Source organism: Coregonus clupeaformis, chromosome 15 (genome assembly GCF_020615455.1).
Source record: "Coregonus clupeaformis isolate EN_2021a chromosome 15, ASM2061545v1, whole genome shotgun sequence".
Taxonomy (NCBI): domain Eukaryota; kingdom Metazoa; phylum Chordata; class Actinopteri; order Salmoniformes; family Salmonidae; genus Coregonus; species Coregonus clupeaformis.
In genome coordinates, this window is record NC_059206.1 from 21,918,220 (window position 1) to 22,062,398 (window position 144,179).

Genomic DNA, 144,179 nt, shown 5'->3' on the forward strand with positions numbered 1-144,179 from the left:
AGGAATAATGGTCTGGGGCTGTTTTTCATGATTCGGGCTAAGCCCCTTAGTTCCAGTGAAGGGAAATCTTAACGCTATTGCATACAATAACATTCTAGACGATTCTGTGCTTCCAACTTTGTGGCAACAGTTTGGGGAAGGCCTTTCCTGTTTCAGCATGACAATGCCCCCGTGCACAAAGCGAGGTCAATACAGAAATGGTTTGTCGCAATCGGTGTGGAAGAACTTGACCGGCCTGCACAGAGCCCTGACCTCAACCCCATCGAACACCTTTGGGATGAATTGGAACATCGACTGAGAGCCAGGCCTAATCGCCCAACATCAGTGCCAACCTCTCTAATGATGTTGTTGCTGAATGGAAGCAAGTCCCCCAGCAATGTTCCAACATCTAGTCGAAAGCCTTCCCAGAAGAGTGGAGGCTGTTATGTCAGCAAAGGGGGGGACCAACTCCATATTAATGCCCATGATTGGTATGAGATGTTCGACGAGCAGATGTCCACATACATTTGGTCATGTAGTGTATCTTAAAGGACAATTCTGCCACTTTATAAACAGTTATTATGCTGCTAGTATATATGCACTACTGTAAGATTTGATTCACATTTTGATGTTTTATAATTTTTGTTAGTCATACTGCAAAGTTCCTCGTTTTTGTCATTTTGAAGCTTCTGTATTGCCGTCGTCTACAGCATACTACGATTCCAAGGGTGCATTTCGTGTCCCATGATGCAATGCTCTGCATAGTTAGCCTGCAGTTAGCTTAGCTAGCTGGCTATCAAGCCCAGACTAAGCTTAGTCTATAAATAGTGCTTATTATGTCATAAGTTATGAGTCCATTTCACAACAGTCCAAACAAAATGTAGGCCTGTTAGAAGAACACAACATATATTATCAAATTTACAGGCAAATTATTGCGGAATCTTAGTCTCTCAGCCTGTATGGTGCTAACATTAGCAATGCTAGCTAGCTAAGTAGCTAAACCTGCTGCATCTGAAATAAAGTGTTTTCAATGATAACAGACAAATACAGCCTCAGTGACTGTCCAATCAACCATCCAACAACACTGGACGCCTATTGTAACTTAACAAAAAGTATTATGTTTACAAGTAATTCAATACAAAATATAGGCTGTTTGGAAAGGGCACAATGGCTGCCGGAGCTGCAACTTTGCCGTATCACATTAGTGGAAACAAAGACTGTTCTCAGGGGAATATGGGGAAAAATGCACCAAATTGTTTTTTTTATCTTCAACATAGAAATGCTACCAAATGAATTTACTGAAACTGGTTACAAATGATGGAGTCACCCATGATTCACCAAATTATATTTTGAAGGAGGAAGCAAAGAACTTTAAGCATATGTTTTCCTTTCAGTCGCCTCCATCTCCTCTAACTGAAGCTAATTGTAGGGATTTTTTTTCTATTGATAATGTAAAATTAACAGCCATACAGAAAGACTCATGTGAATGTGAAATTACAGAGGAGGAACATCTGGATGCAATTTAAGACTTTAAGTCCGGGAAAAATCCACGGTTGGATGGCATACCAGTCGAGGTATACCAAACCTTTTTTGATATACTCAGAGGACCGTTATTAGCATGTTTTAACCACTCCTATGTAAGTGGTAGATTATCAGACACTCAAGAAGTAGGTCTGATTTAATTATTACTGAAACAAGATACAAGTAGAAAATAAAAAGATCCAGTCCATTAAGAAAATTGGAGACCCCTTACACTTAAGTGTTGTGATGCAAAAATTACAGCAAAATGTGTAGCGCATAGAATTCAAAAGGTGTTGTCGGACATTATTCATTCTAATCAGACAGGTTTTTTACATGGACGATACAGTGGAGATAATATAAGGCAAGTACTGGAAACAATAGAACACTATGAAAAATCTGGGAAACCAGGCCTGCTATTCATAGCAGACTTTGAAAAGGCATTTGATTTTTATACTGTCAAGAGGAGTAAAACAAGGTTCTCCACTATCGGCATATCTATTTATTATGGCCATCGAAATGTTAGCTATTAAAATCAGATCTAACAATAATATCAAGGGATTAGAAATCCAGGGCTTAAAAACAAAGGTGTCATTGTACGCTAATGATTCATGTTTTCTTTTAAATCCACAACTTGAATCCCTCCACAGAGGATCTAGATACATTTTCTAACCTCTCTAGATTACAACCAAATTATGATAAATGTACTATATTACGTATTGGATCACTAAAAAATTAAAATTGTACATTACCATGTAGTTTACCAATAAAATGGTTTGATGGTGATGTGGATATACTCGGAATACAAATCCCACATGAAATAAATGATCTTACTCCAATAAATTTGAAAAGAAAGTTAGCAAAAGTAGATAAGATCTTGCTACCATGGAAAGTTAAATACCTGTCTATTTGTGGAAAAATCTTTAGTATTATCCCAGTTTACCTATTTGCTTATGGTATTGCCTACGCCTAGCGAAAAAAATTTGAAATTATATGAGAAAAAAATATTGAATTTTATTTGGAACGGCAAGCCAGTCAAAATTAAACGGGCCTATTTATATAATTAATATGAATTTGGAGGACAGAAATTACTAAATATTAAAGCATTAGACCTATCACTAAAAGCTTCAGTCATACAAAAGTTATACTTAAATCTGAACTGGTTTAGCAAATTAGTAAGATTGTCTCACCCCATGGTCAAGAATGGCCTTTTTCCCTTTATTCAGATTACAGCCTCTCAGTTTCGGTTATTTGAAAAGGAAATCATCTCCCAAATATCGCTATTTCTAAAACAAGCCATAGAAAGTTGGTTGCAATTTCAATTTAATCCTCCAGAAACGACAGAACAAATAATGCAACAAATATTGTGGTTAAACTCAAATATACTAATTGATAAAAAGGCAGTATTTCTTTATACATAAAAAAAAAAAAGTATAATCTTCGTAAATGATATCATAGGTAGGACTGGTGGAGTTCTGTCGCACATGCAGCTTACAAAAACATATGGAAATGTCTGCTCTACTCAAAATTACAACCAAATAATTGCAGCATTACCGCAAAAACGGAAGAGGAAAGTGGAAGGGGGAAAAAGTAAGGAACTTGTCTGTCGGCCCTGCATTAAAGAACATAATTGGTTAAAGAAAATTGTGATAAATAAAAAAGTATACCAGTTTCATTTAAGGACGAAAGGATTGACAGCTGTCCCATATACAGGTAAAAGTCAGTAAATTAGAATATTTTGAAAAACTTGATTTATTTCAGTAATTGCATTCAAAAGGTGTAACTTGTACATTATATTTATTCATTGCACACAGACTGATGCATTCAAATGTTTATTTCATTTAATTTTGATGATTTGAAGTGGCAACAAATGAAAATCCAAAATTCCGTGTGTCACAAAATTAGAATATTACTTAAGGCTAATACAAAAAAGGGATTTTTTAGAAATGTTGGCCAACTGAAAAGTATGAAAATGAAAAATATGAGCATGTACAATACTCAATACTTGGTTGGAGCTCCTTTTGCCTCAATTACTGCATTAATGCGGCGTGGCATGGAGTCGATGAGTTTCTGGCACTGCTCAGGTGTTATGAGAGCCCAGGTTGCTCTGATAGTGGCCTTCAACTCTTCTGCGTTGTTGGGTCTGGCATTCTGCATCTTCCTTTTCACAATACCCCACAGATTTTCTATGGGGCTAAGGTCAGGGGAGTTGGCTGGCCAATTTAGAACAGAAATACCATGGTCCGTAAACCAGGCACGGGTAGATTTTGCGCTGTGTGCAGGCGCCAAGTCCTGTTGGAACCTGAAATCTCCATCTCCATAGAGCAGGTCAGCAGCAGGAAGCATGAAGTGCTCTAAAACTTGCTGGTAGACGGCTGCGTTGACCCTGGATCTCAGGAAACAGAGTGGACCGACACCAGCAGATGACATGGCACCCCAAACCATCACTGATGGTGGAAACTTTACACTAGACTTCAGGCAACGTGGATCCTGTGCCTCTCCTGTCTTCCTCCAGACTCTGGGACCTCGATTTCCAAAGGAAATGCAAAATTTGCTTTCGTCAGAAAACATGACTTTAGACCACTCAGCAGCAGTCCAGCTCTTTTTTTCCTTAGCCCAGGTGAGACGCTTTTCGCGCTGTTTCTTGGTCAACAGTGGCTTGACACGAGGTATGCGGCAGTTGAAACCCATGTCTTTCAAGCGTCTCTTGGTGGTGGATCTTGAAGCCCTGACTCCAGCAGCTGTCCACTCCTTGTGAATCTCCCCACATTTTTGAATGGGTTTTTTTTCACAATCTTGACTAGGGCGCGGTGATCCCTATCGCTTGTACACTTTTTCTGACCACAGTTTTTCCTTCCCTTTGCCTCTCTATTAATGTGTTTGGACACAGAGCTCTGAGAACAGCCAGCCTCTTCTGCAATAACCTTTTGTGTCTTTCCCTCCTTGTGCAATGTGTCGATGGTCGCCTTTTGGACAGCTGTCAAATCTGAAGTCTTCCCCATGTTTGTGTAGGCTTCAGAACTGGACTGAGAGACCATTTAAAGCCCTTTGCAGGTGTTTTGAGTTAATCAGCTGATTAGTTTGTGGCACCAGGTGTCTTCAAAATGTAACCCTTACACAATATTCTAATTTTGTGACACACGGAATTTTGGATTTTCATTTGTTGCCACTTCAAATCATCAAAATTAAATGAAATAAACATTTGAATGCATCAGTCTGTGTGCAATGAATAAATATAATGTACAAGTTACACCTTTTGAATGCAATTACTGAAATAAATCAAGTTTTTCAAAATATTCTAATTTACTGACTTTTACCTGTAGATTGCAAAATAGTTGTGAAGAGATTTTTGATGTACCGATTCCATGGCATAGTGTTTATGAACTGATACGCAAAACGACGCCCTTTCAAAACGTAGAATTGTTCAATTAAAATTATTATACAAAATTATTGCTACCAATAGAATGTAATTTATATGGGGGATACAATCTTCCCAGCTCTGCATATTTTGCTGCGAAGAGACAGAATCATTAGATCATTTGTTTTGGTACTGTCCATTTGTGGCTTGTTTTTGGTCACAGGTCCAGGAATGGCTGAAGGATTGCAATATTTACCTGGAGCTAACCCTGCAGATAGCACAACTGGTTGATCTGAAAAGTAATAGTCAATAGGATCAATAATATATTAATACTTTCAGCAAAAATGTTTATTTTCAATTTACAATCTGTAGAAACAACGAGAATAGAAGGGTTCAGAACTTTTGTGAAACATCACAGTACAGTTGAAAAATATAAGGCAAATAGAAATCCAATATGGATGGTGTTAAAAGAAACAGTGGGGAGAAAAAGTATTTGATACACTGCTGATTTTGTAGGTTTTCCTACTTACAAAGCATGTAGGGGTCTGTAATTTTTATCATAGGTACACTTCAACTGTGAGAGACGGAATCTAAAACAAAAATCCAGAAAATCACATTGTATGATTTGTAAGTAATTAATTTGCATTTTATTGCATGACATAAGTATTTGATCACCTACCAACCAGTAAGAATTCTGGCTCTCACAGACCTGTTAGTTTTTCTTTAAGAAGTCCTCCTGTTCTCCACTCATTACCTGTATTAACTGCACCTGTTTGAACTCGTTACCTGTATAAAAGACACCTGTCCACACACTCAATCAAACAGACTCCAACCTCTCCACAATGGCCAATACCAGAGAGCTGTGTTTGGAGGAAGAAGAAGGATGAGTACAACCCCAAGAACACCATCCCAACCGTGAAGCATGGAGGTGGAAACATCATTCTTTGGGGATGCTTTTCTGCAAAGGGGACAGGACGACTGCACCGTATTGAGGGGAGGATGGATGGGGCCATGTATCGCGAGATCTTGGCCAACAACCATTGAAGATGGGTCGTGGCTGGGTCTTCTAGCATGACAACGTCCCGAAACACACAGCCAGAGCAACTAAGGAGTGGCTCCGTAAGAAGCATCTCAAGGTCCTGGAGTGGCCTAGCCACTCTCCAGACCTGAACCCAATAGAAAATCTTTGGAGGGAGCTGAAAGTCTGTATTGCCCAACGACAGTCCCGAAACCTGAAGGATCTGGAGAAGGTCTGTATGGAGGAGTGGGCCAAAATCCCTGCTGCACTGTGTGCAAACCTGGTCAAGACCTACAGGAAACGTATGATCTCTGTAATTGCAAACAAAGATTGCTGTACCAAATATTAAGTTCTGCTTTTCTGATGTGTCAAATACTTATGTCATGCAATAAAATGCAAATTAATTACTTAAAAATCATACAATGTGATTTTCTGGACCTCTATATGCTTTGTAAGTAGGAAAACCTGCAAAATCGGCAGTGTATCAAATAATTGTTCTCCCCACTGTATATGTATGTATGTATGTATATGTATTTGCGAGAATAAAAACATGGGGGATTGGAAGTGATGCAGACAATTACATTGATGGAAGTTACAATCTATCTGCAATATTAAAGACTGTTCTCGGGGCGGATCTGGCGGTTTTGACTAGCAGAAGTGACTTCGTAGTAGGTTAGGAGGAGTTGATGAATGCACTAGAAACAATTCTGTGTGCGTGCAGTCAGTGCATTGTAATCTAACTTGCTCTGCAGCTTTGCTTGAAGGGTAATAGTACAAAGGACAGCGTTTTGTCTGGAACATTTCTCCACCCAACGATGACAGTTAGCCGATATGTACTTTTTATTGAATTTGTGGAAGCATTTTTTCTCCTGCTCATGTATTGGCTAGCTGTCTCTTGATCGTTGCTCTGCTCCAATCTTTTCACAATAAACTGTACTGTTTTGTCTGTGTGTGTATGCCACTCACACTCTAATAACTGCTAAATGACTAAAAATGTTTAAAAAATGTAAATGTGTGTGTGTGCGTTCCTGCATGTGTGTGCGTTTACATGTGCACACGTGTCTGTATAGAGTAGCTGGTGGATTGCTTTATTGTGGCATTTACTGGGATGACAGGGCAGCTAAGGTGCTAAGGTGAACAGTTATTAGAGTGGCCGGCTCTGTCGTAGCCGGCCGCGACCGGGAGACCCATGGGGCGGCGCGCAATTGGCCCAGCGTCGTCCAGGGTAGGGGAGGGAATGGCCGGCAGGGATGTAGCTCAGTTGATAGAGCATGGCGTTTGCAACGCCAGGGTTGTGGGTTCGATTCCCACAGGGGGTATGAAAAATAATGTATGCACTAACTAACTGTAAGTCGCTCTGGATAAGAGCGTCTGCTAAATGACTAAAAATGTTTTAAAAATGTAAATGTGTGTGTGTGCGTTTACATGTGCACACGTGTCTGTATAGAGTAGCTGGTGGATTGCTTTATTGTGGCATTTACTGGGATGACAGGGCAGCTAAGGTGAACAGTTATTAGAGTGTGAGTGGCATACTCTTGTTCTATAATAAAAAGTCTGCAACAATAACAGAGGATGGACCTGCTGCAACTCCAATAACTAAGTAGGGGAGCAGCTCTCTCTCTCTCTCTCTCTCTCTCTCTCTCTCTCTCTCTCTCTCTCTCTCTCTCTCTCTCTCTCTCTATCTCTCCATCAGTGCCTGTATTCTTATCTGCTCCCACCCATTTCTCTACCCCCCCCCTTTTATATTTTCTCCCAATCCCCAATCGATCACCTCCATATCTTTTCTCCATTTTCCACTACCATCAATCCAATTTATCCCCTCTCACCATTTTGTCCTTCTCTACAGCTTTTTGCCATTACCTGTGCGTGAGATGGGTCCTACTTGGGGTATAAAGATGCATCCCACTTCCCCTCTCAGTCCCTCTCTGCCCTTTCTATCCCCTCTCACTTTCCCTTTCTGCCCCCTCCTTCCATCTACCCACTCCTTCTTCATCTGTCTCCTTCGCTCTCCCTCTCTCTCTCTCTGTCCTCTCCTTCCCCTTCTGTGATGCGTGATTTGAAGGAGTCAGGCACAGGAGGGTAAATCACAGTATACAGAGTTTATTCCGTAATACAGCGTTAACCAGTCCAGTGCGCAAAACAGGCGCACTGGAACAAACCGGCACACGGGGAAAATACCCCGGCAATACAAAATACACTGAGCTCAACCGAGCGACTATCTCCTCACAATAAACAATCACCACAATGACAAGGGGGCAGAGGGAACACTTATACACGTACTAATGAGGGGATATGAACCAGGTTTGTGTAATAGAAATGACAAAACAAATGGAATGATGAGATATGGAGCGGCAGTGGCTAGAAGGCCGGTGACGACGAACGCCAAAGCCTGCCCGGACAAGGAGAGGAGGCAGCTTCGGAGGAAGTCGTGACACCTTCGCTGTCCCTCTCTCCCTACTGTTTGTCCCTGTATGTGCAGTGTGGTCTTCTAGCGTCTGTGTGGAGTTTTGTTGGAGGTAGATTAAACGGGTGGAGCTGTAATGAGATGCCTCTTTACTGCAGGAGTATGAATCTCCATCTGCCTCCATCTGCCAGTGCTTTTCTGAGGACCAATACGCACATACACCTGCACGCACACACACACAAACACTCACAGAGCATGTGTGCATAGGGGGCTCCTTGTGGAGTCATTCTAATCCAGTCAGCTGCCTATATCTCTCTGTTTAAACATGGAGTGAGAGAGGAAATGGAGAGATAGGATGGAGTGGGAGAGAGACAGAATAAGAGAACGAGAGGGGGTAGAAGGGAGAAGAAAGTTATAAATGTCAAATAGATAGTGTCCGAATACGCATACTAGCGTACTACATACTTAAACTGCATATATACTATATGTACTCATCGTCGCATACTATTTAGCACGTACTGTTTAGTAAAAAGTATTCCATATGCTACGGCTGCAACGCAGTAACGGCTCCTGACTGGCCGAGTGTGGGTGTATTTTTCCAAATTCAACAGATATGCATTGCATTAACCAGCCTGATTATAGCTCATTTCCAATTCCAATAATTTCTCTAAACTCTGAATAGAGTAGGAATGGATCTATAGGCCTACTCAGGCTGGTTATAGGCAGACTATCACATTTGACCTATACCATAGCCCATATTGCCCATATATCCTTTTTAAAAAGGACTGAAGACAGAAACAGATCATTTGTTTCCATTTCAATATATTTATTAGTGAAACCAAAGTGTTGTAACATATATAAATGAAATCACCAAAACTATTCAAATGTTCAAATTAAAAGGCTATTGCACAGAAAAATGTGGACAGTCGGGCGCATCGCAAATTCAGAACCGCTGGACAGCAACATAATAAACTAAAGCACTGATCATTGGGAATGAGATCAGAATGACTGCTAAGGCTTGATCCATTAATGAAATATGTAGCCTAGCCTACAAAACTAAAACAATCAAAATGTTCAAATCAAGAGGCCTTTTTAACATGACGTCAATAACGCAGCCACATCCCGAGTCCCCAGTGCCGACACATTCAGAATTCAAAGATGTAGCCTACGATGCAATACTCGTGATCATTTTAAGGAAAGCAAATCTACTTAGCCTATATTTGAACACCACCACAGAAGCTTCGCTATTTGGCAAGTTTACAATTACAGTGCCTTGCAAAATTATTCAACCCCCTTGGTGTTTTTCCTATTTTGTTGCATTACAACCTGTAATTTAAATATATATATTTTTTGATTTCATGTAATGGACATACACAAAATAGTCCAAATTGGTGAAGTGAAATTAAAAAAATTACTTTTGACCAAATATAACATTTTACATTTACGTCATTTAGCAGACGCTCTTATCCAGAGCGACTTACAGTGCATACATAATATTATTTTTTTCATACCCCCTGTGGGAATCGAACCCACAAGCCTGGCGTTGCAAACACCATGCTCTATCAACTGAGCTACATCCCTGCCGGCCATTCCCTACCCTGGGCCAATTGCGCGCCTACCCATGGGTCTCCCAGTCGCGGCCGGCTACGACAGAGCCTGGATTCGAACCAGGATTTCTAGTGGCACAGCTAGCACTGTGATGCAGTGCCTTAGACCACTGCGCCACAGATTGGAGTATCTGTCCATAGGACCATTTTAAGCCGTACACTCCACAGAGCTGGGCTTTACGGAAGAATGGCCAGAAAAAAGCCATTGCTTAAAGAAAAAAATAAGCAAACAGGTTTGGTGTTCGCCAAACATATGGAAGAAGGTACTCTGGTCAGATGAAACTAAAATTGAGCTTCTTGGCCATCAAGGAAAAAGCTATGTCTGGCCAAACCCAACACCTCTCATCACCCCGAGAACACCATCCCCACAGTGAAGCATGGTGGTGGCAGCGTGATGCTGTGGGAATGTTTTTCATCGCAAAGGACTGGGAAACTGGTCAGAATTGAAGGAATGATGGATGGCGCTAAATACAGGGACATTCTTGAGGGAAACCTGTTTTAGTCTTCCAGAGATTTGAGACTGGGACAGAGGTTCACCTTCCAGCAGGACAATGACCCTAAGCATACTGCTAAAGCAACACTTGAGTGGTTTAAGGGGAAACATTTAAATGTCTTGGAATGGCCTAGTCAAAGCCCAGACCTCAATCCAATTGAGAATCTGTGGTATGACTTAAAGATTGCTGTACACCAGCGGAACCCATTCAACTTGAAGGAGCTGGAGCAGTTTTGCCTTGAAGAATGGGGAAAAAAAACCAGTGGCTAGATGTGCCAAGCTTATAGAGACATACCCCAAGAGACTTGCAGCTGTAATAGCTGCAAAAGGTGGCTCTACAAAGTATTGACTTTTGAATAGTTATGCACGCTCAAGTTTTCTGGTTTTTTGTCTTATTTCTTGTTTGTTTCTCCCCAAAAAATATTTTGCATCTTCAAAGTGAAGGCATGTTGTGTAAATCAAATGATACAAACCACCCAAAAATCCATTTTAATTCCATGTTGTAAGGCAACAAAATAGGAAAAATGCCAAGGGGGGTGAATACTTTCGCAAGGCACTGTAAGTAGCTTAGTTTTGTTGTTTGGCTACTTGAAGAGAACTAGGGCCCATCACTCGCAGCCCACATTTTCCAATGCATTGTGGAAAAGTGTGCATCGAATTCTACTAGATGAAGAGCCGATATGAGTATAACATCCATGCATTTAAACCTACATACTATAAAACGTTCTATTTTCGCATACAGAGAATGCGTCATGCACAATAGAGTTGTTTTCCGCTATTCGTTTATTTCGGTAGCCCATCCCCATATCTAATTGATCAGCTGTTGAGCTGTTTTCAAAGCCGAAATTAGTATGACATCCGGGCATTTAAAATATACTAGACTTTCGAAATGTTGCATACTACTAAACTTTATTTTTTTCGCATTCTCAAATGGCCTACTATTTAGGACGCAAGTATGGGTATTTGAACACTGCCAGTATCTATAGTCCTAGATGTTCCCCCAAAGTCAGGTGACCCCAAATCCCTCTCACCCTCCCTCTCACCCCTTTTCCAATCCCCCCACTTCACCCCGTGCCACTTTTGCTGATTGTGTTGCGATGGGATGATAAGTCCCCCCTCCCCCCATGTCATGGTGGGTTTCGCTGGTCCACACACACTGCCATCCAAGCATACGGTCCTCTGACTGCTCTCGTCCTCCGTTTCTCTTTCTCTAATTTTTCTCTCTATTAACAGCATCGCGGTTCCTTCGCACTCCTGGGCGCCAGTATGTGATGCATTATAGATGTGTGTGTCTGGCGTGTGACGTGTGTGTCTGGCACATGTGAGAAAGATCTCTTTGATCTGGAGAGCCTGTCTTAAAGTGTAGAGAACACACACACACACACACCAGTGTTAAAGATTACCATTAGAAGAGCCACTGTGCCACCTGGGGACACATCAAATATTGACCATCTGTCTGGAACTGCGGCTCGAGCGGAACACACACTTCTCTCTCACACACACACACACACACACACACACACATTCATACACACACACCAGTCGAGTGTAGCGGAGGGAGACACAGAGAAATAAATAGAGAGAGGTAGAAAGAGAAAGGAAAAGAGAAAGTGATACAGGGATGGGCATTTTCTCCAGTCCTCCAGCTGTCCCGGAGGCATCCCATCACTCTCCAGTGCCTCCCTCTTGACCCGCGTGGGCGATCAGTAGGAACTGACTCACAGCATATTCATATCCCTTACCATGTTTACAGTAAGGAATAGGATAGATAAAAAAAACTAGATAGATAAACAAAACTAACCCTAGTTTTGTTTATCTGGTCATGGAATATACACTGAGTATTTTCAAACATTAGTAACACCTTCCTAATATTGAGTTGCACCCCAATCCCATCCCCCCCTTTTGCCCTCAAAACAGCCTCAATTTGTCGGGGCATGGACTCTACAGACACACGCATACACACACACACCTGATAACATACGCAGTATACACACACGTACACACAGATTTTGTGTTGTAGATATGTGGCAGTAGAGTAGTGGCCTGAGGGCACACAATGTGTTGTGAAATCTGTTGTGTCATGTAATGTTTTTAATTGTATATAACTGCCTTCATTTTGGTCAGTCTATGTCATGGAAAGAGCAGGTTTTATTATTGTTTTGTGTACTCAGTGTGTGTATGAAAGGCATAAGGTTGTTGGTCGGTGCAACAAAAATATTTAGAACCCCTTTTCGAGACAGAATCAACTTTTCAAGTACTCCCTGTTGTCCTTTACTATACTCTCTCACACACACACACACACACACACACACACACACACACGCAAAATGCATGCACGCACACAGATGCCTACTGTACACATACACACACACACCAGTGGAGGCTGCTGAGGAGAGGACGGCTCATAATAATGTCTGGTACAGAGCAAATGGAATGGCATTAAACACATGGAAACCATGTTCCGGTCCAGCCATTACCACGTACCCGTCCTCCCCAATTAAGGTACCACTAACATCCTGTGACACACACGCACACCACACACACACACTCTCACACACACACACATGCAAAATGCACACAAAATGCACGCACGGACACATACACACACCTGTCCAGAGTCCCGGCTCTCTGTGACTGTACAGCCATGACAGTGCCATATGGTCTATTAGCATTTACACTCATATTTGCTTATCCCGCCTCACCTTGAGTGTGTTTGCACGTCCGTGTGTGTGTGTTTCTGAAAGGGTGAGGGGACAGATTAGAGGAGTTTAAGTGTCAGAGCACAAAGTGTCTTTGTATCTGTGCTGTTCTTGTGTGGACCTTCTCTCTGAATTATTTGTGATATTGTGACTGTGTTTTGCTTTCTCTACAAATGCAGTCTATAGGCTAAGCAATGTTTTTATACGAAAAATACTTGTTACATCACTTTCTGTCTGCTTTCTGTTGCTGCAGTGTTTGTCTGAGACATACTCAGATGCAGACACACATTCAGATGCACAACACAAACACAGAGGGAGAGAGAGAACCGTTGTCTGCTATTTTTCTGTGGTTTTCTGTCATGTCGAATTTAGCATTAGTAAGTTATATCAACGTTTCAAGTTTGAAGTATTTGTCACATGCACAAGTACAGTGAAATGCTTACATTGCAATCCCTACCAAACAGTATTTAATATAAAAATAGTATAACTTTTTTTTTTTACACAAAGAATATGTAGAAGAATGTAAGCTATCAGTACCAGTACCAAATGTACAATGTGCAGGTATACTGGAGTATTTGAGGTATATATGTACATGGAGGCAGGTCAGTGGCGATTTTAGCATGTAATTCTTGGTGGGTCAAACAAAAAATCAAAAATTGTGGGATGCATGCCAGCAAAGCCACTACACAACACAGCACTAAACAATACATACATTTACTGCCTTTAAAAAAAACATAGCTGGAATGGCTGACTTGCTTAAACAAATGCAGTTTCTACTGACAATTGAGATGTACAAACTATGGCATAAGGTGACAACAAGCGGAAAAGAGGCAATCCGTAATTTCGATTAAGACATTAATGAGCGAGCTAGGACGGACGTAGTCAATATAACTATTTGTTTAGCACTTTTGAAATGTACAGCGACAGAATTCAGAACATAGGCCGTTCCTACAGTGTTCTCCCTGTACACCAAGTCAGAACCGTAGGATAAATAAAGGGGGCATATAAGCAGACAATGAAAGCTCTTAAAATATTAGATGATTACATTTCTGTAAAACAGGTTATAGGCTACATGTGCACCACCAAGTCAGAACAGTAGGCGAAATTAAGAGGGGAAAATAGACCAAATTATTAGGGTGAGGTACATGGGCTACTAACAGCTTACTACACAACATACACTTAGTATAACTTTCTTAGCTATAGTATTCATATCTCCCTGGCATATTACATAATTTATGCAGCAGCATACAAGACATTTTTGGACTGTGCTTACTTGAACAGGAAGGTGGCGCGGCAGTCCTTCGCGGGCAAATTTTGGCATCAAAGTCTGGCATTCTCTGGGAACTCTGAAAAAAACAAGGTTGAATCATGATGACGTCAGTGATCTTCAGGAAAGAGGCCCGAGTTCCGGATTTACAGGAGCTAATTTCTTCCCGAGTTCCCAGTTGTCTTGAACTCACTGAAATCAAGTTTTCGCAGTTCCGAGTTAACAGTTGTTTTAAGTGCGGCACAAATCATGCTTCATTGACAGCATGGCCAATGTTGAATGTTTATCATTTTAAACTTGGAAAAGAGACCCTTAATCCCAGATTTCGGACCACACAGCCACTCCACTGAATAGCAGGCTAGTGATTGCTTTGCAATGCTTGCAGTTACCAACTGATTCCTTCCAAACCACTCATTGTTGAACTTGCGATTTCCAACTTGTTGTGTAATGTTTATGTCCAATGGCCGATGAGCACCTATACGTTTTATCTATAATTTATCTTCATTATTTATCTTCATATGAAAAGGATTAAAAAGGATTTGCGAGTAGATTGTCGACTTGATTCATGATGATGACTGCTAGCTAAGATTTTGAAAGTATGATGTTGACATGATCAGTCCAATCAAAGCTACTGTAGATATAACGTGATTTGGCGTCATTTTATCTGTGGCCAATGACCTTGAGCCTTCTTGGATGGGCACTTCTAATATAAATCTAGAAGAACCCAAGGGGCTTGGATTTTCGAGCTCTACCTTAGACTTGGCGGTGACGTAGTGTCCCCATGAGTGACAGAACACTGAGCCAATCACGGCGCAACTAGAAAACATTACCAACAACTACGCTCAGTATTTTCCGTTGACTCAATGATGATTATTTTAATAAACTGATATGTGACACGTATTAATGCCAAAATAACATGCAAAACTGGCATGCGTATTGTTTTTATTTGTATTTTTATTTGCTACAAATGTGGGGCTCAAAATGACGGGTCACCACTGAGTTCTGTATTAGGAGAAAGTGACTGGTTATTATTATTATTATTATTTTATTATTATTATTATTATTATTATTATTATTATTATTAACAGTATGGCAGCAGGGTGTGTGTGTGTGTGTGTGTGTGTGTGTGTGTGTGTGTGTGTGTGTGTGTGTGTGTGTGTGTGTGTGTGTGTGTGTGCAAGAGTGTCAGTGTAGGTGTTATAGGCGATTATACAGTACATGTAAAGAGGGCAGAAAAGTGACTGGTATCAGGAATATATAAATACTTATGGTCATATACTAATAGTAATATATACATGTAAACAGGAGTAATAGTGACCAGTAGCAGGATAAATAGATTGATACTCATGGTAATGGCAATCAATAAACAGCAGCATAGTGGCAGTAATACATCTAATCAATAATAATTTTAGCAGCAGCTTAGGTGTGGGTGGGGGGTGTGGGTGTGGGTGTAAGTGTGTGGCATCGGCAATAACTATGAGTGAGTTAGTGTGGGTATGTGTTTGCGCGTGTGAGGTAATGAGTGAGTGGTGTGTGTGTCTGAGTGGGTGAACAGGGAGTACAGGAACACATCCTGGGAACCCGAGCTTGGTGACGGGCTTGAAGGGCACTATGGTGTTGAACGCTGAGCTGTAGTTGATGAACAGCATCCTCACATAGGTATTCCCCTTTTCTAGGTGGGAGAGGGCAGTGTGGAGTGCAATTGAGATTGTGTCGGCTATGGATCTGTTGAGGCGGTATGCAAATTGGAGTGGGTCCAGGGTATCTGGGATGATGGAATTGATGTGTGCCATAACCAGCCTTTCAAAGCACTTCATTGTTACAGATGTGAGTGCTACAGGGTGGTAGTCATTTTGTCTGGGTGCCTTAGAGTTTTTGGGAACAGGAATGATGGTAGTCACCTTGAAATGTGAGGATTACAGACTGGGACAAGGAGAGGTTGAAAATGTCAGTGAAGACACCTGCCAGCTGGTCTGTGTGTGTGTGTGTCTGTGTGTGCTTGCATGTGCGAGTGTGAGTGTTGAAGCATGTGTGTGCATCTGTTTGAGTTAGTGTGTGTTTAGTGTGATTACTCCTAAGTGTTAACCTGTGCCAATGTCTGTGTCGCCACACTGTCTGAGAGAGAGGGAGGGGCTGGGAGTGTGTGTATTTCAGTGTGTGTGGCTGGTCAGAGAGATACACCTCTCTCCTATTGGCTGATACCCGAGGGGGTGTGTTTCGGGGCTGGGCCAGGGCTTGTGGGGGAGGGGCCGTGAGTTCAGTCTTTCTCTTGCAGGGTGCTCAGTGTAGAGCGGAGAGAACCAGAGAACAGGCGATAGAAAGCGAGAGCGGTTCTATTCTGGTTTTGTTCTTCCCTTTCCAGAGAGACAGTCTGTCTATCCATTTGTCTCCTCCAGACACCCAGGACTCCTCTGGCTCTCTCTACCCCGGCAGGGTGCTTACAGTTGGTGTAACACTCGACCAGCTCAGCCTCCCTCCTTTGGGAACTCTGGAGCTCCCTCTCTCACCTTCGGTGTTTGCTCTCCACCGACTGGCTGACTTTCTTAATTTGGAGTGTGTGAGAGTGTGTTTTACTCGGCAGGATTAGGCAGTCTGTATGCACTCTGGTACAAGCTGGTACGGTGGAGGGCGTTTAGCTCGTGAGTGTGTTGTTCGCCTCTCGCTCTGTGAGCCGCACTTGAGTCTCTCACACACCCTTCGGATCTAACGGAACACGCACCTACTATTCCCAAGGATTTGGGATATTTGTATAAAGGTTTAGCCTTCTCTGAATTGTGGATACAGAGAGGACTACACATTACAACTTCACTGAGGAGTAACATCGTGTGAGCAGGTGAGTGACGTACCACTGCTTTCACTGGTTATCCACATGGACTGAGGTGTGTGCTTGCGTGCTTACGTGTGTCAGCTTGCAAATCTGTTCATAATGTGTGTATGGGGAATCCATGGCGAGTTGCATACACTAGAGTCCTGTTCAGAGGGAGCAGAGCTTATGTGCAACTTTCTGCAGTAAATCCTAAACTGAACTCAATATGTTGACTAGTATTTTCCACATGGATGTTTGTCTGTATGGTTTGTGGGCAGATTCCATGTTTTGGTTATTTTGTGTTTGTGTAGGACAGTGTGCTTTTTGGTAGTTTTCATATGTGGCCGTGTATATGTGTGTGTGTAGTCAGGTCCATGTGACTGGTCTGTGGGCTATAGCTGAGGAAAGTTTAGAGCTAAATTAACCACATTCTTCTCTGCTGAGCCACAGAGTATGGAGACCTCCCCCTTATACCCCCATCTGTACCCCCCTCGCCCTGCCCCCTCACCCCCTATCACATCCGCACCCTCCCCTCAGGCCCCCTGCTTGCATCACCCCCCCACACACACACACACACAACCTTTACTGCTTCCCCATCCTAGCTCACTCCCTACACACACACACACATCGCTGTCTACCCCTGGGGTCTCGCTCCAACAGCTGTTACTTCCTCGACACTTTAAACACTCCGCTGGTCACAGATTCAGGAATGGTTAAAAAATCACAACATTCACTTAAAATTAACCTTAAAATAGCAGTGTTGGGAAATTTGGAAAGCCATAGTCCATAAATAATATAATAATACTGGTAGGAAAGGTTTTCATCTTTAGCTCACAATCTGTGGATACTATATGATTAGAAAGGTTCAAAATGTATGTTAAACATCACAGCACAATTGAAAAAAATATGGCTCATGGAAACCAAACGAGGGTGGTCTATGGTGATAGGTGGGATGGGCTGAGAGTGGCTGAGGGGTGGGATTAAAGAGCTTATGTTTGGTAATGTATTATTGTTATGTAATTGCTTTATATAGAAGTACCATGTATGCAAAATGTATATGTAAAATGTATGTACAGTGGGGAGAACAATTATTTGATACACTGCCGATTTTGCAGGTTTTCCTACTTACAAAGCATGTAGAGGTCTGTAATTTTTATCATAGGTACACTTCAACTGTGAGAGACGGAATCTAAAACAAAAATCCAGAAAATCACATTGTATGATTTTTAAGTAATTAATTTGCATTTTATTGCATGACATAAGTATTTGATACATCAGAAAAGCAGAACTTAATATTTGGTACAGAAAACTTTGTTTGCAATTACAGAGATCATACGTTTCCTATAGGTCTTGACCAGGTTTGCACACACTGCAGCAGGGATTTTGGCCCACTCCTCCATACAGACTTTCTCCAGATCCTTCAGGTTTTGGGGCTGTTGCTGGGCAATACGGACTTTCAGCTCCCTTTCTATTGGGTTCAGGTCTGGAGACTGGCTAGGCCACTCCAGGACCTTTAGATGCTTCTTACGGAGCCACTCCTTAGTTGCCCTGGCTGTGTGTTTCGGGTCGTTGTCATGCTGGAAGACCCAGCCACGACCCATCTTCAATGCTCTTACTGAGGGAAGGAGGTTGTTGGCCAAGATCTCGCGATACATGGCCCCATCCATCCTCCCCTCAATACGGTGCAGTCGTCCTGTCCCCTTTGCAGAAAAGCATCCCCAAAGAATGATGTTTCCACATCCATGCTTCACGGTTGGGATGGTGTTCTTGGGGTTGTACTCATCCTTCTTCTTCCTCCAAACACGGCGAGTGGAGTTTAGACCAAAAAGCTATATTTTTGTCTCATCAGACCACATGACCTTCTCCCATTCCTCCTCTGGATCATCCAGATGGTCATTGGCAAACTTCAGACGGGCCTGGACATGCGCTGGCTTGAGCAGGGGGACCTTGCGTGAGCTGCAGGATTTTAATCCATGACGGCGTAGTGTGTTACTAATGGTTTTCTTTGAGACTGTGGATTTTTGTTTTAGATTCCGTCTCTCACAGTTGAAGTGTACCTATGATAAGAATTACAGACCTCTACATGCTTTGTAAGTAGGAAAACCTGCAAAATCGGCAGTGTATCAAATACTTGTTCTCCCCACTGTATTTAAAAAAACACTCAGCTGCTGCTTTTCTGCCCTCTGCTCATCTCTCCTCTCTCCACTTTTCCTCTACCCTTCCTTGCATCTCTCCCTCCCTCATTCGTCTCCTCCTCATTCACTTTTTCTCTCCCTCTCTCCTCTCCTCCCTTCTTTTATTCCTCATCTCCCCTGCTGCCATATACCATCAATCACTCTATGAGTTACCGCTGCAACGAGCTCCTGTAAAACAGTAACCAATTTGTGTGTGTGTGCATGTGTGTGTCAGGAGACGTTATATGCCTTAGTCCTTGTATCCTCTGGAAGAATGTGGTATTACTTCTCTCCCTGGGTCCTTTACCTCTCTCTCTCTCTCTCTCTCTCTCTCTCTCTCTCTCTCTCTCTCTCTCTCTGTTTCTCAAAATGTATTCAATTCAATTTCAATTCAATTTCAATTCAATTCAATTTCAACTACAGGGCTTAATTGGCATGGGAAACGTATGTTAACATTGCCAAAGCAAGTGAAGTAGATAGTAAACAAAAGTGAAATAAACAATAAATATTAACAGTAAACATTACACTCAGAAGTTCCAAAAGAATAAAGACATTTCAAACGTCATATTATGTACAGTGGGGAAAAAAAGTATTTAGTCAGCCACCAATTGTGCAAGTTCTCCCACTTAAAAAGATGAGAGAGGCCTGTAATTTTCATCATAGGTACACGTCAACTATGACAGACAAAATTAGATTTTTTTTCTCCAGAAAATCACATTGTAGGATTTTTTATGAATTTATTTGCAAATTATGGTGGAAAATAAGTATTTGGTCAATAACAAAAGTTTCTCAATACTTTGTTATATACCCTTTGTTGGCAATGACACAGGTCAAACGTTTTCTGTAAGTCTTCACAAGGTTTTCACACACTGTTGCTGGTATTTTGGCCCATTCCTCCGTGCAGATCTCCTCTAGAGCAGTGATGTTTTGGGGCTGTCGCTGGGCAACACAGACTTTCAACTCCCTCCAAAGATGTTCTATGGGGTTGAGATCTGGAGACTGGCTAGGCCACTCCAGGACCTTGAAATGCTTCTTACGAAGCCACTCCTTCGTTGCCCGGGCGGTGTGTTTGGGATCATTGTCATGCTGAAAGACCCAGCCACGTTTCATCTTCAATGCCCTTGCTGATGGAAGGAGGTTTTCACTCAAAATCTCACGATACATGGCCCCATTCATTCTTTCCTTTACACGGATCAGTCGTCCTGGTCCCTTTGCAGAAAAACAGCCCCAAAGCATGATGTTTCCACCCCCATGCTTCACAGTAGGTATGGTGTTCTTTGGATGCAACTCAGCATTCTTTGTCCTCCAAACACGACGAGTTGAGTTTTTACCAAAAAGTTCTATTTTGGTTTCATCTGACCATATGACATTCTCCCAATCCTCTTCTGGATCATCCAAATGCACTCTAGCAAACTTCAGACGGGCCTGGACATGTACTGGCTTAAGCAGGGGGACACGTCTGGCACTGCAGGATTTGAGTCCCTGGCGGCGTAGTGTGTTACTGATGATAGGCTTTGTTACTTTGGTCCCAGCTCTCTGCAGGTCATTCACTAGGTCCCCCCTTGTGGTTCTGGGATTTTTGCTCACCGTTCTTGTGATCATTTTGACCCCACAGGGTGAGATCTTGCGTGGAGCCCCAGATCGAGGGAGATTATCAGTGCTTGTATGTCTTCCATTTCCTAATAATTGCTCCCACAGTTGATTTATTCAAACCAAGCTGCTTACCTATGCAGATTCAGTCTTCCCAGCCTGGTGCAGGTCTACAATTTTTTTTATGGTGTCCTTTGACAGCTCTTTGGTCTTGGCCATAGTGGAGTTTGGAGTGTGACTGTTTGAGGTTGTGGACAGGTGTATTTTATACTGATAACAAGTTCAAACAGGTGCCATTAATACAGGTAACGAGTGGAGGACAGAGGAGCCTCTTAAAGAAGAAGTTACAGGTCTGTGAGAGCCAGAAATCTTGCTTGTTTGTAGGTGACCAAATACTTATTTTCCACCATAATTTGCAAATAAATTCATTAAAAATCCTACAATGTGGTTTTCTAGATTTTTTTTCTCTCAATTTGTCTGTCATAATTGACGTGTACCTATGATGAAAATTACAGGCCTCTCTCATCTTTTTAAGTGGGAGAACTTGCACAATTGGTGGCTGACTAAATACTTTTTTTCCCCACTGTATATATACAGTGTTGTAACAATGTGCAAATAGTTAAATTACAAATGGGAAAATAAATCAACATAAATATGGGTTGTATTTACAATGGTGTTTGTTCTTCACTGGTTGCCCTTTTCTTGTGGCAACAGGTCACACATTTTGCAGCTGTGATGGCACACTGTGGTTTTTCACCCAGTAGATAAGGGAGTTTATCAAAAGTGGGTTTGTTTTCGAATTCTTTGTGGATCGCTGTAATCTGAGGGAAATATGTGTCTCTAATATGGTCATACATTTGGCAGGAGGTTAGGAAGTGCAGCTCTCTCTCTCTCTCTCTCTCTCTCTCTCTCAATTCAATAAACAAGGGAAACATTAGTGAACATTACACTCACAAAAGTTTTAAAAGAATATAGAAATGTCAAATGTTATATTATTGGCTATGTACAGTGTTGTAACAATGTGCAAGTAGTTGAAGTATGAAAGGGAAAATAAATAAACAGATAAATATAGGTTGTATTTACAATGTTTGTGCTCCATTGGTTGCCCTTTTCTCATGGCAATGGGCCACAAATCTTGCTGCTGTGATTGCACCCTGCGGTATTTCCCCTAACAGATATGGGAGTTTATCAATGTTTGATTTTCTTTTCAAATTCTTTGTGGATCTGTGGGAAATACAGTGCATTCGGAAAGTATTCAGACCCCTTGACTTTTTCCACATTTTGTTACGTTACATTCTTATTCTAAAATAGATTAAATAAATAAATCTACACACAATACCCCGTAATGACGAAGTGAAAACAGGATTTTAGAAAGTTTTGCAAATGTAAACCAAATTAAAAACAGAAATACCTTCTTTACATAAGTATTCAGACCCTTTGCTATGAGACTCGAAATGTTTGAGATGTTTCTACAACTTGATTGGAGTCCACCTGTGGTAAATTCAATTGGTTGGACATGATTTGGAAAGACACACACCTGTCTATATAAGGTCCCACAGTTGACAGTGCATGTCAGAGCAAAAACCAAGCTATGAGGTCGAAGGAATTGTCCGTAGAGCTCCGAGACAGGATTGTGTCGAGGCACAGATCTGGGGAAGGGTACCAAAACATCTGTGCAGCATTGAAGGTCCCCAAGAACACAGTGGCCTTCATCATTCTTACATTTACATTTTAGTCATTTAGCAGACGCTCTTATCCAGAGCGACTTACAGTTAGTGAATACATTTTTTTTTTATATACTGGCCCCCCGTGGGAATCGAACCCACAACCCTGGCGTTGCAAACGCCATGCTCTATCAACTGAGCTACATCCCTGCCGGCCATTCCCTCCCCTACCCTGGACGACGCTGGGCCAATTGTGCGCCGCCCATGAGTCTCCCGGTCGCGGCCGGCTGCGACAGAGCCTGGAAGAAGTTAAATGGAAGAAGTTTGGAACCAGCAAGACTCTTCTTAGAGTTGGCCGCCCGGCCAAACTGAGCAATCGGGGGAGAAGGGCCTCGGTCAGGGAGGTGACCAAGAACCCAATGGTCACTCTGACAGAGCTCCAGAGTTCCTCTGTGGAGATGGGAGAACCTTCCAGAAGGACAACCATCTCTCCAGCACTCCACCAATCAGACCTTTATGGTAAAGTGGCCAGACGGAAGCCACTTCTCAGTAAAAGGCACATGACAGCCCGCTTGGAGTTTGCCAAAAGGCACCTAAAGGACTCAGACCATGAGAAACAAGATTCTCTGGTCTGATGAAACCAAGATTGAACTCATTTAGCCTGAATGCCAAGCGTCATGTCTGGAGGAAACCTGGAGCCATCCCTTCGGTGAAGCATGGTGGTGGCAGCATCATGCTGTGGAGATGTTTTTCAGCGGCAGGGACTGGGAGACTAGTCAGGATCGAGTCAGGAAAACCTGATCCAGAGTGCTCAGGACCTCAGACTGGGGTAAAGGTTCACCTTCCATCAGGACAACGACCCTACGCACACAGCCAAGAGCAGGAGTGGCTTCGGGACAAGTCTCTGAATGTCCTTGAGTAGCCCAGCCAGAGCCTGGACATGAACCCAATCGAACATCTGTGGAGAGACCTTAAAATAGCTGTGCAGTGACGCTCCTCATCCAACTTGACAGAGCTTGAGAGGATCTGCAGAAAAGAATGGGTGAAACTCTCCAAATACAGGTGTGCCAAGCTTGTAGCGGCATACCCAAGAATACTCGAGGCTGTAATCGCTGCCAAATGTGCTTCAACAAAGTGCTGAGTAAAGGCTCTGAATACTTATGTAAATGTGATATTTCTAAAAACCTGTTTTTTCTTTGTCATTATGGGGTATTGTGTGTAGATTGATGAGGGGAAAAAAATAATTTAATACATTTTAGATTAAGGCTGTAACGTAACAAAATGTGGAAAATGTCAAGGGGTCTGAATACTTTCCGAATGCACTGTATGTGTCTCTAATGTGGTCATACATTTGGCAGGAGGTTAGGAAGTATAGCTCAGATTCCACCTAATTTTGTGGGCAGTGGGCACATAGCCTGTCTTCTCTCGAGAGCCAGGTCTGCCTATGGCGGCCTCTCTGAATAGCAAGTCTATGCTCACTGAGTCTGTACATAGTCAAGGATTTTCTTAATTTGGGGTCAGTCACAGTGGTCAGGTATTCTGCCACTGTGTACTCTCTGTTTAGGGCCAGATAGCACTCCAATTTGCTCAGTTTTTTGGTTGATTCTTTCTGGTGTGTCAAATATTTATCTTTTTGCTTTCTCATAATTTGGTTGGGTCTAAATGTGTGCTGTCTGTTTGTGTTTGTGAACAGAGCCCCAGAACCAGCTGGCTGAGGAGACTGAGGAGGTCTTTTCTGGATTTTTATAATTAGCTGGTATAGTCCTAATTCAGCTCTGCATGCATTGTTTGGGGTTTTGCATTGTACACAAAGTATATTTTTTAAGAATTCTGCATGCAGAGTCTCAATTGGGTGTTTGTCCCATCTTGTTAATTCTTGGTTGGTGAGTGGACCCCAGACCTCACAACCATAGAGGGCAATGGGTTCGATAACTGATTGAAGTATTTTCTCTCTCTCTCCTTCCCTCTCTCTCTGTGTGCTGATGCTTGTAAGGCTGATAAAGGTTTGCTGACTCGTTTCCCCTGCGTGTGTTCAGCTAGTTTAAATATTAATCACCACTTACAAACATGAGCTCCTTACGAGCCTACAGTGAGGGAAAAAAGTATTTGATCCCCTGCTGATTTTATACATTTGCCCACTGACAAAGACATGATCAGTCTATAATTTTGATGGTAGGTTTATTTGAACAGTGAGAGACAGAATAACAACAACAAAAATCTAGAAAAACGCATGTCAAAAATGTTATAAATTGATTTTCATTTTATTGAGGGAAATAAGTATTTGACCCCTCTGCAAAACATGACTTAGTACTTGACGGCAAAACCCTTTTTTGGCAATCACAGAGGTCAGAAATGTCTTGTAGTTGGCCACCAGGTTTGCACACATCTCAGGAGGGATTTTGTTGCACTCCTCTTTGCAGATCTTCTCCAAGTCATTAAAGGTTTCGAGGCTGACGTTTGGCAACTCGAACCTTCAGCTCCCTCAACAGATTTTCTATGGGATTAAGGTCTGGAGACTGGCTAGGCCACTCCAGGACCTTAATGTGCCTCTTCTTGAGCCACTCCTTTGTTGCCTTGGCCGTGTGTTTTGGGTTATTGTCATGCTGGAATACCCATCCACGACCCATTTTCAATGCCCTGGCTGAGGGAAGGAGGTTCTCACCCAAGATTTGACGGTACATGGCCCCGTCCATCGTCCCTTTGATGAGGTGAAGTTGTCCTGTCCCCTTAGCAGAAAAACAGCCCCAAAGCATAATGTTTCCACCTCCATGTTTGACGGTGGGGATGGCTTTCTTGGGGTCATAGGCAGCATTCCTCCTCCTCCAAACACGGCGAGTTGAGTTGATGCCAAAGAGCTCCATTTTGGTCTCATCTGACCACAACACTTTCAGCCAGTTCTCCTCTGAATCATTCAGATGTTCATTGGCAAACTTCAGTTGGCCCTGTATATGTGTTTTCTTGAGCAGGGGGACCTTGCGGGCGCTGCAGCATTTCAGTCCCTCACGGCGTAGTGTGTTACCAATTGTTTTCTTGGTGACTATGGTCCCAGCTGCCTTGAGATCATTGACAAGATCCTCCCATGTAGTTCTGGGCTGATTCCTCACCGTTATCATGATCATTGCAACTCCACGAGGTGAGATCTTGCATGGAGCCCCAGGCCGAGGGAGATTGACAGTTATTTTGTGTTTCTTCCATTTGTGAATAATCGCACCAACTGTTGTCACCTTCTCACCAAGCTGCTTGGCGATGGTCTTGTAGCCCATTCCAGCCTTGTGTAGGTCTACAATCTTGTCCCTGACATTGTTGGAGAGCTCTTTGTTCTTGGCCATGGTGGAGAGTTTGGAATCTGATTGATTGATTGCTTCTGTGAACAGGTGTCTTTTATACAGGTAACAAGCTGAGATTAGGAGCACTCCCTTTAAGAGTGTGCTCCTAATCTCAGCTCGTTACCTGTATAAAAGACACCTGGGAGCCAGAAATCTTTCTGATTGAGAGGGGGTCAAATACTTATTTCCCTCATTAAAATGCAAATCAATTTATAACATTTTTGACATGCGTTCTTCTGGATTTTGTTGTTGTTATTCTGTCTCTCACTGTTCAAATAAACCTACCATTAAAATTATAGACTGATCATTTCTTTGTCAGTGGGCAAACGTACAAAATCAGCAGGGGATCAAATACTTTTTTCCCTCACTGTAACTCCATTCCACTGCTTTAGCTGGTCATGCCCATTCATTCTGTAGCAGACAGTGGCTGTAGTCTAAACCCTATAGAGTGCCAAAATGAGGCATGAATTCAATCATTGCACTTCAGAAGTGTGTTTGGGTTGCCCAACAGCTAGCTGTGTGACCTGGATGGATGGTGTTAACACTTGGGACACGATCAGGAGGCAGACGTTGTGGAACGTTGCAGATAGACATGTCATGAATAGAACTCTATCCACTGTATATTATGTTCACTCTACCTATTTGTATATCATGTATGTAAACTTTGTGTAAACTCCTCTGTCTGTATTCTGTCTCTAACTGTTGTTTATCACTAGCAGCACCATATCATCAAGGAAAATTCTGAGAATGTGTAAATGTACTTGGTGAATAATGGTGATTCTGATTCTGGCGCGATTCCTAATTCTACATGTCAGTATGGCATGTTTGTTCTACATTATGTATTTCTATTCCCTGCTCTCAGTCTGCACTGATTAAATTCCAGCTTCCGTCCTTTGCTTTAGCTACACAGTTCTGTACATCCATGGGTTCTCCCAGTCCATTTCCCAGGTAACCTCTAGTGCCTAATGCAATATGTTAAGGTGACGCTCTGTTAAGAGCCACTGATGCGTAGTGTAGCATAGCTGCCACCATGAAGGAGCTTATCAGCCCGTGTTAACTGTTGCAGCCTATTGGTGAGGTGTGTGTGTGTGTGTGTGTGTGTGTGTGTGTGTGTGTGTGTGTGTGTGTGTGTGTGTGTGTGTGTGTGTGTGTGTGTGTGTGTGTGTGTGTGTGTGTGTGTGTGTGTGTGTGTGTGTGTGTGTGTGTGTGCGTGTGTGCGTGTGTGTGTGTGTGTGTGTGTGCATGCATGCACATGTTTTTTCAGTCCATCCGTCTCAAAGGCCCAGCCCTCAGCAGCTGAGACGTATGTACAGTGAGGGAAAAAAGTATTTGATCCCCTGCTGATGTTGTATGTTTGCCCACTGACAAAGAAATGATCAGTCTATAATTTTAATGGTAGGTTTATTTGAACAGTGAGAGACAGAATAACAACAACAAAATCCAGAAAAATGCATGTCAAAAATGTTATAAATTGATTTGCATTTTAATGAGCGAAATAAGTATTTGACCCCCTCTCAATCAGAAAGATTTCTGGCTCCCAGGTGTCTTTTATACAGGTAACGAGCTGAGATTAGGAGCAAACTCTTAAAGGGAGTGCTCCTAATCTCAGCTTGTTACCTGTTTAAAAGACACCTGTCCACAGAAGCAATCAATCAATCAGATTCCAAACTCTCCACCATGGCCAAGACCAAAGAGCTCTCCAACAATGTCAGGGACAAGATTGTAGACCTACACAAGGCTGGAATGGGCTACAAGACCATCGCCAAGCAGCTTGGTGAGAAGGTGACAACAGTTGGTGCGATTATTCGCAAATGGAAAAAACACAAAATAACTGTCAATCTCCCTCGGCCTGGGGCTCCATGCAAGATCTCACCTCGTGGAGTTGCAATGATCATGAGAACGGTGAGGAATCAGCCCAGAACTACACAGGAGGATCTTGTCAATGATCTCAAGGCAGCTGGGACCATAGTCACCAAGAAAACAATTGGTAACACACTACGCCGTGAAGGACTGAAATCCTGCAGCGCCCGCAAGGTCCCCCTGCTCAAGAAAGCACATATACATGCCCGTCTGAAGTTTGCCAATGAACATCTGAATGATTCAGAGGAGAACTGGCTGAAAGTGTTGTGGTCAGATGAGACCAAAATGGAGCTCTTTGGCATCAACTCAACTCGCCGTGTTTGGAGGAGGAGGAATGCTGCCTATGACCCCAAGAACACCATCCCCACCGTCAAACATGGAGATGGAAACATGATGCTTTGGGGGTGTTTTTCTGCTAAGGGGACAGGACAACTTCACCGCATCAAAGGGACGATGGACGGGGCCATGTACCATCAAATTTTTGGTGAGAACCTCCTTCCCTCAGCCAGGGTAATGAAAATTGGTCGTGGATGGGTATTCCAGCATGACAATGACCCAAAACACACGGCCAAGGCAACAAAGGAGTGGCTCAAGAAGCAGCACATTAAGGTCCTGGAGTGGCCTAGCCAGTCTCCAGACCTTAATCCCATAGAAAATCTGTGGAGGGAGCTGAAGGTTCGAGTTGCCAAACGTCAGCCTCGAAACCTTAATGTCTTGGAGAAGATCTGCAAAGAGGAGTGTGACAAAATCACTCCTGAGATGTGTGCAAACCTGGTGGCCAACTACAAGAAACGTCTGACCTCTGTGATTGCCAACAAGGGTTTTGCCACCAAGTACTAAGTCATGTTTTGCAGAGGGGTCAAATACTTATTTCCCTCATTAAAATGCAAATCAATTTATAACATTTTTGACATGCGTTTTTCTGGATTTTTTTGTTGTTATTCTGTCTCTCACTGTTCAAATAAACCTACCATTAAAATTATAGACTGATCATTTCTTTGTCAGTGGGCAAACGTACAAAATCAGCAGGGGATCATATACTTTTTTCCCTCACTGTATGCATGTATGTTTGTGATTCCGATTACAGACATGAAGACCAAAGTGGCAGTGTCTTTAGCCACAATATATTACGTTTTAAGAGGAGTTAAAACTGTATCCTTCTCTTCTCGTATGCATGTGGAACAGAGATTAATCTCTGTAGAGAGATTAAACTCTGTGCTATAATTAAATGTGTTTATGAAATATAAGTTTAATTATGTGTTATTAGCACAGACATGCACGTACGTGCACACACACACATGCTGCTCAGCCAGTGATGGTCAGATATGCTGTTTGACACTGACCTGTTACCGTAGCGACAGATGGTCATTCTGTCCCGTGTAGCTCAGTTGGTAGAGCATGGCATTTGCAATGCCAGGGTTGTGGGTTCGTTTTTCGCAAGGGGGACCAGTATGAAAAAAATAATAATAATGGAACAAAATGTATGCACTCACTAACTTTAAGTCGCTCTGGATAAGAGCATCTGCTAAATGACTAAAATGTAAAATGTCATTAATCATAAAGAGAGAGGGGGAGATAGAGAGGCTGGAGAGAGGTACGATAGAGGGGGATGTGTGGAAAGGTGGATAGATAAAGAGGAAAAGAGGGGAGGAGATAGACGCCATAAAAAGACAAAGGGAGAGGGAAGATGGAAGAAGAAAGGTCTCACCCCTCACATATATCAGTACCTCTCTACAGCAGGTAGCCTAACGGTTAAGAGCGGTGGGCCTGCAACCGAAAGGCCGCTGGTTTGAATCCCTGAGCCGACTAAGTGAAAAATCTGTCTGTGCCCTTGAGCAAAGCACTTAACCCTAATTACTCCTGTAAGTCGCTCTGGATAAGACCGTCTGCTTAGTGACCTAACTTTCCCCTCTGCCCACCATGACACATGTATTATGTATGACTTCAGAGTGACCCTTCTTTGTCCCATGGGACCCCACAGTAAACCCTGTAAGGGCAAGCTGGTCTACTGTAAGTACCCTCCCCCAGGGCCTCTTATTGCTGATAAAAAACAATGATGCTTTTATTAGTTATTGACTAATGGAGATTATTAGATCTGTACTCTCTCTTTCTCATACTCCCACATTATCTCATTAACATTCTCGCTCTCTACCTCATACGCTTTCTCTCTGTGGTTCATTCTTTCGTTCTCTCTGCAATTTCCTCACCATATGTTCTATCTCTCCCTTCATTTTTATCTTGTTTTCTTTCGTTCCTTCGCTCCTTCGCTCAGCAGTAAATTGGCAGAGATGGCAGACATTTCCGTATTAAGCCAAAATCTCTTTATTACACCCATGGCTGATTATGAAAGATCCCGCCCCACCCCCTCTCCTCTCCTCTCTTTCCCCCATCCCTCTCTCCCCTCCTCTAGACGCTCCCCTGTTCCTCTAATGGTAATGCTTTCTCCATTAGCCCCACCTGATGGCTATGCGGGTAATTATATGTCTATTTACGGCCCTGTGGCCACACACAATGAGAAATAAATAACGTGTTCGCCCAAGCAGAAACACATTTGTTAGCGCTCTCCCTCCCTGCTACCAACCCTTCATTTCTCTCACAACACAACAAGTTATAGGTCTTGGATTTTCCACCGCACTGCGCTGTGTGTTACATCTCTCTCTCCCTTCCTGCTCCCATCTCTCCATCTCTCTCACAACTCAACAAGTTATAGGCCTTGGTTTTTCCACAGCACTGCATTGTGCCTTACAACTCTCTTATTGGCTATTGTATGAGTTCTGACTCACAGAGCAGCCTTGGTCTATTATCTTCCCTTCAACAGCAAGGCTATGTCCACTCCTCGTCCACTCCACTTTCACTCCACTCCACTCCCCCACCTCCATTATTATATGTATGCTGTGTTCACAAATATAATTGGTGAATGATGTGAATAGGTTGTTGAGTCCATCTGTGTTCTTCTCTGATGTATGTGGAATCATTTTATCATTTTAGAGTGGAGCCATGGCCATATTATTCAGCCTGGTTTTTCACATGGGGCTTCTTCCTATATTACATGCCAAGCTTTACCGCTCTGAAGGTAAATCGAAATAGGCATATGTATGTGGCTCCTTTCCTTCCTTCACACTTAAGGGAAAAATCTGGACTGGTGAAAGCGTACATTTGGTTGGCATCTCACTTATCACTTTGACTCATGACTTGCTTTTAGATAAGTGCAGATAAAGGAGAGGAGAAAAAGCTGCTTTATTTTTTAGATGCAACCATTGATAATATTGTTATCGTTTCATATATTCTTTCCCAGAGGTTAGGGGTCATAGCATCCTACATAACTTCAACACCTGTTCCGCTGGACCTGCTGATGCTGTCAAGTTATTGAGGCAATTTCAAGTTGTTATAACTCAGATTTCATTCACTTTGGAGTCATGCCACATTACTTATACTGGTATGATTTGTCATTGGTTGTTAGTCACTAAATCTCCCCATTGTACTGTGTGGTGTTGTGTGAGACATTAGGCAACCTAGGAGCCAGGATGATTTGCTGTGGTAAAGCGTCGAGCATGAAGACTTGATTGATTCTAGGTCGTTGTTTGTTTACTCACTTGGATGTTTACTTCCGCAGTACGCCGAGAACGCTTGTCAGATTCATGGTTTAGGGGTTGACAATAATCATTAACAAGTATAATTCAAACTATGCTGTAACTAAGACAGTAAATCAACGTTTTTACAATGCATTTATCGAAGGCCCCCTTTTTGATTCATGCCATGTTGTGAAAATGTCGTCCGATGCCGTTATATGCTCAATAATGTAATTAGGCACTCTGTGTATAGAGTGCTATTTTGCTGCGCTCTGCTTGGAGTTCAAGACCCTCTCCAAGTTATAGAGACTGAGAGAGGGAAGTAGGCAGGGAGGAAAGGAGAGAGGGAATGGGGTTGGTAGAAGTGTAATATGAAATATTGAAGTAGAACTTCTTTGTTCCCTCCAGGTACACGAAAGCATGCAGGTGGCATGTTGAAACAACGTGTTCACGTCTAATGTTCATCCAACATTCATGCCACATTGTGGTGTGTGTGTCTGACACAGAGTACCTGAGAGTAGGTCTACACACCTCCACCATACTCCTTTCTAAAGGAGTGGGAACAAAGATATTATATAAAAAGCAATAATAAGTTATATGATATAACTGTTCCTCCATACTGGTTCAGATTCTTATGGGCGTGTGTAAACACGACCAGCCAGGATATATGCTATCAATACTTTCTATTTCTGTGTCTAGAGAGTGTGTGTGTGTGTGTGTGTGTGTGTGTGAGAGAGAGAGTGAACAGAGGTAATTTCACTGGACTTGTTTCCCTGTAGAGATCCAAAGCAGATAGCCTTGTAAACATCCCTCTCTTCCACATGGATGAACAGAGAGAAATGGAGGACAAGAGGGAGAAAGGAGGGATGAGAGTGGGAAGAGAGTAGAAAGAGAGAGAGTGAGGTGGATGGTTGATATAATGACCCATGTCCAACATGTGCCCACTCATCCTGCTCTTTTCATATTGAGATGAGTGAAGGGAGTGGGGTCCGGCAGGCAGACAGAGAGGAGTCAGGGTGTGCGTGTGTGTTTGTGCACGTGTGTGTGTGTGTGTGTGTGTGTGAGTGACCTGTAGAGGTGTTGCCACCCTCAGGCCCACTATTGTGCTCTAAAGGGATGGGCAGTACTTACTCACAGTACCTATTATGCTGAACACTAGGTGAGGGTGAGTCAGGGTCATAGAACTGCAGAGACATGCAATTACCTCATGTTATTCAGTTTAATTCAGTTAATTTAATCCATGACACTAATTTTAGCTAGTCCCTTAGAATAGGGGATAATTCTGTTCCGAATAGGTAACTGGCACCTTCTTTATCCTCTCTTCCCCCTGGGCTATATAATGTATGCATAGCTATTTAATTGCTAATTAGCCACTAATAGCTCTACATGCCCACATGTCTACATGACTGAATAGGCTGATAGGTGCTTTACATAGAAATACCCCTGTACTGTTGTGTGAGCGATTGTGTCTGTAGCAGCTGCCCCAATAGACCAGTAACTTCTTCTCAATATGGCCCAGTACATCTTTTTGAAGGTAATTACAGTATGATGTGACACAACAGATAGCTGTTTTTGTTGTACAGTGCATTCTTACGTCGTTACAGTTAGTTTGTACAAAGCAGTGAAAACTAGACAGGCTGTCTCCCAATTGGTGTGGTACATAGTAGAAAAATAACACCGCTATCTCTATGCCCCAAGCTGCTATGTATTGTTTTGGAGTGTTGTGATCTGTTTAGTACAATATAGACGGGGTTGGAGTTCCTAATGACAGGACTTTGTATTGCTCCTCTGTATATCTGTGACCCAGTTTGTAGATCTGTAAATCCAGAGTGAGACGCCTTATCAGCTGGCCATGTTCCTTACCTCCCTCTACCCGCGTGTTTAAAGGAAAGATTCACCCATTTTGAATGTTATGTTGTTTTTGTGCATCTCTGAGCGATGCTCTATTGATTCCCAGTGTAATTTCATGTTTGCATGTGTATCTGAGCTATTGCCGTTCAAGCAGGCAGAAATTCGGCCGGTATGATGTAGCATTGCGAAAAATCCACTCACTACACTGGAAGTTAATAGGAATACGACTTTTAGATCGCGAAAACCTCTAGCATATATGCCAGATTTCAATACTGGCCGATGTCATAATGCAAGATGTTGTCTTCTCTTGAATGAGCCATTGATAATATTTTTGGGATATTCCTACCTCGGGAAATTTGTAATTTAACAGAGGGTCTAGCACATTTTTCCTATTTGTCTGCCTCTTCAGTGCAGGGTGCAGACTCCACTCTGTGAGGCACATCGATCTGCAGGTTGAACATGGTGAGAGTGTAGACTCAAAAATTGATAGTGCAGTTTGTTTAGCCGATTTTACAGTTAACTAGCCACTTCACATGCTGATACTTACTTTGGTATTATTGTGTGTAGCTACGTTTGCTAGCTACCTAGCGAGAGCATTGCATTTGTAGTTGACTTGAGCTGCAAGAGATTTTCACGTTGCTACCAACCTTATTATAAATTAAACATTTGTTCACAAAAAATATTGTTCTCAAATATTAGTGTAATTTAACACTTTAAATTATAGGAATTAGTAGTTCTGGGTGGATTTTTCCTTTAATCTAGAATCGTTGATATATGCTCTCTTCGTGTCTTTGTTGTTTGATTGGCAGGTCTATTCTGAGCCACCGTGATGTGTGTGGCAGTTTGTGATGTAGCTGTTTGAGAGTGTGCGTATGTGTGTGCGTGCAAGGAACCAAGAACCTAAGAACCTTCGAATGGAGACATCCTCTCAACTGACTTTGGAGCGCTATCTCAGTTTTAGTCAGAACATTCAAATCAAACCAAATTGTATTTGTCACATGCGCCGAATTCTTAACTAACTATAACTTTTTTTTGCCTACGTTTACTGACACCGGTCATATTCAGCAGGTGTTGCGCATTCTTAAATTCATCAGTTGGTCTACACTATCGCACACTCAGACGAGAGTGCTCTGAAATCGGAGTAGCTAGCCAGAGTGAATTTGCGAACGCAAGATATATGCTAACAGGATAACAGTCGTTCAAGTTCTTGCTAGCTAACCAAATGACACCTGCAACTTTAGCTGTGTACAGCCACCGAAAAAAATACATAAATAGAAATGCTAGCATATTAGCCACGTTATGACTTACTTGTGATCATTGCCCTTGCTAGTTTGATTGTATTGACATACCCAGTCTTAGTTACATTTGTCTGTTTTTGTCCAGAATATTGAGTCATTGAAACTGAAGCAGTGCATCCCGAATGGAGGCAGCAAACAATGTACCAGGTCAGCTGTTATTTACAAGTTGATAGCAATATTTGTTGGACTACCAAGATGTATTGGTGAATTATATTAATCATGCATTACACTGCATCCATCTATTCTGCCAACAATACCTTAGTGTACGTCATGGAACGTTGAGTCAAATATAACCTATTTTTAAAACCCGTTGGTTTTGTAGCATAAGCTGGGTATTTGATATTTTTTACTGATATTATGATTGTCTGTTTGTTTCATATCTGCAAAGTAGATAAAACGCTGTAACTTACACTTTAAACTTTAGGTCACCGGTTACTTTGTGTGCTAAACATGAAATGTGTTTTGCAATGGGAAGTAATAGTTGTACATTTCAATTAGGAAATGCTTAATGGTTTTGTTTTTGTATTATTATGTCCAAGTTTATGGACTGCTTATCCCTTAATGTCATGCTGTGTGTGACTGCTGTCTTTCCATCAGCCCTATGCAATGGTGTAGTGGTGCCTGGAGAAGTGGGAATACTCTTTGCCAGAAAGTTCCCAAATGGCCCACCCAGCAAAGGAAAAGTTTCCCTATGGTTTTTTATTTATTTTCCTATAGATTTTTCAGATTTTCACTCTCAAAATCACATTTATTTTTTTAATAGACAAAATATAAAGAATTTGATGGTCTAAGTCCACAACAATGCTTAAACCACATCAATGGTTTAAGCATTGTGACGGCCGGCCGGCCGCCCAACAACCTGCCCGCTTGACCCTATCACCTCCTCTCTTCTCCAGACCATCTCCGGTGACCTTCTCCCTTACCTCACCTCACTCATCAACTCATCATTGACCGCTGGCTATGTCCCTTCCGTCTTCAAGAGAGCGAGAGTTGCACCCCTTCTCAAAAAACCAACACTCGATCCCTCCGATGTCAACAACTACAGACCAGTATCCCTTCTTTCTTTTCTCTCCAAAACTCTTGACCGTGCCGTCTTTAGCCAACTCTCTTGCTATCTCTCTCAGAATGACCTTCTTGATCCAAACCAGTCAGGTTTCAAGACTGGTCATTCAACTGAGACTGCTCTTCTCTGTGTCACGGAGGCTCTCTGCACTGCTAAAGCTAACTCTCTCTCCTCTGCTCTTGTCCTTCTAGACCTGTCTGCTGCCTTTGATACTGTGAACCATCAGATCCTCCTCTCCACCCTCTCCGAGTTGGGCTTCTCCGACGCGGCTCACTCTTGGATTGCTTCCTACCTGACCGGTCGCTCCTACCAAGTGGCGTGGCGAGAATCTGTCTCCGCACCACGTGCTCTCACCACTGGTGTCCCCCAGGGCTCAGTTCTAGGCCCTCTCCTATTCTCGCTATACACCAAGTCACTTGGCTCTGTCATATCCTCACATGACCTCTCCTATCATTGCTACGCAGACGACAAACAACTAATCTTCTCCTTTCCCCCTTCTGATAACCAGGTGGCGAATCGCATCTCTGCATGTCTGGCAGACATATCAGTGTGGATGACGGATCACCGCCTCAAGCTGAACCTCGGCAAGACGGAGCTGCTCTTCCTCCCGGGGAAGAACTGCCCGTTCCATGATTTCGCCATCACAGTTGACAACTCCATTGTGTCCTCCTCCCAGAGTGCGAAGAGCCTTTGCGTGACCCTGGACAACACCCTGTCGTTCTCCGCTAACATCAAGGCGGTGACCCGATCCTGTAGGTTCATGCAACATTCGGAGAGTACGACCCTGCCTTACACAGGAAGTGGCACAGGTCCTAATCCAGGCACTTGTCATCTCCCATCTGGATTACTGCAACTCGCTGTTGGCTGGGCTCCCTGCCTGTGCCATTAAACCCCTACAACTCATCCAGAATGCCGCAGCCCATCTGGTGTTCAACCTTCCCAAGTTCTCTCACGTCACCCCGCTCCTCTGCACACTCCACTGGCTTCCAGTTGAAGCTCGCATCTGCTACAAGACCATGGTGCTTGGCTATGGAGCTGTGAGGGGAACGGCACCTCCGTACCTTCAGGCTCTGATCAGTCCCTACACCCAAACGAGGGCATTGCGTTCATCCACCTCTGGCCTGCTGGCCCCCCTACCTCTGCGGAAGCACAGTTCCCGCTCAGCCCAGTCAAAACTGTTCGCTGCTCTGGCACCCCAATGGTGGAACAAGCTCCCTCACGACGCCAGGACAGCGGAGTCACTCACCACCTTCCGGAGACACTTGAAACCCCACCTCTTTAAGGAATACCTGGGATAGGATAAAGTAATCCTTCTACCCCCCCTTACCCCACCCCAAAGAAAGAAAAAAAAACATATTGTAAAGTGGTTATCCCACTGGCTATAAGGTGAATGCACCAATTTGTAAGTCGCTCTGGATAAGAGCATCTGCCAAATGACGTTAATGTAAATGTAATCAATCTGATTGGGTGGGCCTGGCTCCCCAGTGGGTTGGCCTGTGTCCACCCAGGCCCATCCATGTCTACGCCCCTGATGCAAACAGTGCATGATGACAATTGCACATCACAATTAGCCTACTAATCAACACTTCGGACTACATTTTTTCAATACTTGGTTTGCATACCCATTTTTGACTTAATTAGCATTTAAGTTGAAACGTCTTTCCTACCCTACCGGCTACTGATGTCATTCTTCTGTGAGCTGCTCCATGCCAAAACCAGTTGAGAGCTGCACACTCTTGCTGCCTGCAGATGATATTCCGCTGAAACTAGGCTGTGTGTGCGGCGCGGATGTGAATATATTTCACGTGCTATGCGATTGTGTAGGCTACTTTGTGTATGATTTCTCTATTGCACTACATAATTGATCAATCGTATACCTCCACTACACTACTTTAAAACGCATCCGTAGGTATTAAGAAGTGAGTATACGCAAAGCCCACAAAAAAAATACCCTCCACTACACCAATGGCCCCTTTGTGTTTTACAAAAAGTGCACTCTCCTACAAGAGTGCGCTGATATTACGGTTGCTGTCCTTTCTTAATCACTAACCCGTCACACACTGAAGGCATATAGGTTTGCCACTGCGCAAGCATGTCTAAAATAGATAAGGCTGTTTAGATTAAAATTTTTCAAGAAAGGAGTTTATATATTTGGCCTGGCGAAGTGGTTTTATGCGACAGAATGGACAGAGTACAAATGTATCCAACACTCGTGTCTCGGTCTTGTCTCGGTGTCGGATACATTTCTACTCGGTCTTGACCGAGTCTCGAGTACTGCAACACTGGTTTCAAGGATTTAAATTGTGCATCACATGTAAACAATGCTTTTAAACCTGGATTACTGGTGAAATTAAACTTTGTGTCTCAGTTAGACACAGTGGCGTGTATTCATGAATGCCAAGAGAAGCCAGGCTTCCCAAAAAAATTGACCAAGAAAAAAACACATAAAATAATGTATATTTCCTCTCTGTGCTTCATAATTTCCTTTCAATTCGCAAGAGGCTGAATGTATCTCACTGCAGAAACAGTGCCCCTCTGTCTCTGTATGTGAAGCCCATCTATCTGATGCTGTCTGGTCAAAAATAATATGATATTGTTGACGCCTGTAGCGTTGAATACAAGTGAAGTATTGTATAGCCAATCAGTGTTGAGCTAAACTGAGTGAGCTCAACTGTGAATGGTCCTTGTGCACCAAAAAAGGGTCAAGGGAATCCAGTTTGGATTTGGCTTCACACCAGTCACATCACACCAAAAGCCAAAAGTCAGTTAAAGAAAAATTGTGAATTGCATCTCACTGTGTTGTTGTCTTCCGGTGGCTCGCTAGCTAGTTAGCTCAAATTGTCCCTTTCCTAAATTAGCCATGTATGGAGATTGTGGTTTTACTTAATTCTCCGTACTGGCCAATAATTATAATGGCAATTCTGATCCAACTATACATTCATACATTGTGCCCCTGGCCTGAAAGGATGGAAGTTCAACAGGATGTAGTATGCTAATGTTAACTAGCTGACCTGCCATTTTAGCCAGGTAGCCTAGGACAACTAAAACTAAAAGCTTGTACTGTATGACAGAGTCATAGACCGTTTATGCAACATGAAAGAGGAGGATGGCATTGGCGTTTCTCTACAAGTAGGGTGAGTCAACATGTTTTTTCTACTTACACACACAGAAATCAGTACCGTGGACAGCCACATCATATTTAGCTTACATTGATTGGACTAAATCGTTTTTGGTATCTTTTAGTTGTCGTAGGTGATTAGATGATGTTGAAGTTAAAATGGTGCTGGAATAGTGGAGGCAGCACCTGTTTTCTTTGTGAATTGCAGTTACCGTGGTTCTAAATCAATAGTTGTTTAGTAGTCTGAAAATGTCGGAAACATTAACTTGCTAGACCATGCTGTAGGTCATGTCTCATCACGTACAAGTTTAGCATTTTAGCTAATTAGCAACTTTTCAACGACTTACTACTTTTGAGCTACTTTGCCACTAGTAACCCTTCCCCTAGCTAACCCTTCCCCTAACCCTAACCCTTTAACCTAACTCCTAAATGTAACCCTAACTGCTAACCCTAACCTTAACCCTTTAACCTAACTCCTAAACTTAACCCAAACTGCTAAACCAAACCCTAGCCTAGCTAACATTAGCCAGCTAGCTAATGTTAGCCACCTAGCTAGAATTCATAACATATCACAAGTGTAGCAAATTCGTAACATATTGTACTTTTTGCAAATTTGTAACATACTGTATCATACGAAATGGGTGATGGACATACACAAATTAATACATACCATATGAAACATAACATAACATATCATACTAAATGGATTGTCTCGGATTTACGTACATAATAATATGGAATGCTCTGAGACCAGGTTGCTTATGCCATAATTTGTACATCTCCATTGTTATATTGCTTATATAGGTCCATCTCAGTATCTTATTAATCATTTTAGGCAATGTTAGAATTATGCATTTAATTGTTTTGCTTACTTTGTGTAATATAATTAGCTCATGTGCTTTTCTCCACGAGGAGGGGATACTATATAATGTTGTTGGGTCTGTAGCCATGTTTGCCAGTGACAGTCTCTTCCCATTCAAATATTTTTGTTCACATAATTCCATTTCACATTGCGAGGGTTGTTTTGTTTGCGCAATGCGATGTCAGTGCGTCGGTATATTGTCTATAAATGTGGATCCTCATGATTGTATTTTCCTTCCCTTTTAGACCACATAATAAAATACTCCAAATGGTAGGTTTACCACTCTTGCTCTCTCGCTCGCTCTCTCTCTCTATCTCTCTCTCTCTCTCTCTCTCTCTCTCGTGACATTCCCGTTGCTAATGTGAATTGAAAATTGTACATACAGTATTATGTACATTGAAATGTCCTTGCAATAACTACATTCAGTGAGATGTTTTATTTATTTATTTTACCTTTATTTAACTAGGCAAGTCAGTTAAGAACAAATTCTTATTTACAATGACGGCCTACACCGGCCAAACCCGGACGACGCTGGGCCAATTGTGCGCCGCCCTATGGTAATAAGCCCTATATATACCTCTCTCTCTGCCTGTCTCTCTCTCTGCCTGTCTCTAAGTAAAGATGGAGTGAGCAGTGATACTGTATATTAAGAGGCCCACAGCAGACCTCGAGGCGATTCTCTTATCCTTTGCCATATTTCTCCAGGAGAAGGGCACTATTTTTCCTCAGTAACCAAATCCCTTAGCTCATGCCCCGTCCCCTCACACTTCTCCCCAGGCCTAGCTCATTTCCAACCAGTTCCTCTCCACCGCTATCTCTCTCCCAGCCCCTCTGCCCCTGTCCTACCCTATAGCTCCCTCCAGTTCCATCTGACTCAATCTTGGTCGTGGGAGAGCCACAGCGCTTGCAGGCTTTTGTTCCAGCCCAGCACTAACAGGCTTGATTCAGCTAATCAAGGGCTTGATTACTCGAGGATCCTTAATTTCAGGTGTGTTAGCTCTGGGCTGGAACAAAACCCTGCATGCCCTCTCTGCACACCTTTCACTCTCCAGCCCCTCTCCCCCATCCCCTATCCTGGTCCACTCTATCTCCTCTTCCCCATTTTCTCTCTCTCTCTCTCTCTCTCTCTCTCTCTCTCTCTCTCTCTCTCTCTCTCTCTCTCTCTCTCTCTCTCTCTCTCTCTCTCCCACTCTACTCCGTCCCTCCTCTCTTGTGTCTGTACATCCACAGTGCTACAGTGTGAGTGATGGAACAGAGGCCTGAGGTCAGAGAGACTGAACAGTAGTGTAGAATGTCTGTCTGGCAGGAGCAGGCTTTGATGGGCTCTAAGATGTCTTGCCTTTAGTCCTGTTTTCTACAAAGAGGGTAAAAACGGAACAGCTGTTGAGAAAAACACAGTAACTTGTGTTTTCTGTCACTTTATAGTGCTTTGCCTCTATTATATTTGAGAACATTGTGCTTCTATTTCACATTCTAGAAAATATTGTATGTACCAAGTTCTGTTTTTTTTAAATACATACAGTACGTAGATAAGCAAACATAGATCAGTCTTCCGCAGCCTGCCTGCCAGAAGATGTTTCAAGTCTTCTGAGGTGCTGTATCTGCTGCTGACTCAATCCACTTATCATCATTTAGGTTTAGATTCCAGCACTCTCACACAGAAAACACCCAAAGGCAAAAAGCCTCCTCAGCAGAAATTCTGTAAGGGTAAATAAATAATTAACAAATCATTCAGGACTATATTTGGTGCAGCACAGTGGAGGCTCCTCAGAGGAGGAAGGGGAGGACCATCCTCCTCAGTGAATTTCATAAAAATCTAAATAGTGAAATATTTAAAAAGTTATCATTTTTAACTAAAACTAGCCTATACTAAATATATTCACGTCACCAAATAATTGATTAAAACACACTGTTTTGCAATGAAGGTCTACAGTAGCCTCAGCAGCAATCTGTAGGGTAGCACCATGGTGTAGCCGGAGGACAGCTAGCTTCTGTCCTCCTCTGGGTACATTTACTTCAATACAAAACCTAGGAGGCTCATGGTTCTCACCCCCTTCCATAGACTTAAACAGTAATTATGACAACTTCCGGAGGACGTCCTCCAACCTATCAGAGCTCTTGCACCTAATCAAAGGGTCAGAGAATGAATCTAGTACTGAAAGCATAAGCTACAGCTAGCTAGCACTGCAGTGCATAAAAGGTGGTGAGTAGTTGACAATAGTGAACAGTTTCCAACAAATTAATTTCCTCCCCCCAATTTTTTTTTGTATTTAGCTAGCTAATGCAGCTAGCTAGTTTAGTCTACTGAAACACCCGGCTCAAACAGAGAGGGATGCTATGATAGCTAGCTGTCTATGGCTATCCAACATTGGAACTCTTCCAAGTGAAGGTAAGCTTTTTGGTTTTATTAATTTATTGCCACCGGGGCCCGCCGGTGTAACTGCTAAACTGCTTTCTGATTGTAGACAGTACTGCATGATCGTAGCGGGTTTACTAACGCGTTAATTCTAGTAGCTCTAGTTGACTATGACATGACAATGATGTAGGCTGTGTGTAGCGGTTAGTGGTCATGATAGGAAGGTTTGGCTTGGCTTGGTCACAGACAGCTGATGTGTTGTGCACTGAAGTCCACAAGCAAAGTGAAAAGGTGAGAGGAGGAGAGCGCGTAGATAGTTGCGAGAAGGAGTTATATATATACTGTCACAAGCTGGGCTAGAACTCCGGTCTCAGATGTGGGGAGCTGGGGGTTCTACCCCTTAGCCACAGAGGAGGTATAGTTGGACCCAAATGAAACACCCAAGGCAATACTCCAGGTAAGTAGATTTAATGTAACAAAAAGGTTCTTTGCACTTCAAAAATAGTCCAACAAAAGTTCTTCTCAGAAAGAGGTATATTAACATAGGTAGAGTAACAAAACAGGAGGCAAAACAAAATAACTCCACGAGGGAGAAAAACAAACTAAAGATAACTTAGAAAAGCTTACTTGGAAAGACACGGTGGGACAAAGCAGGAGACACATAGCCAGGACTCAAAAACCAAGTGAGGAACAGGGGGAAAAAACACAGCTAAAATACTCTAGGGGAAACAAGGCACAGGTGACCTGGATCAAGCTAATAAGGACACACGAGGAAGAACTAAGGCAGAGGGGGAACACAGATGACCTCTAGAGGCCCGGAGACAAACAGGAGGCAGGAAGCTGACAGGACCCCCCTCCTCTAGGAACGACTCCTGACGTTCCTTCCAGAACACCCCTGGCCTCAGGGTGCGAAACTCTCGGATCAAACCTGGGTCCAGGATGTCCTTGGCTGGAACCCAGGAGCGCTCCTCTGGCCCGTAGCCCTCCCCAGTCCACCAGATACTGCAGAGAGTTCTGGACCCTCCGGGAGTCCAGTATCCGGCGGACTGTGTAGGCTGGCTGGCCGTCAATGATCCTGGGAGGTGGCGGGGGTCTGCGTGGGGGGGCAAAGGGAGAAGACAAGACAGGTTTAAGTAGTGAAACATGGAAAGTGGGGTTAATTCTAAGGGAGCGAGGGAGAACCAAACGATACGAAACAGGGTTAACCTTTCTTGCAATGCGGAAAGGGCCGATGTATTTCTGGGAAAGCTTCTTGGATTCGACCCGGAGGGGCAGGTTCTTAGTGGCCAACCAAACTCTCTGACCAGCTCGGAAACTAGGGGCCGTCCGGCGGCGGCGATTAGCCTGACTTTGGTATCTCTGGGAGGTCCGAAGGAGGGTACGCCTGGCCTTCTTCCAGGTCTGCCTACAGCGTTGGACAAAGCGCTGGGCCGAGGGAACACCAACTTGCGCCTCTTCCTCTGGAAATAATGGAGGGGTGTAACCGAACTGGCATTCGAAGGGGGACAATCCGGTGGCTGAGGACTGGAGGGTGTTGTGGGCATATTCAGCCCAAATGATATAGGTGGCCCAAGACGTGGGATTACTGGCCACCATACACCGCAGGATGGTCTCCAGATCCTGATTAATCCGTTCCGTTTGGCCATTAGACTCTGGATGGAACCCCGACGATAGGCTGGCTGTGGCCCCAATAAGCCTGCAGAAGGCCCCCAAAACCGGGACGAGAATTGGGGACCTCGGTCGGAGACCACGTCCAGGGGAATTCCAAATATCCGGAAGACATGGTTCATGAGGAGCTCAGCAGTCTCCTTAGCCGAGGGCAGCTTGGGCAGGGGAATAAACCGGGCAGCCTTAGAGAACCGGTCTACCACCACTAGGATGACGGTGTTGCCCTGGGATGGAGGAAGTCCCGTAACAAAGTCCAGAGAAAGGTGTGACCATGGCCTTCGAGGAACAGGTAAGGGATGGAGCAGTCCCTGGGGTCGCTGGCGTGTCGACTTTCCCTGGTTGCACACAGGGCAGGCCTCAACATAGACCTGCACGTCCTTCTTGATGGACGGCCACCAAAACCGCCGTCGGAGGAATTCCAGTGTGCGAGCACTGCCTGGATGGCATGTCAAGGGCGACTCATGACCCCACTGCAAGACGCGGCCCGAACAGAGAGAGGAACGTACAGGCGACCGGCAGGACCACCGCCTGGATCGGGCTCATGGACAAGGGCCTCTCGTACCCCTCTTTCTAGTTCCCACTGAAGAGGTGCGACGATCCTAGACCTCGGAATAATCGATGCCAAGGGCTTCTCTTGTACCTCGGGAGAATAGGCTCGAGACAGGGCATCCGGCTTGACGTTCTTGGTGCCAGGTCGGTAAGACAGGAGGAACTGGAATCGATTAAAGAAAAGGGACCATCGTGCTTGCCGAGGGTTCATCCGCTTAGCCTGTTGGAGATATTCCAGGTTCTTGTGGTCTGTGAGAACCTGGAAAGGATGCTGAGCCCCCTCAAGCCAATGGCGCCACTCCTCCAAGGCCAGCTTAACCGCAAGCAACTCTCGATCCCCCACGTGGTAGTTGCGCTCGGCCTCAGACAGGCGGCGAGACATGAAGGCACAAGGGTGTAATCTCCCATCCTCACCCCTCTGTGACAGGACGGCTCCCACCCCCACCTCTGAGGCGTCCACCTCCACCACGAAAGGTCTTTCTGGGTCAGGGATCACCAGAATCGGAGCAGAAGTGAAGCGGCGCTTGAGATCCTCGAAGGCCCCTGCTGCTTCCCGGACCCCAGTGAATCTTGGTCCCTCCTCCCTTGGTAAGCGTCGTCAAAGGGGCTACCACAGAGCTGAAATTCTTAATGAACTTCCGATAGAAGTTAGAAAAGCCAATGAACCGTTGAACCTCCTTGACCGTGGCAGGTGTGGGCCAGCTGTGGTTCCATCTCTAGGTGGCCGGGAGTGACAATAAACCCGAGAAACTGAGTCTGAGAAACATGAAACTCACACTTCTCAGGTTTAACGTAGAGGTGATTGTCAAGGAGCCTCTGGAGAACCCTGCTAACATGCCCCTCATGCTCCTTCAGTGACCTCGAGAAGATGAGGATATCGTCCAGGTACACGAAGACGAACAGATTAAGCATATCCCGGAGAACATCATTAATCAGGGCTTGGAATACTGCGGGGGCATTGGTGAGCCCGAACGGCATCACCCGATATTCATAGTGCCCCGTGGGCGTGTTGAACGCCGTCTTCCACTCGTCCCCTTGCCGGATCCGCACAAGATGGTAAGCATTGCGGAGATCCAGTTTAGTAAAAATGGAAGCCCCTTGAAGCAGCTCAAAAGCAGTGGCCATGAGAGGAAGGGGGTATCGATTCGAACCGTGATCTTGTTGAGTCCCCGGTAATCAACACAAGGCCTAAGACCCCGTCTTTCTTTTCAACAAAAAGAAGCCCGCCCCAGCCAGGGAAGTAGAGGCACAGATGAGGCCGGCTGCCAAGGACTCCTTAATGTAGGTGTCCATAGCTGCTTGCTCGGGGAGGATAAGGAAAGATCCGACCTCTAGGAGGGCAGCAACCAGGAGTAGATCAATGGCACAGTCATACGTGCGATGAGGCGGTAAGGAAGTAGCCAGGGCCTTGCTGAACACTGCCTTGAACCGATGGTAAACACTGGGGACTCGGGAGACGTCAACAGACTCTTGAAACTGGGTACTAGGGGCTGAGGGACTCTGAAGCATGCAGGTGAGTTGGCAAGTGGAACCCCAGCTTAGAATGGTGCCAGTAGGCCAGTCGATCTGGGGATTATGTCTGCATAGCCAAGGGTGACCCAGGATAATAGGATACTCGGGAGAGTCAATGAGATAGAAGGTCTCCTCCTGCTGGTGTTGAGAGATGGTAAGTCGCAGGGACTGAGTCGCCTCAGTAACCTTTCCTGGTTCCAGAGGTCTGCCATCTAAGGCTGTAACTGCCTGGGGTTGAGGAAGTAGTTGGGTAGGGATCTTAAGTTCCTTAGCCAAGGTTACATCCATGAAATCACCTGCGGCACCGGAATCGATCATAGCCTGGACCCGATGCTGGTGGCCCTCCCAGGACAGAGTGGCTGGAATAGCTAGGACAGCGTTAGTAGGAGGAGCTCTAATCTTCCCCATCACAACCCTCCTGTAGCTGGGCGGGGACAGGCGTTTCCCGAAAGCTCGGGGCAAGTGGAGCGGAAGTGGCCGGCAACCCCGCAGTATAGGCACCGACGCTCCTTCATGCGACGTTCCCTTTCGTTGGGAGAAAGCCTGGAACGGCCTAACTGCATGCTCTCCGGGGAATCCTGGAGCAGTTCAGGAGCCGGGGAAGCTCTGAATGATGGAGTCCAAACAGGAGAAACAGAGCTGCTCAGAGGAACCTGGGACTGAGACACCTGGCGGCGAGCCGTTCTCCGCTCTCTTAGACGATTGTCCAGGCGGATGGCCAAGGCTATGAGGGACTCGAGATCTCCAGCTGGTTCTCGGGTGGCTAACTCATCTTGAAGGGGCTCAGATAACCCTCCCTGAAAACAGACCCTTAGCGCTTCATCATTCCATCCGCTCCTTGCTGCTATGGTCCGGAATTCAATGGCAAAATCTGCCGTGCTTCGGGGACCCTGACGGAGAGACAGTAGGCGCTTGGAAGCCTCCCGCCCACTGACAGGATGATCGAACACCCGCTTGAACTCTTCTACAAATGCAGCGTAGGAGTCACAACAGGCCTCCTGGGACTGCCACACCGCAGAGGCCCAGGCGAGCGCCTTGTCTGAAAGAAGGGTAATGATGTAGGCAATCTTGGAACGGTCTGTGGGAAAACTTGAGGGTTGGAGCTCGAAGGTGAGGGAGCATTGGGTGAGGAAACCCTGGCAAGAGCTTGGATCCCCAGAAAAGGGCTTGGGAGGTGGTAGTCGGGGCTCCGCCACTGGAGAAGGCCTGTCGTCACTGGGGGTTGACCTGGAGGAAGGGAGAGGACCAGGGAGGCGTTCAAAGAGCTGGTGGAGGGAACTCATCATTTCGGCCAGGAGTTGAGAATGACTAGCCATCAGCTCTTCTTGTCGGCTGAGAACGGCTTCATGGCGCTGGAAGGATGCCTCATGTCGAGTGATCACCGCCAACAGGTCCTGGGAACTGAGTGTTTCTGGGTCCATGATTGACTTGGTTTTTCTGTCACAAGCTGGGCTAGAACTCCGGTCTCAGATGTGGGGAGCTGGGGGTTCTACCCCTTAGCCACAGAGGAGGTATAGTTGGACCCAAATGAAACACCCAAGGCAATACTCCAGGTAAGTAGATTTAATGTAACAAAAAGGTTCTTTGCACTTCAAAAATAGTCCAACAAAAGTTCTTCTCAGAAAGAGGTATATTAACATAGGTAGAGTAACAAAACAGGAGGCAAAACAAAATAACTCCACGAGGGGAGAAAAACAAACTAAAGATAACTTAGAAAAGCTTACTTGGAAAGACACGGTGGGACAAAGCAGGAGACACATAGCCAGGACTCAAAAACCAAGTGAGGAACAGGGGAAAAAACACAGCTAAAATTTTTTAGGGGAAACAAGGCACAGGTGACCTGGATCAAGCTAATAAGGACACACGAGGAAGAACTAAGGCAGAGGGGAACACAGATGACCTCTAGAGGCCCGGAGACAAACAGGAGGCAGGAAGCTGACATATACAGTGAGGGAAAAAAGTATTTGATCCCCTGCTGATTTTGTACGTTTGCCCACTGACAAAGAAATGATCAGTCTATAATTTCAATGGTAGGTTTATTTGAACAGTGAGAGACAGAATATCAACAAAAAAATCCAGAAAAACGCATGTGAAAAATGTTATAAATTGATTTGCATTTTAATGAGGGAAATAAGTATTTCACACCCTCTCAATCAGAAAGATTTCTGGCTCCCAGGTGTCTTTTATACAGGTAACGAGCTGAGATTAGGAGCACACTCTTAAAGGGAGTGCTCCTAATCTCAGTTTGTTACCTGTATAAAAGACACCTGTCCACAGAAGCAATCAATCAATCAGATTCCAAACTCTCCACCATGACCAAGACCAAAGAGCTCTCCAAGGATGTCAGGGACAAGATTGTAGACCTACACAAGGCTGGATTGGGCTACAAGACCATCGCCAAGCAGTTTGGTGAGAAGGTGACAACAGTTGATGCGATTATTCGCAAATGGGAGAAACACAAAATAACTGTCAATCTCCCTCGGCCTGGGGCTCCATGCAAGATCTCACCTCGTGGAGTTGCAATGATCATGAGAACGGTGAGGAATCAGCCCAGAACTACACGGGAGGATCTTGTCAATGATCTCAAGGCAGCTGGGAGCATAGTCACCAAGAAAACAATTGGTAACACACTACGCCGTGAAGGACTGAAATCCTGCAGCGCCCGCAAGGTCCCCCTGCTCAAGAAAGCACATATACAGGCCCGTCTGAAGTTTGCCAATGAACATCTGAATGATTCAGAGGAGAACTGGGTGAAAGTGTTGTGGTCAGATGAGACCAAAATCAAGCTCTTTGGCATCAACTCAACTCGCCGTGTTTGGAGGAGGAGGAATGCTGCCTATGACCCCAAGAACACCATCCCCACCGTCAAACATGGACGTGGAAACATTATGCTTTGGGGGTGTTTTTCTGCTAAGGGGACAGGACAACTTCACCGCATCAAAGGGACGATGGACGGGGCCATGTACCGTCAAATCTTGGGTGAGAACCTCCTTCCCTCAGCCAGGGCATTGAAAATGGGTCGTGGATGGGTATTCCAGCATGACAATGACCCAAAACACACGGCCAAGGCAACAAAGGAGTGGCTCAAGAAGAAGCACATTAAGGTCCTGGAGAGGCCTAGCCAGTCTCCAGACCTTAATCCCATAGAAAATCTGTGGAGGGAGCTGAAGGTTCGAGTTGCCAAACGTCAGCCTCAAAACCTTAATGACTTGGAGAAGATCTGCAAAGAGGAGTGGGACAAAATCCCTTCTGAGATGTGTGCAAACCTGGTGGCCAACTACAAGAAACGTCTGACCTCTGTGATTGCCAACAAGGGTTTTGCCACCAAGTACTAAGTCATGTTTTGCAGAGGGGTCATATACTTATTTCCCACATTAAAATGCAAATCAATTTATAACATTTTTCACATGCGTTTTTCTGGATTTTTTTTGTTGTTATTCTGTCTCTCACTGTTCAAATAAACCTACCATTAAAATTATAGACTGATCATGTATTTGTCAGTGGGCAAATGTGCAAAATCAGCAGGGGATCAAATACTTTTTTCCCTCACTGTACAATGATCAAAGTGATCATGCTGTTTTTATGTGGCTGCTATGAAAGTGATCAGTGGTGTATTCATTCCCCAATTCTGTTGAATAACGTTTCTTAAACAGAAGCAGACGGAACGAAACGGGGACAAACATACCTGAATTTGTACAATAGAAACTCTCATTTGCAACTGTTGGACTAATGATTACGCCCTAGATCAGCCTAGATGCAGGCAAGAGTGTGCAAGGCGGTATTGAATATGTCACTGTCTGTCACCTTGATTACTGAACAATTATCTCGACCTGTTGTCAATTTTAATTCATAGGCTAGGTTGTAGCAACCTCATGATGGGTACAGGGAAAAAAGCAAGTATCATTTAGTAGCCTAAACCTATCAATGTATATACACTATATACATTTAGCTGGGTGAACGGAATATGAATGACATTCATCCAATACGCTGTAATAGAAATAAGGCCATGCAGCATTACCCAACCTCACCCCATCCCACCCACACCCCAATATATTTATCTGCCCCTCTTTCCCATGAGTGTGGAAAAGTCTGTTCACAACCAGACTACTTGTGATTCCCTTTTTCTGTCCCTCCCTCCCTCCCTCCCTCCCTCCCCTCCCTCCCTCCCTCCCTCCCTCCCTCCCTGTGATTCTATTGTTTTGTCCCTACTCTCTCTCTTTCTTTTTCTTTCTCTCTCTATCTCCCTCCCTCCCATCCTCACCTCATTCTCTCCTGTGAACCCCAAATATGATTTGAATGCCATTTTTCCTAAAGTGGCGTGAAGGATGGCAGCGTGGCTGAAGAGAGCAGCCGCAGCAAAATTCTTCTCTGACTACACAGGCCAGGCGGGGGATGCAGAGTAAAGACAAAGTGACAAGCTGAATCGAGGAACTAGTAGAAATAGTTAAATATTTCAGGAAGGTCAGGGGGAGCAGCTGCTTTCTGCTTGGGAGTGGCAGTGTGTGTAGATGTGATGACTGAGGTTTTATGCTTGGTTGTTCATATAGTCCCATTCGGACTGACATTCTGTGCAGAGAGCAACACAGAGGAGGACATAGGCAGGGTGACACATGAAGGGATGCAGGGTGAGGCAGAGCAGAGGGAGGGGAAGCAAGATGAGAGACGAAGAGTGAGAGAGAGGAAGAGTGAGGCAGGGAGAAAGGGGAGAAGAGGAGGAGAGACAAGAGGATGGAATGGAGAGGCAAGGTAAGGCTGAAGGCTTCCCTCTCTCCTCTCTCTGCCTCTCGCACTCTCTCAATTCAAAGGGCTTTATTGACATGGGAAACATATGTTTACATTGCCAAAGCAAGTGAAATAGATAATAAACAAAAGTGAAATAAACAATACAAAATTAACAGTAAAAATTACACTCACAAAAGTTCCAAAGGAATAGAGACATTTCAAATGTCATATTATGGCTATATACAGTGTTGTAATGATGTGCAAATAGTTAAATATGGGTTGTATTTACAATGGTGTTTGTTCTTCACCCTTTTCTTGTGGCAACAGGTCACAGATCTTGCTGCTGTGATGGATGGCACACTGTGGTATTTCACCCAATAGATATGGGAGTTTATCAGAATTGGATTTGTTTTCAAATTCTTTGTGGGTCTGTTTAATCTGACAGAAATATGTGTCTCTAATATGGTCATACATTTGGCAGGAGGTTAGGAAGTGCAGCTCAGTTTCCACCTCATTTTGTGGGCAGTGTGCACATAGCCTGGCTTCTCTTGAGAGCCAGGTCTGCCTATGGCAGCCTCTCTCAAAAGCAAGGCTATGCTCATTCCCCTCAAAATGAGGTCTTAATTTTGGGTACATAGTCTTAATTTTGGGTCAGTCACACAGGTCAGGTATTCTGCCACTCTGAACTCTCTGTTTAGGGCCAAATAACATTATAGTTTGCTCTGTTTAAAAAACAAATTTATTTCCAATGTGTCAAGTAATTATCTTTTTGTTTTCTCATGATTTGGGTTGGTCTAATTGTGTTGCTGTCCTGGGGCTCTGTGGGGTCTGTTTCTGTTTGTGAACAGAGCCCCAGAACCAGCTCTCTCTCTCGGCAGTGTTAATATTGATGATGTGATTGGTTTCATAACCACTTTTAACCTGGTCTAAAAGACTTGCAAGCATGTGTGGGTATAAAGGGGTCTGAGTCATGGCGATAGTGTGTGGTAGGTACACTCCTCCACTTCTACACTTCTCTGCCTCTGTTCCATCTATACCCACTGTGTATGTGGTCTATATCTATATGGCTATAGCAGCGTGACTGGGGTATGTTGTGGTTGTCTGGTAGTGCAGTGAACAGATAAGGCCTCTCACCCACTTCTAACCAGACTACAAGTTACCTGTGTTCATGGTTATTATAATAATAATAATAATATGCCATTTAGCAGACGCTTTTATCCAAAGCGACTTACAGTCATGTGTGCATACATTTTTACGTATGGGTGGTCCCGGGGATCGAACCCACTACCCTGGCGTTACAAGCGCCATGCAATACCAATTGAGCTACAGAGGACCACATGGTAAAAACTCTTCTTGTGTGTTATACTGGCATAGTGGCATATTATACTGTTTGTTTACATTACACTTCGGTCACAGATAGAACAATGAGGCAGATATTTCACCGGATGTATAAATGTGAAGCCTGCGCTTGGCGTTTCCACTCAGAGAGGAAGCCCAGTGGCCGGTAATGGGAGAAGATGGAACGAGATGGATTTTGGCCGACATTCTGCTAATTTTCTCATCAATGAAACATTTGATAGGCTGTGGCCTATCTTGGTTAAGTTATAAAAATCTTTGCCTTGTTGCAGGGGAGGGCCTGCAGAGAACAGACAAACTCACTCACTCACTGGTGGAGGTGAAAGGAAGCTTAATTAAAACCAGTTTAACTATCTCAAAAGTAAATTGCATGTGCTTGTTTGTGCTGGGACGTACACTAAAAAGATAAAAGACAGAAAGGGGGAAAAACAAAATGATGATAGGGAGAGGGAGAAGGAAACATGGCAGATGGGCGGCAGGGAGCCTAGCAGTTAGAGCGTTGGGCCACTAACCAAAAGGTCGCTAGTTCAAATCCCCTTGCTGACAAGGCAAGGCACTAGAACCATAATTGCTCCAGGGTTGCCGTTGATAATGGCAGACCCTGTGAACCCACTCTCCGAGGGTCTCAGGGGGTGTTGGAATATGCAAAAACTAATTTCCAATTCACACTTGTACATATGTGAAATAGGACAAATATAAGCACGCGCACATTATTAATGTTATAATCCAAACTGTAGTTTGCCGACGCTCCTGAATTCAGCGTCCCGAGTGGACTGGGTGTGTCAGAGCCCGCCAGGGAATTGGCTGTGTGTGTGTTTCTTTGTGTGTGTGAGTGAGTGAGTGAGTGAGTGAGTGAGTGAGTGAGTGAGAGAGTGAGAGAGAGAGAGACTTACTTTTTTAAGTTTAGGCATTCATTCCGACGCGTTAAGACTAAGGTTTGGGATAGGGTTAACACACACACACACACACTGGAAACACAAGGTGCTGGGATTCAGTCAGCTTGTGTATGAATGTGGGAAGAGAGTGTGTGTTTGTGTGTGTGTGTGAACCCTCCCCTTTTAACACCCTCTGATACCCTGACTGTCAGTTTGGTGAGAATCACACCTGTTATCGCCATAGACATCACACTCCAGTGTGTGTGTCTGTCTGCGCATGTGTACTTGTGCTCGTGTGTGTGTCTTAGCCTTCTGTCTGCTGCTGTTCCCTTAGGGGTGCGTTCAGAGGCTAGCATTGATTCACACTTGACACCATCTCCAGCTGCATCCACAGAGAGTGGGGGGGATCGGTGACGATGTGTTGAATGCAGCTGTAGTTTTATAGGGTTGCCAAGTTGGACCGAACTCATCATGAAAATCCCTTCAACTTTATCCAGGTATTCTACAATCTCCCAGAATAGCTTTAGTGCTCACCAGGCGGTAGAGCCCAATTCTGGGAAGCCCAATGTAGCAACCCTAGATTGCTAGCACACTGGTGTGGGTGTTGTTACTTCGCTAACTGCTAACTTTATTGACAGTAGGAGATGTGATGTGATGTGTGCTAAGTTAAAGTAGCAGCTGTGGGAAATGGCTACTGTTGCGCTGTATGCTAAGCTAATGTAGTGTTGTGCTGCTTTAGGAGCTACGGCTACTGCTGTGCTGTATACTAAGCTAATGTAGCACTGTGCTACTTTGGGGGACATGGGTGTAATGGAGCAGAGAGAGATTACTGTTCTACATTACCTTCATTATCTCTGTGGTCGTTGCTGAAGAGAGAACAATATCACGTTAGCTTATAATGGGATTGTTCTTAAGGGCAGTGTGTGTGTGCGTGTTTTGGCTAGTCATGCGTGGGATGTTCCAAGGGATACAAACAGACATACAAGCGCAGACCCTTTTAATGTGGGTCATTTGGCTATACAGTATCTTTCTCATACAAAATACTCATCTCACACAGGTCGCACTCTACACACACTCAATAGGCCTACACACCAAACTCACTCACTGCTCTCAAACTAGGCCAAACTATAAACCTCATTTGAGAAGTTTTATTCTGGATTTGTATATAGGAAACTTGTAATTTTTTTATAATTATCTTTGCCCTGTTAACTTATCGTGACGACATCCAAGCTCTCTTACGCACAAGGAAGTAATATAATTCTAAACAGCAATGTAATTTTTTTCAGTGTTTGCTGCTAGCAGTAAGAAGTCATAATCTTTTTTAAATCAAAATGTCAATTTATATTTAAAGTCTATCGGCTGTGCCTTGTTGGAGCCACCACTAGCTCTCCCCCCCTCCCATTCTCTCTTTCTCCCCCTCTCCCTTTCCCTCTTCTTTCTCTCTCTGCCCCTGTCTTCCCCTTCTTCTCCCTTTCGCTTTTCCTCTCTCTCTTTCTCCTTCTTACTCTCTTTTTTTCCCCGATTCTTGTCTCTAACTGGCTTGTGTCTATATGTAGAGCCAAGACCCTGCTTGATTGATGATGAGTGAGAGTGTCAGACTGATTGACTGGATTGCTTGATTAGAAGGCAGTGCTATCTCTTCTATCTCCCTGAGTGTGTTATCTGTGTAATATGTCAAGAGACACTGGCCTTCCCTCCCTACCTATGCCCATCTCTCCCGTCAGCCCTCCCTCCCCTCACCTCCTCTTCTTTCATCTCACTTCACCCCTCCTCTCCCCCAGACAGTGTGCCTCTGTTTGGGGTATAGTAGGTTTTCCTCCCATTCCCCCTGGTCGTATGGAGCTTTAAGGCAGCCATTCCATTATGGGCCAATCTGGCCCAGTCATGTCACCATCAGTGGGCTGTTACCACACTGGGCTGCTGTTGACAGGCAAACAATGGCAACACTCCAGCTATTAACAGTCAACTGGAGTTGAAGAATAGACAGAGACCTCATGTGGATCTGAGAGTGTGAGTGTGTGTGTGTGTGTGTGTGTGTGTGTGTGTGTGTGTGTGTGTGTGTGTGTGTGTGTGTGTGTGTGTGTGTGTGTGTGTGTGTGTGTGTGTGTGTGTGTGTGTGTGTGTGTGTGTGTGTGTGTGTGTGTGTGTGTGTGTGTGTGTGTGTGTGTGTGTGCTTGATTGCATGCGTGTGTTAGTGAGTGTGTGTTGCTCAGGCCCCTGTGGTCAGTGTCTAGTATGGAGACTGTTGTGTAGGTGAGTATGTGTCTACTCCGAGTACAGCAGGGCCCAAAGGCAGACATTTCTGGAGCTTTTGACAGAAGTCACGTTCTCTGTTCTCTCTAAGAAGGAGCTGGCCATTTGGAAACACAGCAAGGAGTAGAGAAGGAAGGGCGAAGGACATAATACACTTATTCTGTTACTTACTCTCTTTGCTCTTGCTTCCATCTTAAACTACCCCACTCTTTTCAGCCTCCCTCTCAATCTCTTATAATGTAGTACCATGTGACTAGACACTCTCGAAGTCTGTAATAAACTCTCATTCACTCTCACTGGTTGTCTTTTTTCACAGTATGTCTGGGCAACATATAATTGAGAGGCTACAGAAAGTGAAGCTTTGGCACACACTTGAAAGCGCTGTAAAAAATATAATATAACATATACTATGATTGATTGATTAAACAAACTCCTGTTGTTATTGGTACTTTTGATCAACTTGTATGCTACTTGTTATTCAAATCCCTGAGCACAATTGTATGTTATTTATCTTTAGCTGTAATGCTCACTGTTTCCATGTTTCTTTCCAGGCTGAGAGAGGGAGGATTTCCCTCTTGTATTACCTGGCTGACCAGTGAGGTCTCCTAGTATTGAGGAGTTTCTTTTCCCATTGACTGAATTTCAGACAGCGAACCTGGTGAGTAACCAATGGGAATTCTTAGCTTTCAAATATCTGGAGGTCATTGGCAACTTTGCAGTTTGTGTGAGTGTGTATGTGCATGTATGTTTGTCTGTAATGTGCGTGTGTGTGTGTGTGTGTGTGTGTGCGTGCGTGCGTTAGTTCATTGCTCGCAGTAATGTACAGTAATGTACACCAGAGCCATTGATATGAGCTAGTTATTACCACATCATGTCTGATTTTACACATACGTCTCAGTAGGGGTAATCCTGTTATTGGATCTCTGCATTGGTGATACATACACACACATACACACCCTGCAAGTCGCGGGGAAGATAGGTCCGCTTGTGTGTGAATGTGGAAGGGTGTATGCCTGTGTCTATGCGTGTGAATGTGTGTTTCTAACTGTACCCTGCGAAGCTGCGTATAATGTGGTTCAATCAGCCTCGGAGCAGCAGCACTAGACTGGGTCTTTCTGCTGATATCTGTGTTGTTATCCACTATCTCTCAGCCTGCTGTCTGCCTGGCCTCCATTACTTTGATCCATGCACACTTAACATTGCTGCAAATTGCTTGGCTTTAGATTCGTCCTCATTAAACATTTAAAACACAATCTATATTCACAGCCAGATGTGGTGATGTGTGGGTAAGTTTGTATGTTTGTGTGTGTGTGTGTGTGTGTGTGTGTGTGTGTGTGTGTGTGTGTGTGTGTGTGTGTGTGTGTGTGTGTGTGTGTGTGTGTGTGTGTGTGTGTGTGTGTGTGTGTGTGTGTGAGTGATGCGCGGGTTGAGTCATAACCCGCAGTCCCCGCGGTTATATCCACGGGCCATGCATGAAATATTGTGTGGATGAAGGGCGGGCGGATTGACTAAAGAGAAAACGATACCTTAAAAAATCCATAAATGTATCATTCATGTGCAATTTATATCTATAGGCTACATTGAGGTTTTTCTTTCATTGTTTTAGGCTATCTGGCATTAGTGCGTAAGCTTTAGGGCATAACTGGTGGTCCTCTGTAGCTCAGCTGGTAGAGCACGGCGCTTGTAACGCCAAGGTAGTGGGTTCGATCCCCGGGACCACCCATACACAAAAAATGTATGCACGCATGACTGTAAGTCGCTTTGGATAAAAGCGTCTGCTAAATGGCATATTTTTATTATTATATTATAACTGTACGCGCGCCAAATAGCCTACATGCCAATCGCCAAATGCTTTTGGGAATGGGCAAAAAAAAGTTAACATCGATCCACGGAGGGAGGAAGGGAGGGAGGGAGGTGGAGAGGGAGGGAGTGAGAGAGGGACATTTCTAAAAACCTGTTTTTGCTTTGTCATTATGGGGTATTGTGTGTAGATTGATGAGGGAAAAAAACAATTGAATCCATTTTAGAATAAGGCTGTAACGTAACAAAATGTGGAAAAGTGAAAGGGTCTGAATACTTTCCGAATACACTGTATCTGTACTGCCAAGATGGGGGGCCTTTAAAAAGGGCTGCAACGAAGGGCAGACCACACTCCCTGCCACGTCCACCACCTAAGCCCCTTTTTGATCCAGAAAAAACCCTGGAAAGGGAATGAGCGTGTGTGTGTGAGCACTAGGGCTGACCCCATTTAGTCGACTGGTAGATTGTTTGGTCGATAGGCTGTTGGTCGACCGAGATTTCTTTAGTCGAGCAGTAGCAAAAAATAAATACAAATATCATGGTGTACAAGACACCTGTCTGATTTGCGCCTGTCTGAGTGGACTAATCCATTGTGGAAGCCGTGGGGATGGCACAGTCCATCAGACTAAGACGTGCTACTAAAATTGTTTATGGTTATATTACATACAGTTGAAGTCGGAAGTTTACATACACCATTTACATTTTCACAATTCCTGACATTTAATCCTAGTAAAAATTCCCTGTCTTAGGTCAGTTAGGATCACCACTTTATTTTAAGAATGTGAAATGTCAGAATAATAGTAGAGAGAATGAATGGAGTATGCTTGGGGTCTTTATCCATTTGGAAGACCCATTTGCGACCAAGCTTTAACTTCCTGACTAATGTCTTGAGATGTTGCTTCAATATATCCAAATAAATGTCCTTCCTCATGATGCCATTTATTTTTGAAGTGCACCAGTCCCTCCTGCAGCAAAGCACCCCCACAACATGATGCTGCCACCCCCGTGCTTCACGGTTGGGATGGTGTACTTCGGCTTGCAAGGCCCCCCTTTTTCCTCCAAACATAACGATGGTCATTATGGGCAAACAGTTCTATTTTTGTTTCATCAGACAAGAGGACATTTCTCCAAAAAGTAAGATCTTTGTCCCCATGTGCAGTTGCAAACCGTAGTCTGGCTTTTTTATGGCGGTTTTGGAGCAGTGGCTTCTTCCTTGCTGAGCGGCCTTTCAGGTTATGTCGATATAGGACTAATTTTACTGTGAATATAGATACTTTTGTACCTGTTTCCTCCAGCATCTTCACAAGGTCCTTTGCTGTTGTTCTGGGATTGATTTGCACTTTCCGCACCAAAGTACGTTTATCTCTAGGAGACAGAACGCGTCTCCTTCCTGAGCGGTATGACGGCTGCGTGGTCCCATGGTGTTTATACTTGCATACTATTGTTTGTACAGATGAACGTGGTACCTTCAGGCGTTTGGAAATTGCTCCCAATGATGAACCAGACTTGTGGAGGTCTACAATTTTTTATTTATTTTTTATTTTCTGAGGTCTTGGCTGATTTCATTTGATTTTCCCATGATGTCATCATTTTCTGGAATTTTCCAAGCTGTTTAAAGGCACAGTCAACTTAATGTATGTAAACTTCTGACCCACTGGAATTGTGATACAGTGAATTTTAAGTGAAATAATCTGTCTGTAAACAATTGTTGGAAAAATGACTTGTGTCATGCATAAAGTAGATGTCCTAACCGACTTGCCAAAACTATAGTTTGTTAACAAGAAATGTTTTACTCCAACCTAAGTGTATGTAAACTTCCGACTACAACTATATGTTTTGTGCGTATGAATTGGATATTGCCAAATGCATCATAAAAAAATAGATTTAGCCTATTTTAATGCAACCCTTACTGTTAATAGATTGCAAAGCAGCATACAACTGACCTAAACGTTTGGAAATGATAAGTTAACTTTCTCATCCATAGCCTTAAAACACTGAAGGCTGGGGGGCATTTAGGACCTACTGCGGATCGCTAACATATCCTAATGATTATGATCACACTTCCTCAATTCAAATATTATGGTGACACCATACCAAAAATGGTTTGGTATGGTTTAGAAACTTGGGAACCATGCTCGAGTTATCAGTGTGGCCCCATCACCTGGACATGTTGAAATAGTGTATTTTCATGCCTAGTATAAAAACCTCCAGGCTTCCGTCATAACTGTAAATTTATTTAAAAAATTAAATAATTTCAGAGGGCAGTTTGGAATAAACAAATCCAGTCCGAATCATGTTCTGGAATAATGGACATTCTGGAGTAATAATTACATAATCAACACTCTCTAGTAATACTAGTCCCGTGCGAATAGGTCTTTGGTCACGTGCATGCGATGCATATATGTGGCACGTAAAGAGAGCAAGGGTTGAGGGAATAGGGAATGTTTTTCCTAAACAAATGAGGGATTTCGGTTACAGAACTTTTCAGTCAGAAATGGCTGTACTTATGTTGCAGCTTCAGCAACACGGACAGCGCGATAAACACTTTGATGTTCTGTGGCGGTCGCTGCAGCAGGGAGGAGAGCGAGACAACGGGTGCACAGTCAGTCTCTGTCTTTTTTTTTTTAAACACAGTGCAGCAAGTCTGAGCCTGGCAAGGCACAATCAAAACATTTGATTGTGCCGGGCCATTTCTGTGTCTTAATTATTTAATCAAAGAGTGTGCTTAAAGCATCAGACAAGCTCAGTGAATAAAGCTTATTTGATTAAAACACATAGGATGTGTCAATTTATTGTTTAAAAATGTCAACTAATTGATTGGTCGAAAGAACAGAGGACTCTTTGTTGACCAATATATTTTTTAGTCGGGGACAGCCCTATTGAGCATGCATGTGTGGGTGGGTGCGTGTGTTCATCCATTGTTAAACACACTCTCTCCCGGTCGTGCTGTATGACAGGCTATATATCCTGTGAGACTCATGTAAGGTCTCTGTCAGGGCATTGGATCGTAATTAACTTGAGCTCTTAGTATAACCATTTACACTGGTACGTGGGTGGTGGGGATTTGATGTGGTTCACAGGCTTCCACAGGCCCTTGCCTCCACTAACACCACACATATGCGTGCATGCTCACAGCAGCGCGCACACACACACACACACACACACACACACACACACACACACACACACACACACACACACACACACACACACACACACACACACACACACACACACACACACACACACACACACACACACAGCATCCCACTGGTCCTTTCCTTCACAGGAGCCAGACACATCATTACAGAGCTGACCGGTCAGGGTTAGGGGTTCCTTCTACAATACCTCTCTTGCCCTCCCCTGCCCCCTACCCCTTGACCTCTGACCCCTGGCCAGTGAAAGTGGAGGGAGCTTATTATCTTTAGCACTGCCTGATTGGCTCTCCCACAGGGCTTAGAGGGTCAGGTAGTGTGCTGACTGTACACTTTACACAGGGGAGGTTAGAGTATCTCAGAATACCTCCGAGCCTGCTGTGCTGTGTGCTTATGGTCAGTGCCATGCAGTGCCTCAGGGACCATGGCTGCTCATATAGGCTATGAGATATTCTCTACTTTCAACTTGGAGAATCCATATAGAACTCAGTGGTACCTTCTCCTTAGCAGATGAGTTACTGACTGGCAGGGATAATGATGATATTCCCATTTTGGGGGTTGTGTATCGGTACAATGAGTGTACAAAATATTAGGAACACCTTCCTAATATTGAGTTGCACCTCCTTTTGCCCTCAGAACAGCCTCAATTCGTCGGGGCATGGACTCTACAAGGAAGTCAAAAGCGTTCCAGAGGGATGCTGTCCCATGTTTGACTTCAATGCTTCCCACAGTTGTGTCAAATTGGCTGGATGTCTTTTGGGTGGTGTGGACCATTCTTGATACAAACTGTTGAGCGTGAAAAACCCAGCAGTGTTACATTTGACATTGTAGTCATTTAGCAGATGCTTTTATCCAGACGACTTACAGTTGCATTCATCTTAAGATAACTAGATGAGACAACCACATGTCACAGTCAAACATACAGGATACGAACATTCCATTCCAGTTTAACAGTGGATATATAACGTAAAAAAACAACAACATTTGAATACACATTTAAAATCTATGAATAAAACATCTGAGAATAGTGATATTTTACACACACATGAAAATACCCATAAGCAATCATTTCTGATGAAAAAACACAAATGTGAAAAATTAGTTTTGGAAATAAACTCTTCATATTGAAAGAGGAAAAATGAAGGAAGAGATTAAAAGAGAGGAAATGTGATTCATACAGGCTCATAATGGAAGTCTCTCCTCTCCCTAAAGTGAGCATCCTCACCCCTTCCTTTCCTCCTCACCCCTCTCTACACTTCTGCTGTCCTCATTGCCTTTCTTCCCCTCTCTCCATCTCTAAACCTACCTCCACCCATTCTCCTCCCTCTTCTCTGCTCCCCTTTGAATTCCCCTTACTCCCCTCCTCTTGTCCATCTTATCCACTCCTCCTCTCCTCCTCCTCTCATCCACTACTCTTTCAGAGAGAAAAATGCCTCTCATCTTCTGCTTTGGAAGGTAAGAAATGGTGCTTCTGCTCCACTGGGGAAATAAATTCTACCCCATCCTTTATCATCCCTCTCTCCACTGCACTCCACTCCTCTCTTTTCCCCTCCATAAACAGTCCCTCTTTCCTCCCCCTTTTCCCATAAGGCCTACTGTCACACGTCCATCTCTCTTTCTCTTCCCCTCTCTCTCGCTCTCTCTCTATCTCTCCCTCTCCCTCTCTGTTCCTCTATTGGTCCTCTGTAGCTCAGCTGGTAGAGCACGGCGCTTGTAACGCCAGGGCAGTGGGTTCGATCCCCGGGACCACCCATACACAAAAATGTATGCACGCATGACTGTAAGTCGCTTTGGATAAAAGCGTCTGCTAAATGGTATATTATTTGTATTTATTATTTATAAACCCTCACAGTTTACTCTCTCCTCTCATACAGGGAGATTTTCTCTAATATTACATGTTCTTTATGTTCATGATCTCTATTTTTAGGGATTCATTTATTTTCTTTGAGCCCTGGCCAGCTTTGGATGATTAACTACTAAGTTAAGTTAATGATGTTGTTGTTTTTGATGGCACCGAGCCGCAGAGATAGAGTAGCCAATGTTTTATTATTATTTATTATTTATTTTTGGTCATTTAGCAGACGCTCTTATCCAGAGCGACTTACAGGAGCAATTAGGGTTAAGTGCCTTGCTCAAGGGCACATCGACAGATTTTTCACCTAGTCGGCTCGGGGATTAGAACCAGCGACCTTTCGGTTACTGGCACAACGCTCTTACCCACTAAGCTACCTGCTGCCCTTAACCCTCATACTACCAACATATTTTACATACATTTTCTACCAACTAGCCGGCCTTCGCAACAATCATAGCAAAATAATGTAAATAATGTTATCTGAAATAAACATTTATCAAAACAGATTAGCATATTCTGTCAAATGAAAATATAATTGTTTTCCCTTATATAAAGTGCAGATTTTTTCCCAAAGTACAATCCGCATTAGTATTAAAAAGCAGATTTACCATAATTTAATTGTAGTCATTAATCATTTATTTTATTGACAAAAAGTGATTCAGCCATTGATCCTGAGAGACAATGACAAAAAATATGGTTCAGTTTTCTTTATTTACTTACCCAATAGCCAACATTAGCATCGCTGCTAGTGAAACAATGGGAGTAGTAAGGCCTATTATAGGATGCTTCAAAAAGCATGCCCAAACCCTCAGTCACTTCAAACCAAATGTTATAGCAACCAAAATACCATAACAAGTTGCACATATAGAATATTGAAGTAGTAAGGGCCGGATTCTAAACGGATAAATGGAGTAAGGGCCGGATTCTAAACAGATAAATGGACACAACCCTAGCTAGTGTGCTTCTGTGTGAGAGCTAATGAGTTCAGGGGGTATGGTATGGAGTTACCACAGCCACAAAGTCATAAACCCCACCAATTTCAAAACATCAGATTTAAACCTAAATCTAACCTTAACCAAACTGCTAACCTTATGCCTAACCATAACATTAAATGAAGACCAAAAAGCTAGCCACTTTTGACTTTTGGCTGTGGGAACTACTCACACACACTTTCTGATTTATGTCTTTCTCTAGGGATATAATGACTCTGCTGCTGTACATGGAGAGGTGACTGCTGTCATACGGGGATTATATGACAGTTTGTGCGTGCGTGCATACATGAGTGTGCATGCGTGACAAGGGGAAAGTGATGATCATATATGGTATGCAGTAATTTGATCCCTCTCACCTGTCAGTTCTTGGAAGCACACAGGAATAGGGACCTGCAAACACACACACCACACTCACACACCACTCCTCCCTCTATATACCCCTTACCTGACCCAGGTAGAGAAACAGGGCAGCCTGTGGAGCAAAATCAGCCTTAACATCCTGAACATGGTATGATTAAATGACTCAGTGAATAGAGCCAACAGCCATGCTAGCTGCGACCGCCCATGTAGCGTTAGCATGCTTGCTGTCTCTTCTATGACATACTCTATCTGATTAGTACAGATGTAGGATCTTAATTTGAACCAGTTTGCTACAGCAGGAAAATAATCCTGCAGCAACAGGAAATGTGAATTATTATGTGGATTATAATTAATGGATATTTTTTTAAGGTTTGATTTTCTTTTTCGTAAGGGAAAATCAAGTCCGAAATTTCAAAGTGGAAATTACAAACGTCAGAAGCCTTTTTAAACCTCAAATACACTACAAGCTTTGAAACAGTGAAGTTTTATTGCAACAGGGTGATCAAATTAAGATCCCACATCTAAATGTGTCATATGTCAATCATGTTGTCCTTTGCTGTTAGACCCTAAAACAGTGACGAGTAACAGTGCTTTCAGTCCACAGGACTGGGACAGAATCCACAGGGAAAGCCTCCAGAGCTCACCCTGTTTCTGTTTGTGTGTTCGTGTGTGCGTGCCTGCCTGCGGATTGGCCATCTGGCAATTCCGGCGGCCCGTGGGCTTGTAAAGATTTTTTTAAATATTGTTGCGCAATTTCTCTGTAGTCATACCAAGTATCATTAAGCTATTTGATTTTGAATTTGAAGACCCCTCGAAGTATCTAAAAAAATTTAAACAATTATTTGATGAAAATTTTTATTTGTTCTGGTATTAGCCCATACAAACGGATTGAATAACAGATTCACTACATGGAACAACAGATAGTCAGTCCCCCACAAAAAATGTAAAGGAAGTATGTTCTGAAGTGTCTGTCCTATATCTGAGATAAATAAGAAAGATCAGGATTTTTTTTATATACATGCGTTTAACCCCTTATTTTAGGCACTAAACAGTCTCCATATACAGTCGAAGTCGGAAGTTTACATATACTTAGGTTGGAGTCATTAAAACTTGTTTTTCAACCACTCCATACATTTCTTGTTAACAAACTATCGTTTTGGTAAGTCGGTTAGGACATTTACTTTGTGCATGACACAAGACATTTTTCAAACAATTGTATACAGACAGATTATTTCACTTATAATTCACTGTATCACAATTCCAGTGGGTCAGAAGTTTACATACACTAAGTTGACTGTGCCTTTAAACAGAATTGGAAAATTCCAGAAAATGATGTCATGGCTTTAGCAGCTAATTGACATCATTTGAGTCAATTGGAGGTGTACCTGTGGATGTATTTCAAGGCCTACCTTCAAACTCAGTGCCTATTTGCTTGACATCATGGGAAAATCAAAAGAAATCAGCCAAGACCTTAGAAAAAAAATAGTAGACCTCCACAAGTCTGGTTCATCCTTGGGAGCAATTTCCAAACGCCTGAAGGTACCACGTTCATCTGTACAAACAATAGTACGCAAGTATAAACACCATGGGACCACGCAGCCGTCATACCGCTCAGGAAGGAGACGTGTTCTGTCTCCTAGAGATGAACGTACTTTGGTGCGAAAAGTGCAAATCAATCCCAGAACAACAGCAAAGGACCTTGTGAAGATGCTGGAGAAAACGGGTACAAAAGTATCTATATCCACAGTAAAACGAGTCCTATATCAACATAACCTGAAAGGCCACTCATTAAGGAAGAAGCCACTGCTCCAAAACCGCCATAAAAAAGACAGACTACGGTTTGCCACTGCAAATGGGGACAAAGATCGTACTTTTTGGAGAAATGTCCTACTTTTTGGAGAAAGGTGCACTTCACAAAATAGATGGCATCATGAGGAAGGAAAATTATGTGGATATATTGAAGCAACATCTCAAGACATCAGTCAGGAAGTTAAAGCTTGGTCGCAAATGGGTCTTCCAAATGGACAATGACCCCAAGCATACTTCCAAAGTATTGGAGTGGCCATCACAAAGCCCTGACCTCAATCCTATAGAACATTTGTGGGCAGAACTGAAAAAGATGTGCGAGCAAGAAGGCCTACAAACCTGACTCAGTTACACCAGCTTTGTCAGGAGGAATGGGCCAAAATTCACCCAACTTATTGTGGGAAGCTTGTGGAAGGCTACCCGAAACGTTTGACCCAAGTTAAACAATTTAAAGGCAATGCTACCAAATACTAATTGAGTGTATGTAAACTTCTAACCCACTGGGAATGTGATGAAATAAATAAAAGCTGAAATAAATAATTCTCTCAACTATTATTCTGACATTTCACATTCTTCAAAAGTGGTGATCCTAACTGACCTAAGACAGGGAATTGTTACTAGGATTAAATGTCAGGAATTGTGAAAAAACGTGAGTTTAAATGTATTTGGCTAAGGTGTATGTAAACTTCCGACTTCAACTGTATACTGTCACTCCATTGTTTTTTTTCAACTGGTACCGGGGGACCTTCAGATGAGTATTGTGAGGCCTAGAGCAAAACAACCGACATGTACATGTTCGTGAGAGTCCCATCTTTCTATTGTAGACCAAACCGTTCGGACGCTACAGACGATTTTGTGAAAAGACCGATTTTCAGGATGTCTCATGGTCTGACAAACACCGCTCTAGCTCTGTCACCTTTCACCGCAGATGCGGAAGTGCGACATAGGCGAATGTTGTGGATTGAGACGCAACCAATGCAAAAACAAATATCTGTAGTTTAAACTGACGGATTTTGATGGGATTTTTTTAATTCTGCTAATTAGATTTTTGCGGGGGCATTGTTACATTGCTACTAGGATTGGGCGCTATCCAGATTTTCATACTGTCATACAGTTTCTGTACCCTACCAGGGTATACGGTATTACCAGTAATGCACACAAGGGCTAGTATTTCTTTATAAATAAATGCACAATTAATTGGCACCGTGCCAATATATCCTCCTAACACCAGCTTCGAGGGCATTATCACTTTTATAAAACAGGTTACCAACATATTCAAATAATGATTGACATATTTTCATTAAAAACGTTATTTTGATTAATTTATTCATGCTATTTCATCCTTACACAAGATATAGTCCCGACACAAATCTAGGGTTGCTACCCAAGCCGGCTGGTCGTTCGATCTATCGGTTCGGTTGCCAGAGACGCGACCCAGTTGTTCAGTCTTTTTGTTTGCCATGTTCTATTGCCATACTGGCTGGCAAAGTTCTTATCCCTTGCTTGCTAGTTAGCATAGCTGGAGCCCTGAGCTGGATATAATTTGCCACATCTTAGATAGTTAACTTATAGTTATAAGCAGTAGCGTAGCATGCAGCCCGGTATTGAAAATCATAACATCAGTGTGTCTAAATACCCAGATATACGGTATATTGCCCAAGCCGTAAGTGCTACTGCTTTTTATTAAATGCAATCTTTTATCAATGTTTATTTGCTTCTGATTCTCAGTCTCTTCAGCCAGCGAGTGGGTCTTAGTTTATGAGCTCTAGTAAAGAGTGACTTTGGTTTCGGATTACATTACATAGACACCACCACTCTAGGCAGGAAAAGCCCGCCTATTTCACGCCTATTTATTTAGCTGAAAGGCCTGTCACTTCTTGGCAGAAAGATACAGCACTGTCAAACGAAGTACAATGCTGGAAATCTATCCGCATCCACATCAACTAGTCCCTGCATTCGGAAAGTATTCAGACCCCTTGACTTTTTCCACATTTTGTTACGTTACTGCCTTATTCTAAAATTGATTAAGTTAAATGTTTTCCTCATCAGTCTACACACAATACCCTATAATAGCAAAGCAAAAACAGGTTTTTATAAATTTGTGCAAATGTCAAAAAAAAAAAAAGCCCCATTACTCATTACTTTGTTGAAGCACCTTTGGCAGCGATTACAGCCTCGAATATTCTTGGGTATGATGCTACAAGCTTGGCACACCTATATTTGGGGAGTTTTTCCCATTCTTCTCTGCAGATCCTCTCAAGCTCTGTCAGGTTGGATGGGGAGAGTCGCTGCACAGCTATTTTCAGGTCTCTCCAGAGATGTTCGATCAGGTTCAAGTCTAGGCTCTGGCTGGGCCACTCAAGGACATTCAGAGACTTGTCCCGAAGCCACTCCTGCGTTGTCTTGGCTGTGTGCTTAGGGTCGTTGTCCTGTTGGAAGGTGAACCTTCGCCACAGTCTGAGGTCCTGAGCGATCTGGAGCAGGATTTCATCAAGGATCTCTCTGTTCTTTCCTCTGTTCATCTTTCCCTCGATCCTGACTAGTCTCCCAGTCCCTGCCGCTGAAAAACATCCCCACCATATGTTGCTGCCACCACCATGCTTCACCGTAGTGATAGTGCCAGGTTTCCGAATGCACTGATCCAAAACATTAAGGAACTGGCAGTTTCTCTCTCTCCTTCTCTCTCTCTGTTTTCTTCTATTGAATTATACACTGAGTGTACAAAACATTAGGAACAGCTTCCTAATATTGAGTTGCACCCCCTTTTGCACTCATAACAGCCTCAATTCGTCGCGGCATGGAATCTACAAGGTGTCAAAAGCGTTCCATAGGGATGCTGGCTCATGTTGACTAAAATGCTTCCCACAGTTGTGTCAAGTTGGCTGGATGTCCTTTGGGTGGTGGACCATTCTTGATACACACAGGCTCTGTCGTTGCCGGCCGCGACTGGGAGACCCATGGGGCGGCGCACAATTGGCCCAGCGTCGTCCAGGGTAGGGGAGGGAATGGCCGGCAGGGATGTAGCTCAGTTGGTAGAGCATGGCGTTTGCAACGCCAGGGTTGTGGGTTCGATTCCCACGAGGGGCCAGTATGAAAAATAATGTATGCACTCACTAACTGTAAGTCGCTCTGGATAAGAGCGTCTGCTAAATGACTAAAATGTAAATGTAAAATGAAACTGTTGAGCATGAAAAACCCAGCAGCGTTGCAGTTGTTGACACACAACTAAGCACCGGTTTGTGTCAACAACTGCAACGCTGCTGGGTTTTTCACGCTCAACAGTTTCCTGTGTGTATCAAGAATGGTCCACCACCCAAAGGACATCCAGCCAACTTGACGCCTGGCACCTACTACCATACTCCGTTCAAAGGCACTTAAAACATTTGTCTTGTCTTCACCCTCTGAATGGCACACAATACATCTCAATTGTCTCAAGGCTTAAAAATCCTCTCTCCTCCCCTTCATCGACACTGATTGAAGTAGATTTAACAAATAACATCAATAAGGGATCATAGCTTTCACCTGGATTCACCTGGTCAGTCTATGTTGTGGAAAGAGCATGTGTTCCTAATGTTTTGTACACTCAGTGTGTGCAGCCTAATATTTAAACACTTAGCTAAGTGGGCAGGGGGAATACATGGCATGCACTAATTTGAAATATGTAGTTAGGCTGTTATAAGGTATTATATAACCAATGGTCATCTATAAGGTATTTATTCAGTGCTTTTCTTCTTTGTCTAATAATATAATGTATGTGTTTATTCATTCACATTTAGGATGGGTAACACTTTATTTAAGGGTCTGTAATAAACCATTTATAAGGCATTTATACATTGTATGTTCACGTTTATTAATCATTTCTCCCTCATTAATAAACAATGTACTAATCATTAGTAAAGCATTTTTGCAGTCCCTAATCTAAAGTGAATGCTATTTATACTTTATAAATGTCTGAGTGACCAGTGTAATTTCTCACAAATAGATGGGCATGCCATTGGTAGACATTCCTGCAGTACCTGGTAAAAGAATAAGCACACAACACAGGATGTGTACATATACATGTGTGATAACTAGCTTGCTAACATTTACAAATGTGGGAGAAATGAGTAGTAAATGGTGAGCAAACTGTTCGGAAATGCCTTATAAATGGTTTATTATGGACCATTAAAATAAAGTGTTACCGTAGGATGTTGCTGGAGCACAGGCAGTGTGGTCTTCTGGTCCCAGTGATGCTCGGCCTAGAAGCACAGACAGCTCAGCTGCTGCTGTAGCAGTCAAGTGCAGTGGAGGTACAAAGAAAACAGAGAGAGCGAGAGACACACAGACACTGACAGATGTACTGCCAGTTTTTAGATTTTGGCTCTATATCATATATGTAATAGTAATTAACCCTTATGATAGTAGTTAGGCTTTATTATGAGCCAATGGTAATCTATTAAGCATTTATTCAGTCATTTTTCTTCTTTATCTAACAAATGTGTTTATTCATTCACAACTAGGATGTTGCTGGGCCCAGCACAGACAGCGTGGTCCGCTGGTCTTCTGGTACCAGTGCTGTGGAAAAGGATGCTAGGCTTAGCAGAGACAGCTCAGAGGTGAGTGCAGTGGAGGTAGGAAGAAACCAGAGAGACACAGATGTACTACCAGTTCTTGAAAATGTTGGCTCTATATGAAATCGTGACAGACAGACAGAGAGAGACAGAGTGACAGCAGAGAAGATACAGTGACAGACTGCACAACAAGGAGTCAACAGAGGCACAGTTGTAGTGGTGAGTTGTATCACCAGTGGTGTTTTTAAATGTTGTATTTGTCTTAAACATGAGCTGGTTAAAAAAGGAGGAGGACTATGTTTTACCAGTCACTGGCACAGTAAAAGTTGAGAAACGCTGTACTATAGTGTGCTGCCTATGTTATGTGTAAGTAGCGTGGGGGGCAGGTGCGTGCACGGTGATGTGGCCTGGTGTGGCTAAAATGCCAGGGCTAAACTTGTGTGTGTGCGTGCACACATGTGTGTCTGTCTATATGCGTGTGTGTGTTTGTAGCAGTTATCTGTCTTGCTCGGCGGTGCTGAAAGCCAACCCATTAGATGTTGTCTCTGCGGGGGAGAAAGGCAGTGATCAGATCAGCCCAGTGTCTACAACTCCTATGGAGAAGAGATTGGCTGTCTGGCAGCTTGTTTATCCTGTGTTTTTAACGCTGCAGCTGCCTTCCCTGCCACGGCTCCCTTGGAAGGTAGAGCAGACAAGTTGCACTGAGATCGGGGTACTGTGTATCTCATAGGAAGCATGGAGGGGTTAGAGAGGGCGGATATCCCCTCAGGTCTCATTCCAGAATGTTCTTGGAGGGGAAATACAGCAGGTGCCATGGAAACCCAACCTCTCTCTCTTTCTCTCTCTCTTTCAATTCAATTTAAGGAGCTTTATTGGCATGGGAAACATGTTTACATTGCCAAAGCAAGTGAAATAGATGATAAACAAAAGTGAATTAAACAATTTAAAAAAGAACAGTAAACATTTCAAGTGTCATATTATGTCTATATACAGTGTTGTAATGATGTGCAAATAGTTAATGTACAAAAAGGAAAATAAATAAACATAAATATAGCTTGTATTTACAATGGTGTTTGTTCTTCACTGGTTGCCCTTTTCTTGTGGTAACAGGACACAAACCTTGCTGCTGTGATTGCACACTGTGGTGTTTCACACAATAGGTATGGGAGTTTATCCAAATTGGATTTGTTTTCGAATTCTTTGTGAGGGAAGTATGTGTCTCTAATATGGTCATACATTTGGCAGGAAGTTAGGAAGTGCAGCTCAGTTTCCACCTCATTTTGTGGGCATTGTGCACATAGCCAGGTCTGCCTACACATGAGACCTGAGGGGATCTCTCTCTCTCTCTCTCTCTCTCTCATTCCCCTCACTGTTTCCTACCCACCTATTTATGTGGGACACCCTTTGGGAGCCAGGGAAACCTAAACCATGTCATCTCCCTTCTGTCTCTCTCCCCCTTCCCCCTCCTTTTATGGTGGTGGGGAAACCCAACCCTGGGCCCTGGCCCCTCTCCCCCGTCTTGTCCCCCACCTCCCCTGTTTATGTCGGACCCCTTGTATGGGTGTTGTGGTGAGGGGACTGTGGGTTTACTGGCCAAGGCCCTGCCAGGGTGACCTTTAACCCCATAATTAGGAGATATGCAGAGGTGTTAATCTGCATTAGTCATCTGGTTTGACAGCCACCAAATACCTCAACCAACGTCCCTGGACACTGATCTAAGGACAGTTCTAAGTCTCCTCTAATGGTTAAGGTCAGGAATGGCGGAAGGTAAGCTGATCCTAGATCTATAACTGTGCCTATGGGTAACTTCTACCCAAAGCAACCAGAGGAGAAAGAGCATTGGAGACTGGAGGAAAGCAGTGAAACCAGTTCAACTGCACTAAAGGTCCATTAGCAATGTAAAACCTTAAAACCGGTGCCTGTAGAAGTGCTGCATGAATCACTGTCCGTTTCATCAGGGTGTTTGGGTTTTGGTATTGGTATAGAACGGCTAGTGCTGCTACCAGTTGTTTGTGTGCGGCTGTTTGTAGTTGTTTCTACTGGAATCTGACTGTCTTGGTTTAGCTTGGAGGTTCAAGGGGAAACTGGTGCTCTAGGGACTGAGATTGCATTGCATTTCAGCATAGAATTATGATTTTTTTGCCTTTCTCACACACACACAGACAAACACACACAAACACACAGTACCTCCCCACACATACATACAGTACATAGAAATGCCTGTGACTGGCCTTGCATGGGTAGAAACAGTATCGTTGTGCTCCTGTGTAAGAGATAAGGAGTGCTGAGACTGTACTCTCTGCTCCTCTCTGCTCTTTCAGCTCAGTTCATTCTCCCTCCAGACTTTCTCCAGTTATTACTGTCTCTAATGGGGGATCCATCATCACAGCTTCATTTAGATAGCAGGCCAGAAACAGGCTCCAACTAGCTCTCTGTTTAGCAAAAACAGCGTTGTATCTACTTTAATTAGAGAGCCTTACTCCCCTGTCACATGAGCCCACACACTCACACAAACACACGCACATACGTAAGTACACATGCATAGACACACACACATTCCCTACTTAAGTGATAATGCCAGAGAAGCCGGTGTTTGGAGGATATATTGGCACGGGTGTTGTTAGGCCCGAGACGAAGTCGAGCTAATAATACACGATTTCGCCTGGTATAGAAAATGTGCTCTCTTGTCAGGACACAGTTGTTTAGAGGAGCTAGCCAATAACACAGCTTACACAATCACTTCAAACGGAAGCTGGAAAGACTGTAAACTAGCTGCATTTCATTTAGTTTGACCTGTTTTCTATTGACATTTCTTTGTATATATCCATAAAAATGATGCCAGCTGATTCATGATTTCAACTGGCTGAGAACAGCTGTCTGCCTGCCTGTCTTGTCCCGACTCCTGACATGTTCATTACTATGGGACAGCTGGAGATCGAATTTAAATATTGAAACAATGTTGCAAATGACGGAGAGACAGACAGCAAGGTTTATGCAAATTTCCGCTGTTGAAAACCAAATGCTAGTCTAAAAGAAATGGGAGATAATGTCTAGATGCTTTTTATAGTGGAGGTCAACTTTATAAATTGTGTGGCTGGGCTGATGAGACAGTGGATTTGCGCAGTGAGATGGAACAGAGTAAATAGGCATTTCAACGTCATAGCTTTAGCTGGTGGTAACTCGTGGAGTAGACACCGGCTGGAATGCAGTTTTAACCAATCAGCATCCAGGATTAGACCCATCCGTTGTGTAAATATGCATAGACCGACTTGGAGCCACCAATGTCAGCATTTATGTGCACACATTAATCCGCGCATATCAGGGTTGGGGTCAATTCGGTATTTCTGAATGTAATTTAATTCAAACAATACATTTGAATTTAATCTGAATTATCCACACCCTACAGGAAGCAGTATAAAATGTGAATTTAAGGAATGCATGCATGCACACACACACACACACACACACACTGTTAATCATCCACTCTTAGGAATCAGGATAGTCAGTAATGCAGCGGTAACCCAGTCTCTGCATTAAAAGATAAAGAAAAAGAGAGTGAGAGACAATGAGAGAGGGAGGGAGAGTCTTGCATTCCTGAGCTCCAACCAACTCCTGTCTTTTGTCACAGAGGGTTAACTGTGTGCAAGGTGACACCCCTCCCCCTTTCTCTAGTTCTCCTTTCAGCCTCTTGCCCCCTTTCCTGCACATTTTCTGTTATCGAGGGGAGAGAGAGAGAGAGAGAGAGAGAGAGAGAGAGAGAGAGAGAGAGAGAGAGAGAGAGAGAGAGAGAGAGAGAGAGAGAGAGAGAGAGAGAGAGAGAGAGAGAGAGAGAGAGAGAGAGAGAGAGAGAGAGAGAGACTGCTCTACCGCCGAAGAAAAGGAGGATTAAGTAGAGGAAGAGAAGGAGAGGGAGGAGAGGAAGAGAAAGGGGCTTATTGAAAGCGTGGCTGTGCACAACAACGTGGACTTGCCGCTACACGCTTGGTAGACACTTAAAACACGGAGAGGAGAGGAAATGATTGGAGCTTACACACACACACGCAGGTAGGAAGAAAGTGCAAAGGTCATAGCAGCTTGTTATTATCGACTGTGTGGGTCTGTGTTTGTCCGCTTTTGTGAGTGTGTGTGTAGGTCGGCTTTGTTTTCACTGTCAGCTGTCAAAGTTCTTGGCAGACCTACAAGCACATCTTACAGATGGAAAGGTGAGAGAGAGACAGAACAAGAGAGTGTGTCTGTGTGTGAGAGAGAGGGAGAGAAAGAGAGGTGTGTTCCTGTGTGAACAGGAGTGGGAGGTGAGCAGCACTCCCCTGTTATCTCCTTCCGTTCCCCCTTGAGTGAATAGAGCATTTGTGCTGTCATTGTAGTCCTTCTGTCCCATTATTTTCTTCTGTCCCTCTCTTCCTACATTATCTTTCTCTGTTGTAGTCTACCTACAGAAGGTTCTGTTTCTATATGTGTCCTGCAGCTCTATCTTTTCTGATATCTTTTCTCTTAATTGTTTTCCTCAAGGTGTACTATCTCTTAAAGGTTTTCCCCAGGAATTTGACCTTGGTGTGCTGTGTTTACTATCTTCGATGTCCTTCTCTAGACCGTGTGTGGGTGTACCCTGTTATGTTTTCTGTCTTTGTCGTATGTTGTCATTGAGTCATCCAGTGTGCTGTTGTTTTAGTGAGTGAGCCTTCAGAGGTGACAGTATGTTAAAACAACATATTACGGCAGATGGGACAAGGTAACTGTCTGTTATTGTTATTTCTGCAGGCCATTGAAGGATACTCAACTTAATCTGTTGTAGCGTCACTCTGTACAGGGGGCTGAGGAGGACGTGTGTATGTGTGTGTGTGCCTGTGTGTACGCCTGAGCGCGTGTGTGAGGATAAGTGTGTGTCTGTGTCCGTGTGTGTTTATGCATAACAAGGCGAATTATTGAGTGTAAACTGAGGTGAAATGAGTTAGTCTGTGACCTAGCGTAACCTCTAGCTTTATTGTTTCTCCTTCCCCTGTGTCCCTGTAACGGCTGGGGATTAGCTCAGAAAACAATCCTCCATATTGTAAACAAACAGCATATGATTACGACATTGACCTTTTATTCAAACTATAATTTTTACCAGGATTTGCCTTACTCTTTACTGTGGCTCTGATTGCACACTCTCTCACTGTCTGTGTGTCTGTCTGTGTGTGTGTGTGTGTGTGTGTGTGTGAGTGAGAGTCCGTGCGTGCGTGAAGATTAACAGATTTTCACACAGTTCAGCAAAAGCCAAATACAGCGTACACACTGCTGAATCACCTTTTTTTCCATTAGGAGAGGAGTTTCTTGAAAGTTTTCAAACCATATTCTGAAAGTCTGTTTTTCTGGGCCTCTGTGATGGATGCCGATGATCTATGATAGATAAGGGATAGCTAACAGATAGGTGATAAGTCATAGATCATAGATATTTGTCCAGCATCCTTCATTTTGCTTCTTGCTCTCTCTCTCTCATATTTCTGCAGGCTGGTGCAGAGCTTTAGTTACATTTAAACAACACACTTTCTCTCTCTCCTTTTGGCCCTCAGTAACCTGAAACCCATTGCTAGACTAGAGTCCTCCATAGATGTATCTCTTTCTAACAGTAATGATACCCTAGTCTGCCCTCAAGCATGTAATTCTCTCATGCCATGTGTTTCTAGTACTACTTGTGCTTTCTATTCCTCTGTATATGTGTGTGTGTGTGTGCTTTAACTACCACAGGACAAGTGTGTAAAGACTGTAAAGTGGTTGCGACTTTAAAGGAAAACTACACCCAAAAACGATCTTTTGGTATTTGTTTCATTAGTCCATTGTTGATGTAGTCCCAAAATGTTTTGCATGTCAGCAATCACGTTTTCAAGATATGTAACTTTCAAAATACACAAATCTGGCCCGTATGATGCATTTTGCATCATATGATGCTGCGTTTTGCAGTTTCCCTTTAATATTGCCCACTGATAATCAAACCCATTGTTTGTGAATTGCTGAGGCTGTGAACTGTCAACTTGGATTGGCACTGGAGAAGTGTTACTCTTTCCATTACCAGCACCGTAGAGGTGCTCTGATATAGGACCGAGGGAGAGATAGGAATAGAGGGGAAGATTAGGAAAAGAAGGGACTTTGAGACGCAGACTGATAAAGGCTGATTTTAGAGGGTGGCCAGACGAGAGGACACATATTAACTTGGGTTCACCATCAAAGGACCAACAGACCATGTAACGCTGAGTGTGTGTGTGAGTGCATGCATCCGTGCTTGTGTGTGTGGCTGTTAAGAACAGAGCCGGCGCAGCTAGGTTTGAAGATTAGCGTCACCTTGTATTCTAGGATCAGTCTGGAGTGGAGTTAACAACTTCACAGTCCTTCTAGAACTATTCCACGATCCTTATGGGCAAAGCTACTCCAGTTAACTTTAGAGCTCTCTGTCTGTCTGCCATTCTCTCTCTCTCTCTCTCTCTCTCTCTCTCTCTCTCTCTCTCTCTCTCTCTCTCTCTCTCTCTCTCTCTCTCTCTCTCTCTCTCTCTCTCTCTCTCTCTCTCTCTCTCTCTATCTCTCTCTCTCTCTCTCTCTCTCTCTCTCTATCTGTGTATGTCAATCTTCCTTATACAGTGCATTTGGAAAGTATTCAGACCCCTTGACTTTTTCCAGATTTTGTTACGTTACAGCCTTATTCTAAAATGATTTATATAGTTTTTTTCCTTATCAATCTACACAAATACCCCATAATGACAAAGCAAAAACTGGTTTTTATAAATTTTTGCAAATGTATTAAAAATCAAAAACGGAAATATCAAATTTACATAAGTATTCAGACCCTTTACTCAGTACTTTGTTGAAGCACCTTTGGCAGCGATTACAGCCTCAAGTCTTCTTGGGTATGACGCTACAAGCTTGGCACACCTGTATTTGGGGACTTTCTCCCATTCTTCTCTGCAGATCCTCTCAAGCTCTGTCAGGTTGGATGGGGAGAGTCGCTGCACAGCTATTTTCAGGTCTCTCCAGAGATGTTCGATAAGGTTCAAGTCTAGGCTCTGGCTGGGCCACTCAAGGACATTCAGAGACTTGTCACGAAGCCACTCATGCGTTGTCTTGGATGTGTGCTTACGGTCTTGCGCTGATGGAAGGTGAACCTTTGCCCCAGTCTGTTTTCCTGAGCACTCTGGAGCAGGTTTTCATCAAGGATCTCTCTATACTTTGCTCCGTTCATCTTTCCCTCAACCCTGACTAGTCCCCCAGTCCCTGCCGCTGAAAGACATCCCCACAGCATGATGCTGCCACCACCATGGTTCACTGTAGGGATGGTGCCAGGTTTCCTCTAGACATGACGCTTGGTTTTCAGTCCAAAGAGCTCAATCTTGGTTTCATCAGACCAGAGAATCTTGTTTCTCATGGTCTGAGAGTCTTTAGGTGCCTTTTGGCAAACTCCAAGCGGGCTGGCATGTGCCTTTTACTGAGGAGTGGCTTAGTCTGGCCACTCAACCATAAATGCCTGATTGCTGCAGAGATGGTTGTTCTTCTGGAAGGTTCGCCCCATCTCCACAGAGAAGCTCTGTCAGAAAAGCTCTGTCAGAGTGACCATCGGGTTCTTGGTCACCTTCCGGGCCAAGGCCCTTCTCCCCCGATTGCTCAGTTTTAAGAATGATGGAGGCCACTGTGCTCTTGGGGACCTTCAATGCTGCAGAAATTTTTGGTACCCTTCCCCAGATCTGTGCCTCGACTCAATCCTGTCTCAGAGCTCTATGGACAATTCCTTTGACCTCATGGCTTGGTTTTTGGTCTGACATGCACTGTGAACTGTGGGACCTTATAGACAGGTGTGTGCCTTTCCAAATCATGTCCAATCAATTGAATTTACCACAGATGGACCTCACTCAAGTTGTAGAAACATCTCAAGGATGAACAATGAAAACAAGATGCACTGGAGCTCAATTTTGAGCAAAGGGTCTGAAAACTTATGTAAATAAGGTACTTCTGTTGTTATTTATTTATAACTTTGCAAAAATGTCAATCCATTTTACAATAAGGCTGTAACGTAATTTTTTTGGGAAAAGTAAAGGGGTGTGAATACTTTCCGAATGCACTGTGTGTATTATATGTACACTACCAGTCAAGAGTTTGGACACACCTACTCATTCATGGGATTTCCTTATTTTTTACATTTTTTACATTGTAGAATAATAGTGAAGACATTAAAACTATGAAATCACACATATGGAATCATGTAGTAACCAAAAAAGTGTTAAACAAATCTAAATATATTTTATATTTTATATTTGAGATTCTTCAAAAAGCCACCCTTTGCCTTGATGACAGCTTTGCACACTCTTGGCATTCTCTCAACCAGCTTCAATGAACAGGTGTGCCTTCTTAAAAGTTAATTTGTGGAATTTCTTTCCTTCTTAATGCGTTTGAGCCAATCAGTTGTGTTGTGACAAGGTAGGGGTGGTATACAGATGATTAGCCCTATTTGGTAAAAGACCAAGTCCATATTATGGCAAGAACAACTCAAATAAGCAAAGAGAAACAATAGTCCATCATTACTTTAAGACATGAAGGTCAGTCAATACGGAACATTTCAAGAACTTTGAAAGTTTCTTCAAGTGCAGTCGCAAAAACCATCAAGCGCTATGATGAAACTGGCTTTCATGAGGACCGCCACAGGAATGGAAGACCCAGAGTTACCTCTGCTGCAGAGGGTAAGTTCATTAGAGTTATCAGCCTCAGAAATTGCATCCCAAATAAATGCTTCACAGAGTTCAAGTAACAGACACATCTCAACATCAACTGTTCAGAGGGGACTGTGAGAATAAGGCCTTCATGGTCGAATTGCTACAAAACCACTACTAAAGGACACCAATAAGAAAAAGAGACCTGCTTGGGCCAAGAAACACAAGCAATTGACATTAGACCGGTGGAAATGTGTCCTTTGGTCTGGAGTCCAAATTTGACATTTTTGGTTCCAACCGCTGTGTCTTTGTGAGATGCGGTGTGGGTGAACGGATGATCTCTGCATGTGTAGTTCCCACCGTAAAGCATGGAGGCGGAGGTGTTATGGTGTGGGGGTGCTTTGCTGGTGACACTGTCTGTGATTTATTTAGAATTCAAGGCACACTTAACCAGCATGGCTACCACAGCATTCTGCAGCAATACGCCATCCCATCTGCTTTGGGCTTAGTGGGACTATCATTTGTTTTTCAACAGGACAATGACCCAACACACCTCCAGGCAGTGTAAGGGCTATTTGACCAAGAAGCAGAGTGATGGAGTGCTGCATTAGATGACCTGGCCTCCGCAATCCCCGACCTCAACCCAATTGAGATGGTTTGGGATGAGTCAGACGGCAGAGTGAACGAAAAGCAGCCAATAACTCCTTCAAGACTATTGGAAAAGCATTCCAGGTGAAGCTGGTTGAGAGAATGCCAAGAGTGTTTAAGGATGTCATCAAGGCAAAGGGTGGCTATTTGAAGAATCTCAAATCTCAAATATATTTTGATTTGTTTAACACTTTTTTGGTTACTACATGATTCCATGTGTGTTATTACAACATTTTGATGTCTTCACTATTATTCTACAATGTAGAAAATAGTTAAAATAAAGAAAAACCCTTGAATGAGTAGGTGTGTCCAAACTTTTGACTGGTACTGTATATATATTTATATTCCTGTCTGACATTGCTTGTTCTGACATTTCTTAATTTCTTAATTTTTCTGGATTCTTTTTAAATGTTGTATTATTATTGCTAGGTATTTCTGCACTGTTGGAGCTATAAACACAAGCATTACGCTGCACCTGCGATAACATCATCTGCAAATCTGTGTACGCGACCAATAAACTTTGATTTGATTTGCCTCTCTCTCTTTCTCTGTCTCTTTCACACACCACACACACCACACACACACACACACACACACACACACACACACATGAACAAACAAACAAACACACAAACTCTTCTGATAGCAGTCAGAGCTGCAGCAGATGTGATATGAGCAGTAGAGTCTAACTGTCTAAATTGCAGTTTCATATTTCATTTGAAAACTCCCTGCTGTTACTGCGAAGTGTGTGAACCATCATGTGAGCACAGATTATTGACTGGGGTGATAATTGTGTTTCTTACCCTGCTCTGTGAAAAATGTGAAGAGAGAAATGTGTGTGTGTGTGTGCTGCATCTCTCTGTCATCTCCCTGACACATGCCTGAACAGACTCCATTACCGTATATTGCCCCAAGCGACATAATTGAACAGAAGTGATCTAGGGATGCTGCAACAACAATACATGAGGGGACACAGTCAGCCAACCAAACACTAACACACACACACATTCACACACATGCTAGTGGTTGTTCACCCGCACCCGCCCGAAATTGCTAATAACCCATCCGCAACCGCCCGACTATATGTGATAAAAGTGAAAATCGGAGGCCCGCACCCGATCCTAACCCGCAAATATAGAAAATGCACTGTAGGCTACGTTCAGGCAAGGCGGAATTATTTTTTGACAGGGGGTGCAGGATTGTTTTTTGCCTAATTTAGATATGTTTCTGCTTATAATTTCTGACATTTTGGTAGGCTATTTGTTAGTCAACTTGTCTATAATTAGATACATGCAGCTTCGCTTCTGTCATTATATGTTGCCCTGGAAGACTAAATAAACTCTTGCTCACCAGAATGTCTGAAATGATAGAATGAATGCTTCAGTCTACACTGTTAAAATGAAGTGCTTTATAACACCAAAACTAGTGGCAACTGAGCTGCCACCAACTTGAAGGAGACGAAACCTTAACTTTGAAAGACATTATCCTGAGATGTTTTGAAACATAACATGGTGTGTTGTAACGCCACTTAAGTGTTGTGCAACACCTTGCCAGGGACTGGGAGCTGGTGTTTCGAGTCCTGTTTAGTGCAGAATTAGATACTTTCTCTTTTGGTGTCATGTCCTCACTCTAAAGCTTCTTAAAACCATTATGATGTTTTGAATCCTTTCTAGTGCATAATTAGATCGCTTTTTATTTAGTGGCTTAATGTTTAACATTGTTTTATGTATTTGATCATTTGCCATTTTATACCATTTTGGCAGGTAATGTCAAGCTCAGTGTTCAAACCATCAACACTAACTGGAGGTTGAACAGCATAAATTGTGGATTCTGCACTTGCCCTCTTCCATTGACAATCATAAATGTGGGAATGGGTGCTGTCCTCATTGAATGTCAATTTAACTGACGGTTTTGACATCCATCCGTTCATCATGATCCATTACACCTCATGGTACAACAAGCTTATTACTAATATAAAAATATACTTTTCTTTCTTCAAACATGTATACAACACTGTGTGAAAGAATCATCAAGTCTAAAAATGTTGAATTACCCACAATCCTCTAAAATCAGAGTCACATGGCAAGATATGAAATGAAAGGTGATTAAAACCAAAGACTTCCAATGAATTCAATCACTAAATGTTCTCTCTCTTTGGTTATCCTCATGAAAGCTACTTACATTTTGAGGAATATATTTAGTTGGATTTATTTTTAAAATATATTTTGGCTGTATTTTGACACTATTGAAACAGTTATGAAGTGACAAAGGAGATACAGATAGGTGGGAGAAACAGATTGAAGGGTTGGAGCGGGGAATTTAACACCGGTCTTCGGTGGATAGAGGGGTGACGTGTCTAAGCCGTGTGCGTTATTGCTAGACCACGGGCTCTAGACGACTTGCATTAATTTGAATGAAGTATATGTTGGTTGTTTATTTGAGTTCATTTTAATTAACCCCAGAATAATCTCTTACAGGGTGGTTGAGTGGGTCAAATTCCAATGCAATTTACCATTTTACTGCCCTCATTCTGTGCATTAAAACACTTGGGTTTACATTCAAACACCCTCCAAACACCAGATCTCAGCTTAGTTTTCATGGTTTCATTACACAATCATGGTGTTTTGAGACTTTCTACTTTTACAGTGTAGTTGACATCACTAAAGTTTTCTCTGTCATTACTGCTTCTTTCGTGGAGCAAAGACATTTAGGGACCAGGGAGAAAATGCAATAACTCAACAAAAAAAGAAGTGTAATATTTTCGGTGCAAAATGTTTTATGATGCTTTTAAAGATAGCACCTCTACAGATGGTCCCTAACTGCACATTCGCATTCACTCAAGATGCTGAAAGTAATAAATAATATTTCCCCACTCCTGTTCCCGAGTCAAAATGTACATTTGTTGTATCAATCAGCCAGGTCACCCGTTGTACAAGTCAGTATTCGACATCCATCCATGTCTGAGGACGTCTGGCGATGATATGTAAACTGTCCACTAGGGGCAACAGCGAGCGCTGTTACCTTCAAGTAGGTTTCGGTTTTGCTAGGGTGTTGTGGACGGGGATGGTGGATGTTTATAAGCATCTGCCTCTGGTGCCAAAGGTTGCATGTTCTAATCCAGCAATAGAACGTTGTTTTTGAGATTTTTGTTTTAAGCTTATCCCAAACCTTAACCCTTACCTTAACCATTCTGAGTTAATGCCTAACCTTAAGATGTCAGAGTTAATGCCTAAACTTAACCCTAACCTTAAAAATTCTGAGTTAATGCCTAAACACAACATTTGACGTTTGGAACAACTTCGAAATTTGATGTTTGAGAAACTTGGATGAACGTCTAATTCTGACTTGAGCTTGTTGGTATCAATTTACTACAAGAAATGCTTAATTCTGCTGGAATTAATGTTAAGACTATGTGAGAGGTTATAGACCTACAGTCATTGTGAAGATTTCAGTTTCCATTTAATCCATCTGAACAGTAGGCTACAGCTCATTTGACGTGTCATAGGCCTATTTTAAGTCCCTGTCTTGTGACTGTCGAATTTATATAGTGCCTCACAATCATCACACATAACATAGCCATCACTGCTATCATCCTCTTTTACCGCTTCACCAAATCTTTCCAAAACATTAATTTTCTTGCCCCTCCCTACTCTTTATTTTTAATTCTCAATTTCGCAGCTCAGTGATGCCGAAACGTTGGAGGTTTTTTACCCAATAAATTACTGGGAGGTTATACATATTGAGTGTGTGACCATCTTTGTTTTTATTGAATTAAACTCTGACAATGTCCTTTTTGCCTCAGTGGATCGACATTAACTTTTTCTGCCCGTTCCCAAAAGCTTTAAAGGATTGGCATGTAGGCTATTTGGCACGTGTAAAGTGCCCTAAAGCTTACGCACTAATGCCAGATGCAAAACTCAGTGTAGCCTATAGGTCTAGATATAAATTGCACAAGAATTATACATTTATAGATTTGATTTCTGTACTATTTTCTCTTTATTCAATCCGACCGCCACCTGCCTGCCCCGCAGATATAACCGCAGGGACTGCAAGCTATGAGTCAACCCACGCATCACACACACAAACTATACAACACACAGGACAAGACAGGACAAACAAATGCAGAGGGAACCAATCCGTCTGTGCAGATACACTCACAAACATACAGACAGAGGTAAATGTATCCACTCTGAATGGATGGTTTGGTTTTCAATCAATAATCTAATCTCAAGAGTGTGTGTGTGCGTGTGTGTGTGTGAACCCTTGGCTGAGGTCAAGATAGAGAAAGAGAGTAGTTGATTAACCATCTCCTCTGTTATCACGGTTCTCTAATGCAGGAAGCGCCAAACTGATTATGCCCTAATCAGAGATATCTCCCTTCCTGATTAGCACAGCGCTAAAAGTCCCTTCACTTTGAATGGGGAAGCTACCGCTAAAGGCCTTTACACAGAGACTCAATGGCTTCAGCTCTTAATTGCATTATTACTTACATTATACAGTATTTAGTCAGCCACCAATTGTGCATGTTCTCCCACTTAAAAAGAAGAGAGAGGCCTGTAATTTTCATCATAGGTACAGTGGGGGAAAAAAGTATTTAGTCAGCCACCAATTGTGCAAGTTCTCCCACTTAAAAAGATGAGAGAGGCCTGTAATTTTCATCATAGGTACACGTCAACTATGACAGACAAATTGAGATTTTTTTTCTCCAGAAAATCACATTGTAGGATTTTTTATGAATTTATTTGCAAATTATGGTGGAAAATAAGTATTTGGTCACCTACAAACAAGCAAGATTTCTGGCTCTCACAGACCTGTAACTTCTTCTTTAAGAGGCTCCTCTGTCCTCCACTCGTTACCTGTATTAATGGCACCTGTTTGAACTTGTTATCAGTATAAAAGACACCTGTACACAACCTCAAACAGTCACACTCCACACTCCACTATGGCCAAGACCAAAGAGCTGTCAAAGGACACCAGAAACAAAATTGTAGACCTGCACCAGGCTGGGAAGACTGAATCTGCAATAGGTAAGCAGCTTGGTTTGAAGAAATCAACTGTGGGAGCAATTATTAGGAAATGGAAGACATACAAGACCACTGATAATCTCCCTCGATCTGGGGCTCCACGCAAGATCTCACCCCGTGGGGTCAAAATGATCACAAGAACGGTGAGCAAAAATCCCAGAACCACACGGGGGGACCTAGTGAATGACCTGCAGAGAGCTGGGACCAAAGTAACAAAGCCTACCATCAGTAACACACTATGCCGCCAGGGACTCAAATCCTGCAGTGCCAGACGTGTCCCCCTGCTTAAGCCAGTACATGTCCAGGCCCGTCTGAAGTTTGCTAGAGTGCATTTGGATGATCCAGAAGAGGATTGGGAGAATGTCATATGGTCAGATGAAACCAAAATATAACTTCTTGGTAAAAACTAAACTCGTCGTGTTTGGAGGACAAAGAATGCTGAGTTGCATCCAAAGAACACCATACCTACTGTGAAGCATGGGGGTGGAAACATCATGCTTTGGGGCTGTTTTTCTGCAAAGGGACCAGGACGACTGATCCGTGTAAAGGAAAGAATGAATGGGGCCATGTATCGTGAGATTTTGAGTGAAAACCTCCTTCCATCAGCAAGGGCATTGAAGATGAAACGTGGCTGGGTCTTTCAGCATGACAATGATCCCAAACACACCGCCCGGGCAACGAAGGAGTGGCTTCGTAAGAAGCATTTCAAGGTCCTCGAGTGGCCTAGCCAGTCTCCAGATCTCAACCCCATAGAAAATCTTTGGAGGGAGTTGAAAGTCCGTGTTGCCCAGCGAAAGCCCCAAAACATCCCTGCTCTAGAGGAGATCTGCATGGAGGAATGGGCCAAAATACCAGCAACAGTGTGTGAAAACCTTGTGAAGACTTACAGAAAACGTTTGACCTGTCTCATTGCCAACAAAGGGTATATATCAAACTATTGAGAAACTTTTGTTATTGACCAAATACTTATTTTCCACCATAATTTGCAAATAAATTCATAAAAAATCCTACAATGTGATTTTCTGGATTTTTTTCCCTCATTTTGTCTGTCATAGTTGACGTGTACCTATGATGAAAATTACAGGCCTCTCCCATCTTTTTAAGTGGGAGAACTTGCACAATTGGTGGCTGACTAAATACTTTTCTTCCCCACTGTATATATATATATATATATATATATATATATATAGAGAGAGAGAGAGAGAGAGAGAGAGAGAGAGAGAGAGAGAGAGAGAGAGAGAGAGAGAGAGAGAGAGAGAGAGAGAGAGAGAGAGAGAGAGAGAGAGAGAGAGAGAGAGAGAGAGAGAGAGAGAGAGAGAGAGAAGTGACAGCATTGGAAATGCTTTTGGCGGTTAATCTGCTTCTGTTTTGTGGGTGGCACTGTGTGCTGTTTTCGATGGATGGGTCCTGGCCTCTCGGGGCCTTAGGGATCCGGAGGGACGTGGGTGGGATGCCGATCACTGGGATGACGGCTCAACTTGGGATGGGGAGAGGCTTTAGCGGGGGAATTAGTGGAGAACAATTGAATGGTTACTCAGTAGCAATGCAAATATCACTGTATTTTTAATGAGAAAATAATAAATAATAGATACAAAATTAGAATAAATGAAGAATTTTTTTTTTCTAATCTCAAGAGTGTGTGTGCGTGTGTGTGTGTGTGTGTGAACCCTTGGCTGAGGTCAAGATAGAAAAAGAGAGTAGTTGATTAACCATCTCCTCTGTTATCACGGTTCTCTAATGCAGGAAGCGCCAAACTGATTATGCCCTAATCAGAGATATCCCCCTTCCTGATTAGCACAGCGCTAAAAGGCCCTTCACTTTGAATGGGGAAGCTACCGCTACAGGCCTTTACACAGAGACACAGTGGCTTCAGCTCTTAATTGCATTATTACTTACATTATATGTTCCTCAGGAGCCATGTTTGATTGACAGTCGTGCTTAGAAATACAGGAACAGGCGGCAGGTTTCCCTTGGCACAATTCAATATGCTCTACAATAATGTGGAATGGAAAACTTTGGCTGTTTTGTACGTAACACATTAAGAATTTCTGCTTGGAGGACAATGAATGAAGTGCTGTATTCTGTTATGTTATGTTTAGTTTCCATTCTATTTCCAACAAGATCTCATGGTCTGACTGCAGTATTCGACTTTTGTCCATAAACATAGACATTTTGACGGTTAAGTTTAGGCATTAATTCCAAATGGTTAAGGTAAGGGTTAAGGTTTGGGATAGAGTTTAAACCAGGGGTTGGAAACGGTTCAGGGAACAGAACAGAAAACTGTAAAATAACAAACTTTTCAAGGAACAGAATCGGATCCGGTAATAGAAGTGATCTATACTATTCCGGAACAGAATCGTTGTTTTAAAAGCATGGGAAGTGGTTATTAAGGTTATTTGACATTCTGGGCAAGAGGGAGGGAGGGAGAGGGAGCGGGAGAGGGAGAGGGAGAGAGAGAGGGAGAGAGAGGGAGAGAGAGGGAGGGAGGGAGGGAGGGAGGGAGAGAGAGAGAGAGAGAGAGGGGGGGAGGGAGGGAGGGGGAGAGGGAGGGGGGATGAAACGAAACATGACCTCAATGTTGAGGCTATGCGTACACCTGTGGTGTAAATAATTTCCGAATGGGTTTATCTTTAGCACACAGAGAAAAGAGAAAGTATATGAAAGATCAGAGAGAAAAGATTAAAAAGCAGATGTCTTGCAGTATTTATCATATGATGCAGCCAAGGTTTTCTGGGAAAAATCCCCTTCATGATCTCACCTTGACCAGGTGTTGTAAATGTAGGGTGTAACCTCAATACTGGGTGGATCACACTTAATATTACTGTACTTTGGCAGGCAAAGAGCAGTAACTGTGCTTAAAAAAGCACAGCAAGGAAATGTATGCGGTATTTGACGTGAATGTTTTTTGAGGTTATAGTTGAATCAACGGTAGATTTGGGGTGATTGTTGTGTTAAAGGGATATTTCACCCAAATTACAAAATTACATATTGGTTTTCTTACCCTGTAATCAGTCTATGGACAAGGACATTAGCATTTGGAAATATTGGCAGGGTAACAAAATCAAAGCATGGATTGTTGTCATACCTGGTCCATAGGCTGCTTACAGGGTAAGGAAACCAAGATGTAATTTTTTTATTTGGATGAACTATCCTTTTAAGGCAGGGGTGGGTGAATCGGTTGAACACCTCTCGCCTTTCTCTTCTGTATCTGCAGGCCTTGGCTCTCTTTCCCTATCCACTGTACCTCCTCCACAAAGTATCTCAACAGCCCTCACTTACTCTGACTGTGACCCAGCTTTGGCTTTGGTTGTTGTGTTATTAATGTTACTAAAAGCATTTTCTATAGAATTGTACTTTTGGTTAATAGACTGCACATGTCGTAGTGGCTCTCCAGTATGTTTTTTTTTTGGGGGGATGGGTCAGCTTAATATTGCAGATAGATTGTATCTTCTATCAATGTAATTGTCTGCATCACTTCCAATCCCCCATGTTTTTTATATATATACTCCCCTTTATTACTTTTCAACCCCGCCATCCTTTCCCTACTTGGAGTAAATTAGTGAACAACAATGCCCAGGCCTCTACTTCCGTTCTATACTTACTATCTACACCTTATGGACACAGTTAATTTTACAATAATTATATTATATATATATATATTATTATTATTTTTTGCTCCTGAACTTCTTCTACTCTCAACCTCTCCGATCATTTTCATGATGACCATCCGGTTTGCTTCTATATGCCATATCTTTCTAACTGTGCTCTTTCCCAAAAGCTCCCAACATACAACCTATATACTTATTATGGACACAGTATGCTTACATTATTACCTATCTTTGTTATTAGTTGTTGTTATTTGTTATTAGTCCCATCCTTCAACTCTATTCAATACCTCCCATCTATCTCTTAACACCATCCATATAGGATTTCTATTTTCCATATATATTTCAACCGTACTGTGATGTTTTACAAAAGTTCAGAACATTTCTATTCTCATTGCTTCTACATATTGTGAATTAAAAATAAACATTTTTGCTAAAAGTATTATTATATTATTGATCGATTGACTATGACTTTTCAGATCACCCAGTAATGCTATCTGCAAGGTTAGCTCCAGGTAAATATTGCAATCCTTTAGCCATTCCTGGACCTGTGTCCAAAAACAAGCTACAAATGGACAGAACCAAAACAAATGATCTAATGATTCTGTCTCTTCACAGCAAAATCTGCAGAGCTGGGAAGATTGTATCCCCCATATAAATAACATTCTATTGGTAGCAAGAATTTTATATAATAATTGAAATTGAAATGTTCTAATTTTTGAATCCGGTGTCGTTTTGCGCGTCAGTTCATAAACACTATGCCATGGGATCGGTACGTCAAAAATCTCTTCCCAACTATTTTGCAATCTATATGGGACGGCTGTCAATCCTTTGGTCCTTAAGTGAAACTGATATACTTTTTTATTTATCACAGTTTTCCTTAACCAATTACAGTGGGGAAAAAAGTATTTAGTCAGCCACCAGTTGTGCAAGTTCTCCCACTTAAAAAGATGAGAGAGGCCTGTAATTTTCATCATAGGTACACGTCAACTATGACAGACAAATTGAGAAAAAATTTCCCAGAAAATCACATTGTAGGATTTTTAATGAATTTATTTGCAAATTATGGTGGAAAATATGTATTTGGTCACCTACAAACAAGCAAGATTTCTGGCTCTCACAGACCTGTAACTTCTTCTTTAAGAGGCTCCTCTGTCCTCCACTATTTACCTGTATTAATGGCACCTGTTTGAACTTGTTATCAGTATAAAAGACACCTGTCCACAACCTCAAACAGTCACACTCCAAATTCCACTATGGCCAAGACCAAAGAGCTGTCAAAGGACACCAGAAACAAAATTGTAGACCTGCACCAGGCTGGGAAGACTGAATCTGCAATAGGTAAGCAGCTTGATTTGAAGAAATCAACTGTGGGAGCAATTATTAGGAAATGGAAGACATACAAGACCACTGATAATCTCCCTCGATCTGGGGCTCCACGTAAGATCTCACCCTGTGGGGTCAAAATGATCACAAGACAGTGAGCAAAAATCCCAGAACCACACGGGGGGACCTAGTGAATGACCTGCAGAGAGCTGGGACCAAAGTAACAAAGCCTACCATCAGTAACACACTACGCCGCCAGGGATTCAAATCCTGCAGTGCCAGACGTGTCCCCCTGCTTAAGCCAGTACATGTCCAGGCCCGTCTGAAGTTTGCTAGAGTGCATTTGGATGATCCAGAAGAGGATTGGGAGAATGTCATATGGTCAGATGAAACCAAAATATAACTTTTTGGTAAAAACTCAACTCGTCGTGTTTGGAGGACAAAGAATGCTGAGTTGCATCCAAAGAACACCATACCTACTGTGAAGCATGGGGGTGGAAACATCATGCTTTGGGGCTGTTTTTCTGCAAAGGGACCAGGACGACTGATCTGTGTAAAGGAAAGAATGAATGGGGCCATGTATCGTGAGATTTTGAGTGAAAACCTCCTTCCATCAGCAAGGGCATTGAAGATGAAACGTGGCTGGGTCTTTCAGCATGACAATGATCCCAAACACACCGCCCGGGCAACGAAGGAGTGGCTTCGTAAGAAGCATTTCAAGGTTCTGTAGTGGCCTAGCCAGTCTCCAGATCTCAACCCCATAGAAAATCTTTGGAGGGAGTTGAAAGTCCGTGTTTTTTTATTTATTATTTTTTATTTCACCTTTATTTAACCAGGTAAGCCAGTTGAGAACAGGTTCTCATTTACAACTGCAACCTGGCCAAGATAAAGCAAAGCAGTGCAATAAAAACAACACAGAGTTACATATGGGGTAAAAAACATAAAGTCAAAAATACAACAGAAAATATATATACAGTGTGTGCAAATGTAGCAAGTTATGGAGGTAAGGCAATAAATAGGCTATAGTGCAAAATAATTACAATAGTATTAACACTGGAATGCTAGATGTGCAAGAGATTATGTGCAAATAGAGATACTGGGGTGCAAAATAAATAACAATATAGGGATGAGGTAGTTGGGTGGGCTAATTTCAGATGGGCTGTGTACAGGTGCAGTGATCGGTAAGGTGCTCTGACAACTGATGCTTAAAGTTATTGAGGGAGATAAGAGTCTCCAGCTTCAGAGATTTTTGCAATTCGTTCCAGTCATTGGCAGCAGAGAACTGGAAGGAATGGCGGCCAAAGGAGGTGTTGGCTTTGGGAATGACCAGTGAGATATACCTGCTAGAGCGCAGACTACGGGTGGGTGCTGCTATGGTGACCAATGAGCTAAGATAAGGTGGGGATTTGCCTAGCAGTGATTTATAGATGGCCTGGAGCCAGTGGGTTTGACGACGAACATGTAGTGAGGACCAGCCAACAAGAGCGTACAGGTCACAGTGGTGGGTAGTGTATGGGGCTTTGGAGACAAAACGGATGGCACTGTGATAGACTACATCCAATTTGCTGAGTAGAGTGTTGGAGGCTATTTTGTAAATGACATCGCCGAAGTCAAGGATCGGTAGGATAGTCAGTTTTACGAGGGCATGTTTGGCAGCATGAGTGAAGGAGGCTTTGTTGCAAAATAGGAAGTCGATTCTAGATTTAACTTTGGATTGGAGATTCTTTATGTGAGTCTGGAAGTTGAGTTTACAGTCTAACCAGACACCTAGGTATTTGTAGTTGTCCACATACTCTAGGTCAGACCCGTCGAGTGTGGTGATTCTAGTCGGGTGGGCGGGTGCCAGCAGCGTTCGATTGAAAAGCATGCATTTAGTTTTACTAGTGTTTAAGAGCAGTTGGAGGCTACTGAAGGAGTGTTGTATGGCATTGAAGCTCGTTTGGAGGTTTGTTAACACAGTGTCCAATGAAGGGCCAGATGTATACAAAATGGTGTCGTCTGCGTAGAGGTGGATCTGAGAGTCACCAGCAGCAAGAGCGACATCATTGATATACACGGAGAAAAGTGTCGGCCCAAGAATTGAACCCTGTGGCACCCCCATAGAGACTGCCATAGGTCCAGACAACAGGCCCTCCGATTTGACACACTGAACTCTATCTGAGAAGTAGTTGGTGAACCAGGCGAGGCAGTCATTTGAGAAACCAAGGCTATTTAGTCTGCCAATAAGAATGCGGTGGTTGACAGAGTCGAAAGCCTTGGCCAGGTCGATGAAGACGGCTGCACAGTACTGTCTATTATCAATCGCGGTTATAATATCGTTTAGGACCTTGAGCGTGGCTGAAGTGCACCCATGACCAGCTCGGAAACCGGATTGCATAGCGGAGAAGGTACGGTGGTATTCGAAATGGTCTGTGATCTGTTTGTTAACTTGGCTTTCAAATACTTTCGAAAGGCAGGGCAGGATGGATATAGGTCTGTAGCAGTTTGGATCTAGAGTGTCACCCCCTTTGAAGAGGGGGATGACCGCGGCAGCTTTCCAATCTCTGGGGATCTCAGACGTTATGAAAGAGAGGTTGAACAGACTAGTAATATGGGTTGCGACAATTTCGGCGGCTAGTTTTAGAAAGAAAGGGTCCAGATTGTCTAGCCCAGCTGATTTGTAGGGGTCCAGATTTTGCAGCGCTTTCAAAACATCAGCTGTCTGAATTTGTGTGAAGGAGAAGCGGGGGGGGCATGGGCAAGTTGCAGCAGAGGGTGCAGAGTTGGTGGCCGGGGTAGTGGTAGCCAGATGGAAAGCATGGCCAGCTGTAGCAAAATGCTTGTTGAAATTCTCGATTATTGTAGATTTATCGGTGGTGATAGTGTTTCCTAGCCTCAGTGCAGTGGGCAGCTGGGAGGAAGTGCTCTTATTCTCCATGGACTTTACAGTGTCCCAAAACTTTTTGGAGTTAGTGCTACAGGATGCAAATTTCTGTTTGAAAAAGTTAGCCTTTGCTTTCCTGACTGCTTGTGTATATTGTGCCCAGCGACAGCCCCAAAACATCACTGCTCTAGAGGAGATCTGCATGGAGGAATGGGCCAGAATACCAGCAACAGTGTGTGAAAACCTTGTGAAGACTTACAGAAAACGTTTGACCTGTGTCATTGCCAACAAAGGGTATATTTACAAAGTATTGAGAAACTTTTGTTATTGACCAAATACTTATTTTCCACCATAATTTGCAAATAAATTCATAAAAAATCCTACAATGTGATTTTCTGGATTTTTTTTTCTCATTTTGTCTGTCATAGTTGACGTGTACCTATGATGAAGATTACAGGCCTCTCTCATCTTTTTAAGTGGGAGAACTTGCACAATTGGTGGCTGAATAAATACTTTTATTCCCCACTGTATGTTCTTTAATGCAAGGCCGACAGACAAGTTCCTTACTTTCTCCCCCTTCCACTTTCCTCTTCCACAGGCTGCAATTATTTGGTTGTAATTTTGGGTAGAGCAGACATTTCCATATGTTTTTGTTAGCTGCATGTGCGACATAACTCCACCAGTCCTACCGATTATATAATTTACCAAGATTATACCTTTTTTAAACATTCTGTCAAAAAATAAAGTTTTTTTGTCAATTAGTATATTTGAATTTAACCACAATATTTGTTGCATTATTTGTTCTGTCGTTTCTGGAGGATTAAATTGAAATTGCATCCAACTTTTTATGGCTTGTTTTAGAAATAGTGATATTTGGGAGATGATTTCCTTTTCAAATAACTGCAAATGAGTTGTTGTAATCTGAATAAAGGGAAAAAGGCCTTTCTTGAACATTGGGTGAGACAATCTTACTAATTTGCTTGAGAACCAGTTCGGATTTAAGTATAACTTTTGTATGACTGAAGCCTTTAGTGATAGGTCTAATGCTTTAATATTTAATAATTTCTGTCCTCCGAATTCATATTCATTATATAAATATGCCCTTTTAATTTTGTCTGGCTTGCCGTTCCAAATAAAATTGAATATTTTTTTCTCATATAATTTAAAAAACTGTTCGCTAGGCGTAGGCAAGACCATAAGCAAATATGTAAACTGGGATAATACTAAAGAGTTAATCAGGGTGATTTTTCCACAAATTGACAGGTATTTTCCTTTCCATGGTAGTAAGATCTTATCTATTTTTGCTAACTTTCTATTAAAATTTATTGAAGTGAGATCATTTATTTCCTTTGGGATATATATTCCGAGTATATCCACATCACCATCAGACCATTTTATTGGTAAACTACATGGTAATGTAACAATTGTATTTTTTAGTGATCCAATAAGTAATATAGTACATTTGTTGTGGTATTGTTGCTTCTCTCTCTCTCTCTCTCTCTCTCTGGCATTATCAGTAGTGCTCTTTGTCCTTGTCGTTTTAGTCTGCTAGCTGTAGGCGCTGTGTCGAGATGAGAGTTGAACAGCGTGACGAGAATCCATTGGAATGAGAGCCCTTGAGCAAACACACACACACACCTCGAGCAACCAAGCTAAGCATCTGTGTTTTTGTTAAGTAAAGTCGCACACTGGATGTTCATTTGACAGTCTTGAGGGTGTGTGTGTGTGTGTGTGTGTGTGTGTGTGTGTGTGTGTGTGTGTGTGTGTGTGTGTGTGTGTGTGTGTGTGTGTGTGTGTGTGTGTGTGCGCACGCCTGTCAAGTAGATAAAAACCACAGGTTAGCGTTCTTTGTCATGAATCTTGTTCTGGAGGCAGCTCTGCAGAGTGGTCACTAGCTGGCACAGTCATAAAATCAGATTTTAACCTTAACCACACTGCTAACATTAATGCCTAACCCTAACCTTAAATTAAGACCAAAAAGCACATTTCTGTTTTCATGAATTTTGACTTTGCAGAAATCGCTCAGTTCTGCCTCCAGGACAAGACTCATCCCAATAAACATCAACCTGCATAAAAACCTGGGTCAAGGAGCGAGTTCAGTTTAATCTCACCCGTATACTGTCCACCCATCCCACTTTCTCCTCCCTCTCTTCCCTCTCAAACCAGAGTTTTCACAACAGCAAAGCAAAGGCCAGACACACTCTTCTTTTCATAATTTTTTTACTTCTCTTTATTAATTGGCAGCTGCATTCAATCTTGTTTCCTTCAGGCCTGCGTCTAATTAGAGTGAAGCATGATTAATTAAGCTCGTCATAAAACAAAGAGAGGACCTGGAACTCTATTCACCCTTATAGATAGAGGGAGGTAGAGAGAGAGAGAGTCTGCCCACACTTATTGCCAATTGTGCACAATGCCCCTGCTGTGAGCCTGGCTGTGAATAAACTGTGTGTGGGTGTGGGTGTGTGTGTATGAGCGTGCTTGTGTGTTTGTGCATATGTGTGTGTGCGTGTGCTTGTATTTGTGTTAAGAGAATGAGAGTGAGATGCCACACTGTATAAAGGTTTTTCAAAGTGACCGAGATTGCACAATAAAGTCGGATTTATTTCCATTGTGGTCCCTATTTTCTTGCATAGATACAGATACAATTACATAGATACAGATAAAATTAAATAGATACAGATACATTACAGAGATACAGATACATTACAGAGATACAGACAAAAACATGCTAGACCTCTAGATGAGTATGAGGGGGGAGTTTAAATACAATTCTTACAAGCTTGTTTTGGCTGGTCTGTAGCTTATTCTTTAGATGTTTGGGGCTACTGGTGAACCACTGGACTAGCGCACTTGACAGAGTCTTTAGGGTATCTATATAGCTAGGTTTCCATCCAATTGGCGACAGATTTTCATGTGAATATTCAAAAATCTGCATAAAAACAATATGCTCATTTTCCCATCAGAGTTGTGTATCCATAAATACGTAGTCCACATACAAATAACTTTTGTAGTTAAATTCCCATGTACCGAATAAAAAATACAAGTTAAATGGGTTTCCATCGCATTTTAAACTCTAAGCCTACTGATTGTTTTGTCACAATAAATATTGCGTAGGTATAGTAAATGTGCGCTCTAGCCAACAACTCGCAGATACAGTGCGGGTATAGCCTACATGATGAGATTATTACGGACAAAAGTGCAAGATTATTTTTATTTGTCAAACGGCAACCAAGCATCGATCATGTAACCAGAATAAGACCCTTGATATTTATTGCACTTTCACCACCCTGTGAAGGTCATCTCCTGAGTGGCGCAGTGGTCGAATCCAGGCTCTGTCGTAGCCGGCCGTGACCGGGAGACCCATGGGGCGGCGAACAATTGGCCCAGCGTCGTCCAGGGTAGGGGAGGGAATGGCAGGGATGTTGGTAGAGCATGGCGTTTCCAACGCCAGGGTTGTGGGTTCGATTCCCGTGGGGGGCCAGTATGATTTTTTTTAATAATATGTATGCACTCACTAACTGTAAGTCACTCTGGATAAGAGCGTCTGCTAAATGACTAAAATGTAAAAATGTAAAATAAATTATTTCATCTGTAGCCTAATAAACTGAATGCTTTCCCATGATATCGTGACATTTTTTAACCGACATGTACTTTACTCACATAAAAAGGATGGATGGAAACCTGGTTAATATCAAGTCATTTTGAGGATGCTGGAATTATATTTTGGATGAACCTGTGCATGCCTACAGGAGACTTTTGAAGTAGCCTAATCAGATTAAAACATTGTGACTGGGTGTGTTCATGCCCCTGACATTTCCGTGTCCTAACTTCTGCTTTGCTTGAATACAAACTGCACTGTTATGCCACTAAAACATTTTGTGATAGCATCATGCTAACCTTCTATCTCCTCCTCTCTTTCTCCTCCTCTCCCTACAGATGAGAGGATGCAGCAGGAAGTAGATGAGAGACTGAGCCCCACCTGAGCCCTGACCCCTCACCTCCCACCCCCGCCCCCACCCAGCTGTCCCATCATGCACCTGCCATTTCGAGGTCGTCTGAAGCTGCTGGTGGCATCTCTGACCGCTGTCATCCTTCTTACCTGGCTCTACCTGCTGGCTGGGAACCTGGAGAGTAAGTAGTACCTGCCAGTCGCCATGGTTACAGTGAGGGGAAAAAAGTATTTGATCCCCTGCTGATTTTGTACGTTTGCCCACTGACAAAGAAATGATCAGTCTATAATTTTAATGGTAGGTTTATTTGAACAGTGAGAGACAGAATAACAACAAAAAAATCCAGAAAAACGCATGTCAAAAATATTATAAATTGATTTGCATTTAATGAGGGAAATAAGTATTTGACCCCTCTGCAAAACATGACTTAGTACTTGGTGGCAAAACCGTTGTTGGCAATCACAGAGGTCAGACGTTTCTTATAGTTGGCCACCAGGTTTGCACACATCTCAGGAGGGATTTTGTCCCACTCCTCTTTGCAGTTCTTCTTCAAGTCATTAAGTTTTCGAGGCTGACGTTTGGCAACTCGAACCTTCAGCTCCCTCCACAGATTTTCTATGGGATTAAGGTCTGGAGACTGGCTAGGCCACTCCAGGACCTTAATGTGCTTCTTCTTGAGCCACTCCTTTGTTGCCTTGGCCGTGTGTTTTGGATCATTGTCATGCTGGAATACCCATCCACGACCCATTTTCAATGCCTTGGCTGAGGGAATGAGGTTCTCACCCAAAATTTGATGGTACATGGCCACGTCCATCGTCCCTTTGATGCGGTGAAGTTGTCCTGTCCCCTTAGCATAATGTTTCCACCTCCATGTTTGACGGTGGGGATGGTGTTCTTGGGGTCATAGACAGCATTCCTCCTCCTCCAAACACCGCGAGTTGAGTTGATGCCAAAGAGCTCCATTTTGGTCTCATCTGACAACAACACTTTCACCCAGTTCTCCTCTGAATCATTCAGATGTTAATTGGCAAACTTCAGACGGGCATGTATATGTGCTTTCTTGAGCAGGGGGACCTTGCGGGCGCTGCAGGATTTCAGTCCTTCACGGCGTAGTGTGTTACCAATTGTTTTCTTGGTGACTATGCTCCCAGCTGCCTTGAGATCATTGACAAGATCCTCCCGTGTAGTTCTGGGCTGATTCCTCACCGTTCTCATGATCATTGCAACTCCACGAGGTGAGATCTTGCATGGAGCCCCAGGCCGAGGGAGATTGACAGTTCTTTTGTTTTTCTTCCATTTGCGAATAATCACACCAACTGTTGTCACCTTCTCACCAAGCTGCTTGGCGATGGTCTTGTAGCCCATTCCAGCCTTGTGTAGGTCTACAATCTTGTCCCTGACATCCTTGGAGAGCTCTTTGGGCTTGGCCATGGTGGAGAGTTTGAAATCTGATTGATTGATTGCTTCTGTGGACAGGTGTCTTTTATACAGGTAACAAACTGAGATTAGGAGCACTCCCTTTAAGAGTGTGCTCCTAATCTCAGCTCGTTACCTGTATAAAAGACACCTGGGAGCCAGAAATCTTTCTGATTGAGAGGGGGTCAAATTCGTATTTCCCTCATTAAAATGAAAATTAATTTATAACATTTTTGACATGCGTTTTTCTGGATTTTTTTGTTGTTATTCTGTCTCTCACTGTTCAAATAAACCTACCATTAAAATTATAGACTGATCAGTTCTTTGTCAGTGGGCAAACGTACAAAATCAGCAGGGGATCAAATACTTTTTTCCCTCACTGTACATGACTGACTGGAACTACTTTTCCATTGAACTGCAGTAGGAAGGAATGGAAACACAAGTATGCATGTACTGTAGCTACTTTAAAAACACATTAAACAATGGTGTACAGATGTTGTGTCTTAATTTGATCATCCTGTTGTTGCAGGAATTGTTCTGCACTGCAGGAAATGCAAACTTGTAGTGCATCCAAGATTTAAAAAGTATTCTAAAGTTTGTAATTTCCATTTTAAAATGTCAGACTTGATTTTCCCTAACGGAAATTAACTCGAAATAATGTTTATGACCTCAAATAACAATAACTGTAACGACCCTTTTTATTATGAACTTGGATATCAACGTTGCCACTTCAGCATACTTATGTGGCACAGTCGATGCCATGCAGGGCTACAGGCCAGAAGTTCAAGGGTTTGCCGACCACCACAGACAAACTCACTCTCTCTGCCTGTTTCATTACGGCCCTGCCACACTATAGCCATCGGGCGTCTGGCATTGCCATCAGCCGTTGAGGCTATGCTTCCTTTGAAATCAATGAAAGCTGATTCACTGCCTGTGTTGCGCTTGCGTTGCATCATGTCCAATGGCAACGTCCAGCTCAAGAATCAGAGGTTCAATTCTCGATGGCTGATGGAAACGTTCATTCTATCTTGTGAATTGAAATAATGACAAATAAAGTTGATTTTGGTTGCATATGGCAACGACTATACCCCACTGGTTATTTTAGTAAGATTTATGAAGTCAAGAAGCTACTACTACTAGCTAGCTAGTTACATTGACTAGCTAGGTTCAAAAGGTTAAAAAGCAGCTTGTGAAATTAGAGGATCATTTAGTACAACCACTAGCAACAATTTAGTGAGTACTTGCGAAAAACTGGACCAAAGCTATATTACATACGCATAATGGATGAATATGGTACAGTACAGTAGGCAAAATAGAATAAAGACTCAGCTCCTCTCCACTCTCAAAACAACGCACTCTGTGTAGCAGGTAAAACTTCACAGTGATGTGACGCTGATGACAAATCAACGCAATATATATAGTGGAGCTGAAGAGTAAAACTACAATCAGAGCCAGCTGCAGACAATGATCAGCTAGGGGGAAATCAGATGTTCAACATTTTGATGTCATATACAGTGGGGAGAACAAGTATTTGATACACTGCCGATTTTGCAGGTTTTCCTACTTACAAAGCATGTAGAGGTCTGTAATATTTATCATTGGTACACTTCAACTGTGAGAGACGGACAAAAATCCAGAAAATCACATTGTATGATTTTTAAGTAATTAATTTGCATTTTATTGCATGACATAAGTATTTGATACATCAGAAAAGCAGAACTTAATATTTGGTACAGAAACCTGTCTTTGCAATTACAGAGATCATACATTTCTTGTAGTTCTTGACGAGGTTTGCACACACTGCAGCAGGGATTTTGGCCCACTCCTCCATACAGACCTTCTCCAGATCCTTCAGGTTTCGGGGCTGTCGCTGGGCAATACGGACTTTCAGCTCCCTCCAAAGATTTTCTATTGGGTTCAGGTCTGGAGACTGGCTAGGCCACTCCAGGACCTTGAGATGCTTCTTACGGAGCCACTCCTTAGTTGCCCTGGCTGTGTGTTTCGGATCGTTGTCATGCTGGAAGACCCAGCCACGACCCATCTTCAATGCTCTTACTGAGGGAAGGAGGTTGTTGGCCAAGATCTCGCGATACATGGCCCCATCCATCCTCCCCTCAATACGGTGCAGTCGTCCTGTCCTCTTTGCAGAAAGGCATCCCCAAAGAATGATGTTTCCACCTCCATGCTTCACGGTTGGGATGGTGTTCTTGGGGTTGTACTCATCCTTCTTCTTCCTCCAAACACGGCGAGTGGAGTTTAGACCAAAAAAGCTCTATTTTTGTCTCATCAGACCACATGACCTTCTCCCATTCCTCCTCTGGATCATCCAGATGGTCATTGGCAAACTTCAGACGGGCCTGGCCATGCGCTGGCTTGAGCAGGGGGACCTTGCGTGCGCTGCAGGATTTTAATCCATGACGGCGTAGTGTGTTACTAATGGTTTTCTTTGAGGCTGTGGTCCCAGCTCTCTTCAGGTCATTGACCAGGTCCTGCCGTGTAGTTCTGGGCTGATCCCTCACCTTCCTCATGATCATTGATGCTCCACGAGGTGAGATCTTGCATGGAGCCCCAGACCGAGGGTGATTGACCGTCATCTTGAACTTCTTCCATTTTCTAATAATTGCGCCAACAGTTGTTGCCTTCTCACCAATCTGCTTGCCTATTGTCCTGTAGCCCATCCCAGCCTTGTGCAGGTCTACAATTTTATCCCTGATGTCCTTACACAGCTCTCAGGTCTTGGCCATTGTGGAGAGGTTGGAGTCTGTTTGATTGAGTGTCTGGACAGGTCTCTTTTATACAGGTAACGAGTTCAAAAAGGTGCAGTTAATACAGGTAATGAGTGGAGAACAGGAGGGCTTCTTAAAGAAAAACTAACAGGTCTGTGAGAGACGGAATTCTTACTGGTTGGTAGGTGATCAAATACTTATGTCATGCAATAAAATGCAAATTAATTATAAAAAAATCATACAATGTGATTTTCTGGATTTTTGTTTTAGATTCCGTCTCTCACAGTTGAAGTGTACCTATGATAAAAATTACAGACCTCTACATGCTTTGTAAGTAGGAAAACCTGCAAAATCGGCAGTGTATCAAATACTTGTTCTCCCCACTGTAATGATATAAAATATTTGAAACAAATTTTTCACCAACAGGTACCACACAACCAATAAACAAAGCATACCGACTTCGGGCACTTCAATATCATGGTTTGCGTTTTCAACACCACAATAAATAGATGTCAATCTCGACAAACAGAAAATACATCCCTCCATACCTTGTAGGCTTACCCAGTATCAAAGGCTTGGCTTGAGAATCCCTGAATATCATTAAACTTTTGGGTGTTTTGTAACAGATGTCTCTTTCCATTCATCAAATGGCCGCTGCACAGTTTGGATTGATTTGATTGAATCAATAAAAAAAAATACATATACACACAGTATAAAGGTTTTTCAAAGTGACCGAGATTGCACAATAAAGTCGGATTTATTTCCATTGTGGTCCCTATTTTCTTGCATAGATACATATACAAATACATAGGTACAGATACATTACAGAGATACAGATACAATTACATAGATACAGACAAAAAAATGCTAGACCTCTAGATGAGTACGAGGGGGGAGTTTAAATACAATTCTTACAAGCTTGTTTTGGCTGGTCTGTAGCTTATTCTTTAGATGTTTGGGGCTACTGGTGAACCACTGGACTAGCGCACTTGACAGAGTCTTTAGGGTGTCTATATAGCTAGGTTTCCATCCAATTGGCGACAGATTTTCATGTGAATATTCAAAACTTTGCATAAAAACAATATGGTCATTTTCCCATCAGAGTTGTGTTTCCATAAATACGTAGTCCACATACAAATAACTTTTGTAGTTAAATTCCCATGTACCGAATAAAAAATACAAGTTAAATGGTTTCCATCGCATTTTAAACTCTAAGCCTACTGATTGTTTTGTCACAAAAAATATTGCGTTGGTATAGTAAATGTGCCCACTCTGGTATTGGCACGTGCGCTCTAGCCAACAACTCGCAGATACAGTGCGGGTATAGCCTACATGATGAGATTATTGCGGACAAAAGTGCACGATTATTTTTATTTGTCAAACGGCAGCCAAGCATCGATCATGTAACCAGAATAAGACCCTTGATATTTATTGAAAGGAGCATCAAGCTCATCACCTTGCACTTTCACCACCCTGTGAAGGTCATCATAAATTATTTCATCTGTAGCCTAATAAACTGAATGCTTTCCCATGATATCGTGACATTTTTTAACCGACATGTACTTTACTCACATAAAAAGAATGGATGGAAACCTGGTTAATGTCAAGTCATTTTGAGGATGCTGGAATTATATTTTGGATGAACCTGTGCATGCCTACAGTAGACTTTTGAAGTAGCCTAATCAGATTAAAACATTGTGACTGGGTGTGTTCATGCCACATACAAAAGGTAATACATTTTCAAAGTAAATATTTAGGCTATATTGAAGCTTTAGGTTCTAGGTGCACATGGAATAGGCTCGGATTGGAGAGGAAGCAGAGACCACGTTAAGCTTTCCTGAATAACTGGGGCTGCCGGGAGCATATGTGGCCACATTATTATAGGACGATTTGGGAAAGTGATGATCTGCAACAGACAGCACATCTCAGTATCAGAAGTAAAAATACATCCAGCCTGGCCTGCTACTGTGCTTTTCTAGACCTTATAAACTGTCGAGAGTAGACCCACAACTGATCCAAATGGAATGAAAAATTCAAATCACAATTTTGCGTCATTATTCAAATTACATTTTCACTGCAGCCTAGAGTAGAATTTTGAATTGCCCCTAAACAAAATCAATAGGGGAGCTTTTTGAGCTGCGTGTCTCATGTCTTCAATGTTATTTCCTGCACAATGATGCACCTGGCCTCAGCTATTCCTATTTGTTCTTGTGGATTCATATTGAAAATGTATGCAGCTTTGAATGCTTTTATGTGTGGTATGATTGCCAGTTAGCCTATTGCAGATCTAGACAAATGGTGCACCTACCACTATTGTCACGATGAATGGTGGATAGAGGGCAGGATAGACTGGTAGACTACATTGAGTATACCAAACATTAGGAATACCTTCCTAATATTGAGTTGCACCCCCGTTCAAAGGCACTTCAATCTTTTGTCTTGCCCATTCAACCTCTGAATGGCACACATACACATTGGCACACATACACATACACATCTCAATTGTCTCAAGGCTTAAACATCCTTCTTTAATCTGTCTCCTCCCCTTCATCTATACTGATTGAAGTGGATTTCACAAGTGACATCAATAAGGGATCATAGATTTCACCTGGATTCATCTGGTCAGTCTGTCATGGAAAGAGCAGGTGTTCTTAATGTTTTATATACTCAGTGTATATTGACATGTGGTATAGTAACATTTTGAATGCTGAAAAGCGTTGTGCATAAGGGAAGTACCAAAACACCTTGATATAGGGGAGGCGCATGCAAGCAGATGAGGAAATGTGGCTTGGATGGAAGACATTATATAATAAAACATGCAAAAGAGCGAATGTAAACCAGGGAAAAAACACACTACCCTCCCCTGTGCCCGATAGAAAAAAACAAAAAAACTAAATAAAAGTTTGACAACCCTCCCCTATTTTGGAAATGTTGATCTGTCCCTAACAATTCACATTTCCTCTTGCTGCAGGATTATAATCCTGCTGTGTGAAACTGGCTCAAATTAATATACGGCATCTGTACTAACAATCTTGTAGGCTGAGATTTCTTTGTCCGAGAATTGCTATGATTACTTTCCTGACTTCTAAGAATCAAGCAAGGCTCTTCTGAGAATGTCTGTGGTTAAGTGTTCTTAGGCAGTCTATATATGATTGTCAGTATCCTGTTGTAAACAAAAACAATAGACCCTGGACATACTGTCATACACTCCTAAATCCAAATTATGATGCGTGCCAGAATTCATAAGCACTCACACACACACATGCATGCATACGCACACTGACAAATCCTCTCTCCCACATACATTACCTAAGATGACTGATGGGGTGTTTATAGTGCAGTCTGTTCATTTCAGCTCTACGGAATAGCCGGAGGAAGCAGTGAATTACTGTGTCCACACTAGAGGACAAGGCTGTCCTTGTACAGTATCTGTGTCAGGATTGGGTCTACATATCAGTATATCTCTCTCTCACCCACTTTCCTCTGAGCGACCAGGAACAGAGTGTGAACATTTCCAGAGTGCCTCACTTCATCTGTGTCGGCCAGCTGCTCCTCAGACAGTTTGTCAAACAGACAGAGAGGGGTTGATGAGAAAGAGAGAGATGAGATAAATAAAGAAGCAGAAAGTGAAGTGAACACTTTCTTCCCTCATGTGTTTCTTATACAACTCTAGAAATGAAAGATTTAATTAAACCCTCATTCTAATTCTAATTCCCCTCTCCCCCTTATCCCCTCCTCTCCTCCTCCTCTCCCCCTCTCCAGATGGGCGTTCTCTCCTCCTGTCCCCCTGTCTGTCGGAGACCCCCGAGGCACGGGTTCTAGACCGGGCGGTTCTAGAGTCGCGGGTGCGTGAGATGGAGGAGGAGAACCGGCAGATCCGCCTGCAGCTCAGCCAATTGCAGGGCACGGCAGGCCAGCCCGCCGACGGTGGTAACTACGGCAACGCGGCGTGGGGGGCGTCAGCTGACACTGGGCCCGAGGACGTGGAGAACACGGCGGAGGAGAGAGCCAATCACACCGAGTGTCCCCGTTCGCCCACCGTACTGAAGTGTGAGGTGAGCCAGGATCAGAGACTTATTTTAGAGCAGCACTGTTTTAGCTGTGTTAGTTTAGCTTCGCTGTTTGGTCATTGGTGTTATGTTGATATGGCGTCATTGGTCTTATTTTCATATGTCATTAGTGTTAAATTGATATGTCAAATCTACTGTCAGTGGTGTTTGTGTTTTGGATAAAATAACATAGTCATAGTGAAATAATATGGCTATTGTGCTAAAATGTAGACATAGGGAGTCGATATTCCCAACAGTGTTGATGGCATCGCTTGTGGCTAATTCTGCCCTCTCTCTTCTGTGCAGCTGATTCATGTAGCGTGCGTGTGTGCCGGTCACAACGCCAGCAGAGATGTGGTCACCCTGGTCAAGTCCATCCTGTTCCACAGGTAACACAACAGAGCTACACATACAACTACACCTACTGCTATAGCTACAGCTAAACCTAATATAGCAACAATAGTTGTTTATTCTACTTGATAAATCCTAAACTAATAAGGCTGAAGTCAATTCAAAGGCCACTTGAGATAATTATTAATTAATTAATTATTGGACTCATGGGAAGTTTTGTGACTTTAGGAAATGTCAGGACCTTCTTAATCAGAGAGATTAGGCACTTGAGTAGCTCTTGGCATATGTATTTTCTCTCTCTCTCTCTCTCTCTCTCTCTCTCTCTCTCTCTCTCTCTCTCTCGCTCTCTCTCAGGAGAAACCCTCTCCATTTCCACTTCATCACAGATGCAGTAGCCAATCAGATCCTGAGTTCTCTGTTCCAGTCCTGGATGGTTCCGTCTGTACAAGTTAGCTTCTACGACGCAGACGAACTCAAGGTAAATGACCCCCCCCCATCTTTCCCCTTTAAAGTATTCTCTCCTCCTCTTTTGATGAGCTCTAGCTCAGTGATAGGCAACTCTGGTCCTCAGGGGCCTGAGTGTCTGCTCTATCTTTTAAATCAGTGTTTAGGAAATAATTTGTGTGTACTCTGTGACCAACCATTGACATTTAAGGGGAATTCCACCACTTTCCAATCAATCAGTGGGCAGGAGAAAGAGAAATCCAGTAGACACCGGTTTCACAAGGAACGGAGACCATCGTGTCACCTCAGACGTTTGTGTGTGGTATGTGCATGTACTGTGGGTGGGTGTGTGCGTGTAGCTTTGGCTCTTTGCTATTGATAAAGGGTTCATACAGTAACATATTGTTGCTCAGCTCACATACCAACCTGCCTCGGCCTGTAATATGACTTGGCCCCGTCTCTGTCCCCATCATCACATTCTCTCTCAGCCTCCACAAGCTTAGCAGGAACAAAAGCTCTTTGTGCTCTCAAATGTCTCGACCTACTCAGACAGTTTTTATTAGCTCAGTTCAAACGGAGAAGGAAACACTCGATCTTCTGAGCTGATTATATTTGCAAATTATTCGCTTATGCAGATCCCGTTCTGCAGAATCAAGAGGGATTAATTATCAGACACGGTTGCCCAGATGCATGCCAAAAGTTTCAGTATTCATTGGGAATCCTGGGCATAAAAACAATGATATTTTTTAAAGATTAATGCTATAGAGTAAACAGTAATAATGTTCCAATTGGTTCACCTCTGGTTTAAAGGGTGTTTTAATACTAAAGGGATCTTAGGAGACGGATGGGTGTCTGCGCAAGTTAGCTATTTAAAGAAAGGAGAATACCCTTACATGCCTGACAAAGAGACACAGTGGTATTGCTTCTAAAAATTATTTTTCATACCTTGCAACTTTATATTCCCTTTTCTTTTGAAATCAAAATGTTCTGTGAGGTCTAAAGTTGTTCAACCTCACTCTTGCTTTCTCTCTCCATCCCTCCATCTTCTCCTCTCTTCCAGTCGGAGGTGTCATGGATACCTAACAAGCACTACTCAGGTATCTACGGTCTGATGAAGCTGACTCTAACCAAAGCGCTGCCCTCTGACCTCACAAAGGTCATTGTCCTGGATACGGACATCACCTTCGCAACCGACATCGCTGAGCTCTGGGCCATCTTCAGGAAGTTCACTGGTACAACCTTTGACCTTGATAAACATTTCTGGTTGATTGGTTGAATAATTAATACATTGGTTGGGTGATAAAGCAAATGAGGGAATTGTAAAATGTTGGTTTAAAACAAAAATCCCTAGAGGACAAAAATACCTTTTGATAAACTAGTAGTGCAAAAGCTGTCTATATGCTGAAGACTCCACCTCATTACTAATGATAATCAGCATTTTAAAATCCGGATGAATGATGATTGGTGATGCTGTGATTGCAGACAAGCAGGTGATAGGTCTGGTGGAGAACCAGAGTGACTGGTACCTGGGGAACCTGTGGAAGAACCACAAACCCTGGCCCGCCCTGGGACGAGGCTTCAACACTGGGGTTATCCTGCTCTACCTGGAGAGGCTGCGACGGATTGGCTGGGAGCAGATGTGGAGGCTGACCGCTGAAAGAGAGCTAATGAGCATGCTCAGTACCTCGCTGGCTGACCAGGTCTGTTTATTCTAGTCTAGTCTATTGTCTTTATTCCAAATATTATGAGATACTCTTTAGATCATTACATACATAACAGATGTTAATATAGGGCAGGCATCATCAACTAGATTAAGCTGAGGGACGATTTTTTTCTTGAGTGTATGGTCAGAGGGCCGGAACATAATTACAAATAATTTGCAGACTGCAAATTGACCACAACAAGCTCTAATGTTTGACTAAAACATAATCATTGCTCACATTTGTAGACGAACACGTGTCTCTCTATTATGCTTGGGAATACTTGGGAACAGATTTCTTGAATTAAAATCACTTGGAGCTGATTTCCTGGTGTTTCTACAGTCATTTATGTCCAACAATTAAAATGATAAAAAAATATATTGTAAAAAATGTGCCCACGAGCCGTCAGTTGGGGATCCCTGATATAGGGTAATCTTATGCCTCAAAGCATACTGTGTATGAGGCAGATGGTAATGTAAGTATGTAGGACGTCTCTAATGAACATTTGGAGCATGTGTCAATGTGTACTATTGTGTGCCAGAGTGCTATATGATCTTAATGTCAAAATGAGTGTGTATAATACACTCTTAGAAAAAAAGGTGATATCTAGAACCTAAAGGGGTTCTTCAGCTGTCCCCATAGGAGAACCCTTTGAATAACCCTTTTTGGTTCTTGGTAGAACCCTTTTGGTTCCAGGTAGAACCCTTTTGAGTTCCATGTAGAACCCTTTACATAGAGGGTGCTACATGGAACCCAAAAGAGTTGAACCTGGAACCAAAAAGGGTTATCCTATGGGGACAGCCAAAGAACCCTTTTGGAACCCTTTTTTCTTTGTATTAGACAGGTGTTTAATGTGAGTGGGTAATCTTGTGTGCAGGACATCTTTAATGCGTTCATTAAGCAGAACCCAGTCCTAGTGCATCAGCTGCCCTGCTTCTGGAATGTTCAGCTGTCTGACCACACACGCTCCGAACAGTGCTACACAGAGGTGTCTGACCTCAAGGTAGGGCTATGCAGTGAAATACACACACTCACATACACACACCATCAAGCGCACACGCACACACACACGCGCACACCATAGCAAAACCCCTCACTTCTTTCCTTAAGAATGTACTGCGTCTAGTCATCTGGCTACGGGTCACCATGGTAACATGTTTATGTCCCGTGTCAGGTGATCCACTGGAACTCTCCTAAGAAACTTCGTGTGAAGAACAAGCATGTGGAGTTCTTCAGGAACCTATACTTAACCTTCCTTGAGTACGATGGGAACCTACTAAGACGAGAGCTGTTTGGCTGCCCCAGCCAGGCCACCTCAGAGAGTGTACGGGTAAGTAAAACATTACCATAATGTTAACCATAACATTTAACAAACCACTCCCTAACACCTCAAAGAGGTTTTAACATTCACCATACCCTTTATTCACCATACTATGATATCCATGGACATCCAGCCAGAATACAACAGAGAGTGTACAGGTGTACCGCATGGTCTCGTCACCTCTGACTGCATGGTGTCATGAAACCATGTTAGCCTATTAGAGTGAATATTTACAATCTAAACATTGGTTTTGACCTCCCTCTGTCCATCCCTCTCCAGTTACAAGAAGCTCTGGAGGAGCTGGATGAAGAAGACCAGTGTTATGACTTCCGGCGGGAGCGAATCACAGTGCACCGCGTTCACCTTTACTTTCTGCAGTACGAGTACACGCCCACCGGGGACGACACGGACGTCACGCTGGTCGCACAGCTCTCCATGGACAGGTAAACACTCACCTTATACCTCTGACCCTACTGGCCTTTGGTTTACTAGTTGTTGGAGATGTGAGCATGAATTTATTATTACGTTATGGCTCATGAGGAGTGCAGCTCTCCACAAATATGATTGTATTTCGCTTCTTTCTCTACTTCCTCCTCTTCCTCTTCCCCCTCCTCTACCTTTTCATCTCTACTTCCACCACTGCTTTTATAATCATTATGTACTATACATCTCTGTATCTCTACTTCTCTATTTTAATCATCAGTTTTATATCATTTCTATTTCTCTCAGGTTACAGATGCTGGAGGCCATATGTAAGCACTGGGAAGGCCCTATCAGCCTGGCACTGTACATGTCAGACGCTGAGGCCCAACAGTTCCTGCGTTACGCCCAGGCCTCCGAGGTGCTGAAGAACCGTAAGAACGTGGGCTACCATATCGTTTACAAGGAGGGCCAGTTCTACCCCGTCAACCTGGTGAGAAATGTGGCACTGAGGAACGCCAACACACCCTATGTGTTCCTGGCAGACGTGGACTTCCTGCCCATGTACGGCCTCTATGATTACCTCAGGTGAGTTGTAGTTCTTCCTGAAGATGTTCCATCATAAACATAGACCGAACACTGGCTGAAGAAATGTATTAAAATGTAGTCATTTAGCAGCCAGTTTAATCCAAAGCAATTTACAGACAACATATGTATGATGTTCATATATGGCCCACGTGGGAGTCGAACCCACAGCTAAGGTGTTGCCAGCAATGCATTCCAACCAACTAGTGGCAGCTGTGGCTCTAGCTGATGTACAGTATTGGTTGTAAATTAATGGTTTCTCTATCTTATCCCCACAGAAAGTCAGTGGTCCAGTTAGACATGGCCCACACTAAGAAGGCTCTGGTGGTACCGGCCTTTGAGACGCTGCGCTACCGCCTCTCCTTTCCCAAATCCAAAACTGAGCTGCTGTCCATGCTGGACATGGGGACCCTCTACACCTTCAGGTACACCAGCACTAACAGCTCACCCCATTGGTCAATCTGGCTTGTAGATCAAGAGGTTTGATTGGTCCTTCTGAAATAGACCCAGATGAGATAACTTGGAGCATCCTGCCTGATTTTGATAGTATATTTAGTACATTGATTATATTGATATGTTGAAGTCATTTGATAATATGTATACAGTGCATTCGGAAAGTATTCAGACCCCTTGACTTTTTCCACATTTTGTTACGTTACAGCCTTATTCTAAAATTGATTAAATAAAAACATTTCCTCATCAATCTACACACAATACCCCATAATGACAAAGCGAAAACAGGTTTTTAGAAATGTTTGCAAATATATTAACCTTATTTACATAAGTATTCAGACCCTTTGCTATGAGACTCGAAATTGAGCTCAGGTACATCCTGTTTCCATTGATCATCCTTGAGATGTTTCACCTGTGGTAAATTCAATTGATTGGACATGATTTGGAAAGGCACACACCTGTCTATATAAGGTCCCACAGTTGACAGTGCATGTCAGAGCAAAAACCAAGCCATGAGGGCGAAGGAATTGTCCGTAGAGCTCCGAGACATGATTGTGTCGAGGCACAGATCTGGGGTAGGGGACCAAAAAATGTCTGCAGCATTGAAGGTCCCCAAGAAGTGGCCTCCATCATTGTTAAATGGAAGAAGTTTGGAACCAGCGAGACTCTTCCTAGGGATGGCCGCCTGGCCAAACTGAACAATCGGGGTAGAAGGGCCTTGGTCAGGGAGGTGACCAAGAACCCGATGGTCACTCTGACAGAGCTCCAGAGTTCCTCTGTGGAGATGGGAGAAACTTCCAGAAGGACAACCATCTCTACAGCACTCCACCAATCAGGCCTTTATGGTAGAGTGGCCAGACGGAAGCCACTCCTCAGTAAAAGGCACATGACAGCCCACTTGGAGTTTGCCAAAAGGCACCTAAAGGACTCTCAGACCATGAGAAACATGATTATTTTATCTGATGAAACCAAGATTAAACTCTTTGGCCTGAATGCCAAGCGTCACGTCTGGAGGAAACCTTGCACCATCCCTACGGTGAAGCATGGTGGTGGCAGCATAATTCTGTGGGGATGTTTTTCAGCGGCAGGGACTGGGAGACAAGTCAGGATCGAGGGAAAGATGAAGGGAGAGATGAGCAGAGTAAAGTACAGAGAGATCCTTGATGAAAACCTGCTCCAGAGTGCTCAGGACCTCAGACTGGGGCGATGGTTCACCTTCCAACAGGACAACGACCCTAAGCACACAGCCAAGACAACGCAGGAGTGGCTTCGGGAGAAGTCTCTGAATGTCCTTGAGTGGCCCAGCCAGAGCCCGGACATGAACCCGATCGAACATCTCTTGAGAGACCTGAAAATAGCTGTGCAGCAACTCTCCCCATCCAACCTGACAGAGCTTGAGAGGATCTGCACAGTAGAATGGAGAAACTCCCCAAATACAGGTGTGCCAAGCTTGTAGCGTCATACCCAAGAAGACTCGAGGCTGTAATCGCTGCCAAAGGTGCTTCAACAAAGTACTGATTGAAGGGTCTGAAGACTTATGTAAATGTGATTTTTCCGTTTTTAATTTTTAATAATTTTGCTAAAATTCTTCGACATGTTTTTGCTTTGTCATTATGGGGTATTGTGTGTAGATTGATGAGAGGGGGGACAATTTAATCCATTTTAGAATAAGGCTGTAACGTAACAAAATGTGGAAAAAGTCAAGGGGTCTGAATACTTTCCGAATGCACTTCATGCAATCTAGTTCAAAACTATTATTAACACACCTGTACACGTCTCTCTCTCCTTGCCTTCCCCAGGTATCACGTCTGGACCAAGGGCCATGCTCCTACCAACTACGCCAAGTGGCGGACAGCCACCACGCCCTATAAGGTGGAGTGGGAGGCGGACTTTGAGCCCTACGTGGTGGTGAGGCGGGACTGTCCTGTGTACGACCAGCGCTTCGTGGGCTTTGGCTGGAACAAGGTCTCCCATATCATGGAGCTGGATGCACAGGTACAGTATGGAGGATAGTGGTGGGGTGTTAGAATATAATATATTTATTTTCCTCCAGGACACATTATCACACCACAATACATTTACACACACTGTGTAGACCAAACAACCATAGCAGACAAGACGGGCAGACAAAGAGATGTAGTTAAAGTCTGGATACACAAAAAAATTGTTGTTAAAGTTATTGTTCAGATTTTATCCTCAAAGACTCTACTCCCAAATAATCTGCACATAATAACTCCTTATGATTTCAGTTTATTCCAAAACCTCAACTCATGTTTGGAATCCTGTTAAGGTTATGCTAATGATCAGATCAGATGTGATTCGCAGTAGACCTCTGTTATTAGGTTTAATGCTTTCGCTAAGTCAGGAATAATAGCTATTGTAACGGCCAATAAATCAAAGTCAAGCTGTGACCTTTCAGTGTTCAACACCTCAGAGCAAAGAACGTGACTTTGTTTCTCGTGTCTTAAATGATTCAGTCACAGCCGGGACTGCAGATGAGTATTAGCTACGTAGCTAAAATGCTAAAATGTGGTGCCTGTTGTACATGGACCTTGTCCAATAAACAAATAAAAAAATGAAATTTTTCCCGCCATTCCCACCCCCCAGGAGTACGACCTGATGGTTCTGCCCAACGCGTTCATGATCCACATGCCACACGCACCCAGTTTCGACATCTCCAAGTTCCGCTCCAGCCCGAGCTACCGCTACTGCCTGCAGACCCTGAAAGAAGAGTTCCACCAAGACCTGTCCCGGAAGTACGGCGCAGCTGCCCTCAAGTACCTTACTGCTCAGAGGAACATCTAAACCAGGACTCCCAAGGGCCACTGGGTTCCATACTTAGGGCCCCAACGGCCCCACTGGCCCCCATGCTGCTCCCTGGCAAGGCTAAAGGCGTTCGGGAATATTGGCAACTATCAGCCAATATCACTACTAAGCTTGGATATCAAGATGGAGCTTTAAAGTCTTGTAGAACATTCTGGAGATGTGTTAGCTAAAATTTCTGGGGTGGTTTGGGCTGGGATGACCCACCCAACTATGCTGTAATGGATTATGACCCAAACTGGAATAAAAACAAAGAACCAAACAGAACAGACATGACAGTTGTCACAAGATGTTGGGCTCACTGGGAAGAAGTTCCTCTGAGAGGGATGAGTGGTTGACTGCTTTAAGTCTGAGAGTAAGTGACAATTATCATGATTTGTTCTGACGATCAGGGCCTTTTCTGAGGAAAATACATTTCAAACCAATCCGATTGGTTTGAAATGTATTTTCCTCAGAAAAGACCCTGATCGTCAGAACAAATCATGATAATTGTCACTCAAGGACAGGAAACTTGGAAAATACAGAACTGAAAGAAAGCGAAGTTGCATCTTCCCTGGTCTCTTCAAGGGGACGAATCGGAATCACGTTCGGAGTGACCAATCGAACTGGAGAAATATTTAAGCCTTATCATTTTCCATTATATTTAATAAGATATTTAATGATATCTGTTTTTTCTCAATGTAAATGATTATCAATTAATAACAAACAAATATGGCATATATATGTTTTGATTATGATGTTGCATAATAATTACATTATTTTTCCTTTCTCTAATTTTGGGCCCCCTGAAAGGAAAGAGTATGTCCTTGTTTGAAAGCTTCTGAAGGATTGTGCGTGGGGAATAGCCAGGCATCACGGTCAAACTGGACGTTGGGTGTGTGTGTGTGTGTGTGTGTGTGTGTGTGTGTGTGTGTGTGTGTGTGCACTCACTGACTAAACAAGCTGCTCACTAACTTGCATCGTCATACTACATGCTTACCACTCAATGTCCTATCATTTTCTCTTTCCTCTACATCATACTAATAACCTGCATTTATCATCCTGCATCTAAAGAATTGCACTACATTATTTATTTTTTTATCATTAGGGAGTAAAAATTCATATATGTATTAATAGTAAGATTGTTGTTTTTCCTCCTGCATATATTTATCCCCTTTAAGCCAAATATGGGCCTAAATTCAGCCAAAAATACAAGTCACTACTGATTGGGACCCCCCCAATGGCTGCAGATAAATGGCCTAGTGTAATTGAATTGTTAAAAATCACTACTGAACTTCCATGAGCGATTGGAGCATTAACAGTGCCATGTCTAGATGAGTGATACACTGTATGTTATGTGTCATCTACTGTAACAAACATATCTCCTTTTACGATTAACCTTTCCCCTTCTCTTTAAAACTTCATTCCTTTTTCTATTTACCCATTCCTTGTTTTTTTCATACACCATCCTGAAACCCACTCCTGTTCTCACAAACCATCCCTTCTTTCTCTAATCCCAACCCCTTCCTAAATCTTTATATGCTACTAATACTGTTTTGAACACTACACATAATCCACGGGACAACCGGGCAGTAACAAATCAACCTTTCAACCCCAATAAAACTCCCACTCCAAATACCAAATAATAGGTATACGCCAACAGTCACAATAAACGGCACATGTATTCAAGCCTATTTGCTACTGTAATGACTGTAATGAGTGAATGGTTACATATAATAACTATGGGATGGGCACATAACCTGCATCGCTACTATGGGTTAGGTACATACAGAGCTGCCATTGAATGGGATACCAAGGGATGGATCCAGACATCCCCTGCCACCTTCAATGCCTCCCACAACCCCTGTCGACTGTGCTGATTGCGGTAAATGCTAGTGCCTTTGCTGTATTGTGAAACTGGATATTGATTGTACTGCTGTACGTTACCAATGGGGCCTGAGGATAGTCAGGCACTCTATTTATTATTTTAGACTCAAATCAATCATATTTTTCTATGTAGGGGACAAAGTGCTTTAAATAAATCTGCCCTTTTTCTACCAGTTTGTCTGAGGTTTGTCTCCATTAGAACATAAGTGGAACAGATTGAAGGATATGGTATCACCACTATAAGTGGGGAATTATATACACATTATTTATTCTCAGAGTTAATTGGTTTTAAAACATCAAGGATTCTCCTCATGAATGTTTTTATATGAAGACAATGTCTGCAATGGAATTGACTTCATGAAAGCAAAATACACACAGACACATCACCAAGGAGGGAAAAGAAAACAAACTGTAATTCTCTGTCAGCTGTTTGTTATCTTCTGTGACATTTATTACCAGCCTGAAAATTGAATTGTCTCTCATAGATGTATTGCTTGTCTTCAGGAAATAATCGGCCACCAGGCAGGCAGTTTTCTTTCACAAAACAGAGAATAAAAAGTGTAAAGTCAAGCATTTCTTCATATCCACTTCGCAATCTCCAATATCTTCAGAAACAACTGACGCATGATGATGATAATCTACGAAAACAGTTGTGTGTCACTCCACTTTATAACCAATAAAAAGTAAGATGTTTTCAAATTACAAAAGGTAGAACGGGTCACAGAGATGATCTATTAATGGGCATTCACTCACAGAAGGCACAACTAATCTACAAATCACCATCATCTAAGTATGACATAAATTGCTGCATATGGATCATTCAAAGATTAGTGGGAAAAAGTCAAATAGAAATTATATACTTATACTAAAAATGTAATAAAGTTAATTTTAAAACAAAAAAAATCATAAAGACTAGACATAATGCAAGAAAGTATCTGCATTCTCATTATGAGAATGAAAAAGCAAGATAGATTGGGCTGATCTAGCATAGAGCTACAGTATCTTCGATTACCTTTTCAAGGAGACACATCAGACAAGTCCTATCAAACCATTAGACATTAGGTCATTCAAAGATGAGCACAATAAAACAATGAATTATCTTCAATGACATCTCTTGATATTTGAATGACCCTGTCAATGACAACCTGGTAGTGATAACCATCTAAAGACTCGTTTGACCTCGCAACATACACAGGGTCAAATTGTTCTGAAGTTCTTCCGAGCCGGTTGGAGGGAAGTGATTTTGTGCATTGCGAATGGATGCGATGCTTCTTTCAAATTGAATTAAATGCTTTATGTAAACCCTCATGACACTTTGTAGGACACATTTACACCACCCTCACTGTCTCTTTCTCCTTCCCTCCGTCCGTCCCTCCTTTACTTCCTCCCCCTCTCTTATCTGCTGGCTAATAATGGAGTAATTGCTGGATGTGGCCCTCTGTAGCTCAGCTGGTAGAGCACGGTGCTTGTAACGCCAAGGTAGTGGGTTCGATCCCCGGGACCACCCATACACAAATTAAATGTATGCACGCATGACTGTAAGTCGCTTTGGATAAAAGCGTCTGCTAAATGGCATATTCCTTTATTATTATTATATTATTTATGACGTTACGAATAATCTCGCCCACTGCCCGCATTAGACGGGTTTGACACAAGCACTCTTAATATAACAGGAAGTCACATTAGACCAACCACGTACAGACTTACTGGAAGCTTCTCAAGAGGAGTGGCAGCAACATGAAGCTTGAAGAATCCAGCAGAGGAATGTACTCTTGCTTTACATTGAAATTCAGATACGTCTTTATGAAACTGCTAACTCTGTATTTTGTTCTTCAAGCCTTTTCTAATTTGTGATTTATGAATGGCTGTCTAAATTGGTTTGTTTCTAGGTATGAAATGCTCGGTGTGGAAGCACGGAGACGAGCTGGAGAGCTATTTTTAAACTGTGCAGTGTGCTAGGCTAGATATATTTAGACAGACTTGAACCTTTGTGCTCCAAACAGACACAATCTGAATTACACAACAGTTTCTAAGAATGTCCTATCAATGTACAAAGAGAATAAAAAATGTCAGTGTTGCAAATGAGTTGGGTAATATGATCAATGATGTTCTGTTTTAGATATATTTTCCCCCTGTTTCCAAAAAAGACTGGGGTCACAAATGAGTTAGCTTGGAAAATCTAGAGGGTACACTGCAAAATGACCACAACTAATCCCAAAAAAAGATTATATTTGAAAATAATAATTTTTTACCTTGATTACATTGAGACACGATCACGTCTCTTTTTTTAATGGGAATACTTGGGAACAGATTTCCTAAATTAAATGAATGTTTTGATGTATTCCTGGTGATTTTAAAGTATTTTTTTAAACTACAAACGACCCCCCAAAAAAGAGAATGATTTATTTCAGCTTTTATTTATTTCATCACATTCCCAGTGGGTCAGAAGTTTACATACGCTCAATTAGTATTTGGTAGCATTGCCTTTAAATTGTTTAACTTGGGTCAAACATTTCGGGTAGCCTTCCACAAGCTTTCCACAATAGGTTGGGTGAATTTTGGCCCATTCCTCCTGACAGAGCTGGTGTAACTGAGTCAGGTTTGTAGGCCTCCTTGCTTGCACATGCTTTTTCAGTTCTGCCCACAAATGTTCTATAGGATTGAGGTCAGGGGCTTTGTAATGGCCAATCCAATACCTTGACTTTGTTGTCCTTATGCCATTTTGCCACAACTTTGGAAGTATGTTTGGGGTCATTGTTCATTTAGAAGACCCATTTGCGACCAAGCTTTAACTTCCTGACTGATGTCTTGAGATGTTGCTTCAATATATCCACATCATTTTCCTTCCTCATGATGCTATCTATTTTTTGAAGTGCACCAGTCCCTCCTGCAGCAAAGCACTCCCACAGCATGATGCTGCCACCCCCGTGCTTCACGGTTGGGATGGTGTTCTTCGGCTTGCAAGCGATCCCTTTTTTCCTCCAAACATAACGATGGTCATTATGGCCAACCAGTTCTATTTTTGTTTCATCAGACCAGAGGACATTTCTCCAAAAAGTACGATCTTTGTCCCCATGTGCAGTTGCAAACCGTAGTCTGGCTTTTTTAAGGCGGTTTAGGAGCAGTGGCTTCTTCCTTGCTGAGCGGCCTTTCAAGTTATGTCGATATAGGACTCGTTTTACTGTGGATATAGATACTTTTGTACCTGTTTCCTCCAGCATCTTCACAAGGTCCTTTGCTGTTGTTCTGGGATTGATTTGCACTTTTCGCACCAAAGTACGTTAATCTCTAGGAGACAGAACGCGTCTCCTTCCTGAGCGGTATGATGGCTTCGTGGTCCCATGGTGTTTATACTTGCATACTATTGTTTGTACAGATGAATGTGGTACTTTCATGTGTTTGGAAATTGCTCCCAATGATGAACCAGACTTGTGGAGGTGTACACATTTTTTTCTGAGGTCTTGGCTGATTTATTTTGGTTTTCCCATGATGTCAAGCAAAGAGGCACTGAGTTTGAAGGTAGGCCTTGAAATACATCCACAGGTACACCTCCAATTGACTCAAATGATGTCAATTAGCCTATCAGAAGCTTCTAAAGCCATGACATCATTTTCTGGAATTTTCCAAGCTGTCGAAATGCACAGTCAATTTAGTGTATGTAAACTTCTGACCCACTGGAATTGTGATACAGTGAATTATAAGTGAAATAATCTGTCTGTAAACAATTGTTGGAAAAATTACTTGTAGTAGATGTCCTAACCGACTTGCCAAAACTATAGTTTGTTAACAAGACATTTTGTGGAGTGGTTGAAAAATGAGTTTGAATGACTCCATCCTAAGTGTATGTAAACTTCCGACTTCAACTGTATATATACAGCTCTGGAAAAAAGACCACTGCAAAATTATAAGTTTCTCTGGTTTTACTATTTATAGGTATGTGTTTGGGTAAAAATAACATTTTTGTTTTATTCTATAAACTACTGACAACCTTTCTCCCATATAGAGCATTTATTTGCAGAAAATGACAACTGGTCAAAATAACAAAAAAGATGCAGTGTTGTCAGACCTCGAATAATTCAAAGAAAATAAGTTCATGTTAATTTTTAAAGAACACAATACTAATGTTTTAACTTAGGAAGAGTTCAGAAATCAATATTTTGTGGAATAACCCTGATTTTCAATCACAGCTTTCATGCGTCTTGGCATGCTCCCCACCAGTCTTTCACATTGATGTTGGGTGACTTTATGCCACTCCTGGTGCAAAAATTCAAGCAGCTCAGCTTTGTTTGATGGCTTTTGACCATCCATCTTCCTCTTGATCACATTCCAGAAGTTTTCAATGGGGTTCAGGTTTGGAGATTGGGCTGGCCAGGGTCTTGATCTGGTGGTCCTCCATCCACACCTTGATTGACCTGGCTGTGTGGCATGGCGCATTGTCCTGCTGGAAAAAACAATCCTCAGAGTTGGGGAACAATTTCAGAGCAAAAGGAAGCAAGTTTTCTTCCAGGACAACCTTGTACGTGGCTTGATTAATGCGTCCTTCACAAAGACAAATCTGCCCGATTCCAGCCTTGCTGAAGCACCCCCAGATCATCACCGATCCTCCACCAAATTTCACAGTGGGTGCGAGACACTGTGGCTTGTAGGCCTCTCCAGGCCTCCGTCTAACCATTAGACAACCAGGTGTTGGGCAAAGCTGAAATTCTTTTTGTAGGTCACTTGATGTCATCCTACGGTTGTTGAGTGACATTCGAATGAGTTGGCGGTCATCCCGGTCAGTAGAGAGTTGTTTTCGCCCTCTGCCGGTCTGTAGCTTTGTTGTCCCCAATGTCTGCTGCTTGACCTTGTTCTTATGAACCACCGTCTTTGAAATTTTAAGGATGGAAGCAACCTGACGCTCACTCTATCCCTCTGCCAGTAAAGCTAGAATTGAACCCTTCTTTTCCTCACTCAAAACTTTCCTTTTCAACTCTTTTGTATATCATTTTTTATTTTACTAAAAACTTTGGGGGGCCGCTTGTTGTCAACCCCTGATACAGTATGATTACTCTCTCTTGGTGTCATTTTGTGCCACTGTGCTGGCAGACAATCCCAGACTGCCGAGGAGTGCTGGAGATAGACCCATCAGGGGACAGAGTGGGTGGCAGCGGTCTCATTACTGGTGTCAGCAGTGGGATCGATGTCCTACCTCCGAGTCTCCAAATAAAAATGAACTCCCATGACCACCCCCCTCCACACTACTCTTCCACCTCCGCCTCCAATGAATCAATGGCAATAAACGCTCCCTGTCTTTATTTTCCACTCCGTTCGGTCAATAAAGAGTCCCCTAACAATCCATCCCTCTCTACTCCCGGTCGGGGGGGATGAAAATATATCTTTCATACTTTAAGGTCTTTATTGTCCCGCCCTATAGGGATACTCTTATGGAGCAGACTATTTGTTTACTGGAGGATTATTGGAGGACTATTTGTTTATCTTATTTCTGGAGAGTTTTGTTTGTTACTTGATATCTGTAATCCCAGGCAATTTCTTTCCTCTAGGCTACATGGATCAATATGAAGCTGGGGTCAAAGGGTGCAGGTCGTGAGGGTTGGCGGTGGCATTTACAGTCATCAACAAGGGTCAGGAGAGCATCTAGATCTATAGCGCCTTGTAATTGTTTTTCTCCAATTGGACTTTTGCAGCTAGAACTGATTATGGATACAGTGACTTGTTTATTGTACTGAGGTTAAGTTCACTGATGCTCACGGACTCCATTGACATTTTGATGTTCTGTAATTTTTTCAAGGTGGGAGTGTGAATACAGAAGAGATCAATAGAATGCTCAGGTATTCTTGATTTTATAGCAGTTTAAGCTACAGAAGACCTTTCTGATGATAAAGCCTGCACTGTTTAAAGTGCTGTATAGATGTTCAAGAAGGTGTTAGAAGGCCAGAAGAAGAATCCATATTAGATGAACAACTTGGGTTTATGAGTTAAAGTTCTAAAGATGAATAGTTGTTTGGAGAAGGCTTCAATCAGCCTGGACTGGAAATGTAGAAAGGCTGTTATTGATATCTTTTGAAAGGTGTGTTTGGCCTTGTCTTGGTGTTATTATGTAGAAAATTGGCAGTTAGTTGCTAAGGAGAGTTTTGAGTGCGCCTGCCATCGAACACACACACACACAGTGTTCTGCCCCTGAGGTGCAGCATGTTGCTGTCAGTAAACGATGAATAAAGATGGTCTACATACACTTCAGAATGATGTGCTCTCATTTCAAAGTTTTGGACAGTGAACAACACTTGAAGTGTTTACCAATGTAAAAGCAATGAAGTGTGAATCATATTAACAGCAGTTCAAGATGAGATCAGTGGTGTAGTTTACCTACTTCTTTGCAGGACAGTTTTTTGCAAAAAAAATGCACTGAAAGTATAGGGAGCGTTGCTTTTTTCACCTCGACCGGCGATCAGAGCTTACCCACCTATTTTATTACCACTACATCACTGGGTGAGATTGATGTTCTGTTCCATGCTGTTACATTGTCTCTTTCTCAATTCAGGAAAGCCTTGATTCCTCCACATTGTCTCTCATCGCCTCCTCAAAATACATTTGTGGACAAGGTCTGAGGGGAGGGACCTTGGACCTTCTTCTCCAATACAGCTGAGAAGGAGGTGAGTACATAGGATGTTAGGAATTGAGGATGAATTGAGATAGGGCCATTAAGTACTATGTCATGGACATCCCAATCTTTCAGATGCTATATTAAGTCCATAAAAACCAAAGTCTTATAATTTAATTTATCTATTGGCAGCAAGCAGATAATCTGATTATTGGGGAATAACTGGAATCTCAGGAGACCGTTATGGCTGCGGACACAATTGACTAGAACATGTAGAAAGATCTGTATTGAACCAGATAGCCCCCCAACCCTTAATAGAAAAAACATATTCTATCGTCAATGGGTTACATGTTATAACCAGTGGCGTGTATTCATGGATGCAAAGGGAAGCCAGGCTTCCCCAAATATTTGACCAATAATCGGCCCTTTCCTAAGCCATGGATGGAGATGGGGATTTGGACTTGTGGTTTAGACTTAATTAATAATAATAATATGCCATTTAGCAGACGCTTTTATCCAAAGCGACTTACAGTCATGCATGCATACATTTTTGTGTATGGGTGGTGCCGGGGATCGAACCCACTACCTTGGCGTTACAAGCGCCGTGCTCTACCAGCTGAGCTACAGAGGACCATCTCTGTACAGGCCAATGATTATGATGGCGATTCTGATCTAACCATGAATTAATATGTTGTGCCACTGGAGTTGTTTAAATGTTTAAGTTGAAATGGTGCTGGAATAGCGGTGCTCCTGTTGTCTTTGTGCTGACTTGCGGTAACTCTAAATCAGTAGTTGTTTAGTAAACTGTTGAAAACATTAACTTGCTTGACCATGCTGCAGGTGATAACTGTTTGTATGCAATATTTGCTTTGTGGACTTGTTGCTCTCGGTTTTGTGATGAAACAAACGTATGGGTAGTTGAATTAACTCCGCCACTGTATGACTGTTGTCTTTTGTTGTCACGGCCTTGTTGTAGATCACGGTGGCGTATGAATGAATAGGTTATAGAGCAAACAGCGCAATTATCATAACATACATTGTGATATGGCTTTTTTACTGGCTTGGCTTCCTCAGTGATTTTATGCACGCACCGCTACTGATTGTAACATGCTGCAAAATGATTGGCCACCCAGTCCTGGCCCGCTGTGTGTGTGTGTGTGTGTGTGTGTGTGTGTGTGTGTGTGTGTGTGTGTGTGTGTGTGTGTATAGAGTCTCCCTGCTCCAGGCCTCCAATTACAAGCCAAACTCCTCATCTGGAACACAGGCCAAAACACCTGTTCACAACAGCTGCTGAGATCTCTAGGGAAAATGTTTGTGTTTGTGTCCTGAAGACTCATTTCTGAGGCCAGAGCTAATACCTAGACATACTGGACGCAGAGACATACAAATAATATCCACGAGTTCATCTGACTTTGGGTAAGTAGAAAAAGGGCTTACCTGCTAAAATCTCGCACCATCCCTTTAGAGTTTGAAAGTGCCCCCTGAAAAGTCTGAAAGGTTATATCACTAACTTGTCTGTGATCAGGCTCTTGTTGAGCCAGGTAAGATGAGGTAAAATGAGGTTGACTTTGTTCTGACAAGCCTGTAAGCATTTCCATCACGTGATATGAATTCTAGAGACTTTCTTTTTCATCTCACCACAGTTTTTGATGTCAAAAATGCTTTTCTTATAACTCAAAGAATTTCAAAGAAATACATTTCAAAATGTTACGCTTTGATTTTGTCTTTGTGTTTTATTATTCAGAGATATAAAGCAGAGAACAGAGAGTGTGCAAAGAGGACAAAAAGAAAGAGACAGAGAGAGAGAAAACAGACCTTCATCAGAGAGCTGGGGCTTTTAATAATAATCTGTCTCTGACGACAACGTCGGACGGTGAAAAGCTGACTGATGTGCAATGAGATCATTACAATAATTAAACCCTCAGATGCTCTTATCAAATGGCGTTTAATTTGACGCGGCGTGATGATGCGTAATGGGAGAGACGAAGCGTGTGTGTTAGCCAGCCTTCATCAGACTAATTGAATAGCACACTGTCAAACCAAACTCTGTTAAAATCAGCAAACAGGCTAACAGTTTAGCGAAGCGCTACGGAAAGCATCTCGCATCCACCCTTCAACACATCAATAACACTTCCGCTGTGTCAAACTTAACACCTACGGCAGCTGGTGTGTGCGTGTGTGCGTTTGTACACGCATGCATACGTGTACATGTGTGTACGAGCTTGTGTGTGTGTTACCTACCACAGCAGTAGCTGAGGCTTCCTGTCAAAACTCTCTTAACGTCATCTCGTCTTTCTCTATCGCACTCTCTCTCTTTAACACATCCATCCATCTATTCATTCGAATCCCTCCATCCATCACCAGGCTGATAAATATGTGTCCATCGCTAATGGCAAACTGTCTCCCAGCCAAACCCCTCTGTGGGTGGTTACAGCTCTTCCACATTGATTAAAGTATATAGTGGGTGTTCTATCTACATCCTCTTTGTAGTGATTTGTGTTGTACCCGGCACCTTTCAGCTGAACGTTTTTGTAGGTGTTTACTTGATATTTTTTCCCTTTTTTTCTCCCAGTTGGTGTAGATATTTCCTAAAAACACTGTGGTGTTCCAAGTAATTTACCCTCATTCTATTCAGTGATAGGGTGTAACAGACTAAAGACTTCAAATGTACTGTTTCACACACTTAGATACTTTGTGACCCACAAAGTTCCATGTATTTTGTATGTGTATTGGCTGTGGGCTCCGTCCCAGTCACTTCCTGGTAAAATAGAAATGTTTGGAAACTAGAAAACGGATCATAATTTAAAAGCCTAGGGTCTACAGTGCATTCTGAAAGTGTTCAGACCCTTTGACTTTTTCCACATTTTGTTACATTACAGTTACATTTTTCCCCTCATCAATCTACACACAATACCCCCATCATGACAAAGCAAAAACAGGTTTTTAGACATTTTTGCAAATGTATAAAAAAACTACTGATATAACATTTCTATAAATATTCAGACACTTTACTCAAATCAAATCAAATCAAATTGTATTTGTCACATGCGCCGAATACAACAGGTGTAGACCTTACAGTGAAATGCTTACTTACAAGCCCTTAACCAACAATGCAGTTCAAAGAAAAAAAAGTGTTAAGTAAAAAATAGATAAGTAAAAATTAAAAATAATTTAAGAGCAGCAGTAAAATAACAGTAGCAAGACTGTATACAGGGGGTACCGGTACAGAGTCAATGTGCGGGGGCACAGGTTAGTCGAGGTAATTGAGGTAATATTTACATGTGTGTAGAGGTAAAGTGACTATACGTAGATAATGAAAAGAGAGTAGCAGCAGCGTAAAAAGACTGGGTCGGGGAAGGCGGGGAACAATGCAAATAGTCTTTTTAGCCATTTGATTAGCTGTTCAGGAGTCTTATGGCTTGGGGGTAGAAGCTGTTAAGAAGCCTTTTGGACCTAGACCTGGCGCTCCGGTACCTCTTGCCGTGCGGTAGCAGAGAGAACAGTCCATGACTACGGTGGCTGGAATCTTAGGCAATTTGTAGGGCCTTCCTCTGCCACCGCCTGGTATAGAGGTCCTGGATGGCAGGAAGCTTGGCCCCAGTGATGTACTGGGCCATACGCACTACCCTCTGTAACCAGTCAGGATGCTCTCGATGGTGCAGCTGTAGAACTTTTTGAGGATCTGAGGACCCATGCCAAATATTTTCAGTCTCCTGAGGGGGAATAGGCTTTGTCGTGCCCTCTTCACGACTGTCTTGGTGTGTTTGGACCATGATAGTTTGTTGGTGATGTGGTCACCAAGGAACTTGAAGCTCTCAACCTGCTCCACTACAGCCCTGTCGAAGAGAATGGGGGCGTGCTCGGCCCTCCTTTTCCTGTAGTCCACAATCATCTCCTTTGTCTTGGTCACGTTGAGGGAGAGGTTGTTATCCTGGCACCACACGACCAGGTCTCTGACCTCCTCCCTATAGGCTATCTCATCGTTGTCGGTGATCAGGCCTACCACTTTTGTGTCGTCAGCAAACTTAATGATGGTGTTGGAGTCGTGCTTGGCCATGCAGTCATGGGTGAACAGGGAGTACAGGAGGGGACTGAGCACGCACCCCTGAGGGGGCCCCGTGTTGAGGATCAGCGTGGCAGATGTGTTGTTACCTATCCTTACCACCTGGGGGAGGCCCGTCAGGAAGTCCAGGATCCAGTTGCAGAGGAAGGTGTTTAGTCCCAGGGTCCTTAGCTTAGTGATGAGCTTTGAGGGCACTATAGTGTTGAACGCTGAGCTGTAGTCAATGAATATCATTCTCACGTAGGTGTCCCTTTTGTCCAGGTGGGAATAGAACATTTACTTTCATTGTAAGACAAAGGAATTGTTGTTGCTCGACTGCTAAAACAGAGACAGAGATTTCTTATACATTTGAGTTAATTAATAAATACAATTTATTTTTGATTTTGATTCATTTTAGGGTATTTTGGTTTGATATCTGTATGCCAGCTGATTTATTTGTGAATACACAATTATTTACATGACATTCATGCCCTCCCTTGTTTTTCTATTAGCGGCGCGCTGAGAGCATATTTTTTACAGGGTTTCTCTGAGTTAATCTTGGTGGTGTTGTCAGCAGATGTCTGTGAAGAAGCAGAGTGGAGGGCAATTTCCCCAGGGGCTCCAAGCTCTCCTGTACAGCTGGGCTGGGATGGTCTCGGCTGGGCTAGGCTGGGGAGAGATGCAATGAGGTGGGCAGAGGGACAGTAATGATATAATATTCTCTCCGGTTGTTGACAGTATGAGGACATGTTCTCTGAAATACACTAACATACAGTAGATTTTTGACAGAATGGGTTTCAATAATGTGGATCGGAGGATGAGGTATACTCCCTGGAAAACAGTGACAAGTGTTACTGAGTGGACTATCCTGGCTAAGTAAATAAAGTGATCAAATTAGGTAATGGGAGTACACTATAGAGGTGTGAGGTTGTGAATTTCAGTTCTATGAATTATGAAAGTAGTGCAGTGAATGCTGCTCCACTGTATCTGGTAACATGCTCACTCATTCTCTCCCTCTTGCTCTCTTTTCCTCCTCCCCTTCTCTTTCAAACACCATGGTAATGCAGTATATGATGTGTTGACCTCATTCAATCCTAACCCCCCCCGCCCCTGTCCTTCTCTCTCTCTGTTTCTCTCTATCGCTCCCCATCTCTCCCCATCTCTCCCTGTGCTATTCTTGGCTCTGTGGTCCAAAGCTAGGAGCTCTAAAAGGGTCCCGCCCAGCTTCTGTCCATGCCCTCTGGGTAACCATGGAGACAGATGGTCCTGCCCTGGGTGGAGACGTAGGATAATGAGCAGGCTGATGATGTCACTTGGGCTCTAATGCACATCTTAAACATACAATGTGACTTGTTATATGTCTTTTTTACTTTCATGTAAGGGGTTGGCTAGCTGGCCCAAACAAATGGCGTTTGTCAGAAGTAGTTTGAACAGAATGCCCCAGAGGCAGAGTGAAAGGATTTGGTTATCTTTTAAAGTTTTTAGATTATGGCTGAACTCGATTGTCCTGCCATGCATGACCACGCAGATGTCTGCTAAGGATGTGTGTGTGGGCAGCAGTGGACCTCACACACACAAACACAGACACACTCAAGTAGGCATGCAAGGATGCATGCACACACACACACACACACACACACACACACACACACACACATACACAGCCCCCCCACACACACTCAAGCTGTGACATTTAAACTCTCGTCATGACCGAGACTTCATGAGATATCTCATCTCTTACATTACAATAGCTGACCTTTTAGATGATCTGGGTCACCATGTCAACCCAATCAGGAATCATATTAAACACAAAAGCTAAAAAGGGCATTCCGTGAATGGATTATGAGGATTTGGCAAAGAGCAAAATTGACAAATGTTCCATCCCTGTGTCGAGCATGGGAGATTAGAAAATCATTAAGGCCTGTAATCATTGGGAATCCTGTTATCTGCGGCTGAAGAGAGGGATACGGGGGGATGAAAAGAGGAATAGAGGGACGAATAGAGGGATATGATAGCTGGTTGTCAGTGGGCTGACTTTTGGAACAGAATCACAACTCTTGTTGGAGAGCGATTCTGTAGCGGATCTACAATTTCACCAGTTTCTGTCTCATTTCATAGCAACAAGGGAGCAGTGTGAGCCAATACTATTCAGGCTATTCCTCTAGGAATGTTTGTGTGTCTGACATGTATATAACAATAAAGATTAACAATGTAGTTCAACAGTTTACCATGAAGAAATTTGGCCTAAAGTATCATAAGTGGTTTCTAACCCTTTCTTAAGCAGGATTTTTCTCCTTAATAGGAATGCCTTGAGTTTGCCTTAAAAGATAAAGGCTTGGGCCCAACTCTTCTCTGGTGAATATGAGCCTTTGAAAACCCACTCTGGAAATGCATTTGAATCATATCATAATTGAAAAGATGGAGGCTTGGAGGAGAAATATCACTGTTCTGATAACGATGCAGCAATCATTGTTGGTTTTCCGAGAAGTAGCAGCCAGGATTCCATTTGCGCCCATGGGAGAATTCCATTGTAGCCATGACAATAAGCAGGAAGGCTCTCGCTGGCGAATGGGGCGATGGCAGACAGCACTCGCACCCATAATTAATCTTTCTCCACCTCTATGTCCTTTTGTCTCTACATCCCTCTGTCCCTCCATCCACCCACCCACCCTCCCACCCTTCCCTCTCTCTTTCGAGCTCCATCGTTTCCAAGGTGAAAGTGTAACATTTTGAGCGTGGGTTCTGAATGCTGAATGGCACCTCTCGATGGGAGAATAGTTGTTCAATCAAGCTTTTATAACTTTAAGAGAGCAAAATGTCAGTATAGAGACAGAATAGACATATTGTATTACTGGTTAGTTCATCCATCTTTTGTGTTCAAACCTCCCCTCTGCTCTCCATCCCTGTAGGGAGTCTAGTCTCCATTGTTAGGTAGAAGATAGTCACATAGAAGGTCTATTTCAGGTTGTTGGAGAAGAATAGACTGTCATGTTATCCTCAATACTCATCTCCTCAGTTCATTTATCCCGTGTCAGTGAGGGAGGCTGTATATTAATTTCAAATAGGAACCTCTGACTAAGCCTCTCTGAGGAGCTCCAATTACAGATCAGATCATTGTTAAAGTCAAACGGATTCATTCAATGGGTTCAGTTTAACGTAGAGTTGGTTTATTCAGTGTAAAGAGTAGGAGACATGGATTGTATCCTATTGTAACATGTGTTACCATGAAAGCTTAAAGTGAAAATTAAATGAAATGTTGCCCCTATACTAAACTAAATTAAAGTATTGTAGCGATCATTGCTATATGAGCCATGTTACAATTCCCACCAAATTGGTGTCAGAAGTGGGATGACAGCATGAGGCCATCGGAACGCACGGCCGGATGTGTGAGGGGGCCATGGTAGGTCGAAGCATGGGGACGTGCCTTACCGTTCGGAGGGAGCAGTGTATCAATCCTCTCTATATACTGTAAGCCACATTACAATTCCCACCAAGTGGGTTAACCCAATTGGCGCGATGCATGGTATGTTTGCTTTTCACACCAGCAACCCAGGTTCGCTTCCCTGCCCCACCGTTGGCTACAGTATGAAATTATAAAAATAATATGTTAATGAATGTACTTGATCAAGACTATGTTCCTATTGCGCAGTAGACGTTTAACCCTCATACTACCGACTGGGGTCATTTTGACCCCAGAGGCATTTAAAAAAAAATCATAGCCCAAATGTTTTTTATTCAATTTAAAAAAAAAATCAAATTGTTCTTAATAAATCTAAATCATGTTTCTATATCAATATGGATTTGTTATATGGATCAAGTCCTTTGGGGTCATTTTGACCCATGCCAAAAACACCTAATTCCGTCTATAATAATTTGATAGATAGGACCTTTATTTGAATGTAGGTTTCTCTATACAAAAGAACAAGTTATCCATACCACCAGAGGGTGGAGGGGGACCTGTATCAGTGATTTTGACCAGATAGACAGATCATCTGCAGCGATATAGGTCCCCATGTACTCGCCTAAGATTGGACTTTTCTATACAACGTATCATATGACCGTGTAGAAAACCAAAACCACCTTATTTTTTTGCATATAAAATTATGCCAATGGTATGCAAAGTCTGCCACTGGTATAAATACTTTATATAACTGCAATACAGAACTCCGATACGCTCTGAATCTACACAGAGAGCTGTAGTGGTGTGTATTCTCCAAAAAGTAGTTATTCTATGGAAATTCTAAAAAAAGTAATTATTTGAATCCAAGTTTTTCTGGATACATAATATTAAGTTATGCATATCCTCAGAGGGTGGAGTGGGTTCTGTATCAGTGAGTCTGACCAGATGGACAGATTACCTGCAGAAATGGAGCACCTTATGTAGTCACGTATGGTTATAACTGGTTATTGCTAGGTATGAATGTGTTCAAAATCCTAATTACCTTGCATACTGTATATGATACGTTTCAGTCAAAACAGCTCATAGAAGTCTGTCAGTGTTATGAATACTTGGTATAACTGTAATACAAAAACCAGCTACCCTCTGAATGTACACATAGTGCTGTATTCATGTGTATTCTCCAAAAAAATTGTATTCTACGGGAAATGTTACAGACATACCAGAATTCCTATAATATCCTCCAATATTCTATATGTGTAAATTGTTAGGTATTTGGGTTGCTCTATCATTTGGTTTACATTTACATTTACATTTACGTCATTTAGCAGACGCTCTTATCCAGAGCGACTTACAAATTGGTGCATTCACCCTATAGCCAGTGGGTTAACCACTTTACAATTTTTTTTTTTTGGGGGGGTAGAAGGATTACTTTATCCTATCCCAGGTATTCCTTAAAGAGGTGGGGTTTCAAATGTCTCCGGAAGGTGGTGAGTGACTCCGCTGTCCTGGCGTCGTGAGGGAGCTTGTTCCACCATTGGGGTGCCAGAGCAGCGAACAGTTTTGACTGGGCTGAGAGGGAACTATGCTTCCGCAGAGGAAGGGGAGCCAGCAGGCCAGAGGTGGATGAACGCAATGCCCTCGTTTGGGTGTAGGGACTGATCAGAGCCTGAAGGTACGGAGGTGCCGTTCTCCTCACTGCTCCATAGGCAAGCACCATGGTCTTGTAACGGATGCGAGCTTCAACTGGAAGCCAGTGGAGTGTGCGGAGGAGGGGGGTGACGTGAGAGAACTTGGGAAGGTTGAACACCAGACGGGCTGCGGCATTCTGGATGAGTTGTAGGGGTTTAATGGCACAGGCAGGGAGCCCAGCCAACAGCGAGTTGCAGTAATCCAGACGGGAGATGACAAGTGCCTGGATTAGGACCTGTGCCGCTTCCTGTGTAAGGCAGGGTCGTACTCAGTGACATTGAGGATTTTAGCATGCTTTTTGAAGCATCATGTCATAGTCCCTACCACTCTCATTGTTTCACTAGCAGTGATGCTAATGCTGGCTGTGGGGTGAGTGAATAAAGAAAACTATGCCATATTTTTGGTCATTATCTCTCAGGATCAATGGATGAATCAATGTATGTCAATTTAAGTATATTCCACATTTTGGTGTACAACCACTTTAAATGGCAGTAATTTTTTTACCACAAATATGAACAAAAAAATGTTTTACACTGAACAAAAATATAAACGCAACATGTAAAGTGAAATAAAAGATCCCAGAAATGTTCCATACGCACAAAAAGCTTATTTATCTAAAATGCTGTTCACTCATTTGTTTACATCCCTGTTAGTGAGCATTTCGCCTTTGCCAAAATAATCCATCCATCTGACAGGTGTGGCATATCAAGAAGCTGATTAAACAGTATGATCATTACACAGGTGCACCTTGTGCTGGGAACAATAAAACGCCACTCTAGAATGTGCAGTTTTGTCACACAACACAATGCCACAGATGTCTCAAGTTTTGAGGGAGCCTGGAATTGGCAAGCTGACTGCAGGAATGTCCACCAGAGCTGTTGCCAGAGAATTGAATGTTAATTTCTCTACCAACGTTGTTTTAGAGAATTTTGGCAGTACGTCCAACCGGCCTCACAACCACAGACCATGTGTAATCACGTCAGCCTAGGACCTCCACATCCGGCTTCTTCACCTGCAGGATCGTCTGAGACCAGCCACCCGGACAGCTGATGAAATTGTGGGTTTGCAAAACCGAAGACTTTCTGCACAAACTGTCAGAAACTGTCTCAGTGAAGCTCATCTGCGTGCTCGTCATCCTCACCAGGGTCTTGACCTGACTGCAGTTCGGCGTCATAACCGACTTCAGTGGGCAAATGCTCATCTTCGATGGCCACTGGCACGATGGAGATGTGTGCTCTTCACGAATCAATCCAATCTGTAGTTCAATTGGTAGAGCATGGCGCTTGTAATGCCAGGGTAGTGGGTACAATCCCTGGGACCACCCATATGTAAAAATATATGCACACATGACTGTAAGTCGCTTTGGATAAAAGCATCTGCTAAATGGCATATTATATTATATTATTATAAGATGGCAGACAAGCGTGTATGGTGTTGTTTGGGCCAGCGGTTTGCTGATGTCAACATTGTGAACAGAGTGCCCCATGTTGGCGGTGGGGTTATGGTTTGGGCAGGCATAAGCTATGGACAACGAACACAATTGCATTTTATCGATGGCAATTTTAATGCACAGAGACGCCGTAACAAGATCCTGAGGCCCATTGTCGTGCCATTCATCCACCTCCATCACCTCATGTTTCAACATGATGTCGCAAGGATCTGTACGCAATTCCTGGAAGCTGAAAATGTCCCAGTTCTTCCATGGCCTACATACTCACCAGACATGTCACCCATTGAGCATGTTTGAGATGCTTTAGATCGTCATGTGTGACATAGTGTTCCAGTTCCCACCAATATCCAGCAACTTTGCACAGCCATTGAAGAGGAGTGGGACAACACTCCACAGGCCACAATCAACAGCCTGGAATACTCTATGCGAAGGAGGTGCCGGGCTGCATGAGGCAAATGGTGGTCACACCAGATACTGACTGATCCACACCCCTACCTTTTTTTAAGGTATCTGTGACCAACAGATGCATATCTGTATTCCCAGTCATGTGAAATCTATAGATTAGGGCCTATTTAATTTATTTCAATTGACAGATTTTCTTATATGAACTGTAACTCAGTAAAATCTTTGAAATTGTTGCATGTTGCATTTATATTTTTCTTCAGTGTACTTCAAAATTCTAAAAACTAAATTATACTACAATCAAATGATGGTAAATCAGCATTTTAGTAGTAATGTGGATTGCACTTTGGAAAAAAGCTGCACATTATTTAAGGGAAAATGTATATTTGTTTTACAGAATATGCAAATTAACTGTCATTTTGCTAAAATAAATGTGATTTGGTTATTGTTTCATTCAGATAACATTATTTGCATGTGTAAGGATGTTTTGATAAGAATTCAGTCGATATTTTGCTATGATTATTGCTTTTCCAATAGTTTCTTCTTGGGGTCAAAATGACCCCAGTTGTTAATCCTTGTCACACCCTGGCTCTGGGGACTCTATATGTTGAGCCAGGGTGTGTAGATTCTATGTGTTGTTGTTCTATGTCGGGAATCTAGTTTTGTATTTCTATGTTGGCCAGAGTGGTTCCCAATCGGAGGCAACGAGTGTCAGCTGTTGCTGGTTGTCTCTGATTGGGAACCATATTTAAACAGTCTGTTTTCCCATAGTGTTTGTGGGATCTTGTTCCGTTTGGTTTGTTCCGTGTTGGTTGTGTTTAACCGTAGGACTGCACGTATCGTTTGTTGTTTTGTTTGTATTATCACTGACGATAATAAAATATGTTCGTTCATCACGCTGCGCCTTGGTCTACTCCGTTCAACGATCGTGACAATCCTTGTATATAAAATATGTTGGTAGTATGAGGGTTAAGGATGCAGGTATGGGTGTGGTTGGAGGCGTGTCCAAACCTACAGGCGCCATCTTGATTTAGGCTGTAGGCCCATTGTTTGGGAGAGTATAGCATTGTTTGCTAAAAAATAGGAATTGAAGGCCTCTCTTCTCCTATATTCCACACTGCTTTGGTGGAAAATATTCATTGAATAGTTCAGAGCCACCGGTTTCCATTGGATTTATTGAATTTATGTTGGATTATGGTCTTTATATACCTTTTTGTGTTTTTAGAGGGTTTTTCAATTATATATTTTATATCAGTCTTTTGTTGATTTGCCTATCAATACACTATTATTGCACTGGATGTACCAGAGATGGTCGGTTTGGAATATCTGCAGGTCTGACAGTATAGGAGTGTTTGGTAAATGTAAGGGACATGTATGTGAAACATTGTATCTGTCTAGCCCACCACTCTTCCTGGGTTGTGGGCTCACGGTGGGCGCATGTGCGCTGTTTAGTTTAGTTTATTTGATCATTTAAAACAAGGTACACATACAAAATTATGCAGAATCATTAAGAATCATTGAGGAAAAACACAAAGTCTACAACTTATTTCCATTGCGGTCCTCTTTCATAATAGCATTTGGCATGTGTGGCAGGATGAAAAACAGAAGCTAAAATGGCAGGTCAATTTGGTTATATAATGATATAAAAACACAACAACATATAATACTATACACAAAGGAACACTATTTGGTGATCATCAATGGGCTAGGAGGGATTGCTCACAGAGGCACACTATCCATTAAACAGGATTTCACCTTCCTTTTAAAGCTACTCAGTGGGAATAGTTTTAACAGGCTTCTGTATCTATACTCACACACGTGGTTGTGTGAATCTCTAACATGGGGAAAGTAGTCAGACAAATACCTAGGAGCTGCCCCATGGATTATCCTATGAACCAGACTAAGCCTGGTCTGTGTGACCCTTGATTCAAAGGGCAGCCAGTTGAGAAACTGGCTCCTACCACCTTAATCAGCTTGTTCTGGGCTATCTGAGGGGTATACTACAAAGCAGGTTCAATGAGTTAGCCAGCTAACTTGCCTAAATATTCTTACATAACTTTTTATTTTTTAGAAAGATAAGCTTGAAATGGTAATGATCTAGTTGAGTCAACAACCAAAAACTCATATCTAAGTTTAGCTTTCTTAATGAACCAGAAAATGTGTGGTTATTTCTGGTTGTTTATCAGCTAGCTGGCTAACTAATTGATCCTACTTTGTATTATACCCCTCTGAAGCTTTCTTTTTTAGTAGATTAGTTAAGCCTTCGAACCAGGAAGTGCTAGCATAGTCAAAATGACATTGGATGAGCGCATTAGCTAGCACTTTCTTTGAATCTTTGTCCAACAGCTTAGACTTCCTAGGCCAGAACTTGGTCCTGGCAGTGACCTTACCCAGTGACCTTACCATATTTCCCCAGGTTGCTCAAGTGGCCATCTACTGTACATCTAGTGTACAAGTAATTAACTGCTGTTTTGGCTGTGAGTACCTCTCCTGCTAGTTGTATCCTGATGTCTGAGGACTCATTTTTGTTTTGGACCCGAACAGAATTGCTTCTGTTTTGCAGAGGTGCAGAGAGAGCTTGTTGTCTATGAGCCATGCAATGATGTTAGTGAGCTTTGCACTCAGTATACTCTCCAGTGTGGTTTGGTTTTTGTGAGACACCAGGAGTGCAAAATCATCTGCATAAAGAAACAGGTGACATGAGCAAGCATCCTTCATATCATTTAGAAAACATAGGAAGAATCACATGAGCATCATCAGCATTGATCAATGAGCTTTCTGGTCTCAGGCTATCACCAATGTATGCTGAAATGTAGAAGGTAGAGAAAGCAGAGGAAGGTGTGTGTGTAAAACTGCTTACCTGCTGTAAAAGACAGAGCTGATGAGCCCCTAGTGGCCCCCCTACCCCTCCCACCTCTCATTTCCTCTCCTCCTCTTCTCCCCCTCTCATTCAGTCCCTCCCCAGAAATCTCACACTGTCAACTCTCTGCTGGCATGGGCAGGTTTGCAGAGAAAGGATGTGTGTGTGTGCATGTTGTTACTGATGTCTTGTTGTTGTTTCCTGGATGCTATCTGGCCCTGAATACACAAAGGTAGCCAGTTTTTCATTGTGAATACTACGTAGGTCTTTGGGAGGTGGAGAGAGTTCCATATTTATAATATCACAAACCTCTGCTATGTTCAGACCCGACCAACACATACACCACTACCTTAGCAGGCGCTGATTTGGTTTTTGCATATCTCTCATTGAATTAGAGACACTAATGCAACTTCAAACCTTAATCTCCTCTGTTCTCTGTGTCTTTTTAAACATTAGCGAGTAGGCTAGGCTGTGTTCAGTATATAAGTAACATCGCCACATCTTCCTGCTCCCTCTCTGAACCCTCATTAGTGAGCAATAAAATCCAACCACCCCTGTCCCATTATAGAACTAGTATCACAGATGAAACATTGATCTCCTTTTAGGACTTATTTCTGCTGGTCAACATCTATTGATCTGGCGCTCTCCATAGCACAGTAATGGTTACAAGGTAAACAAGCAGCTCAGAGGCACCGTAATGATGGAAGTGTTGTTGTTTGGAGGATAACGAAAGCAGATGTCCCACTGCGCCACATTTGACTGGTTGAGGCGAGAGGGCTCTCTCTAACACAAGGGAAAGGGGGTACCTAGTCAGTTGCATACCTGAATGCATTCAACCAAAATGTGTTTAACCCAACCCCTCTGAATCAGAGAGGTCCGGGGGGCTGCCTTAATCGATGTCATAGGCGCAGTTGTTGTTGGGGGTTATCTGCCTTTCTCAAGGGCAGAACAGCAGATTTATCCACCTTGCCGGCTTGGGGATTCGAACCAGCGACCGACCTCTGGCCCAATGCTCTTAACCGCTAGGCTACCTGCCGCATTTTCTAAACGTGCCAATGCTCTAAATATATCTTCCCCACCCCTTTCTTTCACTTTTTCATCTTTTTAAATACTGTTCTCTACTCTTTCTCTCTATCTCCCCCATTTCTCTCTTTATCTCTGTCTCTCTTGCCCTCCTTCCCTCTCTCTGAGGATGCTGGTGTATTTACCAGAGGACCTGATCAAAGACAGAGGCCTCAGCCATGAAGGGTTCCCAATTAACCTGAGCATGACTCAGAATACTACTACTTCTTCTCTCTCTCTCTCTCTCTCTCTCTCTCTCTCTCTCTCTCTCTCTCTCCGTCCTCCCCTGAGCGATCATTTGTTTTCAAGTTATTCAAGTCATACGCTCGGTTGAACACTAAATAGACTGAGGATGTGGCAAATTGGAGGAGGGAACGCATCAGAGAAACATGAAGGGAAATTATGTTTATTCACCACAAGATGTGTCACTGTGCCCGTTTCGTTTGTAGAGTGATCTAAAATGTTTTCGTTTGAGCTGAGTTTGAGTTGAGAGTTGATGTTGAATGGGATTCGGAGTGAAAGTTTGGGGAAAGGATATTTGTTCAGCTAATAATCTCACTGACCACGTTTACATGTACACCAATATCCCGTTAAGTTTTCTGTTTTTGAGTTGATGCATATAAACATCATATCCCGTTTACAATAACCTGAACAAGCTTGTATCCTGGTTATGAGAAACCCAGAGAAGATGCATGGGATATGCAGATCTAAATAGGGATACTATGGCATGTAAACATCTTATCCCGTTTACTGTTGTTTTTGCGGTCTGCGCAGGCTCAGTTTCACATATCATGGGTGTTGTGTGATGACATTTTCATCACTTTGTTTTTACTCCTGAACTTCCTCTACCCTCAACCTCTCCGATCATTTTCATGATGTCCATCCGGTTTGCTTCTATATGCCATATCTTTCTAACTGTGCTCTTTCACAAAAGCTCTCAACCTATAACCTATATACTTATTATGGACGCAGTATGCTTTACATTAGTTATCTTGTTGTTATTAGTTGTTGTTAGTTGTTATTAGTCCCATCCTTCAACTCCATTCAACACCTCCCATCTATCTCTTAACACCATCCATATTGGATTTCTATTTTCCATATATTTTTCAACTGTATTGTGATGTTTTACAAAAGTTCTGAACCCTTCTATTCTCATTGTTTCTACAGATTGTAAATTGAAGTAAATATCTTTGCTAAAAGTATTATTATATTATTGATCGATTGACTATGACTTTTCAGATCACCCAGTAGTGCTATCTGCAGGGTTAGCTCCAGGTAAATATTGCAATCCTTTAGCCATTCTTGGACCTGTGACCAAAAACAAGCTACAAATGGACAGTACCAAAACAAATGATCTAATGATTCTGTCTCTTCGCAGCAGAATCTGCAGAGCTGTAAAGATTGTATCCCCCATATAAATAACATTCTATTGGTAACAAGAATTTTGTATAATAATTTAAATTGAAAAATTATACGTTTTGTATCCGGCATCGTTTTGCATATCAGTTCATAAACACTATGCCATGGAATCGGTACGTCAAAAATCTCTTCCCAACTATTTTGCAATCTATATGGGACAGCTCTCAATCCTTTGGTCCTTAAATTAAACTGGTATACTTTTTTATTTATCACCATTTTCTTTAACCAATTATGTTCTTTAATGCAGGGCCGACAGACAAGTTCCTTACTTTTTCCCCCTTCTACTTTTCTCTTCCATTTTTGCGGTAATGCTGCAATTATTTGGTTGTAAATTTGGGTACAGCAGACATTTACTATAATTAATTTACTATAATTGACTAATGGCTTATTTCACCCCTAATTTAAACAAGTTTCTGTTTATAATTTCTAACAATTGGTAGGCCATTTGTTTGTCAACTATAGTTTGATACATGCAGCTTCTCTTCTGTCATAACTTGTTGCCCCAGAAGACTAAATGAAGTAGTGCTCACCAGAATAAAGTCTTACATTGATAGAATGAATGCATTAGTAATCTAGTTAATACAGTTTTCTGTTTCGTTTAGGGACCAGGGAGAAAATGCAATAACTCCAAAACAGGGGAAAAATTGGTCCTGTCCAAATGTCATGGTTTTACTACTTGGCGCCGAAGAAGATGGCAGCCGTTTTACAGCCCTCTAACCAATTGTTTTATTATGTGTGTTTTTTCGCGTTATTTGTAATGTATTACATTTTAGTCATTTAGCAGACGCTCTTATCCAGAGCGATTTACAGTTAGTGAATGTATACATGTTTATTTATTTTTCAAACTGGCCCCCCGTGGGAAACGAACCCACATCCCTGCTGGCCAAACCCTCCCCTACCTTGGACGTCGCTGGACCGATTGTGCGCCGCCCATGGGTCTCCCGGTCGCGGCCAGCTGCGACAGAGCCTGGACTCGAACCATGATCTCTAGTTGCACAGCCAGCACTGCGATGCAGTGCATTAGACCACTGCGCCACTCGGAGTATTCTGTACATAATGTTTCTGCCACCGTCTCTTATGACCAAAAAGAGCTTCTGGATATCAGGACAGCGATTACTCACCTCGTATTGGACGAAGATACTTTCTTCAATGAGTCGGACGCGAAGGATATCCTACAGACACCCGACAAGGCCCAAATCCCTGTCATTCGCATGAGAAAGAGACGGAGATATCCTGGACGTAGGTCGGGGTGCCTTGTAAGGATCCGACGGCGAGCGCCCAACAACCTGCCCACTTGACCCTATCCCCTCCTCTCTTCTCCAGACCATTTCCGGAGACCTCCCTTACCTCACCTCGCTCATCAACTCATCCTTGACCGCTGGCTATGTCCCTTCCGTCTTCAAGAGAGCGAGAGTTGCACCCCTTCTCAAAAAACCTACACTCGATCCCTCCGATGTCAACAACTACAGACCAGTATCCCTTCTTTCTTTTCTCTCCAAAACTCTTGAGCGTGCCGTCTTTAGCCAACTCTCTTGCTATTTCTCTCAGAATGACCTTCTTGATCCAAACCAGTCAGGTTTCAAGACTGGTCATTCAACTGAGACTGCTCTTCTCTGTGTCACGGAGGCTTTCCGCACTGCTAAAGCTAACTATTTCTCCTCTGCTCTTGTCCTTCTAGACCTGTCTGCTGCCTTTGATACTGTGAACCATCAGATCCTCCTCTCCACCCTCTCCGAGTTGGGCATCTCCGGCGCGGCTCACTCTTGGATTGCGTCCTACCTGACAGGTTGCTCCTACCAAGTGGCGTGGCGAGAATCTGTCTCCGCACCACGTGCTCTCACCACTGGTGTCCCCCAGGGCTCAGTTCTAGGCCCTCTCCTATTCTCGCTATACACCAAGTCACTTGGCTCTGTCATATCCTCACATGGCCTCTCCTATCATTGCTACGCAGACAACACACACCTAATCTTCTCCTTTCCCCCTTCTGATAACCAGGTGGCAAATCGCATCTCTGCATGTCTGGCAGACATATCAGTGTGGATGACAGATCACCACCTCAAGCTGAACCTCGGCAAGACGGAGCTGCTCTTCCTCCCGGGGAAGGACTGCCCGTTCCATGATCTCGCCATCACGGTTGACAACTCCGTTGTGTCCTCCTCCCAGAGTGCAAAGAGCCTTGGCGTGACCCTGGACAACACCCTGTCATTCTCCGCTAACATCAAGGCGGTGACCCGATCCTGTAGGTTCATGCTCTACAACATTCGGAGAGTACAACCCTGCCTTACACAGGAAGCGGCACAGGTCCTAATCCAGGCACTTGTCATCTCCCGTCTGGATTACTGCAACTCGCTGTTGGCTGGGCTCCCTGCCTGTGCCATTAAACCCTACAACTCATCCAGAAAGCCGCAGCCCGTCTGGTGTTCAACCTTCCCAAGTTCTCTCATGTCACCCCGCTCCTCCGCACACTCCACTGGCTTCCAGTTGAAGCTCGCATCTGCTACAAGACCATGGTACTTGCTTACGGAGCTGTGAGGGGAACGGCAACTCCGTACCTTCATGCTCTGATCAGTCCCTACACTCAAATGAGGGCATTGCGTTCATCCACCTCTGGCCTGCTGGCCCCCCTACCTCTGCGGAAGCACAGTTCCCGCTCAGCCCAGTTAAAACTGTTCGCTGCTCTGGCACCCCAATGGTGTAACAAGCTCTCTCACGACGCCAGGACAGCGGAGTCACTCACCCCCTTCCGGAGACACTTGAAACCCCACCTCTTTAAGGAATACCTGGGATAGGATAAAGTAATCCTTCTACCCCCCTTCCCCCCCCCCCCCCCCCCAAAAAAAGAAAAGAAAGATATTGTAAAGTGGTTATCCCACTGGCTCTGAATAAGAGCGTCTGCTAAATGACGTAAATGTAAATGTAAACTGCCTCTTCCATCAATCCTATTAGCCAATGTTCAATCATTTGAAAATAAATTAGACAACCTAAGATTACGGTTATCCTACCAACGGGACATTAAAAACTGTAATATCTTATGTTTCACCGAGTCGTGGCTGGATAACATACAGCTGGCGGGATATACGCTACATCGGCAGGATAGAACGGCTGACTCCAGTAAGACAAGGGGTGGCGGTCTGTGTATATTTGTAAACAACAACTGGTGCATAAAATCTAATACTAAGGAAGTCTCTAGGTTTTGCTCGCCTGAGTCAGGGTATCTCATGATATGCTGTAGACCAAACTATTTACCAAGATATAGTTTTCATCTATATTTTTCGTTGCTGTCTATTTACCACCACAAACCAATGCAGGCACTAAGATTGCACTCAATGAGCTGTACAAGGCCATAAGTAAACAGGAAACTGCTCATCCAGAGGCAGCTCTCCTAGTGGCCGGGGACTTTAATGCAGGGAAACTTAAATCTGTTTTACCTATTTTCTAGCAGACCACCATAGTCCCTGTGCACAAGAACACTAAGATAACCTGCCTAAATGACTACCAACCCGTAGCACTCACGTCTGTAGCCATGAAGTGCTTTGAAAGGCTGGTCATGGCTCACATTAACACCATTATCCCAGAAACCCTAGACCCACTCCAATGTGCATACCGCCCCAACAGATCCACAGATGATGCAATCTCTATTGCACTCCACACTGCCCTTTCCCACCTGGACAAGAGGAACACCTACGTGAGAATACTATTCATTGACTACAGCTCAGTGTTCAACACCATAGTGCCCTCAAAGCTCATCACTAAGCTAAGGACCCTGGGACGAAACACCTCCCTCTGCAACTGGATCCTGGACTTCCTGACAGGCCTCCCCAAGGTGGTAAGGAGAGGTAACAACACATCTGCCACGCTGATCCTCAACACGGGGGCCCCTCAGGGGTGCGTGCTCAGTCCCCTCCTGTACTCCCTGTACACCCATGACTGCATGGCCAGGCACGACTCCAACACCATCATTAAGTTTGCCGACGACACAACAGTGGTAGGCCTGATCACCGACAATGATGAGACAGCCTATAGGGAGGAGGTCAGAGACCTGGCCTTGTGGTGCCATGATAACAACCTCTCCCTCAACGTGATCAAGACAAAGGAGATAATTGTGGAGTACAGGAAAAAAAAGAGGACTGAGCACACCCCCATTCTCATCGACGGGGCTGTAGTGGAACAGGCTTAGAGCTTCAAGTTCCTTGGTGTCCACATCACCAACAAACTATCATGGTTAAAGACACCAAGACAGTCGTTAAGAGGGCATGACAAAGCCTATTCCCCCTCAGGAGACTGAAGAGATTTGGCATGGGTCCTCAGATCCTCAAAAAGTTCTACAGCTGCACCATCGAGAGCATCATGACTGGTTGCATCACCGCCTGGTATGGCAACTGCTCAGCCTCCGACCGCAAGGCACTACAGAGGGTAGTGCGTACGGCCCAGTACATCACTGGGGCCAAGCTTCCTGCCATCCAGTACCTCTATACCAGGCGGTGTCAGAGGAAGGCCCTAAATTATCAAAGACTCCAGCCACCCTAGTCATAGACTGTTCTCTCTGCTACCGCACGGCAAGCGGTACCGGAGTGCCAAGTCTAGGTCCAAAAGGCTTCTTAACAGCTTCTACCCCCAAGCCATAAGACTCCTGAACAGCTAATCATGGCTACCCGGACTATTTACATTGCCCCCCCACGACAACCCCCTCCTTTACGCTGCTGCTACTCTGTTTATTATTTATGCATAGTCACTTTAACTCTACCCACGTGTACATATTACCTCAATTACCTTGACTAACCGGTGCCCCCGCACATTGACTCTGTACCAGTACCCCCTGTATATAACCTCCCTACTGTTTTTTAATTTTACTGCTGCTCTTTAACTATTTTAATTTTTTTCTTAAACTGCATTGTTGGTTAAGGGCTTGTAAGTAAGCATTTCACTGTAATGTCTACACCTGTTGTATTCGGCGCATGTGGCAAATACAATTTGATTTGATTTGTTTTGATTTTAAGGAAATGAAAAGCAGAGAAAAACTTCAGTTCATCTTGGATGCATATTTTATGTGGTTGAAATACTGTCTGCTTGCATAACAGTGTCAAAGATTACACATTACACGCGCATTCACATTTTCTCAAGAGACGCTGAAAGAAATCATATTTATCCACTCCTGTTCCCGAGACAAAATTAACATTTGTTGTATAATTTCACTGCAAGAAATGCATAATTCTGCAGGAGTTAATATTCTGTGTCCATATTTCAGTTCCTATTCCATGTAACCCATACAGTATAATTCAATTAGGAATATTTTGATTTCATGGATTCAGGAATACTCATAAGCGGGATATCAAAGTTGCATGTAAACTGCTTTTCCCAAATAATACCTTAAGCGGTATTTGAGCTACTATCCAGAATACTGTGCTCATGTAAACGTGGTCATTGACTGAGGCTTGAGAGAAACATGCTCTGCTTCTACTGTACCTCCTCCCAACATGCAGCCATGGCCACCTATTACTTATTCTGTTACATATCCTATATCCTACAACATCATCTAACCAACTGTCAGCTCCATCTTCTTGTTTCCCCTTCTACTGTTCCCTCAGAGGCTTCCACCTACTATCACTAATCTCCCATGCACCTTCTCCTTTCATACTTTATGAATCGTCAGTCGAAAGGTATTTTTGTGGAATTTAGTTCATTAGTACACATCTACATAATGGATGCTTGTCCATGTTCTAGGTGTGTTTATGTTCTAGGTTTATCTTCTAGTACCATAGTTCTGCCTTGATTCCTTTATCTAACAGGAATCACATGTTCAAGTTCAAGATCTATTCATGTTCTAGGACCGTTTATGGTCTAGTAGTGTTTATGTCCTAGGTTTGTTGTTCTAGGTGCCAGAGTTCTAGGTCTGTTCTCTCTCTGAGCCAGTTGTATTTATTATTATTATTATTATTATTATTATTATTATTATTATTATTATTATTATTGTTATTCATGTATTTACCTTTATTTCAACAGGGAAGTCATATTGAGACTAAAGTCTCTTTTGCAAATGAGCCCTGCACAATACAAAACGAACACATCAATAGGCAAGTATAGATAATCTCACATTAAGATACAAGACTAGGGACACCAAAGCATCCAATCGAAACATATTTTAGAGATTATTCTAAACATAGGCTGCAAGAAAGATTAAAGGCTGATTTACCTAAATCTGTAGACACCAAAGGAGTCTCCAGAGTTAACCAACCATTTGAGTGGGTTTGATAACTTGTAATTTAAAATCTTAACAGTGAAGATAGGTAAGTTGGAAGCTTGTGGAGCAGGGCTTTGCAAACAAAAGGAGAGTAATGATGTGATCTACGTGACTTTAAAGATCCCTTTAAAGATTTATAGATCACTATCTGAGTGAGAGGGTAATGATGCGCTGCAAAATGGGACTCATCCCAAACTCATTCTCTCCCCCTGTCTCCTGGAACAACCCCATTAACCTTCTCACACACAGAGATGACCGGCAATACAAACACTGTCTCACTGACCAGCTACTGACCACTGGGAACATCAATTACTGTTATTTAGTTTTCCATCAGTAGGTCATAGGATGAGTCAGAAATAGTGCCCTATTCCTTATGACCAGACACAAAAGAAGTGCACTAAAATATAGGGAATAGGGTTCCATTTTAGACCCACCATAAAGATCCATGTAGACCTGTAGACCAGGGATGGGCAACTTTGATAGGGGTGGGGGCCACAGAAAATCTGAACTCATCATGAGGGTCCACAGTGGCTCGCGGGTCTGCATACCCTCATCCATACTGTACCCACACACGCAGTCAGAGCTGGCCCTAACCTTTGGGGGCCCTAAATTAAATGTAGTTGCTGCCCCACTCTTGACAGCAGAGATAAATATTTGAAGTTTTAGAGTTAATTTCTTCAATTCCACACATTTTGCCATGGGGCGCAGATAAGATTTTGCAATTTTATAACTAATTTCATACAATTCTACTACAACTGCCATGCAGTTTTGAATATGATATCTGAGTGAGAGTGACTAACAAAATCAATGGGGGCCCCTCCCGGTCGTAATTTTACCATGATTACTACAAGTTTAGATAGCTGGCTAGACTAACTTACCACTCTAACATAGGTTAATTGAGTGACTGTCAGTGACTAACATAAGAAGGGAAATACCGCTGATGCACAACCAAATTTCGAAATTGCACCTTGTGTATTCTACTATTCTAACGCTCAACATTAAGTTGAGACCCCGACTGAGTTCCACATTTTTGGGGGAAATTGATCCGCGGGCCTACAAAACGGGGGCGGTACGCGGGCCGCCAGTTGCCCATCACTGATGTAGTCTAATCATATACTGTAATGTTCTTGGTTTTTATGTATCAATTATGGAGGAACATTATAAAGGTAGCGGTATATGCCAAGAGTATCCATAGATTGATCCATTGAAACTTCTGACAGGTTGATCTCTAGATTCTACTGTGACCTGTAGTTAGCCTTAGATTTATTTTATTTTATTTAACCTTTATTTCGACAGGGAGTCATGCTGAGACCAAGGTCTCTTTCTCAGATGAGCTTTGCATGCACATTTACGTAACTCAGTGGAGATTGAAGGGATCTCTAGAGTTAGCCATTCCTGAGACAGGGTCTCGTACGTCTATAAGTTAATAATGAAGTAAGGTACGCCAGAAGTT

General features: G+C 42.9%; 1 protein-coding gene across 2 annotated transcripts; it reads left to right on the plus strand.

The window, feature by feature from the left end:
- The first annotated feature begins 16,643 nt into the window (after positions 1-16,643).
- LOC121582261 (LARGE xylosyl- and glucuronyltransferase 2) lies at positions 16,644-113,739 on the plus strand. 2 transcript variants are annotated; one of them, XM_041897943.2, is made up of 15 exons: positions 16,644-17,176; positions 55,367-55,473; positions 95,399-95,593; positions 103,317-103,609; positions 103,910-103,992; positions 104,309-104,432; positions 105,459-105,630; positions 105,881-106,098; positions 106,976-107,101; positions 107,273-107,428; positions 107,699-107,862; positions 108,149-108,427; positions 108,703-108,849; positions 110,677-110,872; positions 111,485-113,739. In XM_041897943.2, exons 3-15 carry the CDS (start codon positions 95,494-95,496, stop codon positions 111,680-111,682), a joined length of 2,256 nt encoding a protein of 751 aa, XP_041753877.2. In that variant the 5' UTR covers positions 16,644-17,176; positions 55,367-55,473; positions 95,399-95,493; the 3' UTR covers positions 111,683-113,739. The 2 variants fall into 2 exon arrangements, with proteins under 2 accessions (XP_041753877.2, XP_041753878.2); XM_041897944.2 differs by lacking the exons at positions 16,644-17,176; positions 55,367-55,473 and adding an exon at positions 73,218-73,374.
- Positions 113,740-144,179: the final 30,440 nt, after the last annotated feature.

Coding starts and splice junctions, on each gene's coding strand:
- LOC121582261 (XM_041897943.2), top strand. CDS start 95,494: ATGCACCTGCCATTTCGAGGTCGTCTGAAGCTGCTGGTGGCATCTCTG. Junction 104,433..105,458: donor ACGACGCAGACGAACTCAAG/GTAAATGACCCC, acceptor CCTCTCTTCCAG/TCGGAGGTGTCATGGATACC. Junction 107,102..107,272: donor CAGAGGTGTCTGACCTCAAG/GTAGGGCTATGC, acceptor GTCCCGTGTCAG/GTGATCCACTGGAACTCTCC.